Source organism: Mobula birostris, chromosome 13 (assembly GCF_030028105.1).
Source record: "Mobula birostris isolate sMobBir1 chromosome 13, sMobBir1.hap1, whole genome shotgun sequence".
Taxonomy (NCBI): domain Eukaryota; kingdom Metazoa; phylum Chordata; class Chondrichthyes; order Myliobatiformes; family Myliobatidae; genus Mobula; species Mobula birostris.
Genome location: NC_092382.1, coordinates 16991083 through 17095860, shown reverse-complemented (window position 1 = coordinate 17095860; position 104778 = coordinate 16991083). Strand labels below are relative to the sequence as shown.

At 45.3% G+C, this 104778-nt stretch overlaps 1 protein-coding gene and 1 long non-coding RNA gene across 2 annotated transcripts; one reads left to right on the top strand and one right to left on the bottom strand.

The window, feature by feature from the left end:
* Nucleotides 1–26354: 26354 nt before the first annotated feature.
* On the bottom strand, nucleotides 26355–102030 carry LOC140207826 (uncharacterized). The gene is made up of 3 exons (XM_072276387.1): nucleotides 100839–102030; nucleotides 71540–72987; nucleotides 26355–26700 (listed from the first exon to the last, which is right to left on the bottom strand). Exons 1-3 carry the CDS (start codon nucleotides 101523–101525, stop codon nucleotides 26355–26357), a joined length of 2481 nt encoding a protein of 826 aa, XP_072132488.1. The 5' UTR covers nucleotides 101526–102030.
* On the top strand, nucleotides 37123–53923 carry LOC140208458 (uncharacterized). Its single transcript, XR_011888786.1, has 3 exons — nucleotides 37123–37168; nucleotides 48668–48738; nucleotides 53519–53923. It is a non-coding gene; the product is annotated as an uncharacterized lncRNA (long non-coding RNA).
* Nucleotides 102031–104778: the final 2748 nt, after the last annotated feature.

Here is a 104778-nt window from a genome sequence, read left to right as displayed (position 1 = left end):
CTCTCCCTCCTTTTTTAAAAAGTGGGGTTACATTAGCCACCCTCCAATCCTCAGGAACTAGTCCAGAATCTAACGAGTTTTGAAAAATTATCACTAATGCATCCACTATTTCTTGGGCTACTTCCTTAAACACTCTAGGATGCAGACCATCTGGCCCTGGGGATTTATCTGCCTTCAATCCCTTCCATTTACCTAACACCACTTCCCTACTAACATGTATTTCGCTCAGTTCCTCCATCTCACTGGACCCTCTGTCCCCTACTATTTCTGGAAGATTATTTATGTCCTCCTTAGTGAAGACAGAACCAAAGTAATTATTCAATTGGTCTGCCATGTCCTTGCTCCCCATAATCAATTCACCTGTTTCTGTCTGCAGGGGACCTGCATTTGTCTTTATCAGTCTTTTCCTTTTTACGTATCTATAAAAGCTTTTACAGTCTGTTTTTATGTTCCCTGCCAGTTTTCTCTCATAATCTTTTTCCCCCTTCCTAATTAAGCCCTTTGTCCTCCTCTGCTGAACTCTGAATTTCTCCCAGTCCTCAGGTGAGCCACTTTCTCTGGCTAATTTGTATGCTTCTTCTTTGGAATTGATACTATCCCTAATTTCTCTTGTCAGCCACGGGTGCACTACCTTCCTTGATTTATTCTTTTGCCAAACTGGGATGAACAATTGTTGTAGTTCATCCATGCAACCTTTAAATGCTTGCCATTGCATATCCACCGTCAATCCTTTAAGTGTCATTTGCCAGTCTATCTTAGCTAATTCACGTCTCATACCTTCAAAGTTACCCCTCTTTAAGTTCAGAACCTTTGTTTCTGAATTAACTATGTCACTCTCCATCTTAATGAAGAATTCCACCATATTATGGTCACTCTTACCCAAGGGGCCTGTCACGAAAAGATTGCTAATTAACCCTTCCTCTTTGCTCAGAACCCAGTACAGAATAGCCTGCTCTCTAGTTGGTTCCTCGACATATTGGTTCAAAAAACCATCCCGCATACATTCCAAGAAATCCTCTTCCTCAGCACCTTTACCAATTTGGTTCACCCAATCTACATGTAGATTGAAGTCACCCTTTATAACTGCTGTTCTTTTATTGCACACATTTCTAATTTCCTGTTTAATACCATGTCCGACCTCACTACTACTGTTAGGTGGCCTGTACACAACTCCCACCAGCGTCTTCTGCCCCTTAGTGTTACGCCGCTCTACTCATATCGATTCCACATCTTCCCGGCTTATGTCCTTCCTTTCTGTTGCGTTAATCTCTTCTTTAACCAGCAACGCCACCCCACCTCCCCTTCCTTCATGTCTATCCCTCCTGAATATTGAATATCCCTGAACGTTGAGCTCCCATCCCTGGTCACCCTGGAGCCATGTCTCCGTGACCCCAACTATATCATAATCATTAATAACAATCTGCACTTTCAATTCATCCACCTTATTACGAATGCTCCTTGCATTGACACACAAAGCCTTCAGGCGCTCTTTTACAACTCTCTTAGCCCTTATACAATTATGCGGAAAAGTGGCCCTTTTTAATGCTTGCCCTGAGACGTGTGTGAGAATATTGTTTGTGAATTTTATTTCGGGATTCAAATCGGTTGCGTCATCGACCAGGTTGAAGAAGCTCCCACTTCCCCTTCTGAGTAGACCACCGTGCAAATGGGTGTTGGACTTCCTAAACAACAGATCTCAGATAGTCAGTGTGCACAGCAACTCTCGCTTTCCTTATTTTTCAGAAATGGTGCTCCAGGTCCCGGACTGTGTGCTGAGTCCAGCGATGTACAAACTGCGCTCATCCCTGCATGAAAAGCACCCGAGTAATGGCGTTGTTGATATCGCAGATGACACGACAGTGGTGGGGTTCATCGTCAATAACAATGAGGAAGTAGAGGTGACCGCAGCTCACCGCCAGGCAGATAACTTCAGCCTCACTGTCAACAAGGCAATGGAGATGGTTATCGCCTTCGGGAGTCCCCGCACCACTCCTACCCCTCCAGAAATCTGCGGCGCAGCAGTGGAAATTGTGTGTGGTCTCAAACGCTTTGGGATGCATATATTGCACAACCGCTCATGGTCCCAGGTAAAATCCTACGCAATTCAGAACGCTCATATACGCCTTTCCTATCTGAGGAGGGCGGATGGTGTACATCAACCATCAGGACCACTGGCAGGTGTGTCGTGGAGGCCGATCCTGGCAGTAGTCTATTTGCCACGTATACAAACAGCCTGCTGAATAACTGTGTATCTCACCTCCGTCGTGGATCAGGCTACGGAGCTTCCACGCCACCATGACTGGACTCAGTAAATTACTTTCCCCATGCTGTAAAACATCAAAATTTCCACTCCACAGCGTACCTTCAAAACCACAACATAGCTAGTATTTTACTGTTTCCTGTCAGACACGTTATCCAAATAAAATAATGATACTGATAATATCATGATAACAAGAGAAATAAATGAATAATAAATATTGAGAACGTCAGCTGACGATCCTTTAAAAATGGGATCTCTAGTTTGTGGGAACAGGTCAGTGATGGGGCGAGTGAATCTGTGTGAAGTTATCCCCTCTAGTACAAGACTCTGAGTGTTAAGGGGTAATAACTGTTCGTGAACCTGGTGCTGTTGGTCCCGAGACTCCTGCAGCTTTTTCTGATGGTTATGGCGAGAACTGAACATCGCCTGAACGGCGAGCTCCGTGATGATTTATACTGCTTTCCAGCGCTCTGTTTAGATGTGCTCAACCTCGGGAGTTAGGCTTTTTCAGTGATGGACTGGGCCGTGTCGAGTACTTTTTGCAGGGTTTTCCGTTCACAGGCTCTGGTGATTCCATTCATCCGTGAAGCAACTGACTGTCCACCACACATTAATGTCAAAGTTTGAGATGTCATGGCCAGGAAATTATAGTTACCTGAAAGGCCGTGAATGTTGTCCACATGGACTTTCGCAAGGCCTTTTGCCAATGACCCGCTTGGGAGTTTGCTCAATCAGTCCCAATTGTCATTCAGAATGAGGTAGTAAATTTGTTTAGTCAGTGGCCTCGCCGGAATAGCCAGAGAGGGGTTGTAGATGGGTGTTTCTCTGACTGGAGGCCTGTGACTAGCGTTGTGCTGAACGACACTGCTTTGCGTCCATTGATGCAGGGCATCTGTATCAGCGATCTGGGTGATGAACCGGTAAACTGAATCAGCCAATTTGTGTATGACACCAAGACGTGAAAGGCAGTGGACAGCAAAGCGGGCTGTCAAAGCCTGCAATTTGGGAAAAGAAAATTCCCAAATATGGGAGATGGAATTTAATGCAGACAAGTGTGAGGTGCATCATATGGGTGGAAAAACCAGGTTAGGAGTTGTATGGTTAACAATAGGGAACTGAACTGAAGGGTGTGGTAGAACAGACCGATCGGTGAGTACAGATATATAATTCATTGAAAGTGCCATCAAGATTAGGTAGGATCGTAAAGACAGCTCTTAGCGCATTTGCTTTAATAAATTAAGGACAACACAGCAGATCTGCAAGACAGCTGTAAATACCTAGGGATCCTGCAGACGCATGGAAGCCACGATAAGGACACAATAAATAATGAAAAATCCAAGACCTCCAAAGAGTGAGACAGGTTGTAAAAGGTCAGCTGAATGGGAAGAGGAAGATCGGAGCCATCAACACATTCGCCCCAGCGGTTATAAGATACCCCGTCACAATATTGTGCTGGCCAAGGAGCGAACTGGAAGCTGCTGATATCAATACCCGGAGACTACTAACAAGACATGGAGGATTCTATCCAAAGTCCATCGTCGAGCGACTATACACCCACTGGAATAAAGGACGACGGGGACTTGGAAGTGTCAAGGCCACAGTCATGGAACAAATGAGAAACACCCATAAATATGTCAGGAAGATGGTCCCTGAGGCACCTGGGGGAATACCTCACACAGCAGGCAGGGGATATGGAAGTAGAAGAGGGTGAACCAGAGCCAGAGGACCAGAGGCCATGGAAGGACAAGCCGCTGCACGTGTGATGTCCCATCGCCAGATATCAGAGGCGGCTGACGTAAGCAAGTCCAGTCAATGACGAAATGGCCGGGCTGAGGGGCAGCACAGAGGCGCTACTCATGGCGGCACAAGAAGAGGAGTCGAGCACACGAAGTGTGTCGAAACCTGAAGAGCGAATGGATGGACAAACCTCTGGGCGTCCACAGCCTTTCACAGGGTCTTCTGAGAATCAACGCCTCTGGCAAAGATAGTTCCACATTCGACAGAGATCGATGACGTACCAGAGGACGAGAGGATTCCTGTTATTTCTGAAGGAGGAGCTAGGGAACTGAGGGCCAGTGAGCCTCATATTATAAGTGAGAAATGCATAGTAAGGATTCTGAAGAGCCGGAATGGGCGATAATGTCTCGCGAATTGAACTAAGTTTATGAGCAGGTGAACAAACAGTTAGAAGCATATATGGTGCTAGGCATTTAATACCCGAGCATTGGCAAGTTCCCGCAAGATGGTCTGCTCCAGGATGTTACAATACATAGTGTCCAGCAATTAACATCGTGCTAGGTGGCACAATGTGCTGGTGGGATGGGGGGTGTCATTATTTAGGATTGCAGGCCTGTGACCAGTGATGTGCGGCAGCGATCGATGTTGGGTCTTTGATAAATCTCTTTCCAGGTCCTAAATTATCGGTCCCGCCTTCAATACCAGGGAAGCATGACTTGCAAAAGGATTCACTGTTACAAAACAACCTCTGAAATAGAGTCTGTAAGGTTTCTGGCGGCCCAAAAGTATGACATTGTTTCATGTCAAAACAGCGGAGGTTTAGATGCGAACTGCTCGCGTTTTGGAATTTATGAATTGTATTGTCACGCTGAACACTGAAAGATTTAACAAAACTGGAAATTTTATTACCAAAGTGAAAAAAAAAAACAAAACAGTAGAAATTACACATTCTTGTATAATTCAAAATAATTGAACCATAATGTCATTAGAGGCAAGGACGGTACGACGGAGCCCCGAAGGGTTAGCACCGCCACTTTAAATGCACTCCAGGGTACAAAGGAATCTGTGTCCAGCTAAGTAAAACCCCGACTCGTGACAAGCGTACAGGTAAACATTGTGATAAGCGACAAAAGTCCAAGCATACTGAATTGCGCACCCGCAAAGTCCCGAGGAAAGTTAATTGGTGCTACCCGAGGACAATGGCTACTGAAATGGAAACGAGCGAAGACCCAACTATAACACGTTAAAACACGGAACAATATATTATAACTGCCATTATTAAAACTCAGGAAACACACGCCCAAAAAATTTTTTTAAGAAACACACGAAACAGGAAGCAAGGTTAGAGCTGTCAGAATCCTCCGTCGACGACCCGAGATTGTGACAGAGCCCGTCCCCCTATGGTCGGCACCTGACAGCCCAGCACTACATAGAATGTACCACGGAATCCTGAAGTAAAGCCAAGATCCAAAATACCTCTGGTTCCTCCGGACCCTGTCAGTCCCAAACTATTGTATTGTCGGAGTCCCTTTTACTTCGTGAATTAAACAGTCTATGGATTGTGTAAACACTTTCACTGTCTAAGCTCCTAGGTGGAGTGTGTGACTTGGGATTCCGGGTCAATATCAATGTTTCAATGTGGATACAAGAAAGGTGGGATGAAATCTCATAGAACGAGAAGTTGTAACGGGTTAATTTTCCAAATGAATTTAATGCACTGATAAAGCGAGTCGCTAGTTTACGTGATTCTAGTTTGAGTGGAAGATAGTTATTTCAAAGCCAGATTGCTGACCGGAGCTTGGAAGTGAATTGAGCACCTCAGTCCCAAGCAGTATCAATGGGAAACTGTGTATACGGAAAGCCTGGTGTGTGAGATGCTCTGCGGTTTGTCCGGCTGATGGTACCTTGTTCAGAGGAATGAATCAGCAAGACCTGAAAAACCTATGGGGCAGAGCTGAAATAGTGGTGAATGAAAGTGACTGAGGCAGACTGGCAATAGACCAGGGGCGTGAAGGACAAGGTAGAGGAATGGGTGCTGCTCCGCACGACGGTTCCTCCAGTTTCCGGCAGTCGGCAGTATAAGTCAACGTCGATTGGATGAGCAAAAGCCAGGGTTTCCAAGGCGATAAGAGTGAAGACCATCGAAATCAGAATGAGGACAAAGATGAGCAAGTAAAACGGTCAGTTTTCGGGGGTGAGAATCCCTGTTCGCCACGGAATTAACCCAGTGAACTGTAAACACGGATGTCATCAGCCCCATAGTCTTTTCGCGGACAAATATAGGATCCACCTCGAAAACTCGGCTCCCTGTCTTTGCGTTGCCCTTAAAGTCTCCTGGTGAACCTATCTCCATTACAGTACCGGGCAGCGCTTTCCAATTCACAACCAGTTATTCTTTGTAAAACACATCGTGATGTTCAAGACACCATCAACCCCACTCCCGCATTCATCAGGCCCGGAAAGCAACAGATTTGGAAAGGCCATCGAAGAGGAAGAAAAATCGCTGCGGAACACAGAAAATGGGATAGAACTTCGGCGCTGATACAGGGTTTCGATTCGAAACGTCGACAATTACTTCACCCTACAGATCAAGCTCGATCTGACTCCTAATTGAGGTTGTATGCTGCCATGGAAATCTCGACCCTGGCCTGCGTATTGCGTCCGATAGCACGCATAGTACCTCAGGAAATACAAGGAAGTTCCCGGACTGTACCTTCTTGAGCAGCGGAGTTCACACTTTGTGCAGAGTCAGTTCAGGATGGATCGTACAAACAAAACAAGAAGCATTTGAACGGGTGCGAATCGGATGACGGACCGGAGAACTGCTGAGAACGTGGAAATCTGCGGAGTCAGTGGGAGCTGGTGGAAGAAATATGGTGTTCATTGAAAGGTGGAAGGTTCATGGTGTCATGGAAAACCTATGGGGAAGCGGGCAACCCGTTGAGTTTGGTGGCGAGGTGTAGGGTCATTGGGAAATGTCGGTATGAGTAGGGTTAGTGGGCACTAGTCGGGATGTGTTGGGGTTGTTGTCCAGTGGGGAGGTATGGTTTCAATGGAACTATCACGAATGTGCTGTGGTAGAGGAAGCTGTTGGAGAGGAGGTTTCAGAACGGAACAGTTTGTCGAGGATTGGGTTAGTAAGCAATATATTTGGAGGTGTGTGGTTGGTAGAGGGTCTGGTGGAATGTAGGTCAATGAAGCGGCCGATGTGTGATTGCCCGATCAGGGGTTAATGTGACGGCGTAGCTGTTGGAACGATTAGGTCAGCGGAAAATCTGATGGGAAGGAATGGAGTCACTGTCATACGTCGATCATGAAGACGTAGATTCTGAAGGAAAGCTCAGTGAATTGCTGTGATAATTGGGCTTGTGTAAAACTTCTGGTGTCCGTGATTTCAGTGGCAAGGACCCGTGGTTATGGAATGGACTCATTGTGTTTTGCTCGACAAGGTTCCGTCTCACTGGGAAGAGATCTTACAGAGAGTTGAGGTCAGTGGGAGCAGGTGGAGGATGGGTGTGTTCAGTGTGAGAGCGTGTGTCAGTGGTGGAGGCTTGTGGAAATTTCTGGATCAATGGGTACCGGTAGCGTGCAAGGCGTTGGGGGATTGGAAGAGGCTTGTGGAGGAGTTGTGCTGTCTGTTTTGTTAACTGAAGCCGAGCCGAGGTCAATGTGTCTCGTTGCAAACATGAGTCGTCAGTGCTTGAATGTGGTACAAGAGGCGTGATTTCATTGGGATTCATAATACAACACTGCTCAGTCCTCAGTGTTGAATTTTAAATGCCATATTTCCCGTTACTCTATTACTCGTCCTGCATCACCTGGTTTTGCAACTCCAGACTTACTCAGCTCTTTATTAATGTTACGAGCAACAAAGTTCTGCTGCAACTGATCTCTGAGGAAATCCAGTGTAACTGTTCCACCTTCCAGAAAAAGGAAACATACCAGTGTTCTGTTTTGTTTCTGTACAGAAGCAGTTTCTATTATCCCAAGATATTTAATCTTTCTGACAGTCAATTGTCTTGCATCATCTTATATACCTTTTGGAAATCGGGACCTATCCCATTTGTTTATTCATCCACTGCATCATTGGAGGATTCTATCCCGTTTACTTCTTTTTTTTAGTTTTGGAAGCGATTTCACTTTAGAAATTCAAATTGTCGAAGTGACGACCGATAGAGACCCTTTGCGGCATTTTATTTCTCTGTTTGGAAAGCTGCTTTGATTCGAGGCGCATTATTTGTGTTTACCCCGTACTGACCATTCACAATGCGGCCCGTTGTTTCTGCGCTCCTTTTTTTTTAATATTCCCTGACAGATTCTCTCTCATCTTCCATCATTCAAGGATAATCTAACCCCTATCCTTCCGAACTTTTCATATAAATGAAAGTCAACTGATTTTAGCAATTGTATTGGAAAATTTTGTTTAATTGGCAAGAAAAGAAAGTTTAACATGAGTAGTAACACTTAATATTGTAATTTACCTTACTAAGGCAAAATTGGCAGGTATACGTTAGTTCCGCCGAAGATAATGTGAAATACCAAAAAGCATCCATCTTCATAACAATGAATGACTCATGACTGCCGCCTCCAGGAATAGTTGGAGTAGCGCTTGTTCCATTCATCCAGTGTGGTCACAGGCGACAGGTTCATTCTCCTGCTTCCATTTCATTTCATTTCCTTCAGCAGACCGGCAACAGCTACGGTTGTAGGATAAGTGGATCAGCTGCAGAACTTCCTGCTGAAACTTTGACAGTGTGGAATATAAACATCTATAAATCCACTTTGATTGTCCTACTCACGAATCATGGTGGAAATGTGTTTTTATTCCGTCATGCTGTTGGCATGGTTGAGTATCGAGGAATTTGTTCACAATTTAACAGCGTTTCTGGCAATTTGAATTAAGCTCAGTAAACCAATAGAATACCGCCCCCCCCCCCGCCCACTTAGTTAGGAAAGCTAGTTCCAGAGGGACATGTGGTTGTATATTCCAGTTGGGTCACTGGGGAGGTTCAGCTGTCTAAACCTACGGTCCGGCCTGGTCCAGCCCATCAAAAAGGTGAAGACATTCACTGCCTACTGATATCTACAAACACTGTACTCAGTTCATTTGTAATTAGGCTCTGTGATCGTTGCCGACCCTGTCAGCGATACCGCACCCCGTGACGGGAGGTATGGATCAATGACATTGGAGAGCAAGGAACGGGGAGAGTAAATACAGGAGAGCAAATAACTCCGGAAAATCTGAATTTCATTCATTTTATCTTCCTTCAATGCCGGATTAGAGATCAGATCGCCATTGCCAATATGATTATTATACATTCTGCAGATTTGCTGAAAATCTATCAGTTTTAATTGCAACAAACACTCTAATGTAATGGGTTTACCTCTGTTGGCATCACAGTGATACTCGTTATCTCCAAACACTACTCCCGCGGATAAACTCTGAGAGAGGGTCTGCATTACCACCGACAGATCTTTTGATAAATTAGTTTAATGTTAAATAAGCATTCATGGCTAAATGAGATTTAGCCCCACTGGGCCATGACGCAGCACCATTAGAGATTGTTCTCGGCTCATTTTACTGGGTGATCATAGAAATATAATTATAAAAGAAGCAGCGGGAGAGCCAGCAGCTTCCAGTAGCCTCAGTAATACACAAGTGAGATACGGCTTTGTCTGTCAGAGACGGATTCTCACGTTTGGATCCAAGTACGCAAATTCAAATGTCTGAATTTGAAAGCATTCATCAAATTGTGATTTCACCCAGAAGCAGATGGGAGTTCCGGATTGCTAAACTGAATTTACACCAAACACACCCTGTCTACACCATTTCGTTTAGAAAAGGCTAATGTGAAAGGAAGTCGGGTAACCTGTGCAACAATTTCGAGACGGTTGTGATATTTAAGCAGATGGAAACTACTTGTTGATTACTTAATGTTTTTAAAGTGATATAGCAATTCTGGATTGTACAGTACGTTTCCAGACATCTCGAATTAGACGAAGGGGCAGCTGCATCGTTATGTACTCCATCAAACGGCCAGGTCAATAGGACATGGGGACTGATTTGTTGTCAAATTAGAGCAAAATTGGGCCGAGCACGATCACATCTCATTCACAGTGTGGGTTTCGATTTGTGCTGAAACTAGAGAAGTTCAGCCAGACAGGAAAAAAAGGCAAAAAAAAAAAACGTCTCCCAGTAAAATGGTGATTATAGTAAGGAAACTGAAACATTAACTAAATGGAAAACTCCGAACAATACAGAAAGGGATTGGATGTCGCGATTGGCAGCCACGGCCAGATCACTCCAAAGGCTCAGGTAATGCAACTTCGAGAATGGATCGATGCGCTTTCAATTTTGGATACTTGGGTGAGTTAATGTGCAAGGTAAAACACATTTTACTGAAGGGAGATAAACAAACAACTGACAACTATATAGGACCCTGGTCAGACAACACTCGGAGTACTGTGCTCAGTTCTGTTTACCTCACTACGGGAAGGATGTGGAAACCATAGAAAGGGTGCAGAGGAGATTTACAAGGATGTTATCTGGATTGGGGAGCATGTCATATGGAAACAGGTTGAGTGAACTTGGCCTTTTCTCCTTGGAGCGACGGAGGATGAGAGCTGACCTGATAGAGGTGTATAAGATGATGAGAGGCATTGATCGTGTGGGTAGTCAGAGACTTTTACCCTGGGCTGAAATTGTTGCCAAAGAAGGACACAGGTTTAAGATGTTGGGCAGTAGGTACAGAGGAGATGTCAAGGGTAAGCTTTTAACTCAGAGAGTGGTGAATGCGTGGAATAGGCTTCCGGCGATAGTGGTGGAAGTGGATAGGATTGGGTCTTTCAAGAGACTCCTGGATGGCTACATGGAGCTTAGAAACATAGAGGGCTGTGGGTAACCTGAGGTAATTTCTCACTAAGTACATATTCGGCACAGCTTTGTGAGCCAAAGGGCTTGTATTGTGCTTTAGGTTTTCTATGTTTCTGTGTAACTTATAACAGGAAATGAGAGTCTTTTACTGAAAGAAAGGGAAAGCTGAACTGTTGGGAACAAAAGTATTGTTTGAGGACAGGAACGTTTTCACAGAGTATAATTTATTCATATGTTTGCAGAGCAGATGTGGATTTATTTTTTCATGACACACGCCGGTGATAATAAACCGGATTCTGATTCCGAAATGGGGAAGTTATTTGACTCTTTCTCCTGCGGGTACAGACTTCCAAACAATTTCAAAACTAAATTAGCGGGAAAGAGCAGAAGAACTTTCAACTGCCCTCTGAATCTGGTCTGGGTCACTCCGTAAATAAATGTATTTGTGCAAGTGCTGAAATTCTGAATCACAGAACCTCAAAACTTTCTCCATCTCTCGCATTGTATCCTGCTGATTTATTTTGCATTTTGTTAGTCTCATTATACCTTTCTTTATGCTTAATATTCTGCACGTATCTAATCCGAAGATCATGTTTATAACGTCAGAAAATAGTTCAACTATTTGAATTAATTATGTCAGTTTTATTGACGAAGGAGCGTATAATTTCAAATCGCTCATGCATAAAAGGTATGCCAAGGTCTAATTCAGATTGTTGCTTTTGATTTGATTACCAATTTTAGTCCGTTTTAGTAAATGAGAGATCTACTGAAGTTTGATTATCGCCACAGTAGTTTACGGCAGACACAATCTCAATGGTTCCTCACATGGCCTTAGATCACCTGGGGGGGGGGGAGCCTCTGTGTCAGGATGCTGTTAGTTGAATATAGCTCAGCGTTTAACTCCATCATACCCACAGTTCTGAATGATAAACTATATAATCTGGGCCTCTGTACCACCCTCTGCAATTGGATCCTGGACTTACTAACCGGAAGACCACAATATTGGAAATAATACCACTTCCTCCACCACCCCCAACCCCGCTAATGATCAGCATGGCGCGCCTCTGGAGTGTGTGCTCAGCCCACTGTTCTAGTCCCTCTATACACACGACGGTGTGCTAGGTATAGTTCAAATACCGTCTATAAAATCGCTGATGACACAACATTGTTGGTAGAATCTCAGAGGGCGTACAGGAGCGAGATATACCAGCTGATTGAGCAGTGTCGCAGCAACAACAATGTCAGTGAGACGAAAAACCTGATTATGAAGTTCAAGAAGGGAAAGAGAAAGAAACGCCAACGGATCCCCATAGGAGGATCAGAAGTGGGGAGATTGAACAATTCAAAATTGCTGGGTGTTAAAGTCTCCCAGGGTCTAACCTGGTCCCAACATGTCGACAGAACAATTAAGAGGGGAAGACAGTGGCTATATTTCATCAGGAGTTTGAAGACATTTGGCTTGTCACCGGAAACACTCGAGAACATCTACACTCGTACTGTGGAGACCGTTCTGACAGGCTGCAGCAGAATAATTGAAGTTACAAAGAATTGTAAAATTAGTCAGGTCCATTTCGTTTTCTAGCCCCCACAGGATTCAAGACACCTACAAGGACCGGTGCATCGTAACCCAATGTCCATTACTACTGACCTACATCACCCAGGGCATGCCGACCTCCCATTACTGCCGTCCGGAAGAAGGTACAGAGCATGAAGGCACACGTTCAGCGATTCAGGAACAGTTTCTTCCCTTCTGCCAGACATTGAAACCACGAGGAAGCACTTGCTGTCTTGAGACAAATTAGCGTGGATCAATCCACAGGTCCTGACAAAGTGTCCAGCGGACCCAGTGGGAAGCGAGAGATGAAATTGGACTGGCCTTGGTAAAGGAATTTTATATATCTTTAGCCATGGTTGAGATGCCGGCGGAATGGAGTTTTGGAGGATAGCTAAAGTTGTTCATGGATGACTGTAAGAAGTAGCTTGGTAATTATAAGCCGCTGAGCCGGACCTGACTAATATAGAACATAATAGGTAAATATAGGTAATATAGAACATAAAAGGTGACTAATATAGAACATAATAGGTAAATATAGGTAATATAGAACATAAAAGGTGACTAATATAGAACATAATAGGTAAATATAGGTAATATAGAACATGAAAGGTATACTTAGGGATATGAAAGACAGTGTCTGATTAAGGATTGCCAACAGGGCTCCGAGCGCGGTAGCTTGTGTCTAATTAATCTTATGGAGTTTTCCACGAAGTTTACCAGGCGGATTGATAAAGGAAGAATAGTGACGGGTCCGTTGATGTTTATTAACGATCGAGATGATAATGAGGTAAATTTGGTCAGTAAATTTGTGGATGATACTAAGGCTGGAAGCGTAATGGACAACGGGGAAGGTTGTTAAGGATAGCAGCGGGATCTTGAACATCTGGAAAAATAGGAAGAAGTTTACAGACGGAATATGCAGAATGAAGATGCTTTTTGAACACGGATTCTGGGTCTGCCCACAACGAAATGACACTTCTGGAGTGGGCGTCATGTAATGAACCAGATTTGATTACAGTAAAGGAACTCCTAATGAGACAATGAGCATAATATAATGGAAGAGGATTCATCCTGTGTTCTGAGAGAGACGAGCTAAAATTAGATGTGTCGGTATCATAGTGGAATCAAAATCAATTCAGAGGCATCCGGAAGTATCTGAGGAAAGGAAGGAGACAACAGCAGGGATGGTGGCAGAGCATCAGTGGCTGGAGTTTCAGCCAGCAGTTCAGATGGCGCAGGGTAGATTCCTCTATAAGAAGATGTGTTCTAAAGGGAGGATGAGGTACCCATGTCTGACAAAATAACTCGTGTCTCTGTTATTCCCCACGACAGCATTGAAGTGTTTATAAAAGCACAGACTGTTCTGTTTATTGAACTAAAGTGTCATTTTGAACGTCCAAATTATGGATTTGACGGCTCTAACAATTCAGCATTGCATTCAGTTAATGTCGGGTCTGCAGACCTCTCCAATCGCGGTGGTAGCGCTCCAGGAAGTCACAGACACGCGGTCAGTATGCCGAGTTGAGAGTTTGTACCGATCCGATAGGAACTGATCCACGTCCTTCCCCGTCTGCAGATCAGCCTTGATTTGATTCCCTGCTGAGTACAGACTCACATTCACGAGTCTTTAAAACGCACCTTCTCAGTATTAGGATTCTTTGCAGAGTTTGTGGGGATTTTGTGTACATCAGTTGCTGCAGCGTTTCTCTGTTTATGTATGGCAGTTCGGAAAAGAAACGTTTATTTTCCTTCCTCACCCTTCTGTAAAAGTCAGCAAAGAAAAAGATCTGAAGATAGGATATGAAAATACATACGGACTTTGATGATAGTCTTACTTTGAACCGATAATTTCTGAAGTATCCTGTGATTCGAGCAACACAGGGATTCGTATTTTCATTGAAGATCGTTTAATAACTTGTCTTAATTTGATTTTGCGCAAACGGATAACTGAGTAGTTCATCCCTGTAGTTGCACACTTTGCCTCTTGATGGAAAATTAACAATTTAGTATCCAGACTAGGGGGCGGGCATTTAGACTTAAATGTAATATCAACGCGCCGAGTGTGCTCGGATATTCAGTCACTGTCCGTGGTCAGTGATGATGGTGTATTGCTATTGACAGTAAAATTGTGTTAAATGACGAGTTTAAATATGAACATCGCTATTACGTCCAAGTTAGGACAGGAAATGTAACGACAGTGTTAGTTTAGTGAGGGAAGTTCTGATTGAGCAATGAGGTGATCTGCCCGGATATTCATGGAACTGATACAAACATTTCTAACATGATTGCCGAAGTTGAGGGAGTGAGCTCGTCTGTGTGGTCAGTGATCGGTCTGGATAGGCAGTGATAATACCAGAGTGGTCAGTGACGCGCCGCCAGCCTCGTGATTGTTCTGTTTACTGTGTGTTGAAATGATGGGTCACTCTGAATGAGGAAACCCTGCCAGCGATCTCACTCACGTTCGAGAAGCGCAATAAAATTAATCGTTAATCTTCACGCTCGATGGTGAAAGTTTTCTGTCATTCATGAAATACCTGAATTTGCAACATATTGTTTGCGTGAGGTCGCGGTAGCCTGTCGAGTGCAGGAAATTGTTCGATATGAACAACTGGGGATGAAGGAAATCCCGGCTGACGTCATAAAGATTAATGCGAAGGTGTTTATTTTCAGCATAGCATGGGCGAGCAAACGCTGGTGGAAAGTGCTGGTACCGCAGGGGGACTCTACGTGCAATCTAAACATAGAGTAGAAGTTATGGTAAAGGACACAAAATTAATACTCCCCGTCGATACTCGTCAGGAAAGCGTCTTTACAGTTGCAGTATTCACTATAGGGAAGGGGAAATTCTGCTGCTGTTCTCCACACATAATGTTGATATTCTCATGTCTGTAAATAAGAACAAATATCCCGAACTGAGAGAGATCGTATCCCATGGTGTGTGTGGTAGGCTGGGTGGAAATTTCTAAAGACATGGAGAAACACAGCACAGGAACAGGCCACTCGGCCCGTGTAGTCATGCTGAACTATTCTGCCGGGCCCCATCGACTTGTACCACGACCATAGCCCTGCACGCCACTCCCGTCCATGTACTTACCCTAACTTTTGTTAAATGTTGTAATCGATCCGGCGCTCGTCACTTCCTTTTTTTTTTGATTTTTTTAATTTTATTTTTATTTGGATAATGAATTCACAAATATCATGTACTTTTTTCACACATATAACCTTTTCCAGCCTGTTCCACTCTCGCCACCCTCATGTTCCTCTTAATCATTTCACCTTGCACCCTTAACCGATGACCATAAGACCCACACAACCTCAGTGGGAGATTGCCTGCTCGCACTTACCCTGTCTATACCCCTCAAAATGTTATACACCTACATATCAAATCTCCCATTATTCTCCTACGATCCAGGAAATAAAGTGATAACCTATTCAAGCTATCATAAATCTATCCTCAAGACCTGGAAACATTCTCGTAAAATCTCTATGAACTCATTCAATCTTATTGATATCTTTCCTTCAGACAGCTGACCGAAACTGCGCACAAATTCGGGCTCACAAACTCCAAAATAACATCTCATCTCCAATACTCAATACCTTGACTTATGAAGGTCTATGTATGTACCAAAAGTTCTCTTTACGACCCTGTCGACCTGTGATGCCGCTTTCGAGAGATTATGGATCTCTATTTCCGGATCCCGCTGTTCCACCGCACTCATCGGTGACCGAACATTCAACGTGTAATTCATCCCAAAGTGCAACAGCTCGCAGATACCTGAATGAAATTCCATCCACCACTTTCCTGCCCATTTTGCCGGCTGGTCCATTGACCCTAAATGACCTTAATAGATCTGGGGAAGTCTGGCAAGTTTAGAACACACGCCAATGACATTAGGTCTGTGCTAAGTCTGAAGGAGCAAGCCGTTCCAGAGTTTTAAGTCTGTAGATCCCTATAGGTAAAACACCAAAGTATGTGCGCTGTATTTCCCCCGTATTTCCTGCACTTTGAAATACCGCAACTTGTCTGTCCTTGCCATCCCCCGCGGCCAAGTTGGGGCTTTAATAAAAAAAAAACTACAGCAATTGCACCCCGAATGGCGGACTGACATTTGCATTTCCACAAAATTAACATCAATTTTTTTCAAACTTCAGTTAACATTGAGATTGCAAGGTGTTTCTTGATCAGCGATATCTGGGAAACGAGACAAGAGCTTACCTCCAGTCTCGAACAGCGAACTGGGGGGACTGGGCTGTTAAACAGGAGAGGTTTCGGGAACACAGAATCGCACGCTGGAGCGGTGCAGTGCATCCGAACCAGGCGGACAGTGGGACTTGCAAGACAGAACTGCGGGCCACAAGGGCGTCACTGATCTACACTAACAAACGTAGGTCGTTCACTCGGTAAGAGAGGGGTATGTAAACGAGTGAATGCAGAAACTAAAAACGATTGAAAGGATCGTCAGTTGAGCTGGAGTGAAGAAACATGCGCGTTAGTAAGGCGAGTGAGGAATGAGAAGACCACGTAATTACGCCGGTTCCCATTGGTGCGGAGTTTGCCTGCAATGAGTGGCGAATTAGTTGGGCCAGTCTGCGAAACATCACTAATTCATCACATCCTCGCAGCAATGAGAGCCAGGGGATGTTTTATCGCGTCCTTCAGTTGCTCCCTGAACTTGGTCTGGGTGACGGCGTAAAAAGCCGTGTTTGTGCAGCAGCTCAGAAGCTGCAGCATCGAGCCCAGTCCTCGCAGAGAATCAGGAGGATGCAGCAACGCAGAGCAGCAGACGAAATTGCCAGAGATGACCAGCAGTAAAACGAGGGATTTCCTGCGGCTCTCCATCTGCGGGTCCCTGTCACCCTGTCCCTTGTCAGCACGCCGGAGTCTGCTGCGCCCTCTGCTGGTGACTAGAACATGCCGGACGGTTAATCCATTCGTCAGGAGAACCAGCAGGAATGGGATTACAGGATGAGGAGGTAATTAAATAATTCCATTGGTATTGAGACGGATAAAGACATATAATGCGCGGTATCCATACAAATAAATGGATGAATTATCATTGCATAACGCCCTGGGAGCCGAAAATACCAGTAGGTGTTTCTTAAACAGCTGATTGCAGTCACTGCCCCCAGAATCACAGCCGTAGTTTTCCCTGTGCAATATTTTGTTTTCAGTTTCTGGCGACAGATGGCCACAAATCCATCAAATGTGAAAGTGTCGGTGAACCACACCGGACAATCGGTGGCGGCGTAAAGCAGGACGGCGTGGATATTACACACCGGTGTATCCGCAGCCCAGAGGAAAAGTTCCATTGATGCGGGATCCTGCTTAGTATTAGGTCCAGTGCAACGACCATAAGATCCGCCGCTGCCATGGCAACCAGGTAGCGAGTGACAACTCTGGAGAGACCGCACTTTCCTCCCGACAAGATTAAAATCGTCACCAGGTTCACTGCGAGGAGCATAGAAAATAATCAGCAGACACACATCAGGGAGCCTTCTCTGTGAAGTGGACATACAATTTATCAGATTTGTTTTCTGTCATGTTAGTAAATCATTGCTCCTCAGGAAGTCTATAGAGAAAATTAACTACTAGATTCAAATCCTGGGTGAAATTAGCGAAAAAATCAAAGGCAAAATTTGCCGACAGATATCACCCAAGAGCAGCACCGAATAACACAGATGAGGATCACTGATAATTTCGCAACTTCGGGCGTGTTTGGGGAGAAGATGTAAATGGGACATCAAACACGAACTCTACAGAAACTTAAATAACTTTCCGGAACAACGACTGCTTACATCAACGGCAGGCTTGCGCCACTGATCACTATACCCGCCGTCCTGCCGTGCAACAGTCTTTGGCACATATATATAGCTAGGGAGCCTGAGAATATGACACAGTCCCGTGTTGTCAACGTGGAGTGGAGAACCGGCTTGCAAATCTGGCGGGAGAAAACTATGTTGCGAATTACTGACAATTACAAAATGTCTCCCTGGTGTTTCCCGCGCCCTCCACTCTCCCTCCCGCTTTTCTCAACTATGAGCCCCTCTCCCTGATCCCTTCCCACTCTCAGTCCATAGCAGAGACCCGTATCAGAAACAGATTTGTCATCATCATCTTATGTCAAGAAATTAGTTATTCTTGCGGCAGTAGTACAGTGTAGTACATGCAATTACTACGGTACTGGGGAAAGGTCTCCGGCATCCTCGCTATATATAAAATACTGTCACCGATCATCCGATCTGCAGTAGCTCCAGTGAATTCGCTCAATGAGCGAGTGATTCGGAGAAGCGGAATCTATCTAAGTTTCACACGACCCATTGACTGATTCGCAGCCGCCGACCTAAAACTCGGAGAAACTGGTCGACTCCCTAGGACACGTTGAGCAGGAGATCTGACTTTGCGGCGGCGGAGGCTATGTTCACAGGCCGGAAGTTAACTGGGATGGTGATATTCCTATGATTTTTTTCCTCCAAGGTTCTTTATCCCCTTCAGTTACTCCTGCCCTTATTAAAGAGATTTTCCTCCGTTTCTCTGCATTTATTCCATTCCAGCTGAAATTTTACTTACCCACAATAATGTCCTCTTTTATCCCCAAAGCAATGCATCGCAGCCCGTTAGTAATTTTTCAGTTTGCGGATATTTGTGTTTTTCTTTTCGCTTCAGAACACCGACAGAGTTCACAGTCAACTGCAAACATCCACATAGTTAACAGCATTCTGAAAGACCCCGCGCATTCCTCATACAAACTCTTCTCCCTCCTGCCATCTGGCAAAAGTCACCGAAGCATTCGGGCTCTCACGACCAGACTATGTAACCGTTTCTTTACCCAAGCCATCAGACTCCTCAATACCCAGAGTCTAGACTGACACCAACCTACTGCCTTCTACTGTGCTTATTGTCTTGTTTATTATTTATTGCAATGCCTGCACTGTTTTGTGCACTTTATGCAGTCCTGGGTAGGTCTGTAGTCTAGTGTAGTTTTGTGTTGCTTTACGTGTTCCAGCCTGGTTTTTGTATTGTTTCCTTTTGCACCATGGTTCCGAAAACTTTGTCTCGTTTTTACTGTGTACTATACCAGCAATTATGGTCGAAATAACAATAAAAACTGACTTTACTTGACTTGACTTGAAATGCTGACCATAATAAAATAATTAGTGATGAATGTTTTTGAATGGAATCAGTTTGTACAAAGACTACTCGAAATCACTGAGATCACTGTCAAATGCGCTGACCGAGAATTAAAAGAGAACAACAGTAAGGACATTGGCATTTTATAATTGTGGAGTTCTAATTGTAGAATGACATCTGATACAGACATCGTTTGGCGGACAGTCACAGGAGAGCGAATGATCACGAGAATATTTTAACGATAGTATAGTACAAATCGAGATGCCTTTCCTTTTTTTTGAATAAAATGCCAATGGAATTCAAGTAAGAATTCTAAACCTCAAACGGAATCGCGCTATTCAGTCCATACAGACAGCTACATTTTCTGCTGCACAATGTTATTCAGATGAATATTGTTTGAAATGACCACAGAATAAGAGAGTCGGGATTATAGTCACCATAATGTAACTCCTCTCAGGAGAAGACAGATAATGAGCCGTCTCTCTTTATCATTATTATAACCCAATTCTGAGAAAGCCTCAGAGTGACATTTGAAAAGCGAATGAAGGATTGTTTTAAATTACGTGAATTACCAGAGGAAAGGACAGAGGTGGAACAATTCAGACATTTGCTCACAAATTCCGGTAATGCGGAGATGGAGCTGCAGCGGGACGAATGCCAGTGGTGAACCGTGAGGAAAGGATCACGGATTCCCTGGACACCCGGGGGTTTTAGAATAGACAGTCGGTTCTGGGAGAAGTGGGAAGGCGGGATGTTCTGTTCGATGACGTGGCAGGCACGTACGGAGCTGGGCGGTGCTGGGTGAGCGGTGACGTTGGCGGCTGGTTGATAGTCAGACCGGTTGTCTGTGAGAATAATCCGCACTTGGAAGTCAGATTGAATTCCGTTGCAAACACAAGGAGAGGAAGCAACTTGATTCAAAGCCGATATTTTCGAACGGAGGATGGAGCCACTGAAAGAAAGCAACGCTTCCAGAGGCAAAATATTAAACCTCGTTCATGAACTGATGTGAGCAACGGTTGAACGGAGTTTACCGAATGGATCATTGGCCATTGCACCAGCACAATTACAAGAGCCACAGTGAAGAGCATCGTTGCAGAATTTGAACTTTCGGAGATTTCTTACCTGGAGCAATAATTTCAATTGGGTGATAAACATTAGAAAGCAGTTAGGTATTGTTTTATAGTTGAACTTTGGAGAGAGACTCACCGGGAAGAGCAATGATAGCGAGACCGGGGTAGTAAATAACTTGAATGACTTTTAATTTGTGCGTAATTCGAAGATCCAAGGTCAAAGTCGCAAAGATAAATTGAGCAGCCCAGACGATATTCTTCGGAATTTCTGCCACATTCCACTCTGCTGTTCCCGGTCTCTGCTCGATTACGGAACCAGAAAACCTTCCTTCCGCAGAGTGTGCTCTCTCTGTCCGCTTTGAAGATCAGCGAATGGCTGTGAGTGTCTGAGCGGCTGCTCAGTGAGAACTCTGTGATTCAGATGCTATTTAATAGGAGAGGGAAACTCTCTTGTGACGCCAGAATCCTTCGTGGATATCGGCATTTAATGAAATGACACATGCATTTAATTATTTCTGCATAGTTCCTGAGCAGCAGGTGTGGTGAGGTGCTGTTAAATAATTTCCAGCATTTCGAAACAATTTTGTAGATTCAGCGAAAATGAAGCTGAGTAAAATTCAAAGACAAAGATAACTAAAATGTGCAGTTTTTCGTTGAGAGGAAGATGAAATTTGTTTCAAAAGCTTACTTTTGAATATTGTTAATGTGTCATGGTCTGGTCTGTGAAGTCCGCATTCCGGTTCACGGTTCGGTCCGTGGACTCAGGACTCTGGGTCTTCCAGTTGTCCCTTGTTTAGGTTGAGTTAATCATAGGCAACTGATTCCTATCTTGGGGCTTGGAATATCAGCAGCCTTGGGGTTGAGTGTGGGCTGCTGGTTTGTCTTGTCAAGATCCCCTGGGAGCAACATCCCGGTGGAAGGCCAGAACGGCCACTTGCCATCTTTAGGCCGCGGTGGGGAACCATCCCCTCATGGAGCCTTGCTGTCAGTAGTCGCAGCTGTCTTTGTGGTATGGATTCGGCCGTTTCCTGGGCCAGCTGAAGGGCCGTCAGCCACTCCGAGCTAGGTAAGGATCCGGCTGTTCCCGTAGCCAGCCGAGGCCGTTGGACGTAACTGCAACTCGGAGCAACCCCGAAGCAGGGATAGAACTGTCTATTGTTCTTCGATGTTTGTCTCTTCTTGCCTTCGCCTCCGTGGAGTAAGTCAGGCCGTTCTGCAGTTGCCCTGCAGGGGGATCTGTCTTGTCTTGTCCTCGCCTCCGTTGGGTAAATCAGGCCGTTCAGCCTTTGCCCTGCGGGGGGACATGTCTTGTCTTTGCCTCTATTAGGTAAGTCCGGCCATTCTGCCGTTACCCGACGGAGGGACCTGTCCCATCTTGGTGTGGAGATAAAGTTGAGTCCCGGCTTGTCTAAGGATAAGTCCCGGCTCTTTGTCTATGTACTGTCCAGTCTCGTGTTCGTGCCGTGTTAAAGATGAGTCCCGGCTTTTCGAAGGATAAGTCCCGGCTCTATGTTGATGTTCAGTTCCCAGTCTGTCTCTGAGCTCCAGCCTCCGAATTATCAGACTCCGCATTTCAAGACCCGAGACCCAGACCCCAGCCTCAAGTCCCAGACCCCAGCCTCAAGCCTCAAGACCCAGACCACAGCCTCAAGCTTCAAGACCCAGACCCCAGTCTCAAGCCTCAAGACTCAGACCCCAGCCTCAAGCCTCAAAACCCAGACCACAGCCTCAAGCTTCAAGACCCAGACCACAGCCTCAAGCCTCAAGACCCAGACCCCAGTCTCAAGCCTCAAAACCCAGACCCCAGTCTCAAGCCTCAAAACCCAGACCGCATCCTCAAGCCTCAAGACCCAGACCACAGCCTCAAGCTTCAAGACCCAGACCCCAGCCTCAAGCCTCAAGACCCAGACCCCAGCCTCAAGCTTCAAGACCCAGACCCCAGCCTCAAACCTCAAGACCCAGACCCTAGTCTCAAGCCTCAAGACCCTGACCAGAGCCTCAAGCCTCAAGACCCAGACCCCAGTCTCAAGCCTCAAGACCCAGACCCCAGCCTCAAGCCTCGACCCAGACCCCAGTCTCAAGCCTCAAAACCCAGACCGCATCCTCAAGCCTCAAAACCCAGACCCCAGCCTGAAGCCTCAAAACCCAGACCCCAGCCTGACGCCTCAAGACCCAGACCCCATCCTCAAGCTTCAAGACCCAGACCGCATCCTCAAGCCTCAAGACCCAGACCCCAGTCTCAAGCCTCAAAACCCAGACCCCAGTCTCAAGCCTCAAGACCCAGACCCCAGCCTCAAGCCTCAAGACCCTGACCGCATCCTCAAGCCTCAAGACCAAGACCACAGCCTCAAGCCTCAAGACCCCAGGACTCCAAGCCTGTCTCTAAGCCTCAAGACCCTAAGACGCCAAGCCTGTCTTCAAGCCTCAAGACCCCAGCCTCCAGTCCTGCAGTCATGTCATGTCCATGCCTGGTTCTAGGGCCCGAGCCCGAGGCAAGATCCCGGTTCTGGGTCCTTGTCCAATCTCTGGCTCTGCGTTCAAGCCCAAGTCTGCGTTCTTGTCCCTGCTTCTTATCTGTATCCTGTCACGTCCCTATTCTAGTCAAGTTCTGCTCCTGGTACTTCAGTGTCTGTGTCTTGCATTTGGGTCTGCCATCTACCAGCGCCTCCATTGTGACAGAATGTAAAAAAGAGTGACATAAGTATTTGGCTTAGAGAGACGGGGAGAGAGGGGGAGACAGGGGGAGTGAGAGGGAGATAGTGGGAGATTTACCTCCACCATACTTCTCACACTCAACGTCACCGTTCGGGTGATGGGGGAAAGAGAGGGAGACGGCAGAGAGAGAGAGAGAGAGAGAGAGAGAGAGAGACGGGAGAGAGAGAGACAGGAGAGAAAGTGCTCTGGGATAGAGAGTCTGGAGGGGGACTAAGAGTCTCGGGCAGACAGACAGGGATGAGGAGAGAGTGGAGGACCCTGGAGGAAGAAAACCCTGTCTAATTTCCATCAGCAGATATATTTTAGTGATTCTATTCTGGTTATTATTTTATGTTGTTTTTTCTGTGTATGCCTGCAAGAAACTGACTTGTTCGGTACAGCTTTGTAGGCTGAACTGCCTGTATTGTGCTGCAAGTTTTCTATGTTTCTATGTTCTATGCTTTTAGAATGAATCTCAGAGCTCTATGTGGTGACATGGATGTACTTTCATAATAAATTTGTTTTTAACATTGAAAGAGACTGTTGGAGAGAGAGAATCTGGGAGGGCGGAGAGAGAACGACTGGGGAGGGAGGAGAGTGAGACGGGGAGAAAGGCCAGTGAGGGAAAGGGAGAGACCAAGACGGGAGATAGACCAGGAGGAGAGGGAGAGAAATCGTAGATGAGAGAGCAGCCGGGGTGAGGGAGAGATTTGGGATGAGACCCGGGATATAGAGACGGGGCGAGGTGGTGTGGGGGAGGGTAGAGAGACTGGGGGCCTAGAGAATGATAGAGGGTAGGAAGTGACGGGTGGGAGCAAGAGGGGTAGAGAGAGAAAGAGATAGGGACAGAGGGAGAAACGAAATAAAGGGTGGTGAGAGGGGCTGGAGGACAGGGTGGGGAGAGAGAGGTGGGGGAAGAGATAGAGAAGGAAAAGGGGACAGGGGGAAGAGAGGGGAGTGAGGGAGAGAGACGCTGAGGGAGTGGGTAATGGACGACGAAGAGGCGATGATGGTTTTACTCATCTCGTCTCCTCTCCTCACCTTTTCTTTCTCCCCTCCCCTCCTCAATCTGATCCCTCCCTCTCACCCCGACCCCTGCTAACCAGCCCGCACCGACAGACCTCGCCTCCATCTTCTCCAGCGAGCCCGCGCCCACTCCTGCCTTTGACAGGCCTCGGTGACGTCACGTTCACTGACGGGTGAATACTGCACGGGACAGCCTGAAGGATTCGGGCCGAGCGGCCTGTGGGGGGGAGGGGAGGGAAAACAGTGAAGGCGGTATTTTGGAGATGGGAAGGGGTGGTAACGGTGCCAACCTCTTCCCGTACCTACATTCCTCCCCAGTGTTCCAGCTTCCTTGTTACGAGTCGCCCTGTCCCACCCTCGGCATCCTGTCACCCCTGACACACTCCGCTCTCTGTCCCCTCTTTCACCGCCCATCTCACCCTGGCTGGCGGCCGTTCTGTGATGGTTACCATTGACAACTGCTCCCCCAGCATCGTAGAATGAAGCACAACCTTTTCCTCACCTTCCACTCACTTCCCTCCCTGTTTATTCAATCTCAACTCCTCATTCCTCCTCTCTTTTCCCTCGGTGCCCGCTGTTGCAATTTTCTATTTAACCTTCTGCCGACAGCCATTTTGTGACAGTGTATGACCCCCCCTCCCACTTCCTCCACCACGAAATGTGTCACTCCCTCACACTCATCATCTCGTCACCCTATTTCCCATCCCATCACCCGCAAACCCATTCCCGCATACAACTCGCTTTCCTCTCCCCACCACTTCTATGTTGTGCATGTGCACTTTCTGCTGGGTGGCCACCATTTTACGATGTTAATTTCCGCCTCTCCTCGTCGCCCTCTATCTCTCTCTCTCTCTCTGTTACCCAGTGAGTCACTCCCCAACTCTCCCCGTCACCCCTGACACCCTCCCCTCTCTGTCCCCTTGTCCTTTCTTCCGCCACCCACCACATCCTGGGTGGTGAACATTTCCATATGGGAAATTTCGCTCCCCCACCCGATCCCTTCCTTCCGTCGTTGAGTGAGTTTCTCCCCTCTCCCTCCGTTACGACACTCAACTCTCCGTCCCATCAGCCCTGACCGCGTCCTGACCCCTCGCTCTCCCTTTGCCCCTCGAGCACACCCCTCCCCTTTCCTGCCGTCCGTCTTATTAGCGAAGGAAATATCACCACCCACCCTTCATCCACTATTGAGTAAGTCACCCCTCGCACTCCCCATCCTATTACTCCCCACCCTGTCCTATCAGCCCCCTGCCTCCCTTCAAATTCTATAACTTCCCCTCCCTCCCCGTCCCATCACTTCCTCTCCCTCCCCGTCCCATCACTTCCCCTCCCTCCTCGTCCCATCAGTCCCGCTCCTTTCCTGACGTTTCACTCTTCCTCACCCCGACTTTATCTTCTTCATGTCGGCCACCAGTTTGTGACAGGAACTGTCTCCTCCCCTTTTCGTCCCCTATTGAGTCAGTGACTTTGCCACGGTCACCGTCTCATCAGTCCACTCCTCGTCCCGTCACTCCTCTTCCTCCCAATCCCCTCACCCTTCCTCCCCAAAATCCACAGTTATATGTGTATGTGTGAATATCTGAGATATATACATAAGTTTATTCAATGACAACATTATTAGAATTAAAACATATATACAATGCCTAAGACGATATAAAACACAAATTAAAATACTGTTATTACAATCAATCCCCATATTGTATCCACGGGCACCGCATGTTCCTTCGCCATAGATTCTGTGAGCGACAGAGGCCATTGTAAGGCAGTGTCTCACTCCATCCCTGGCGGCCACATGAACCAAGGATTCGCCCATTTTAAATCCTCGCCTCCCTCCCTCTCTTGTGCTCACTTCTACCAAAGCCGTCACTCCCTCCCCAGCAGACATTTCCAGTGAAGCGTCGGCCATTCGAGGTGTGGTGAGCAGCAGCAATAATTGCAGAGTTCAGCACCGACAGTCACTCTCGAAATTGCATTCAGCAACAGTGATGGACAAATACCCAGCATGCAGCTTATTGAAACTTCCTCCCAGTGTGAACACGGTAGTGTGTCACAAGGTTAGATGACTGAGCGAATCCCTTCCCACATTGAGAGCAGGTGAATGGTTTCTCCCCAGTGTGAACTCGCTGGTGTCTCTGTAGGCTTGATGACTGAGTGAATCCCTTCCCACAGTCTGAGCAGGTGTAAGGCCTCTCCCCAGTGTGAACTCGCTGATGTACCTTCAGTTGAGATGAGCAAATGAATCCCTTCCCACAGTCTGAGCAGGTGTATGGTCTCTCCCCGGTGTGAACTCGCTGGTGTGTCAGCAGATCGGTTGACCAAGTGAATCTCTTCCCACAGTCTGAGCAGGTGAACGGTCTCTCCCCAGTGTGAACTCGCTGGTGTGTCAGCAGATGGTATGACTGAGTGAATCCTTTCCCACAGTCCGAGCAGATGAATGGCCTCTCTCCAGTGTGAACTCGCTGATGTACCTTCAGTTTAGATGAGCAAGTGAATCCCTTCCCGCAGTCCGAGCAGGTGAACGGCTGCTCCCCTGTGTGAACTCGCTGGTGAGACATTAGGTCAGGTGATCGAGTGAATTCTTCCCAACAAGTTCAGCAGATGACCAGCCCCAGCCCAGGGTGAACTGACTGGTGTGTCCACAGGTGGGAAGACTGCCTGAATCCGTTCTCACACACAGAACAGGTGAATGGCCTTGTCCCAGTGTGAACTTGCTGATGTACCTTCAGTTGAGATGACCGATTGAATCCATTCCCACTGTCTGAGCAGATGAATGGATTCCCCTCTGTGTAAAATGACGGGAATGCCAGTCGGTCTGATGATCGAGAGAATCCCTCCCCACAGTCTGAGCAGGAGGGATGATTGAGTGAATGCATTGCTCCACTTCTTCCACTGTATGGTGCAACTGTAACGAAAACCAATCTCCCCCGGGATCAATAAAGTATGACTATGACTATTAAATATCTGGACAGAGACAGCAAAACTGGCGTGTTCTGTTCGAGATTCCAGTAGACAAATTCCTTGTCATTTTTAACCTGTAAAAAGATTTACAAAATCCATCAATTGGTATTGGAAAACCTTTCAGATGAGGTCACTTGAGTTGTCAAAGTGTATTCCTGCATCACACTATTACAGTGAAGTTCAACACAAGTTGGAGAGAAATCATCTTCTAACTGGGCACAGTGCTGGTATCTGGAATGACCATCAAACTCTCTGATGCTCTTCCTGTCTCTATAAGAATGGGGTATTTCTGCCGTCTCCAATCTGTGACCTGGCTCAGTTTGACTCTCTCCATTGGTATTATTCCCTGTTCCCACTGAGCTACTTGGAATCCTGGCCCCATGGTAACTGAAACACTCACACAAATAGCCAGCGGTCCATTCCACACGCCAACCACTCTCTGTGTAAAAAACTTACATCTGACATCCCCTTGGTATCTATTTCCAAGCACCTCAAAACTATGCCCTCTCATGTTAGCCATTTCAGCCCTGGGAAAAAACCTCTGGCTATTCAAACGATCAATGCCCCTCATCATCTTATACACTTAAAAAAGGCTCCAAACATAAACAAGAAAATTATACATTGCTTTGAGGATCTGTTAGAAGTATATAAAAGTATGAGGGTATAGATAGGGTAAATGCAAGCAGCTTTTTCCACTGAGGTTGGGTGGGATGACAACCAGAGTTCATGGGTAAGTGGGGAAGGTGAAAATTTAACAGGAACATTGAGGAAAGCTCTTTACTGAAATGGTCATGAGTGTGTGAAATGAGTTGCCAGCACAAGTGGTGAATATGAGCTCAGTTTCACCATTTAAAAGAAATTTGGATGGGAGCCTGGATGGTAGGGGTCTGAAGGTGAAAGTCCCACTGCAGGTAGTTGCAGTAGAGACCTTAAATGTTTTTTTCCAGCATTGACTAGATGGACCAAATAGCCTGTTTCTGTACTGAACCTCTCCATGTTTCTATGACAGAGAAGCTGGACAAATTTGTTTGGAAGGGAAAAGGTTGGAGTGACAACGGAGCAGCAATGGCTGGAGTTTCTGGGAGCAATTCGGGAGATGAGTGATCGATACATCCCAAAGAAGTGGAAGTATTGGAAAGACAGGAGGACACAACTGTGGATGAAATGAGAAGCCAAAGCCAATATAAAATCCAAAGAGAGGGCAAACAAAAGGGGAAAAACTATTGGGAAACTTTTAGAAACCTGTAGAAGATGACAAAAACAAAAAGTCGGATGAGCTCAGGGTGTGGAATTATGATATTGTAGTCATTAATGAGTGTTAGTAGCACCCAACAGTCTGAGACATTTAGAGCTACAAAATATCCGCGGCCTCAATATCTCTTGAAACCCAAGGTTCCCTGCACCAGTTACCTTTCAACTTTTATTTTGGCAGGCACATACAAACTCTACACCCTCAAAATTTCACTTCAGAAGGCCTCCTACTTACCAAGTACTTCCTTGCCAGAAAACAGCCTGTCCCAAACCACACTTGCCAGATCTTTTCTGATACCATCAAAATTGACCTTTCTCCAATTTAGAATCTCAACCCGTGGTCCAGATCTCTCTTTTTCCATGTTTACTTTGAATCTCATGGAATTATGGTCACTAATTTTTGTCACCAGCCCTGGATCATTTCCTAACAGCTTATTGCACACTTCTACGTTGGGAATTCTATGTACTGATTAAGGGCATCTTTGTTTGTTGGCATGGTCTGCGATCACTCTACAAATTTGTTCCTCTAAATCCCTCAGACTGTTGGGTGCAACCAAGTCCCAATAATGGCTACAATATCATAATTCCTTGTCCTGAGCTCATCTGGCTTTCCTATGATGATTCTTGCATTGTGATATACACAGCTCAGCACATTCATCGCACCATGCTCAACCATTTGATTGCTGACTCTATCTGAGGTCTGAACACATCTGACTGATGTTAAGAAAACAAACTCTCCCTCATGGTCCCAAAAACAAAGGAGCTGATTGTGGACGACAGGAGGAATGGAGACAGGCTAACCTCTATTGACATCAATGGATCTGGGGTTGAGAGGGTGAATAGCTTTAAGTGCCTCGGTATAAACATCACTGAGGATCTCACATGGTCTGTACATACTGGCTGTGTTGTGAAAAAAGCACAACAGCACCTCTTTCACCTCACACGGTTGAAGAAGTTTGGGATGGGGCCCCAAATCCTAAGAACTTTCCACAGGGACACAATTGAGAGCATCCTGACCGGCTGCATCACTGCCTGGTATGGGAACTGTACTTCCCTTAATCGCAGGAACCTGCAGAGAGTGGTGTGGACAGCCCAGCACATCTGTAGATGTGAACCTCCCACTATTCAGGACATTTACAGTGACAGGTGTGTAAAAAGGGCCCAAAGGATATTGGGGGCCCAATTCACCACAACCACAAACTGTTCCTGCTGCTCCCATCCAGGAAACGGTACCACAGCAAAAGGACCAACAGGCTCCGGGACATCATCTTCCACCAGGCCGTCAGACTGATTAATTCATGCTGATACAATTGCATTTCTATGTTATATTGACTGTCCTGTGTACAAACTATTTATTATAAATTACTATAAATTACACATTGCACATTTAGATGGAGACGTAACTTAAAGATTTCTACTCCTCATGTATATGAAGGATGTATGTAATAAAGTCAATTCACCCTCTCCACTATCTGTTCTGTCATTCTGGCTCCCATTCCCCCTACAACTTATTTTAACCACATCACCCTCTCCCCACACTAGCACTAGCGAGCCTTACCACTGGGATATTAGTCCCCTCTCACCCCTTTGACTTTCCTCTGTCAGTAATCCCCCCAACAGTTTCTAAAGTGGTTCCACCTGTTGTGTGGGATGGCAACAAGAGTACTCTGCGATGGCTATTTAAACCCATTCCCCTTCCCGACTCTCACCCAGTTTCCTGTGTCCTGCACCTTGGGTGTAACTCACCTCTCTTCATGTCATATCTATCACCGCCTCCATCTCCTGGCTGATCCGGAATTCATCCATTTCAAGTTCCAACTCCTTAAAGTGCAGGGTTACAAGCTGCAGCTGGATGTACATCTTGTGGGTGAGGGTATCAGGGACACTGGAGGTGCACAGTGAATTTTACCTGGAGAGATATTTATTTGAACAACCAGCAAAGCACTGTTGCTAACAACTTTGATCTCCTCTAGGTTCGATCGAGTTCATCTGTACTCTCACACAACCTACATAGCAGGCCTGTAACAGGTTATGAAGTATTTTCTCACCACAGCTTTTGCATATTGTCCATATGTGGTTTGCTTGCTAAATTACGCTTTAAAAAGTCAGATTTCCAAATATCACTCCACTTCTTCCCACTTGTAAATTCTCCAGCAACTTTTGCATGCCCACAATACACACGGGTAACACCAGTTTCCATATTGGACATAAATATTTCCCCTGAACCCTCCTGAGGAATTGAGGATGTATTTTATAAAATCATTTTGAACCTGTGTAGCCTCTGGATAAAAGAATAATTGAGACTGAATAGGAATTTTTTAACTGAAGTAAACTCTGTCTTCAGCGGTGAGCTAAGACAGGCTCATTACTGGTTCTCTGCGGCTTGCAGAGAGAGACACTGAGAGCGGATAACATTATACATTGTACCCTCGTTTGAGTGAAGGGAGGAGGACTCGCCGATAAGGACAGGAATGACAGGACTGTAATTAAATCAGGGCCTTGCAGAGGGAATACCTGATGAGGACTGGAGAGCACATCCATCTGTAATTTAAAACTTCATTTTTTGAACTCTCTTATCTAAGTAATTAAGTTTTGCACCAACAGACTTGTTGGGTGTACCAATTCAAATAACATCTTGCAATAGTAATGTATGGGGCTTACTATGTATAAATATACGGCTGTAACCTGACTAAGTCAGTCCACTTGTCAGATGGTGGCAGTGTTTACGTGCCTTCCCTTTGACAACTGGGTCTCAAACTCCCACAGGAGAATGCACAATAAACTGTGGTGATGATAAGAAGCTGGTTTCCCGAGTTTTATTCAGATTCAATGTTAACATTTGGCGTTATGAACAGGATCCCAGTACAGGGAGAGACAAGCGGACAGACTGAGTTTTATTCAGATTCAATGTTAACATTTGGCGTTATGAACAGGATCCCAGTACAGGGAGAGACAAGCGGACAGACTGAGTTTTATTCAGATTCAATGTTAACATTTGGCGTTATGAACAGGATCCCAGTACAGGGAGAGACAAGCGGACAGACTGAGTTTTATTCAGATTCAATGTTAACATTTGGCGTTATGAACAGGATCCCAGTACAGGGAGAGACAAGCAGACAGACTGAGTTTTATTCAGATTCAATGTTAACATTTGGCGTTATGAACAGGATCCCAGTACAGGGAGAGACAAGCGGACAGACTGAGTTTTATTCAGATTCAATGTTAACATTTGGCGTTACGAACAGGATCCCAGTACAGGGAGAGACAAGCGGACAGACTGAGTTTTATTCAGATTCAATGTTAACATTTGGCGTTATGAACAGGATCCCAGTACAGGGAGAGACAAGCAGACAGACTGAGTTTTATTCAGATTCAATGTTAACATTTGGCGTTATGAACAGGATCCCAGTACAGGGAGAGACAAGCAGACAGACTGAGTTTTATTCAGATTCAATGTTAACATTTGGCGTTATGAACAGGATCCCAGTACAGGGAGAGACAAGCAGACAGACTGAGTTTTATTCAGATTCAATGTTAACATTTGGCGTTATGAACAGGATCCCAGTACAGGGAGAGACAAGCGGACAGACTGAGTTTTATTCAGATTCAATGTTAACATTTGGCGTTATGAACAGGATCCCAGTACAGGGAGAGACAAGCGGACAGACTGAGTTTTATTCAGATTCAATGTTAACATTTGGCGTTATGAACAGGATCCCAGTACAGGGAGAGACAAGCAGACAGACTGAGTTTTATTCAGATTCGATGTTAACATTTGGCGTTATGAACAGGATCCCAGTACAGGGAGAGACAAGCGGACAGACTGAGTTTTATTCAGATTCAATGTTAACATTTGGCGTTATGAACAGGATCCCAGTACAGGGAGAGACAAGCAGACAGACTGAGTTTTATTCAGATTTAATGTTAACATTTGGCGTTATGAACAGGATCCCAGTACAGGGAGAGACAAGCAGACAGACTGAGTTTTATTCAGATTTAATGTTAACATTTGGTGTTATGAACAGGATCCCAGTACAGGGAGAGACAAGCGGACAGACTGAGTTTTATTCAGATTCAATGTTAACATTTGGCGTTATGAACAGGATCCCAGTACAGGGAGAGACAAGCGGACAGACTGAGTTTTATTCAGATTCAATGTTAACATTTGGCGTTATGAACAGGATCCCAGTACAGGGAGAGACAAGCGGACAGACTGAGTTTTATTCAGATTTAATGTTAACATTTGGCGTTATGAACAGGATCCCAGTACAGGGAGAGACAAGCAGACAGACTGAGTTTTATTCAGATTGAATGTTAACATTTGGCGTTATGAACAGGATCCCAGTACAGGGAGAGACAAGCAGACAGACTGAGTTTTATTCAGATTGAATGTTAACATTTGGCGTTATGAACAGGATCCCAGTACAGGGAGAGACAAGCGGACAGACTGAGTTTTATTCAGATTTAATGTTAACATTTGGCGTTACGAACAGGATCCCAGTACAGGGAGAGACAAGCGGACAGACTGAGTTTTATTCAGATTTAATGTTAACATTTGGCGTTACGAACAGGATCCCAGTACAGGGAGAGACAAGCAGACAGACTGAGTTTTATTCAGATTCAATGTTAACATTTGGCGTTATGAACAGGATCCCAGTACAGGGAGAGACAAGCAGACAGACTGAGTTTTATTCAGATTCAATGTTAACATTTGGCGTTATGAACAGGATCCCAGTACAGGGAGAGACAAGCGGACAGACTGAGTTTTATTCAGATTCAATGTTAACATTTGGCGTTATGAACAGGATCCCAGTACAGGGAGAGACAAGCAGACAGACTGAGTTTTATTCAGATTCAATGTTAACATTTGGTGTTATGAACAGGATCCCAGTACAGGGAGAGACAAGCAGACAGACTGAGTTTTATTCAGATTTAATGTTAACATTTGGCGTTATGAACAGGATCCCAGTACAGGGAGAGACAAGCGGACAGACTGAGTTTTATTCAGATTCAATGTTAACATTTGGCGTTATGAACAGGATCCCAGTACAGGGAGAGACAAGCAGACAGACTGAGTTTTATTCAGATTTAATGTTAACATTTGGCGTTATGAACAGGATCCCAGTACAGGGAGAGACAAGCGGACAGACTGAGTTTTATTCAGATTCAATGTTAACATTTGGCGTTATGAACAGGATCCCAGTACAGGGAGAGACAAGCAGACAGACTGAGTTTTATTCAGATTCAATGTTAACATCTGGCGTTATGAACAGGATCCCAGTACAGGGAGAGACAAGCAGACAGACTGAGTTTTATTCAGATTCAATGTTAACGTTTGGCGTTATGAACAGGATCCCAGTACAGGGAGAGACAAGCAGACAGACTGAGTTTTATTCAGATTCAATGTTAACATTTGGTGTTATGAACAGGATCCCAGTACAGGGAGAGACAAGCGGACAGACTGAGTTTTATTCAGATTCAATGTTAACATTTGGCGTTATGAACAGGATCCCAGTACAGGGAGAGACAAGCAGACAGACTGAGTTTTATTCAGATTTAATGTTAACATTTGGCGTTATGAACAGGATCCCAGTACAGGGAGAGACAAGCAGACAGACTGAGTTTTAGTCAGATTGAATGTTAACATTTGGCGTTATGAACAGGATCCCAGTACAGGGAGAGACAAGCAGACAGACTGAGTTTTATTCAGATTCAATGTTAACATTTGGCGTTATGAACAGGATCCCAGTACAGGGAGAGACAAGCGGACAGACTGAGTTTTATTCAGATTTAATGTTAACATTTGGCGTTATGAACAGGATCCCAGTACAGGGAGAGACAAGCAGACAGACTGAGTTTTATTCAGATTTAACGTTAACATTTGGCGTTATGAACAGGATCCCAGTACAGGGAGAGACAAGCAGACAGACTGAGGTTTATTCAGATTGAATGTTAACATTTGGCGTTATGAACAGGATCCCAGTACAGGGAGAGACAAGCAGACAGACTGAGTTTTATTCAGATTCAATGTTAACATTTGGCGTTATGAACAGGATCCCAGTACAGGGAGAGACAAGCGGACAGACTGAGTTTTATTCAGATTTAATGTTAACATTTGGCGTTATGAACAGGATCCCAGTACAGGGAGAGACAAGCAGACAGACTGAGTTTTATTCAGATTCAATGTTAACATTTGGCGTTATGAACAGGATCCCAGTACAGGGAGAGACAAGCAGACAGACTGAGTTTTATTCAGATTCAATGTTAACATTTGGCGTTACGAACAGGATCCCAGTACAGGGAGAGACAAGCAGACAGACTGAGTTTTATTCAGATTGAATGTTAACATTTGGCGTTATGAACAGGATCCCAGTACAGGGAGAGACAAGCGGACAGACTGAGTTTTATTCAGATTCAATGTTAACATTTGGCGTTATGAACAGGATCCCAGTACAGGGAGAGACAAGCAGACAGACTGAGTTAGTGTCCGGGCCACTCTGGGGGCTGCGGAGACCGACCGGGCGCCCAATAGGTATTTTACCTTTTGTCTCTCTCCGTTAGTAACTCACCTCTCCTCATCTCACATGGGGGTAGAACAAAGGTGATTTTCACAGCAGCTGATGTCAAAGATTTTGTTCCCTCGGAGGAAAATGGAAATAAATCAGAAAGCGGACATTTACTTTGGGATTTGTTCCGCCTTGACGGAGAGCGGTAACGCCCTCTCGGCTGGTCCGCATCGGCTATTGGTTGTAACCAGTGATTGACATCGCTTCGCACCAATGGGAATAGCGCGGCTCCTGAATCCTCTGTTGACAGCGGTGGGGGAGGGGTTGGTCACGCGATTCGTAGCTCAGCCGTTGAACGGACAAAGCTCGAGCTCTCCAGCGCGTGAGTGACGTAAGACACGGCGCACGTGAGCGCAGATGTCGGCGTGGGGGAGCCCATGTGTGACGTCAGGCGCGTGTGTGCCCCTGTGTGACGTCACCTGTGGGGGAGCGCTCGTATTTAGAAACACCTGAATGGACGTTTCTGATGATTTCGGTGGGACAACAACATTAATCACGGGTTTCATCACTGAATCCAGTGTTGTGAGATGTAAAGTCCCCTGTTATGTGTCCGGCTGTGCCGTGTTGTTGGTGGAGTGGGCAGCCTGGTGTTTGTCTAGATTCGGGTCACAACACCAGAATTGCCAGCGGGGTCCACACACAGTGTATTAGTCAACAGAAAACCTCTCGTCCCTGCGGTCTCTGTCTCCTGGTAAACTCAACACCCTGACAATGTGAACCATAGACACCCCTTCCTCTCAGAGTCAGGGAATCAATCAGACAGCTGATCACTGAGAGGAATTATATTTATTGGTCATTAAAGTTCACCCAGATTCGTGTGGACGGATTTGATGTGGAGTTCGGGGTGTCACAGTGAAAGGGCCGGACGGCTGAACTCTCTCCGTTGTCCAAACTTCCTTCCAGGTGAGGCGACACTTCACCTGTGAATCTTCCGGGGTCGCCCGTTGTGTCCGCTGCTCCCGATGCGGCCGCCTCGACACTGGTGACACCAGATCCTCCGCAGTTGTGCGGGGTCGGGTTGTGTTTTGGTGGGGGGGGGGGGTCGATGTTATTGTTCCCTTTTGTGCGGGAGGGGTGGGTTTTGGGGGTTGATGATCGGGATGCCGTTCTTTTTGATGTAGGGGTGGGGTGGGAGTTTGATTTTTCTCTCTGAACGACTTTCATGTTCTTTCTTTGTTTCGTGACTCTGTGGAGGAGAACAAAAACTCAGTTGTTCATAAATACCTGCTTTGACAGTAAATTAACCTTTGAACTATCCGCTCCTAGCGTGAATTCCCGGTGTCCAAACATTTTCATTCCCATTCCCATTCCCGTCCCGACGCGTCAACCCATCGCCTCCTCTTGTGCCAAGGTGAAGCCACCGTCAGGGTCCAGGATCAGCACCTTGTATTCCGTCTGAATACCTCCTCCCCAACCCGATGGCATGAATATCGATTTCTCCTTCCTTTGAACAAATCTCCCCCTCACCCCTCCCTCCCACTCCCTCTCTTCCTCTCTGACTTTTCACGTCCTCTCACCTGCTGATCACTTCTCTCTGGGTGCACTGCTCCATCCCTTTCTCCTGTTCTCCACTCTCCTCTCCTATTAGATTCTATTTTCTTCAGCTCTTGACCTTTCCCACCTACCTGGCTTCACCTATCATCTTCCTGCGAGACATTTCTTCGCCCGCCCCGATTTTATTCAGATATTTCCCCCATTGCATTTCAGTCCTGAAGGAGGGTTCAACTGGAAACATCGACTGTTGACTCTTTTCGATAGATGGTGCCCGGCCTGCTGAGTTCTGCCAACATTTTGTTTGTGTTGCTTTGGATTTTCAGCATCTGCAGACTTTGTCGTGTTTGTGATTTACCTCTCCGTTGTCGCTCCAGCCTCCGACCACTGGTGGCGCTGCATGGACCTTCGGCCACTGGTGGCGTTGCACGGACCTCCGGCCACTGGTGGCGTTGCACGGACCTCCGGCCACTGGTGGCGCTGCCGCGAACATCCTGCTAACGCATGCGCGGTGCCGAATGCAGCTGCCGTTGGTGGGTCTCCGATTCGGGGCGGCGGTGAGTGGAAACATCCCCGGGTTTGTGTGAATCTGGGCCGCTTAAATTCGGAAAGTCCCGGGCCCGGGCTCTGCCTGACGGCTGGAGCAGGGGTGCAGTGCCAGTTTTTTAGGTGCTGGAGCTGTACGAGGGGTGGTTGATAAGTTCGTGGCCTAAGTTAGAAGGCCTGAAGTTTACAGCTGTCGTTACATGTACGTGTAGTTCCGCTCTGTGAGTGATCATGCAGAAAGTTTGAAGCTAATAACTGTTGTGGTATTTCTGTGTCAGATAATTGAAAATTGACAGGTTTTCTAAAATTGACTCCTTCCACCTTAGACCACGAACCTATCAATCACCTCTGGTATGTCACACCCAGTGTGTGTACCAGCTCATTTCATGCACTGGGTAACTTCCTTGTCCCATTCATGTAATGAGCAGGTACACAAATTGGGTGTGGTATATGTATGTAGATATATATGAATAGGGCTTTTTATAATGTCAAGCACTAAACCAAGATGCAAGAAATATATGAATTCCAGAGCTCCACAGAACTTTACAACTCCTCCCTTGGAGGATCAGACACCCTGAGCCGATAGGCTGGTCCTGGACTTATTTCATAATTTACTGGCATAATTTACATATTACTATTTAACTATTTATTACTATGTTTCTATTACTATTTATTATTTCCATGACTATTATTTCCGAGGACTGAGAGCACCAACTGGAGAGAACCCTTCTGACTCAGGGTTTCCATTAATTCAGTCAGGAGCAAGTTTGGTGAGTCTCATTTACTCAAATACTGGTCCTTTAGACATTACATATCTGTACAAAGTAAGGTAGGGAATAGTTGTGGTGAGACTGAATGTGCCCAGAAATACCAGTTATGCCTCTGTCAGACCCAGTTGCAATCACTCCAGGTCTGGTAATGTACTGTCAGTATCCCAGCTCTTTAAAGTCACTCACGTTCCCTCAGTGTTTGTTCATTTGAAGAACTTGCATCTTCTGAAGTAGCTTTTGGTCTGTTCTGAGTGTGGAGAGAGAAAGAGAAATAATTGTTTGAAATGACTTGTTGCAAACTCACTCCCCATACCCTGTGCATTCTCAACCAGATTATTGATTTAGATGACAAGTAGCAATGGGTGTAACCCTGGGGAACTCCACGAGGCACGGGCCTGGACTCCAATAAACAGCCTCCCATCATCACCATCTGCTTCCTCCCATCTAGCTGTTCCCAGACTCTGGGCTCTGTGACAAAGCCCAGGTCCCTCCTTTCTCTGCCAGTGTAAAGTCTCAGGCCATCCAGTTCTGTAGCACCGTTTGGTGAATTGTAATCATCCTGGTGGATATCTTGGTTACCTGTGACAAAGCCCAGGTCCCTCCTTTCTCTGCCAGTGTAAAGTCTCAGGCCATCCGGTTCTGTAGCACCGTTTGGTGAATTGTAATCACCCTAGTGGATATCCCTGTTACCTGTGCTGAGTGTCAGTCAGCGCTCCAGCTGTATTATTGGCCAATTCTTCCAGAGCGGCTGCTGAATTAATTATTTCCCTGGAATTTCTGGCTCCCCCACAGGAGGGGAAGGCAACCATCCCCAATCCGTTATATGCCTTCGTTGCCTATTCCATTGGGGGTGATCCAGGACCCTCCAGTGTGACACACGGTCGGCCAAACAGCAGCGACCACTCCAACCCTCGTCCCGCCCTGGAGGACCCGTCCGGTCGGGTGTGGCTCCGTGCCGCTGCCCTGTTCTTTCTCCCGACAGCCAGGGATAGGCCCCGTTTTCCTGATTGATTCCTGGGATGGCAGGACTTTCATATGAGGAAAGACTGGATCGGCTAGGCTTATACTCGTTGGAATTTAGAAGATTGAGGGGGGATCTGATTGAAATGTATAAAATCTTAAAGGGATTGGACAGGCTAGATGCAGGAAGATTGTTCCCGATGTTGGGGAAGTCCAGAATGAGGGGTCACAGTTTAACGATAAAGGGGAAGCCTTTTAGGACCGAGATGAGGAAAAACTTCTTCACACAGAGAGTGGTGAATCTGTGGAATTCTCTGCCACAGGAAACAGTTGAGGCCAGTACTTTGGCTATATTTAAGAGGGAGTTAGATATGGCCCTTGTGGCTAAAGGGATCGGGGGTATGGAGGGAAGGCAGGTACAGGGCTCTGAGTTGGACGATCAGCCATGATCATACTGAATGGCAGTGCAGGCTCGAAGGGCTGAATGGCCTACTCCTGCACCTATTTTCTATGTTTCTATGTTTTTCCACAAACCCAGTAAGTTCCATTTACTGGTCCAGGGGTATGATAAGTTTGGTTCTTGGTACAGTCACTACCTCCCACTTGGTAGGGTGCACTCTCACTGTGGTCACACCAACAAGTGGTACTGACCACTGCTGGAGAGGTAACTCGTATCCCCAGCCATAGCCTGGAGGGGACCGACGACTCCGTCCCTCAAAGCAACACCTTCATCAACATAACACGGTGTCTGGCCTTCCAGACCTGGATATGGTGCAATTGATAATGCCACCATTACGGCTACCAGAAAACACCATGACTGAATTTACTTCACTGGTATTCAGGGGCACCACTGACATGGGGTTCGTAGTCTTACCGTGCTGGGGAATTTCGGCACATACCCAACGTGCTCCCCGCTCCACTTGCTTAGCGTAGGTGTGGCAGAGGGACAGGAAAGTGTGAACCTGGGGGCTCCCGAGACAGGGGCAGGTCCCCTTCGGGTCATTAAAGTCAGCATTAGCCAGTACGGTTTTCAGTCCTTATCAGTCCGGCCAGTAACGTGTTTACAGTCCATTCGACGTACCCTCCGGAGCGGCCCTTCCCCCTTCACTGCAGTAGGTGTTGTCAGTGGCACTCGGTACAGTCCTTTCCACCTCGGTCCCAACATCTTCCCATCCCAGTTCTTCAGCAGGACAAAATCTCCAGGCTCGATGGTGGGGTCGTCACCCTTAGGCTGGGTTTCGTCCTCTCGGTAGGCCTGTCGTACCTGGGAACGCAAGCTTTGCAGAGTTTTAGTTAATTTGCACAAGTATTTTCCCATCTCCTCCCCCAAGGTCTGTATATCCAATGTTGCAGGTACGTTCTCAGGGAGGAGCGGCAAACGAGGTCGGGGTCCCCATGGGGTTCTCATCGGCTTCCCGTAGATAATTTCTGCAGGTGACAACCCCGTCTTACTTGATGGCGTGATTCTCATATGGAATAGGGCAAGGGGGAAAACCTCCAACCAGGTCAGTCCAGTTTCTTGTGTCAGTTTGGCCAACTTATCTTTCAAGGTACCATTGGCTCGTTCCACTATGCCGGCTGCTTTCGGATGATGGATGCAGTGGAACTGTGGTTTTATAGCAATTTCTTTACAGATTTCCTCATTTATTTTGGCAACAAAATGTGGCCAATTGTCCGAGCTTATCATTTCTAAACGTCCATAGCGAGGAATTATTTCTTTCAGGAATATTTTCACAACGATCATAGCGGTATTATTAGTTGTAGGAACAGCTTCAGTCCATCTGCTAAATACATCTACTATCACTAAGCAACACTGACAACAGTGTACTCTAGGTAATTCTGTAAAATCAAGTTGTAAACAAGAAAAAGGTCCACTAGGCAAGGAGGTAGTTCTGGAACCACATGGCATCCCCTTTCCAGCATTCATTTCTTTTTACAAATTGAGCATGCTGTGGCTCACTCTTCAGCTAGTTTCTGGAGATCAGGGTGCCGCCAAGATGGTAATAATGTATTAAGCATTCCCTCCTTGCCCAGGTGTGTACAATTATGTACATAATCTATCAGAATAGGTGAGAACACAGAGGGAACACAGACCTGTCCTGCAGGGGTCACCCATAAATTGGTCTGAGGTTCAAGGTGGCAACCCATTTGGGACCACAGTTTGCGTTTTCCTTCAGGGGCGTCCCCATGGAACTTATGTATTTCCCCCATGTTTGGCATGCCCATCCTTAGATTGTGTCTAATTGGAGCTTGCTGGGTTCCCGAGGCTACTAAAAGTGTGGGGTTCAGGGCTGTCTGTTCGGCCGCTGCATCAGCCCTAGTATTACCCTTAAATATGTCATCAGATTCCCCAGTGTGGGTTGCATATTTAATAATAACCAAAGCTCGAGGTAACTGTGGAGCGGTGAGTAACTTGTCTGCAAAGGAAGCATTACTAATGGGGTGGCCAAAGGAAGTCAGGAATCCCCAAAGCCCCATAGTCAGTGCATAACGGGAATCTGTGTCAATGTCTGCCCTTTAGTCTGTTGCTAGGATACAGGCACGAGTTATAGCAAACAGCTCAACCTTCTGGGCGGAGACAGCTGCTTCCATTACTTCACTGTCCGTCACTATCACATCGTTTCCCTGCTGGATCCACAAAAGAGCTTCCATCCTCATAGAACGTTGCCTCGGGCTTGAGGGGGTATTGCGGAATGGGTGGGAGAGTCTGTCCTTCTTTCACGGTGATCCGGACAGGGGGGCAGTTGGTGCGGCCGACTTCATGGCCTGAAATTGCCCAGAGATGGGGTACAACGTCTTGGGTTCAGTCAATATTAAAAGAATGTCTTACCTTCACCTTCAACTCCTTCCAGTATCGGAGTTGGCCGGTGGCCAAGCCTTGTTATTCACCCTCGGTGCTGGAGGCTTGTTTCGTCAGGGTGTAGGCAAGGAACCCGAGGCTCTTTGGCTTGAACCCAGGGAAAACCCTAACGGTGGTATGGGGAACCACCAGTCCTGTCTTTCGCCAAAGGAAATCCGGAACTTCGGCCAGTAATGCACAGTCCTCTCTTCCTTTAACATCTCCAATCACCATGCCTGGGAACTTCTGTCCCTCGAGGGGTGCATAATATTAGCTTTCCTCAGTTGAGCACCCCTTAGGGTCATAGCCCAGGGTCACATGAGGGTTGGCTGCTGGCAGAAGGGGTTCAAATGCAGTGGAGTCCAGATAAAGTGCCCACCACTGAGAGGTCGGAAACTGGGGAAGCTGTTGGTTGTTCGCTAGTCCCAGGGAGACACCCTTGTCCGTGCATAGAATCTCGACTTCCAGCGGACTGAGCAAGTCTCTCCCTGCTGGATTACACCCCAGACTGGTGGTGACTGTAAATGAAACCTCACACTGGAATTCCACCTGCAGTGGCTGGGTACGTGAATACGTATGTTCTGTGCCTTCGAACCCAGACACAGTGATTGTAGCGTCTGATGGCTGGAATCCCTTTTCCAGTACTATTTCCTGATCGAGAGTGGTTGTGGTGGCCCCCGTAAATGGAATTGGAATTGCAGCAACTTGCAATATTTCATTGGGTTTTCCTGAGGGGTGGTACTCACAGCAGGAAGCGTCCTTGCTTGTCAATTTCCAAACAGTTTTTGTCCCTATCTGTCCCTTGGTAGGTTTGTGTTCCCATTTCTGATCCCCAGATAAAGCCCGCTCGCATCCTTCTACCCGCTGAACATATTCAGGTCTTATATTAGTTCCTTTCGGGGTTGATGGGAATTAGAAAGCCGGGTCCCAATAATATGTCAAAGCTCGTCGCATTTGATTTTGATCATTGTCAGGCCGATCCATATTATTTGTTTTAATCACGTTGGCTAACTTAGTTGGTAAGCATTGGAGCAGAAAGGCATTAAACTGGGGGGACGGATTTCCATCATTGAAGGCTTGGTCTCCTGCGAAAGTGCTGCAGCAGGCCAGAAATCGCTCCCAATAGTCTGGTCCCCATTCCCCAGGCTTAGGTTTGCATTCAGGTACTTTAGTGATGTTTACAGGTTGCTGGAGAGCCCTTTCCAAGGCTTGAATAATCTGGTCTGTCTGTTCATTCTGATTGTGGTTTTCCACCTGTAACTCCTGATAGGTTTGGTATCTCAATTCTGCTTTCCATTTCCACCCCTCATTAGCTGGGAGAATCACGTAGCAGAGACCGAATGAATCTTCCCGGCTCACATTATACATTTGTATAGTACTGCGGACATACTGAGCAAACTGTGCTGGTTTTTCTTTTCTATCTGGGGCGGAATCATGATCATTATCATTTCCTGAGGCTTCCAGGGTGCATACACAGGAATCACTGAGGACTGTCCCTCCTCCTGCTCGTGGATTGGGCAGCATTTGGGTCGGCAATTGTCTTCATGGAGCCATTAACTCTGGGGATTTATTGGATTCTTCCCTCCCTCTCTCGGAATAATCCTTGGTATTCCCATTCTGGATCTCAGGGCATAGAGAGCCTCCCCTTCCCTGCCGCCGCTGTTTGACCCGAGCGGCCACCGTATCTGAGTACTGGGAGGATTGGGGTTCAGGAGCACTGGGTGCACTTGGCCCTTGGTAAGGTGGGGGGTGCCCACTCCTCATCACGGTCACTGTCCTGACACAGGGTCAGTATGCCAGACATGGGTTCCGGATCCCTTGTTTCCCAAACAGTTCGAACTTCAGACTGACGTTCCTGCCCTTCTCTCCTACCTAGGCCACCCTTGGTTTGCTTATGTTGTTTTTCCTGCTCTCGTTTTCGGTGCCCATCCACCCATTCACGCTCCGCTTTTAGCGTCTCCCAACCTTTGGCGTTCCTTCTGCAGTACATACCTCTATCCCTTTGTCACATGCATTATCCCTCCAGCTTGCTGATCATATACTGTTCCACTTCACATCTACCTTTTCCTTCCACCCCCTTTTCAACAATTTCCACTTCTTTCCACAGTTCTTCCTCCAAATCAGATTGGCTGCTTGTTTACATGAGCTTATATACCAGGTTCTGCACTCCACAGCGGCCACATTTTATTCCCCAATTTCTTATTCAGCCCTGCACTCAACATTCGCAAATCTTTTTTCCTTGTCCGGAAAACTCTCACACAGATTGTGTAGGGCTGCTCCTGGCCTGCTCGTGTCAATCGACTGCAGTTGACCCGTGTTCTCTAAGTAATTTACCTGGCACAAAGCCTCCAGCTCAATTAACAATCAGATAAATTCACCCGGCTGGCATCCCCTGATCAATTGATAAACTTACACGGCACGTCTGCCTCCTGCCCACTTTGTAAAATTTAGCCAGTACTGCCTCCTGCCCATTTGGTAAAATTTCTCCCGACAGATTCTTTCCCGATCCCATCAAGGTTATATGATCAGCCTCAGGCGAGGGACCATACCTCCAAAGGAACTAACGGAGAGCGACAAAAGGTAAAATACCTATTAGGCGCCCAGTCAGTCTCCACAGTCCCCAGAGTGGTCCAGACACTAACTCAGCCCGTCTGCTTGGGTATACTGGGATCCTGTTTGTGACGCCAAATGTTAAAGTTGAATCTGAATAAAACTCGGGAGACCAGCTTCTTATCGTCACCACAGTTTATTGTGCATTCTCCTGCAGGAGTTTGAGACCCAGTTGTCAAAGGGAAGGCACGTAAACACTGCCACCGTCTGACAAGTGGACTGACTTAGGTTACAGCCGTATATTTATACATAGTAAGCCCCATACATTACTTATGGAGGATGGTATTTGAACTGGTACACCCACCAAGTCTGTTGGTGCAAAACTTAATTACTTAGATAAGAGAGTTCACTAAATCAAGGTTTTAATTACATATTGATATATTGTCCAGTCCTTATCAGGTATTCCCTTTGCAAGGCCCTGATTTAATTACAGAGAGATGTTCATTCCTGTCCTTATCGGCGAGTCCTCCTCCCTTTACTCAAATGAGCATACAATGTATAATATTATCAGCTAAAGAGGGTGCAAGGTATAATGTTGTCAGCTCTCAGTGCATCTCTCTGCAAGCTGCAGAGAACCAGTAATGAGCCTGTCTTAGCTAACCGCAGAAGACAGAGTTTACTTCAGTTCAAAAATTCCTATACAGTCCCAGTTATTCTTGCAGCCAGAGGTTACATAGGATCAAAATGATTTTTTAAATATATCCTCAATTCCTCAAGAGGGTTCAGGGGAAATATTTATGTACAATACAGAAACTGGTGTCACCTGTGTGTATTGTGGTGATGCAAAAGTTGCTGGAGAATTTACAAGTGGGAAGAAGTGGAGTGATATTTAGAAATCTGACTTTTTGAAGCGTAATTTAGCAAGCAAACCAAATATGGACAATGTGCAAAAGCTCTGGTGAGAAAATCTTTCATTACCTGTTACAGGCCTGCGACATAGGTTGTGTGAGAGTGCAGATGGGACTCGATCAAACCCAGAGGAAATCAAAGTTCTTATCGACAATGATTTGATAGCTGTTAAAATGAATACCACTCTATATAAAATTCACTGTGCACACTGGGTAAAAAAAAGCACAATACTAGATTTATGTGCACACTGGTCATTGCAAATTAGGGGGGACATTGGTGGGAAGGTGGGGAGACCTCTAGTGTCCCTGATGCCCTCACCTACAAGATGTACATCCAGCTGCAGCTTGTAACCCTGCAGTTTAAGGAGTTGGAACTTGAAACGGATGAATTCTGGATCATCCAGGAGCTGGAGGGGGTGATAGATATGACATGAAGAGAGGTGAGTTACACCTGAAGTGCAGGACACAGGAAACTTGGTGAGAGTCGGGAAGGGGAATGAGGTTAAATAGCCATTGCAGAGTACTCTTGTGTCCATCCCACACAACAACAGGTGGACCAGTTTAGAAACTGTTGGGGGGATTTACCTGGCAGAGGAAAGTCAAGGGATGATAGGGGATTCGTTCATTAGGGGAACAGAACAACAGGGGACTAATATCCTAGTGGTCAGGCTTGCTAGTGCTATTGTGGGGAGAGGATGATGTGGTTAAAATAAGTTGTTGGGGGAATGGGAGCCAGAATGACAGAACAGATAGTGGAGAGGGTGAATTGAATTGAATTGACTTTTATTACATATATCCTTCATATACATGAGGAGTAGAAATCTTTACATTATGTCTCCAGCTAAATCAGCAATGTGTAATTTATAGTCATTTATAATAAATAGTTTGTACACAGGACAGTCAATATAACATAGAAATGCAATTGTATCAGCATGAATTAATCAGTCTGATGGCCTGGTGGAAGATGATGTCCTGGAGCCTGTTGGTCCTTTTGCTGTGGTACCGTTTCCTGGATGGGAGCAGCAGGAACAGTTTGTGGTTGTGGTGAATTGGGTCCCCAATATCCTTTGGGCCCTTTTTACACACCTGTCTCGGTAAATGTCCTGAATAGTGGGAAGTTCACATCTACAGATGCGCTGGGCTGTCCGCACCACTCTCTGCAGGTTCCTGTGATTAAGGGAAGTACAGTTCCCATACCAGGCAGTGATGCAGCCAGTCAGGATGCTCTCAGTTGTGTCCCTGTAGAAAGTTCTTAGGATTTGTGGCCCCATCCCAGACTTCTAAAACCGTCTGAGGTGAAAGAGATGCTGTTGTGCTCTTTTCACAACACAGCCGGTATGTACAGACCATGTGAGATCCTCGGTGATGTTTATGCCGAGGAACTTAAAGCTGTTCACCCTCTCAACCCCAGATCCACTGATGTCAATAGAGGTTAGCCTGTCTCCATTCCTCCTGTCGTCCACAATCAGCTCCTTTGCTTTTGTGACAATGAGGGAGAGTTTGTTTTCTTGACACCAGTCGGATGTTGTTCAGACCTCAGACAGAGTCAGCAATCAAATGGTTGAGCATGGTGCGATGAATGTGCTGAGCTGTGTATATCACAATGCAAGAAGCATCGTAGGAAAGCCAGATGAGCTCAGGACAGGGAATTATGATACTGTAGCCATTATTGGGACATGGTTGCACCTAACAGTCTGAGGGATTTAGAGGAACAAATTTGTAGAGAGATGGTAGACCATGCCAAGAAACAAAGGTTGATTCAGTAAGTGATGTTAACTTTCCCTATTTTGACTGGGACTCCCATACTGTAAAAGGACTAGATGGGGTAGAGTTTGTCAAATGTGCCCTTAATCAGTTCATAGAATTCCCAACGTAGAAGTGTGCAATAAGCTGTTAGGAAATATTCCAGGGCTGGTGACAGAAAGTAGTGATCATAATTCCATGAGATTCAAAGTAAATATGGAAAAAGAGAGGTCTGGACCATGGGTTGAGATTCTAAATTGGAGAAAGGTCAATTTTGATGGTATCAGAAAGGATCTGACAAGTGTGGTTTGGGGAAAGCTGTTTTCTGGCAAAGGAGTATTTGTAAGTGGGAGGCCTTCAGAAGTGAAATTTTGAAGGTGTTTAGTTTGTATGTGCCTGCCAAAATAAAAGTTGAAAGGTAACCGGTGCAGGGAACCTCGGTTTTCAAGAGATATTGAGGCCCCGGATATTTTGTTCCTCTAAATGCCTCAGACTGTTGGGTGCTACCAAGACTCATTAATGACTACAATATCATAATTCCACCCCCGTGCTCGTCTGACTTTTTTTTTTAGTCGTCTTCTGTTGGTTTCTAAAAGCTTCCCAATAGCTTTTGCTCTTTTGTTTGCCTTCAGTTTGGCTTCCCATTTCAGCCATGGTTGTGGCCTCCTGTCTTTCCAATGCTTCCACTTCTTTGGGATGTATCTATCACTCAGCTCCCGAATTGCTCCCAGAAACTCCAGCCATTGCTGCTCCATTGTCACTCCTACCTTTTCCCTTCCAGACAAGTTTGTCCATCTTCTCTGTCATAGAAACATGGAGAAGTTCAGTACGGAAACAGGCTATTTGGCCCATCTAGTCAATGCTGAAAAAACATTTAAGGTCTCTACTGCAACTACCTGCACTGGGACTTTCGCCTTCAGACCCCTACCATCCAGGCTCCCATCCAAATTTCTTCTAAATAGTGAAACCGAGCTCATATTCTTCACTTGTGCTGGCATCTCATTCCACACTCTCATGACCATTTCAGGAAAGAGCTTTTCCAAATGTTCCCGTAAAATTTTCACCTTCCCCATTTACCCATGACCTCTGGTTGTCATTCCACCCAACCTCAGTGGAAAAAGCTGCTTGCATTTACCCTATCTATACTGTCATAATTTTGTATACAGTATTTCTGGCAAATCCCCACAGCAATGTATAATTTCCTTGTTTATGTTTAGAGCCTTTTTTAGATATATATGATGATGAGGGGCATTGATCGTGTGGATCGCCAGAAGCTCTTCCCAGGGCTGAAATGGCTAACACGAGGGGGCATAGTTTTAAGGTGCTTGGAAACAGATACCGAGGGGATGTCAGGGGTAAGTTTTTTACACAGAGAGTGGTGGATGCATGGAATGCACTGCCGGTTATTGTGTGAGAGTGTTTCAGTTTCTGTGGGGACAGGAACCCATGCAGCTCAGTGGGAACAGGGAATAATACCAATGGAGAGAGGCAAACTGAGCCAGGTCACAGATTGGAGATGGCAGAAATGCCCCATTCTTACAGAGACAGGAAGAGCATCAGAGAGTTTGATGATCATTCCAGATACCAGCACTGTACCCAGTTAGAAAATGATTTCTCTCTCTAACTTGGGTTGAACCTCACTGTAACAGAGTGATGCCAGATCACACCTTGACAGCTCAAGTGATCTCATCTGAAAGGTTGTCCTACACCCATTGATGGATTTTGTAAATCTTTTTACAGGTTAAACACGACAAGGAATTTGTCTACGGGGATCTAGAACACAACACATCAGTTTTGCTGTCTCTGTCGAGGTATTTAATATTTGATATCATTCAATCATCCTTCCCGCTCAGACTGTGGGGAGGTATTCACTCGATCATCGGACCGACTGGCATGCCCGTAATTTTAAACGGGATCCAATTAATCTGCTCAGACAGTGGGAGTGGATTCATGCGGTCATCTCAACTGAAGGTACATCAGCAAGTTCACACTGGGACAAGGCCATTCACCGTTTCTTGGTGTGACAAGGGATTCAGTCAGTCATCCCACCTGTGGACACACCAGTCAGTTCACATTGGGCAGAGGATAGTCATTTGCTCAGTTTGTGAGGAAATTTCACTTGGTTATCTGACCAAGTTCACACTGGAGAGAGGCCGTTCACCTGCTCGGTGTGTGCAAAGGGATTCACTCAGTCACCCACCTACAAGCACATTGGTCAGTTCACACTGGGGAGTGGCCATTCACCTGCTCGTACTGTGGGAAGGGATTCACTTAGTCATCCACCCTAATGTCTCACCAGCAAGTTCACACCGGGGAGTGGTCATTCACCTGCTTGGACTGCGAGCAGGGATTCACTTGCTCATCTAAACTGAAGATACATCAGCGAGTTCACACTGGAGAGAGGCCATTCACCTGCTCAGACTGTGGGAAGGGATTCACTCAGTCATCTGAACTGAAGGTAGATCACAGAGTTCACACTGGGGAGCGGCCGTTCACCTGCACAGACTGTGGGAAGGGATTCACTCAGTCATTTAAACTAAAGGTACATCAGCGAGTTCACAGTGGAGAGAGGCCGTTCACCTGCTCAGATTGTGGGAAGGGATTCACTCAGTCACCCACCTACAAGCACACTGGTCAGTTCACACTGGGGAGTGGCCATTCACCTGCTCAGACTGTGGGAAGGGATTCACTTAGTCATCCACCCTAATGTCTCACCAGCGAGTTCACACCGGGGAATGGTCATTCACCTGCTCAGACTGTGGGAAGGGATTCACTCAGGCATCTGAACTGAAGGTACATCACAGAGTTCACACTGGGGAGAGGCCATTCACCTGCTCAGACTGTGGGAAGGGATTCACTCTGTCATTTAAACTAAAGGTACATCAGCGAGTTCACAGTGGAGAGAGGCCGTTCACCTGCTCAGACTGTGGGAAGGGATTCACTCAGTCAGCCCACCTACAAGCCCACAGGTCAGTTCACACTGGGGAGAGGCCGTTTACCTGCTCGTACTGTGCGGAGGGATTCACATTGTCATCTCAGCTATTGAGACACCAGTCAGTTCACACCAGGGAGTGGCCATTCAACTGCTCAGTCTGTGGGAAGGGATTCACTCGGTCATCCCACCTACTGAGACACCAGTCAATTCACACTGGGGAGAGGCCATTCACCTGCTCAGTCTGTGGGAAGGGATTCACTTGCTCATCTCAACTGAAGGTACATCAGAGAGTTCACACAGGGGAGAGGCCGTTCACCTGCTCGGACTGTGGGAAGGGATTCACTCAGTCATCTGAACTGAATATACATCAAGGAGTTCACACTGTGGAGAGGCCGTTTACCTGCTCAGACTGTGGGAAGGGATTCACACGGTCATCTGAACTGAAGGTACATCAGAGAGTTCACACTGGGGAGAGGCCATTCACCTGTTCAGACTGTGGGAAGGGATTCACTCGATCATCCCACTTACAAACACACCAGCGAGTTCACACTGGAGAAAGGCCGTTCACCTGCTCAGTCTGTGGGAAGAGATTCAGTCAGTCATACAACCTACAGAGTCACCAACGAGTTCACACTGGGGAGCGGCCGTTCATCTGCTCAGAATGTGGGAAGGGATTCACTCGGTCATCCCACCTACAAGCACACCAGCGAGTTCATTCTAGGGAGAGGCCGTTCACCTGCTGAAGCCTGAGTTATACCTCTGCATAGGTTCTACAGTGTAGCCTACGCAGTAGCCCATGCAAGTGGCCTATGCCGTTGTGAGCATTTCTACTTATGCATTCGTGTGTCTTCGTCGCTCTGCCAAAATGCTAGTTGGCTTTGGGCTTTCTATCCCACTGTTTTGAATTGACTCGTGTTGAGCTGGAAATGGTGGCGACTGCTGAGTATATCTTGTTGGAGTCGGAGCTAATAGACGTTGAACAGGAGTTACTTTTATTGAAATTACTGCAACGCAGAGTTTTTCCATTGTGCATTCCACGACGTCCAAACCGGTTTGTCAAAATTTCTTTCCACGAATTTGATGCCATTTGCAAGTCTTCATAGTCTGCCGACAAAGCGTGGTACAAATGTACATATTTTCTGACTTCCTCACTTAACCTCTCCTCGATTAGGTCCATTTTCCAACGTCGAAGCAACAGGAAATGCACTGCTACCAAGCGGACCGATCACAGATCCTGCGGTCTGCATCGCCGTGACACGTAGTTACATTTTTGGGAAGGTGCATGTTAGGCTACGGCGTATGTTACGGCCCAGCGTGCCACGTCAAGTATGCGTCTACGGGGAGCCTGCGACGTAGCTTCGAAGGAGAAGTACAATTCAGGCTTCAGTATGTTGGAAGGGATTGACTTGGACATCTCAACTACAGAGACACCAGCGAGTTCACACTGGGTAGAGTCCGATCGCTTGCTCAGACTTTGGGAAAAGATTCTCTCAGCAAAATCAACTTAATATACATCTTTGAGTTCACACTGGAGAGAGGCCGTTCACCTGATGTGAATGTGGGAAGCGATTCACGCAGTCATCTAACCTTATGTAACTCTCGCTTCGGCTAGCAGCTTAATATAGGGGTTCATAGCCCCCCAGCCTGGCCAAACTTAAGAAATCTTGTTTGGGTGGAGGCTGTGTGATGTGTCCCCTGTTACAAATCAGTACTGTACCCTGAAATAAGAAACAGTCCACAATATGTGATAAAACGATTGAACTTTATAATTGTGACTTTGACTATGTGGTTAGTGAAGTAAACAAAAAAAAAGGAAAAACAGTCCACTCTCTCCATTCGCATCTTCTCATCTGTTCCCAGCAAAAGACCATGAAAATCTCTCTTCCAGACTTACAAGGAAGAATGTTTCTGTCATTGGATAGCCCCTCCCCTGAAAACTCTGTTATCTCTAGTCGTAACCTAAACGTTTCCCTTTTTGTGTTTGCTCTGTTCATGACATCCTCGTTAGATATTCATTTTGTCCATAATATTCTTTGCATCATATTGGACATGCGATTAGGAAAGAGGAGTCGGAATGCACGGTAATTATGGGAAAGATTGAAGGGAAGAAAGCAAAAGGAAGACAAATGATGATGGAGACAGCAGCCAGAGAACTGGAAATGAATACCAATGAATTGATCCACTTGACCCGAAACAGGAGTGTGTGGGCCATGGCAGTCAAAGCTCAAGCTGGGCTTGGCACCTGATGATGATGATAATGAACCTAAACATTGCTGCTACAGACAAACCTCAGCAGTGAAACATTACAGAGAGGCCATTACGTTAGCAGTGAAACCTTACAGCATGTTACACTTATGACACACTACGGGGTTCACACTGGGGAGAAAGTTTCAGTAAGCTGCATGCCAGATGTTGCTGAATGCAGTTTCGAGAGTGACTGTAGGTGCTGAACTCTGCAATTATTGTTGCTGCTCACCACACCCAGTTCTGCACCCTGGTCACTGGGCATGGGAGGAGTTTCTTCTACATATTCACCTTTAATGGTACTAGTTCTGTGACAAATAAATCAGTTCTATTTTAAACACCGTCTCCGGTACTTAGTGAATTTATAACACACCTAGTGTACAGTAGAGAGTCAACTCAGGCCGGCTGGACCCTGCCAGTGATCCTGTTCCACGACAGTCCTTTCAAATCCTCCCCTGTTGTTCACCCCTGGTTTTCCCTGTGGATGAGTTCCAAATAGTCACCACTCTGTGGGTGAAGAGGTTTCCGTTGAATTTTCTGCGGTCTGAAAAAGTCGAGCTGACTGCAGTTCTTTCTGAGATGTTCTTCACCCCTCAAATCTCTGGGCTGAGGAAGAATGATATTGGGAGTTAACCTCCTTATTTTGGGCTCATTTCCACATTGTGGGTCATTTCCCCTGCTTCTAAACGGTTGTTAGAAAACACCACTGTCCTCTAAAGACTGAAAACAGAATGGGAAACCATTAGTTGGATGTTCAACGGAGCAGGTTCAGAAACCAGAGTCGAGTCCGCACAGGACAGAGTTTGGGGCTCTGGACGATGGTTGGGGTAAGAATGTATGATGAAGAGGGAATCAGCAGTGGGGCGTGGCAACAAATGATATTAGAGTAGCAACATTTGGAAGCTGATTGACAGGGAAAATAATTCAGTTGTCAGACTGACGACACAAACAAAACCTGTGGTGAGCTGCACCATTGGTCAGGGAACGTGTGTGTGTTTGGAATGGTTATATCTATTGAGGAAGTTGTTCCTGCTTGTTTATCCTGTAATATTATATCTGGTTGGTTATTATGGATTGTCCTATCTGAAAAAATGTATTGCTTTTCATATAATTTGTAATATTTTAACTGTAAAACTGGATCAGGCTTGAATTTATGGTGCCTTTATGAAGTGATCGAGGGCATTCATGAGTTTGTATTTTAAAGCAAGATTTTTGTGAATGATATTTGCCACTCGATTGTAACTTTGTCAGTAATCAGATTGAGTTAAACTGCTGCAGGATCCTGGAATGTGTTGGATTGTGTCTTGTTCCTTTTGGCATTTTCTGCATTTATTGCCTTGTTTGTTTGTATTTTATGTATTTTTGATTTTTGAATTCTTTTTATTAACCACCTTGTCCTGTATTTCTGCAAGGAACCCCTCTGTTTCTAGGAAGAGGTCTCCAAAACTCAGTCAGGTGCTCGATGCTTCCTTGTCACCTCCTCTGCTCAGATCATTGGGATGTCTCCGATGGAGGGTCATACTCATTCCACTGGTTAATGTTTTCATCCATAGTGATGATTCGTTTTTCTGTTTTGGCCTCTCATTTTGTTTTCTGGTCTGTATTTCTTATCATGATTGCATACACACACATGGAGTGTTGAATCCAGTTCATTTTTGATGAAAATATATACTTAGAAGTTTTATCTGACTGTTGTGTGATTTTTTTTTCATGTATGTTATTTCTCTTCCTCCTTCTGTCCAAGATAGTGTTAATCTAAGTGGGTCTGAGTGTACGTATTCTTTTTTAAAGTTTTCTAAATTTCTTAGTTACCTTTGTAGATTTTACTGATTGAAATGTCACCAAGACATTTTTTTATTTTAAAAACGTCAATGTCGGTATTGATGAAAGTGTTTATTGCCTTTGTTGTATTTGTTAACTATTGTGCTCTGTTTGGCAGGTTTTTTTTAACCCTTGAACTAAATTTTGTCAAAGGTTTTCCTTATTTCACACTACTTTCTATCGTTTTTGATTGTTGATATTCCAGATGCGTGGATATCAAGATTCCCGATGAAGGGTCTTCACCTGAAATGTTGATTCCCATCCATAGATGCTGCCTGACATGCTGAGCTCCTCCAGCGCTTTGTGTGTATTTCTCCAGATTTCTAGCATCCGCAGGTCCTCTTGTTCCCAGATACTTATATATTTGTTGAAAGAACAAGCTGGTAGTGGGGTTGTGTGGCTCTGTTGGTAAAATATTAAATAAAATCATTAGAAAGACGTGGCATAGGGTTGGAAGGTGTAGAATCTCTGTGGGTAGAATTAAGGAACAGCAAATGTAAAAAAAAATCCCTGATGGGAATTGTGTAGAGACCTCCAAACAGCAGTAAGTCTGTGGTCCACAAATGACAATGGGAGATAGAAAGTGCCTGCCAAAAGGGCAATCTTACAATCGTCATGGGGGATTGTCATGCAGGTGATTCAGAAAATTAGGATGGTGTTGGTCTCAAGAGGAGGAATTCCTAGAATGCCTACAAGATGTTTTTTTAGAGCAGCTCGTGGTTTAGCCCACTTGGGGATCAGCTCTTCTGGATTGGGTGTTGTAATGAACTGGAATTAATTAGGTCACTAAATTCAAAGAACACTTGGGGGCAAGTGATCTGAATATGATCAAATTCACCCTGACATTAGAGAAGCAGAAGCTAAAGTCAGATGTGGAATAATTCGAGAGGCATGAGAGAAAAAAAATGGTCAAAATTGGTTTGAAAAGAACACAGGCAGGGATGAAAACAGAGCAGCAATGGCTGGAATTTCTGGAAGCAATTCGGAAGGCAGAGAGTGAACACATCACAAAGAGGAAGTAGTATTCTGAAGGTAAGGGGACAAAACCGTGGCTGATAAGAGAAACCAAAGAGAGGGCAGAGAGCGAAGTTAGAGGATTAGGAAGTGTTTAAAAACCAACAGAATGCAGTTAATTTACTTAAGAAGGAAAAGATGGAACACATAGGTGAGCTAGCCAGTAATATTAAAGAGGATACCAATTTTTTCTTCAGGCACATATGGTGTAAAAGAGAGGCGGATGTGGATATCAGACCACTGGGAGATGATGCTGGAGAGGTAGTAATGGGCTGGGGGTGCAAGGTGATGGCAGATGAGCTGAATAAGTATTGTATATCACTCTTATCTGTCGAAGACACTGGCAGGAATATGGAATTCCCAGATGTCAGTGGTCAGAATGTATAAAGTTACGTTACTCGGGAGAAGGTTCTTGGGAAACAGAGATGGTCTGAAGATAAATAGGTCACCTGCACCAGATGGTGTTCACCCCAGAGATCTGAAAGAGGTGGCTGAGGAGATGTGGAGGCATTAGCATTGATCTTTCAAGAATCGTTAAGGAAATTATATCCTAAGAAGTTTTTTTCCTTCACTTCACCCCCCTCCCAGTTTCACCTATCACCTACCACTTCTTCCACCCCTTTCACCCCCACACTTCTTCCTATGACGTCTCATCTTTTTCCCCCCAGTCCTGATGAAGGGTCTCGGCCCGAAACGTCGACTGTTTACTATTTCCCATATGTGCTGCCCGGCCTCCCGGGTTCCTCCAGTATTTTTTGTATGTGTTGCTTGGATTTCCAGCATCCACAGATTTTCTCCTGTTTTTGATAAAAGCAAAAGTGGGGTCATATGATATAGCAAGAAAACAGTGGGAAGTTAGAGAATTGGAAAGCTTTTGTATAACAAACAGGAGACCACTGGGAAAAAAAAAAGTCACTCTGGGGAGACAAGATGAAAAATTAAGGTAAGTGAGCCAATAATATCAAGTATCAAAAGTTGTTCAGATATATAAAGAGTAAAAGAGAGGCAAGAGTTGATATTGTACCGCTGGAAGATGATGCTGCGAGTTAGTAACAGAGCAAAGAAACAGCAGCCGAATGTGATAAGTATTTTGTGTCAATCTTCACTGTGTAAGACACTAGCAGTATAAGACCATAAGACATAGGAGCAGAATTAGGCCATTCAGCCCCATCAAGTCTGCTCCGCCATTCTATCATGGCTGATCCCGGTTCTCACTCAACCCCATACACCTGCCTCCTCGGCATATCCTGTAATGCCCTGACTGATCAGCAAACTATTAGCTTCTGCCTTAAATGTACCCACAGACTTGGCCCCCACCGCCGTCTGTGTCAGAGAATTCCACAGATTCACTGCTCTCTGACTAAATAAAATCCCCCTTAACTACTTGTGTAGGTAAGCATATGATGTATGAAAATTGGCACGGCAGAGAAATGATTAACAATTACGAATCTGTGGGTCTGTTATGTTGTTGGGCGGATTGACCCTTGATACTAGATAACGGGAGAACATTATATGTGACTCTGGTCTACCGATCATATGCTTCAGAGCAAGCTGAAAGTTCTGATTTGTGTAAAAGTAATTAATCACTTTGTCTCCAAAGAATGTTTTTTTAACATTGTTTGTTTGTAAGATTAACAGGATGTATTGTCCCTGAAGGAGGCAACGGCCGGTTGTTGCCTGTCACCCGACCATCGACTGGAGGGGGGGGGGGGATGGCGATACAGGTATAAAGGTGGGAGAGTGCTTTCTTGGGCCGGCCACTCGCCTGGGCCCCAGCTTCGGGCCGAGCAGCCGAACCGGCGCCAAGGACCTCCACCCCAGCCAGTCCACGGTCGATCGCCTGCCTCAGGGACCACGCAGACGTTGCTAAGTATACTCGGAGGTGTAGACTACCAGGGGTTGCTTAAGTTAGCCCTACCTGTTTGTGGTGTAGGTATGTATAATAAAAAGCATTTCTCACAACTCTCTATTTCCTTCTCTGTATTAACAATGAAGCGAGTACTCGGAGGAACTACCTGCAGCACCCTTAACATCTGCCGGAAAACAAGTCCGGTCAAGAATACCATCTGCTTTGTCAAAGAGGGGGAAAGACCAACAGAACACCAGAAAGCAACCGGGTTGCTCTTCACTGCGCAGGACTGGGGCGAAAAGCAGACCTGGGAAAACAGCTGCAGTTTCCTCCCCACATCACAGAGATTACACTGCGGCCCGACACTGTGTTGTGGTCCGACTCATTGAAGCACGTCCCTATGCTTGGGCTTACCGTGCCGCGGGAAGAACGCATGGAGGGGGTCTACGAGCAGAAAAGAGCCAAGTATGAAGATCTGAAGAACAACTTGCAGAGAAGAGGCTGGAGAGCAGAGTGCTGGCCCGTGGAGGTCGGGTGTCGTGGCTTTGCAGGCCAGTCGCTCTGCAAAGTACACACTGCACTTGGAATCATGGGAGGGAGAAGAAGGAGAGCCATTTCTACCACCATAGATGCGGCAGAGAAAGCGTCAAGATGGCTCTGGATAAAGAGGGCAGATCCGTGTGTTGCTGCTAGGACACAGGCCGGGGTCTGATCAACCCCGGTTGGGTCGCCTGGGCGAGGGTGTATGATGTTGAAAGACCCGAAACACCTGACGACCCCAGGTAACATCACTGATGATGTGTCCCAGCTTAGCATCAGTCAGATGTTTCTGTAAGAAGAAGGTGGGCGGATAATACTGATGGGTTTGCTGCGCTTGCTAGCACCCTTGCTGAGCTGGGACCTCCCATAAGCTGGGATGATCACCTAGATAATACTGGCGAGAAATGGGGAGGTAAGATGGCTAGTCTGTTGCGAGAAATAAATTTTCCATCAAAACAAGGTTCTCATACTGATGACTATTGGCTGCTGGCCACAGCCTTGCGCCAACAGTTGGAAAGGACCCGTGAGGTGGAACAAGAAAGAGATACGTTGAGGGATGACGGATTGCTGTGAAGGAGAGGTGCTCAGTCATGATTGAGGTGGTGAGGACCAGTCAGAATAGGGCGCAGGAAGCTGAGGAGAAGGGAATTCAGATGGCATGTAGGCTAGTGCAAATTAAACATCAGGAGGCGCTCGCCGCCAGAATTATACCCCCGATGCCGTGAAGATAAGATCAATGTTGTTACCCAAGGGAGATCCAGATACCTGGGATGGGGATATATGGTATGATGATAATGATAATGGGTCCTTTGGTGAGGGGGAAACTGCTTTTCCCCCAGAACCATTGTAGGCTCGGCCTGCTGTGATGAATTCTCAAAAGACTGTACCTGGGCAGCCGGGAGTACAGATTCTCGAGTATAATGATAAGGAGCTATCTGAGATGGCTGTCCGTTTTAAGCAAAGGTCTGGGGAGTCGCTAGCGGAATGGTTACTCCGCTTGTGGGATGATAGAGGTGCTGGTATAACCTTTCACAGGTACAGTGGGACTGGGAGACTGCCGCTGAGGCATTCACCGCTGAAGACAACAGGCCCTGGTCAATAGGATGTCTGGGGACTGGGACGCACAGTGGCGGCAGGGTCGAGATCCCGACCAAGAGGAATTCACCGGAGGGATGTACACGAGATTGGTGCGGTCAGCCGCCCCATCCATTCGGGCTGTGGCTCTTGCATTGTTGGGGCCCTCAGTTCAGGAGGATGTGGAGGACGTGACTAGTGCTTCGGCGAACCTTTCGGACTTGCAGGTGGTTAAACCCCGAGTCCGTTCGACACGGCTAACGAATATTGGAGGGGAAGGTACTAACGGTACCAATGGGACTAGGAAACCCGCCCTGACGCGCAGGGGAGATGTTCGCTACCCTTTTGAAAGCAGGCGTCGGTAAGGAGAAGATTGACGGGGTGCCGACTAGTGTATTGTATGCTATGTATCGTGAGCACATGGAAGCTGGGAAGACGCCGGTGGACCCTCCTGCTCCTCCTGCCTTCTCACTGTACCCATCGTCAGCTGGATTGCAGGACGTAATGAAAAAGGCCATACAGGAGGAGACCGGGAAATGGCGGCCTCCCAAACCCTCCCGGACCTAGTGGGATGACCGGGTTTCCCCGACATATGAGATCCATTCGATGTGGACCCGGGGGCACCGTAGGCGTTATATACCATTATGTCCATTGGGCTAAGGGAAATTATCAACGGACTGTTGCTCTGGTCGATAGTGGGGCAGAACATACTGTGATCCCGGGAGACCCCGATAAGTGGAGGGGACCCGAGTATAATATTGAAGGGATGGGGGGTGGGGGTAGTGCCCTTACTAGGGCCCAGGAAGTAACGGTATGAGTAACGATTGACAAAAACGTCCCGCGTTCTGTGTCTGTCCTAATTGCTGTAACCACCAAGCGTATCTTCGGAATGAATGCGTTACGGGGAATGCAATTGAAGACATCGTTAGGGACCTTTAGTTTTGGGATCCGGAGCATGCGGGTGTAGTCGGGAGGGCAAAGTGGGAGCCCCTGTTTATGCCTCCACCGACGCAGATAGTGTCGGTTCCACAATACCGGATCCCGGGAGGTCACAAGGAAATGACTGAAACTATTGCCTCCTTGGAGCAAGCTGGGGTTATTCGACCCGCCACGTCCCCGTACAATAGCCCAGTCTGGCTGATAAAGAAGCCAGACAGGTCCTGGCAAATGACTGTTGACTATCGACAATTGAATCGATACTCTTCCCCGTTGAGTTCTGCTGTGCCCGACATAGTGACGCTGGTAGATGATATTCCGGATGATGCAGATGGTCGATGTATGCTGTTATTGATCTGGCCAGCGCCTTCTGTTCGATTCCCTTGGAGGAGGAATCACAGGAGCAGTTGGCTTTCACCTGGAACGGTCGGCAATATCCCTTCACTCGTTTGCCACAGGGACCTGTCCATAGTCCGACCTCATGCCGCGGGATAGTGGCAGGTGATCTGGAGACCTGCGCACTGCCCCCTAACGTCGGAGTTCACCACTACATCGATGATGTCATGTTACAGGGACCGGACGGGGAGGGTGTCGCAGAGGCGCTGCGGTCCCTGTTACTGTGTGTGTGAGAGAGGGGATGGGCTGTGAATGAAGATAAGGTTCAAGGTCCCAGTCAATCCCTGACGTTTCTGGGCATCCACTGGCATGCTGGGGAGAGGATTATACCGGAAAAGGTACGAAATAAAATACAAACCACAGCTACTCCCGCTAATAAACAAGAAGTTCAGCGCTTTATGTGGTTATTGGTATATTGGAGAAGACATATTCCCGAATTGACTCTCCCACTGAAACCACTGTACGCGGTCACTCGTAAGAAGAGCAAACTCACATGGGGAGATGAGCAAAAGGAGGCATTCGAGCAGGCCAAAACAGCAGCTGAACAGACTCTTCCCCTTTCACCTCGGGTCCCGGGGGCCCCGTATGAATTACGGGTGTTTGTTCACGATAACGTGGCCGTGTAGAGTCTGTGGCAGCTGCAGAATGGGAGGAGGGTGCCCCTCGGGTTCTGATCACGCACTATACCGGAGGCTGCCGGACGATATACCCCGTTAGAACGACAGCTCCTGGCTTGTTACTGGGCCCTGGTGGAAATGGAGTCCATCACGGGATCAGACTCCACGGTGTTGCGACCTGATTTGCCTATTATGTCCTGGGTGCTCGCCCCAGATGCGAAGATGAGGCAGGGGCGTGCACAGCAGTCATCCATATGGAATTGGAAATGGTATATACAGGACCGGGCCGCTAAAGTATCCGAAGGAGTCAGCCGTCTTCAGGAACAAGTAGCCAGATGACCTATGACAGCGGGAACCGAGGAAGAGAAGGCGGCTCCCCCTCTCGAACCCTCCCCCATTCGATGGGGCCGGCCGTACGAGGAATTGACATCGGGTGAAAAGGCTGGTGCCTGGTTTACGGACGGCTGGAACCGTTGGGTGTGAGAGGGCCAACCGTGGAAGGCCGCTGCCCTGCGACCCTCGGACGATTCTCAGTTAATACAAGAAGGAGAGGACGGATCCAGTCAGCTGCCGGAACTTGTGGCGGTTACCCTGCCCTCTTCCCTCCCCACCAAGGAAATTAGAATATATACCGACTCGTTGGCGGTGGCTAATGGAATGGCTGTCTGTATGGTGAGCTGGCAGATGCACCAGTGGGCAGGTCATAATAAACCTATCTGGGGCAAGGAATATTGGCAGCAGGTATGACAAGAGGTGCGGAGGCGCGATATTTATGTGTATCATGTGAATGCCCACCAGGAGGACATTACGACGCTCCACAATAATCAAGTAGACGGCTTGGCTGCGGTATCTGCTATTACAGTGCCTCTAGTTAGATGGGCCCACGAACAGTCCGGCCGTCCCGCGGAGAAGGGGACGCGAGAGTGGGGACGAGACCTTTGACGGTGGATGACTGTCGGACTACTGTGTCGGAATGTCCTATCTGCCAGCAAGTCAAGTCTCGCTCTGTCTCGCGTGGACCTTTTGGCCATATTAAGAGAGGCTCCGTACCCGGCGAAAGTATGTCAGATTGATTACATTGGACCCCTGCCCCCACATAAGAATGATAAATATGTCTTGACAAAGGTGGACACTTATTCTGGATTCCTGTCGGCCAGACCCTTTCCTAGTACCAGTCAGGAGTCCACTATTCCGGGGGTGGAATACCTGTTGTTACGAGCGCTCCCCCACAGGTGACGTCACACAGGCGCACCCACACGCCTGACGTCACACATGGGCTCCCCACACGGGGATCTGCCGTCACGTGCGCGGTGTCTACGTCACCCACGCGCTGGTGAGCTCGAGCTTGGTCGGTTTAACGGCTGGGCTACTAATCACGTGACCAGCCCCGCCCCCACCCCTGTCAACAGAGGATTCAGGAGCTGCGCTATTCCCATTGGTGCGAGGCGATGTCAATCACTGCTTCCAACCAATAGCGGAGGCGGACAAGGCGAGTGGGTGTTACCCCGCTGACACCGTCTCCCGAACTTTCCGTCACGGCGGGACAACCGTCAAAGTAAATGTCCGCTTTCTGATTTATTTCCATTTCCCTCCGAGGGAAGTTGGGGCGTTTGTGAAGCGTCTCCTGCGGCCGGAGTCTGATGTGTCGCTGAGAGGTAGGAGGAGACCGCTCGGCCCGTCGGTTTGATGCCGGTTCCCCGGGGAGGGAGAGGATGAAGACGGTGAGAGAGGGGGTGGACAGGATGTTTGTCCCGGTGGGGACAGGAGGGGCTCATCTGTGGAAATGTCTGAGCCCACGGTGGTGGCGATTCACCACATTGGGGGGCAAACACCGGCAGACTGTTGCCCTGCAAGCGGGGCCAATGGTCCGGGCAAAGTGACAATTATTTGTGTTTTGTTGAGACTGTACCGGGAATATGGTGTAAAATCCCGCTCCCCACACTAACACGGGTCACACAGACCAAAGAACAAACTGCCGGAGGAACTCAGTGGGTCGGGCAGCATCTGTGGAGGGAAATGGACCGTCAACATTTCGGGCCGAGACCCTCCCTCTGGACTGAGAGTGGACGGGAAATAGTCCGAGAAAAGAGGTGAGGGGTGGGGATGGGGCAAGAGCTGGGGAGTGAGAGGTGGATCCAGGTGAGGGGGAGGTGGGAAGGTGGAAATAGTGACGGGGGTGGGAGGTGAGTGGTTGGGGCAACACGGGGCTGCAGAAGATGGAAATTAATTCCATAGAGGATTAACAAAGAGGTTAGAGAGTATTTGTTATAGAGAGTGCAATGAAGATTCACCAGACTGATCCCTGGAGTGGTGGGGTCATCATATGAAGAAAGATCAAATGTGATAACCCTTTCATTTAGAGAATCGAGGACTGAGAGGTGAACACATTGAAATTCACAACATCATTACCGGCTGAACCAGGGATCCCAGTCTCTGAAAAAGGGGGTGGACTGTCTGGGACTGAGATGAGGGGAAATGTCTCCATTCCGAGGGTGGTGAATGTCTGTAAATCCCCACCACAGAGGCCGGTGAAGACTCGGTGATCGTCTTCACATAAAACAGAGGCCGGCAGATGTGTGCAGACCGGAGGGATTGAGGAAATGAGGATCGGGCAGAAACGTGGCTGAGATGGGAGAGCAGTCGTCATCTTGTTGATGGTTAGAGGGGCTGAATGGCCACCTCCTGCTGTTTCTCACTTGATGTTTCAGTGTTCCTGTCCAGTGAGGCTGGAGGAATGTGAATAGAAATTAGTGTTTATAAACAGAACTGATTTAAATGAAACCTGCACATTTCCAGTTTGGTTCTGAATTGTGTGTTGGACCGGAATGGGAATCGAGCCTGTGACTCTGTGACCTGGGGGTGGAGGGAAAGGGACAGGGAAGATCCGGAGGAAAAAGTAAAAATGTATCTGGTGTAAATATGGAATGATGTGGGTCAGACAGCGTGTGAGGGGCGAGGAGCAGAGTCACCGGTTCAGATGGGAGACCCTCCACCCGTCATGTGATCCCATTTCCTGTTCACGCTTTTCCACAGACCTGCATCATCTGTAGTTCACTGCTCTCCGTGTCCGTGTAGCTTCATCTTTCACCCGTTCAGACAAGGCAGTGAGATCCGGATCTGTCACGTCCTCTCGTTGTGGGTGGACAATGTTTTATTCTGCAATATTTTCAGCATGTTTACATATAGCCACATAACAATTACAGCATGGAAACAGGCCATCTCGGCCCTTCTAGTCCGTGCCAAATGCTTTCTCTCACCTCGTTCTAGGCCTCAAACCATAACCACTGGACTGAGGCCTGGGATTAGGCCTCATTCCACTGTTTTTACCTGCTGAAGAGCAGCCAATGTTTCTGGCTATATGACCCATTTATGTGAGAACTTAGCCTTTTGTATTTATCTGAGCTTTTCATAAGTTTAGTTATACTTTAGTACAGTTTAGTTCAGCTTCACTCCAGAATTTCCAAAGCAACAACCCATTCAGTCAAATAGTTCCACACAATTAAAATAGTTTACAGTATTACATTTTTAAATTTTTTGTTTTGTACTACTTATATAATTTAACTATTTAATATGTATATTCTTATTTTAAATCACAATTTTTAAAATCTATTGTTATGAATTAGGTTCTATTGCTGCCGCAGAGACAACAAATTACATGACATCTGCCGGTGCTATTAAACCTGATTCTGATAATTGGTCTGGGAGACCCACCACCGGTCACCTGATCCCAGTTACTGCAGATCGTAATGCGAGATTGAAGCCTTTTCTATTTATTTGTGTTCCTCAGTTGTGTTAAGTTTCCCTCTGTGGTTCCAAAGCAGAAGCTCAGTCTATCTAATATTTCCACAAAATTAAAAGGGGGAATTTGTTTATTCTTATCACGTACTGAGCTACAGTGAAAATCTTGCCTGACGTACCATCCACACAGATCAATACATTACAACAGTACATTGAGCTGATATACGACAAAACAATAACTGTAACAAAGCATTATGGCTGCAGAGAAAGTGCAGTGCAGATAGACATATGGGGCAGGGTCACGTCGAGTAACATTGTGAGGTCGAGTCCATCTTATTGGACTGGAGACCATTAATTTGGCTTACAACTGCAGACAGGAAGCTGTCCATGAGCCCGGTGGTACGCACTTTAAGGCTTTTGTATCTCTTCCCCGATGGGGGATTGGGTTGCAGCAATAATATCCAAAGTTGTGGGCATTTTTGAGTACACGGCCTGCTTTTCCGAGGCAGGGTAAGTGTAGGAAGAGTCCACAGAGGGGAGGCTTGTTTCTATGATGTTTCCAGATGAGACCAAAGTTCCCTGCAGTTTCTTGCAGTCATGGGCAGAGCTTTAGCCATATGAAAGCGTGAAGTATCGACAAGAAGCTCAGAGACCTCGGCCTTCCCCCGCCTTGTGTAGCTGGATCCTGGACTTCCTGTCAGATCACCGGCAGGTGGTAAGAGTGGGCTCCCTCACCTCTGTCTCTCTTACCCTCAGCACACATGCCCTGCTGGGTTGTCTCCTTGGCCCCCTCCTTTACTCTCTGTGCACCCATGACTTGTGTCGCCACCCACAGCTCCAATCTGTTCATTAAATTTCCTGATGACACTACATTGATTGGCCTCATCCCAAATAATAACTTTCAATCGATCAAATGCTTCCTGACAAGGCTCAGTCCAAACAAACTTTTCACCCTTCTTCAGGAGATTAGTCAGAAGAAGAGCGATATCAGCAAAGTTCTTACAGAACTAACGATAATATCCAACCATTCCCAGAAACCTTCTAAGAGCCTTCTTACCAGTCTGTTACAAAAACTGTGGGTCAACTGTCTAAGAAAAATAACAAGATGGCTTGAGTGGCAAAAATAGATTGAGGTGCTTTTATTTACAAAAATAGTGGAAAAAGAAAAACTTGGATGTCCACATCAAAACAAGAAATTTAAAAAAACTATATATATATATATATATATATATATATATATATATATATACACACACACACACACACACACAGCTTGCAATTGTCACCTGTCTGGTTAACAGCCACCCTCAGACTAGACAAAAAAGAACCCAAAGCCTTGGTAACTCGAGGCTTATAACTGCTAAGCCAATCCCCCCAGACTAACCAAAAGCTAATTAACTCAATTATCTTCCATTTCACACAATCTGAAACTCTACCACCAGTTCTCACAATAAACACATAGACTTCATCACAGGATTCACCATTTCCAGGTTAAATAACTTGTATAAACCCCAAAACTTTACCACAAGATGAGTAATTAGGTAACATAACCCTTGTCCCAGGTAAAGATGGTATCCTCCACCATCGGCACACCTGTGCAGGTTGCTGCTGCCTCTATATAAGACAGCTCTATGCAGCAGCTCTGTTTCAGACCCAGTGACTGTGGAGGAGAGAGACGTCAGATTATCATGACACTTCGGCAAAACACTTATTGGAAAGATGACTATGAATAAATTGACCTGAGATAATAAAACTGTGACATAGTGTGTTTCTTTTTTTCATACCTATTACTGCTGGGGATGAGTGTAAAATTGTGACTGTTGATTTATTGTGACATGTGCACTCACCACAATAACAGAGGGAATAATGTGTGTGGATGACCCTTTGAGTGTTTTACTGAGTGTGCCATGAGACGTCTGTAATCAGTGACGGGCCTTCATCACACAGTCGGAATAGGAACTTCAGAAATGGCCTGGATTTTGCCTGCACAGGAGCCAACTTGCCTTGACCTACAACACAGCCAAGACAGATCACAGTGGCATGGCCAAATTCACTCTTAGCTAAGTCAGCTGTAAGGTTGGCCCTGGAAAGCCTGTCAAACAGCTCTTCTACTACAGAGATATGCTCTTCCCAAGTGTCACTCCCTGTGACTCAGTCATCAATATAGGCATCTGTGTGTCCTAACCCTTGAATTACAGAATCAATCATTCTCCGGAATGTTCCTGGAGCATATTTCATTCCAAATGGCAAAACATTGTATTCATACAACCCAGAAGGTGTCACAAATGCAGAAATTTCTCTACCTCAGTCCATCAATGGAACACACCAATACCCTTTCAACAGATCAATCTTTGTAAGAAACTACCTTTTCCAACCTTATCGATGCAATCATCCACCCTAGGAATAGGATAGGCATCTGTTTTTGTTACTGCATTTACCTTCCTATAATCAGTGCAAAATCTAACACTACCATCAGCTTTGGGCACAATAATGCAGGGTGAGCCCCAATTTGACGTTGAAGGCCTAATAATACCATTTTCAGCATATATTCAATTTCCTGCTCAGCCAATTTACACCTTTCTACATTCATGTGATATGGGTGTTGTTTAATCGGTTTGGCTTGACCAATATCTACGTCATGTACTGCGACTGTGGTTTGCTTGGGAGCATCAGGAAATAAATCTTTAAACTTCTGAATTAATTCCTTCAGCTGTTGTTGTTGCCTTGGCTGCAGATGAGCCAACTTGTTGTCAATGTTTTCGAGAACAACCGAGTTCATTAGTCTAACCAGGACCATGTTTGGCTTGTGAAAAGTCTCCGACGAGTCAATTGTTTCATTCTCAGGGTTGTCAGATTTATATGTTTGACAACACTCACCGATGGTGCCTGCTTGTCTGAATAAGGCATTATCATATTGATGTGTACCACCTGTGTTAGTTTACGTCAGTCGTGTGTTTTAATAACATAATTCACATTATTAATTTGAGAGACTATTTCATACAGTCCGTTGAATTTCGCCTGAAGTGGATTCGTCAACATTGGAGATAAGGCAAGCACATTATCCCTTACCTTGTATTTTCTTTTGTTTTGGTCCGCTTATCAAACCAACACTTCATTTTGCTTTGAGAAATCTTCAAGTTTTGTCTCGCTAGACGACAGGCTTGGTATAGTTTATTTTTGAACTTCAAAACATAGTCTAACAAGTTAACATGTACATCCCCATCAATCCACTGTTCCTTTAACAAGGTCAAAGGTCCCCTCACTCCATGACCAAATACAAGTTCAAATGGAGTAAAGCCCAGTGACTCCTGTACCAACTCTCTTAAGCCTGATTTATACTTGTGCGTCAAGTGTACGCCATAGGCACTATGTACCCTACGCCATACCCACGGTGTACCTTACGCCGTAGAGTGACGTGCACCTCCTCTAAAAAGTAACTCACGCGTCGCGGCGACGCAGACCGCAACAACTGTGATTGGTACGCTTGGTAGCATCGCATTTCCGGTTGCTTTTCTCTGCCATGTCTGTACACTGATGCAAAATAAATGGTTGGAGACAATGAACCAACTCGTCAAACCTACCTGCCGACATCTGAAGATATTGGAAATGCATTTCCTCATCCATGTCTCTCACGAAGAAGCTCAACAGTGTCAGAGAAACCCCACCGCCAACTTGCGTTTTGGTGGTGAAGTGCAGAGTGATGCAGACACAACTACGCATACTCGCTACGGTGTAGGGCTACGCAAAAATTAAATCGGGCCTACGGTGTAGGATATGGCGTATCCCCAATGCACAAGTATAAATCAGCCTTTACAGTTAACAAAAGCAAATGTATTCCTTCATCCCAGTCTTTTCCATTTTCAACACAGTATGTCTTAATCATTGTTTTGAGGGTAGAATTAAATCTTTCTAAAGCCCTTTGTGATTCCAGATGGTACGCAGAGGATGTAATTTATTTAGTTCCCAGTTCATAAACTACCTGCTAGAATAATCCAGATGTAAAATTACTTCCTTGATCAGACTGGATTTCTTTAGGCAAACCAAATAAAGTAAAAAACTTGTTAAGAGCCTTCGCCACAGTTTTAGGTTTAATATTTCTGAGAGGTATTGCCTCTGGGAATCTGGATGCAGTACACATAATAGTTAGCAAATACTGATGGACAGCTTTAGTCTTTGGTAATGGGCCAGCACAATCCACTATAACTTTGGAAAAGGGTTCACCGAATGCAGGTATAGGCCGGAGTGCGGCCACTGGGGTGACCTGATTAGGTTTACCCACAACTTGACAAGTGTGACAGGTTCTGCAAAAGGTCACAACATCTTTTCTCAAATTAGGCCAGTAAAATTCCTTTATAATCCTGCTTACAGTTTTATTCACTCCAAAATGGCCACCTAAGGGCATACTGTGAGCCAAAGTTAAAATTTCAGTCCATTAAACTTTAGGAACTACAACTTGGTGAACAATTGCCCATTCCTCACTCGCAGGTATAGCAGGTGGCCTCCACTTCCTCATTAACACTCCATCCTTGAGATAATACCCTACTGACATTTTCTTAATTTCATCATCTGAGAAAGATGTTTCTTATAAAGCTTCAATCTCAGGGTCTCGGTTCTGTTCTGCTATAAACTCCTTCCTAGACAGGGATAAATCTTTCTCATCAGACTTACTACCTGAATCCTGTTGAAACAATGAAGGCAGAAAATTCCCTGACAAGTCATCATAACCTGAATCCCAATTTTGGCTACCTTGGGTATCAGAATCGTGCTGCACAGAACCGTCTGCATTAGCAGACTTTTTCACCGTACTTCGAGTTACTGTGCAGGAAGGATAAATGTTAAAATCCATCTGTGGGTCGTCAGTGGTTGGCTTAGTTGTCGACTGCACTGCAGGAACAACATTACCATCTGCCAGGTCATTCCCTGACAGCAAAGTAACATCGTCCACCGGTAAACTGGAGCATAATCCGATCTTAACAGGTCCCGAAACCAACCCTGACTGTAAAGTTACCTTGTGCAATGGCACAGAAACAATGCTGCCCCCAATGCCTTTAATAAGATTTACCTCACCAATGTCAGTCTCATCACCAAACTTTAGAATGCTGTCTAATATAAGTGACTGAGAAGCCCTAGTACCTCAAAGAATTTTCACTGGTACCGGGGTTGACCCTTCCATTACTAATACAAACCCACCTGACATAAAGTGATCGAATCCCTTCTTAACTCAGTCAGACCTCTCAGTCCTTAACTGAGCCTCAACAGAATGTTCAGAACCCTGTGGGTTTATAGGTGCTTCAACATACTGATCACAGGCATGTGGGACTGCCTCCTTTTCCTTTTTCTTCTTCAGGACAGAACAATTAGCCACCATATGACCAGCTTTCTTACAATAGTAACAAGAGAGACCAGAATATTTCTCCTTCAACTGCTTCTCTTCATCCTTACTCTTGTCACTCGTCCCAGCTTTAATTTCTGGTTTACCCTGGTTATCCCTGCTACTCTTTTGGAAACTCTTACTCGGGGTAAACATAACCTTGTGGGTTAAAGCAAACTCATCTGCTAATCTAGCAGACTCCTGCAAAGTGGCAGTGTCCTTTTCATCTAAATCAAGGATGCACCTTTTGAATTCTTCAATTAAAACCAACTCTTTCAAGCTGTTAAAATCATCATTTACATTTTTATATGTGCACCAGCGGTCAAAACACACAAACTTCTCATAAGCAAATACCATATAAGTCTGGTTCACAGGTTTCCTCAAATTTCTAAACTTTTGCCTGTATGCTTCTGGGACCAACTCGTAAGCCTTGAGCACAGCCTGTTTCACTATGTCATAATCAGCTGCTTCATCAACTGTCAAAGCAGAATAGGCTTGCTGAGCCTTCCCCTTAGTTACACTTTGTGAGAGAATAGGCCAACCCTCTTTTGGGCACTTTAAACTCTGAGCAACCTTATCAAAATGCTGAAAGTATTTATCAACCTCTGCATCGTCAAATGGAGGTACCAATTTAACATCCTGACTGCCCTCAAATTTATCACCAGAGTCTAATGCTAGACCCCTTTGCTGCAATCTCTCTATCTTTTCCAGTTCAAACAGCCACTGTCTTTCTGCTTCCTCCCTGTTTTTCTGCCTCTTCTCTCTGTTTTCCTGCCTCTCTAGCCTCAACCTGCCTCTGCCTTTCCACAGCCTCCATCTTGAATTTTTCTAACTTGTACGGGAGGCCAAGCTCACTAGGTTTACTTTCAGGAAACACCTCCAACTCCTCCACTTTAAACACACCCTCAGATACATAATGTTCAGCTATTATCCTCTGCATCTGTGACCTCCTCATTGTCGATTTCACCTTAGCAAGTTTTAACCATTTAACAATACTCAACAACTCAATACTTCTGGTGTCCTTCAGTGCCTTAGAGGTTGGCGCTTCCAGAAATCTATCAACATCCATTGCTGCTGATTTTCCACACACAAATAAATCAAAAGGGATTTCTCCAGTGAAATCGATAATTAATCAATACACCTCCAAATCTTTTCCTATCCCGGATGCAAGTCCCAATTTTGTCCCCGTAACACTTTAGAAATGAGTCAGCAGCAATAGACTACACCTAGAGTCTGTTTTTGATGTTAAATCCACTATCTTTATTAGTACCTACAAACAATATAGTAACTTAAGCAAGATAAACAAAAGTTAACAGTGTTATGTGTATAAATGTGGGTAAATATAACTCCCAAACTACTGAGCTCAGGGGAAACAAGGCTTGGAGTCTTGAGATGGTAAGCTATGAAAGTTCAGTTCAACCACAGAATAGTTGAGGAGAGAGAGATATTTGTAATCCAGGGTAAATGTCGAGAGAAGGCAATAACGTTGAATTCCACAGCATACATGGTGGTAAAACGAGAGAACAGTCGCTGTAGATTTTATCCATCGTTGTTCCAAATCCACATACAAATTATCACCGAAAGTGACTTTTCACAAGGGGTATCGTCTTCAAGTGAATTTCCACACCACACCCAGGCAAGGGTTAACACATAAGTGGCCTTCACAGGATACCCCAAATCCGATCCACTCCTATGGATCAAATGAGGTGACAACCACACATTCAATGTATGCTGAATCGATAATTAACCCACCTTTGTGGGCATAGGAAAGTTTGAAACAGTGACCTTTGGCCACTAGTTCCCTTGTTTCGAACCTTCCATTTGTCCTCCTTCATTTCTGTCTGACTCTGAGTGCCTGTGTCCTTGGTTAAAACTAAACAAGCTGTGAGTGATGTAAACAAGCTGCAAGTCAGACTGATTTCCATTCTTAATCTCTCTCTCTCTCAAGATGACAGTCCACAGCAAACGAAATCTAGGGATTCATAACAATGGCCGTTCCCCATTGTGAACTGACTGGTGTGCCAGCAGTTTGGATGACTGAGTGAATCCTTTCCCACATTCTGAGCTAGTGAATGGCTTCTCCCCAGTGTGAACTCGCTGATGACTCTGTAGGTTGGATGACTGAGTGAATCTCTTCCCGCAGACTGAGCAGGTGAACGGCTTCTCCCCAGTGTGAACTCGCTGATGTTTCTGTAGGGTGGATAACTGAGTGAATCTTTTCCCACAGACTAAGCAGGTGAATGGTTTCTCCCCAGTGTGAACTCGCTGATGATTCTGTAGGGTGGATGAGTGAGTGAATCTCTTCCCACAAACTGAGCAGGTGAATGGCCTCTCCCCAGTGTGAACTCGCTCATGACTCTGCAGGGGGGACGACTGAGTGAATCTCTTCCCACAGACTGAGCAGGTGAACGGCTTCTCCCCGGTGTGAACTCGCTGATGTGCCACTAGATTGGATGACTCAGTGAATCTCTTCTCAGAGACTGAGCAGGTGAACAGCATCTCTCCAGTGTGAACTCGCTGGTGAGCCATTAGCTTAGACGAGCAAGTGAATCCCTTCCCACAGTCTGAGCAGGTGAACGGCCACTCCCCACTGTGAACTGACTGGTGTGCCAGCAGTCTGGATGACTGAGTGAATCCTTTCCCACATTCTAAGCAGGTGAATGGCTTCTCCCCAGTGTGAACTCGCTGATGACTCTGTAGGTGGGATGACTGAGTGAATCTCTTCCCACAGTCTGAGCAGGTGAACGGCTTCTCCCCAGTGTGAACTCGCTGATGATTCTGTAGGCTGGATGAATCAGTGAATCTCTTCCCACATTCTGAGCAGGTGAACGGCTTCTCCCCAGTGTGAACTCGCTGATGACTCTGTAGGCTGGATAACCGAGTGAATCCCTTCCCACATTCTGAACAGGTGAACGGCTTCTCCCCAGTGTGAACTCGCTGATGACTCTGTAGGTTGGATGACTGAGTGAATCCCTTCCCACATTCTGAGCAGGTGAATGGCTTCTCCCCAGTGTGAACTCGCTGATGACTCTGTAGGTTGGATGACCCAGTGAATCTCTTCCCACAGACTGAGCAGGTGAATGGCTTCTCCCCAGTGTGGACTCGCTGATGTCTCTGTAGGCTGGATGACTCAGTGAATCTCTTTCCACAGACTGAGCAGGTGAACGGCTTCTCCCCAGTGTGAACTCGCTGATGTTTCTGTAGGCTGGATTGATCAGCTAATCTCTTCCCACAGACTGAGCAGGTGAACGGCTTCTCCCCAGTGTGAACTCGCTGATGTCTCTGTAGGGTGGATGAATTAGTGAATCTCTTCCCACAGACTGAGCAGGTGAACGGCTTCTCCCCAGTGTGAACTCGCTGATGACTCTGTAGGTTGGATGACTCATTGAATCTCTTCCCACAGACTGAGCAGGTGAATGGCTTCTCCCCAGTGTGAATTCGCTGATGTCTCTGTAGGGAGGATGAATCAGTGAATCTCTTCCCACAGACTGAGCAGGTGAACGGCTTCTCCCCAGTGTGAACCCGCTGGTGAGCCATTAGGTCAGATGACCGAGTGAATCCTTCCCCACAAATTCAGCAGATGACCAGCCTCTGCCCAGTGTGAGTTGCCTGGTGTGTCCACAGGTGGGATGACCGACTGAATCCCTTCTCACACACAGATCAGATGAATGGCCTTGTCTGGTGTGAACTTGTTGATGTACCTTCAATTGAGATGACCGAGTGAATCCCTCCCCACAGTCTGAGCAGGAAGGGTGGTTGATTGAAATCCTTGCTCCACTTCTCAAACATCTGGACAGAGACAGCAAAACTGGCGTGCCGTGTTTGAGATCCTAGGAGCTAAATTCCTTCTCGTTTTTAACCTGTAAAAAGATTTACAAAATCCATCACTGGGTTAGGACTAAATTTCAGATGAGATTACTTGAGTTGTCAAGGTTTGATCTGGTATCACACTGTTACAGTGAGGTTCAACCCAAGTTGGAGAGAGAAATCATCTTCTAACGAGGCACAGTACTGGTATCTGGAATGACCATCAATTCCTTGATGCTGTTCCTGTCTCTATAAGAATGGGGCATTTCTGCCATCTCCAATCTGTGACTTGGCTCAGTTTGACTCTCTCCATTGGTATTATTCCCTGTTCCTGCTGAGCAGCATGGGTGCCTGGCCCCACAGTAACTGAAACAGTATCAGGCAAATTGTCTTTCTTGTCATGCATCTGGGATTTTCTTTTATGTATTATTAACTTAAAAGTGCCAGAGTTTTAACACCATATACAAAATTCCTGCTGAGATGAATGGTTGGTCTGCACAGCTGTTAAAAGAACTTAGAGGGAATTTTTGTATTATTTCAGGTTCTTGTCACAGTCATCGAAAATTACAACACAGAAACAGGCCCTTTGGGCCACCTGGTTTGTGCTGAACTATTTAAACTACCCACTCCCATACCCCTACCATCCAGGTACCTATACAAACCTCTTAAATGTTGAAATTGAGCTCGCATGCACCACTTGTGCTGGCTGCTCATTCCACACCCAGATGACCGTCTGTGTGAAGAAGTTTCCCCTCATGTTCTCCTTAACGTTTCACCTTTTACCCTTAACCCATGGTCTCTGGTTGTCGTCCCACCCCATCTCAGTGGTAAAAGCCAGCTTGCATTTACCCTATCTATACCCCTCATAATAGTGGTATACCTCCATCAAATCTCCCCTCAATCTTTTATGTTCCAAGGAATAAAGTCCTGACCTGTTCAATCTTTCCTAATAACCCAAGTCCTCCAGACCTGGCAACATTGTTGTGAATTTTCTCTGAACTCTTTCAACCTCTTTTACAATGTTCATGTAGGTAGGTGACCAAAACTGTACACAATACTCCAAATTGGGCCTCACCAATGTCTTCCACAAGTCAAGATAACATCTATCTATTGTTGTCAGTACTTTGGTTCATGAAGGCCAATGGGCCAAAGTCTTTCTTTCCGTCACATCCATGACACCATTTTCAATAGACAATAGGTGCAGGAGTAGGCCATTTGGCCCTTCAAGCCGGTACTGCCATTCACTGTGATCATGGCTGATCATCCACAATCAGTACCCCGTTCCTGCCTTCTCCCCATATATCTTGACTCTGCTATCATGAAGAAATCTCCTGTTTTCTTGAAAGCATTCAGAGAATTGGCCTCCACTGCATTCCACAGATCCACAAATTTCTGGGTGGAAAAGTTTTTCCCCAACTCCATTCTAAATGACCTACCCCTTATTCTCAAATTGTGGCCTCTGGTTCTCGACTCCCCCAACATCAGTGAATTAAGGACTTGTATTCCCAGATCCCTTTCTTCTACAACACTCCTCAGTGCCCTACCAGTCACGGTGAAAGACCTCCCTTGGTACGTCATACCAAAGTGCAACAACTCACACTTGTCTGCATTAAATTCCATTTTCCATTTCTCAAACCATTTTTCCATTTGATCCAGATTGCACTGCAAGCCATGATAGTCTTCCTCACTGTTCACTACACCACCAATCTTAGTGTCATCCACAAATTTGCTGATCCAGTTAACCACACTATCATCCAGATTACTGATATAGATGACAAACAATAACAGATCCAGCACTGATCCCTGTGGCACACCACTAGTCACAGGCTTCCAGTCAGAGAGGCAACCATCTGCTACCACACACTGGCTTCTCCCAAAGACAGTGTCTCATCCAATTTACTATCTCATCTTGAATGCTGAATGACTAAATCTTCTTGACCAATCTCCCATATGAGACTTTGTCAAGTGCCTTGCTAAAGTCCATGTAGACAACATCCACTGCCTTGCCTGATAACTTCCTCGAGAGTACAAGATTGGTTAGACATGACCTACCATGGACAAAGCCCTGATGTCTATCCTTTATCAGTCCCCACCTATCCAAATACTTACAGCATATCTCCAGTTCCTGCACACACGTTCCAATAACTTTCCCACTACTGATGTCAAGCTCACCAATGTATAATTTTCTAGTTTATTTTTAGAGCCTTTCTTGAACAGTGGAACAACATTGGCTGCCCTCCAATCCTCCAGTACCTCACCTGTCTCTAAAGATCATTTAAATATCTGTGCTTGGGCCCCGACAATTTCTGCAGTTGTCAGCCGCAGAGTCCCAGGGAACAACTTGTCAGGCCCTGGGTATTTATCCACGCTAATTTGCCTTAAGACAGCAAACACCTCCACCTCTGTAATCTGTACAGGGTCCATGAAGTTGATGCTGCTTTGCCTCACTTCTATAGACTCTGTGTCCATCTCCTGAGTAAATACAGATGCAGAAAAAAATCTCCCACATCTATTTTGTCTCCTCATATGGATTACCATTCTGATCTTGCAGAGGATTAGTTTTTTTTTCCCTTGCAATCTTTTTGCTCTGAACATATCTGCAGAATCCACGAGCATTTTCCTTCACTTTGTCTGCTGGGGCAACCTCATGCCTTCTTTTATTTCTTTCATAAGTGTTCACTTGAATTTCCTGTATTTCATAAGTACCCCATTTGTTCTTATCTGCCTGTACCTGGTATGCACCTCCTTTTTATTGATCTGGGAGATGAAGCACAAAGGGCTGATAGAGCTGCATGGTGTGGGGTGGGGGTAAGGGGGGTTAAACTAAAGATGCAGGGGGAATGGGAGCCTGAATAACAGAACAGATAGTGGAGGGGTTGTGGAGACAGTTGTTGTTCAGACCTCAGACAAAGACAGGAATGAAAAAGTTAAGCATGGTGCAGTGAATATGCTCAATCCTGTATATTTCAATACAGGGAGTAGCATAGTAAAGGCAGATGTGTTCAGGGCATAGAATAACACCTGGAATTAAGATACTAGGATCTGGCCACTGTGGACTAGGACAGGCTGCTTTCTGGCAAAGTTGTGCTTGGTAAATGGGAGGCCTTCAAAGCAAAATTCTGATAGAACAAAACAGGTATGTGCTTGTCAGAATAAAAGGTAAAGACAGAAACTGTAGGGAACCTTGGTTTTCAAGGGATATTGAGACCCTGGTAAAGAAGAGGAGATGTTTGCTATCCTGAGGCAGATTAGGGTGGAGAAATCTCCAGGGCATGATAAGGTGCTCCCTCAGACACTACGGGAGGCAAGTGCAGGAATTGTCAGGGCCCTAGCAGAGAGAATTAAATCATCCTTAGTGACGGTGGATTATCAGAGGATTGTAGGATAGCCAAAGTTATTTCACTGTTCAACATAGAACATGGAAATCTACAGCATATTCCAGGCCATTCAGCCCACAATGTTGTGCCAACCATGAAACTTACACTGGAAACTGCCTGGTATTTCCCTAGCACATAGACCTCTATTTTTCTAAGCTCCATGTACCTATCTAAGAGGCTGTTAAAATACCCTATTGTATCTGGCTCGACCACCGCTGCTGGCAGTGCATTCCACACACCCATCACTCTCTGTGTAAGAAAACTTACCCCTGACATCCCCTCGGTATCTATTTCCGAGCACCTTAAAACTATGCCCCTCGTGTTAGCCATTTCAGCCATGAGGAAAAACCTCTGGCTATCCACACGATCAATGCCCCTCATCATCTTATCCATCCAAAAAAGGCTCTAAGCATAAACAAGGATATTATACATTGCTTTGATGATTTGTTGGAAGTTTAAAAAGGTATGAGGGTATAGATGGGGTAAATGCAAGCAGCTTTTTCCACTGATGTTGGGTGGGACGACAACCAGAGGTCATGGGTAAGTGACTTCCCCATTTATACAACAAATACAATACAGCACAATACAGGCCCCTTGGCCCACAATGCTGTGCCGAACACTACTTTAGAAATTACCTGGAGTTCCCCATAGCCCTGTATTTTTCTACGCACCATGTACCTATCCAGGAGCCTTTTAAAAGACCCTGTTATGTCCGGCTTCATCACAGTGGCCGGCAGCCCATTCCACGAACTCACCACTCTGTGTAAAAAACTCACCCCTTGTGGTGATGTCACGTGTCAGGACGTGACTGGACAGAGTTCCCAACATGAGCAGAAATGAAGAATGATCGAGAAGCATGACAGTGTAAAACATGGTTTTGCTGCTGTTAAATACAAGTTCAATTCTGCAGAATATGGTTTGTTATTAGTAACCCACGGTACGTATAAAGAACACAACACCCCGACATCTCCTTCGTACCTGCTTCCAAGCGCCTTAAAACTGTGCCCTCTCTGCAGATTTTCTCTTGTTTGTGACTGGAGGCAGAACAAAGGTGATTTTCACAACAGCTGATGTAAAAGATTTTGTTCCCTTTCTCCGAGTTCCCGATCCTTGCATTTAGACAGCTGGAGCTCAGCTCTGTCTGAGAGACCCATCGGTTCCCATTCCCTCATCAGCCGGAAGCTCCCTGGGGCCCGTGTACGGATGGTGGGGCTGAGAGAGAGGGAAGAGAGCAGGACTATCCCGGGATTGCGGGTCATGGTGTCCGGAGTCACAGCAATTGTCCCTCCCCCTCCGCTCTCCCCTTTCCATGTCTCCCCCCGCACCCCAACCCTCACCTTTCCCCAGCACCCTGGAGACTCGTTCTTACCTGCTATCGGGCTGCTGAGGCCTACCGTGTACTGCGCGCATGCGTGATATTCGGCAACGTCACAACACTGACGCCTGCGCATTTGATCGGTGCTTCGACGACGGCGAAGTTTTGGGCGCAGGGAGTTATGGGTAATTACGGCGCCATGAAAGGTTTCAGCAAGCACCAGTTCTATTTCCTTTCTTTCCTTTTCAATCTTTTTATTAGTTTCATAAAAATAAACATAACATAGTAGTAGTACAAAGTTATTGGGAATATATTGTTATAATTAGCATGTGATTATAAAGCCAGATAATACTTAAATAATAAAACTCCCAATCGTATAGGATACAAATGAATCATACAAAACAAAGAAAAAATCTAAAAAAAACATGAAAAAAGGAAAAATAAAATAACCCCCCCCCAAAAAACTAATCTAAACAGAATTAATCAATTAAACTAAAAAAAATGCACACACGAGGAAATCTGCAGATGCTGGAAATTCAAGCAACACGCATCAAAGTTGCTGGTAAACGCAGCAGGCCAGGCAGAATCTCTAGGAAGAGGTACAGTCGACGTTTCGGGCCGAGACCCTTCGTCAGGACTAACTGAAGGAAGAGTGAGTAATGGATTTGAAAGTGAGAGGGGGAGGGGGAGATCCAAAATGATAGGAGAAGACAGCGGGGCGGGGAGGGATGGAGCCAAGAGCTGGATAGGTGATTGGCACAGGGGATATGAGAGGATCATGGGACAGGAGATCTGGGGAGAAAGACAAGCGGGGGGGGAAGGGATGGGCAAGGGGTATAGTCAGAGGGACAGAGGAAGAAAAAGGAGAGAGAGAGAAAGAATGTGTGTATATAAATAAATAAGGGATGGGGTACGAGGGGGAGGTGGGGCATTAGCGGAAGTTAGAGTAGTCGGTGTTCATGCCCTCAGGTTGGAGGCTGCCCAGACGGAATATAAGGTGTTGTTCCTCCAACCTGAGTGTGGCTTCATCTTTACAGTAGAGGAGGCTGTGGATGGACATGTCAGAATGGGAATGGGATGTGGAATTAAAATGCGTGGCCACTGGGAGATCCTGCTTTCGCTGGCGGACAGAGAGTAGGTGTTCAGCAAAGCGGTCTCCCAGTCTGCATCGGGTCTCGCCAATATATAAAAGGCCACATCAGGAGCACCGGACGCAGTATATCACCCCAGCCGACTCACAGGTGAAGTGTCGCCTCATCTGGAAGGACTGTCTGGGGCCCTGAATGGTGGTAAGGGAGGAAGTGTAAGGGCATGTGTAGCACTTGTTCTGCTTACACGGATTAGTGCCAGGAGGGAGATCAGTGGGGAGGGATGGGGGGGGGGATGAATGGACAAGGGAGTCGTGTAGGGAGCGATCCCTGTGGAAAGCAGAGAGAGGGGGAGAGGGAAAGATGTGCTTAGTGGTGGGATCCCGTTGGAGGTGCCGGAAGTTACGGATTATAATATGCTGGACCCAGAGGCTGCTGGGGTGGTAGGTGAGGACCAGGGGAACCCTATTCCTAGTGGGGCGGTGGGAGGATGGAGTGAGAGGGGCTTCCCTTCCTTCACTATCAACTCTGCTCTCAAACGCATCTCCTCCATTTCACGCACATCTGCTCTCACGTGTCTTACGTCACCCACGCGCTGGAGAGCTCGAGCTTTATCAGTTTAACGGCTGGGCTACTAATCACGTGACCAGACCCTCCCCCACCGCTGTCAACAGAGGATTCAGGACCTGCGCTATTCCCATTGGTGGGTTTTTGTTCTACCATATATATGAGGAAATTTTTGAATCAATATTATCAAAGAAAGATTTTGGAATAAAAATTGGTACCAATTGAAATACATATAAAAATTTAGTCAAAATAATCATCTTGATAGCATTGATCCGACTGATCAGTGACAAAGACATTGTTGATCAGTTAGTAAACAAAAGTTTAATCTGATTAATTAAAGGTAAAAAAAACTTTAAATAAATCTTCATCCCTTTTCGTGATTTTAACCCCTAAATATATAAAAGAGTCAATAACCAATTTAAATGGCAAATATCCATAAATAGGAACCTGCTTACTTAGGGGCAATAGTTCACTCTTATTAAGGTTCAATTTATAACCAGAAAAGTTACTAAATTGAGCCAACAAAGATAAAATAACAGGAATTGATTTTTCCGGATTAGAGATATCTAATAACAACTCATCTGCACATAATGATAATTTATGTATTTCATTTTCGCGGGTAATACCAAAAATGTTGGGCGAGTCTCGGATACCAATTGCTAAAGGTTCAAGGGCAATATTAAATAATAATGGACTAAGAGGGCATCCTTGCCTAGTACCCCGAGATAGACGATAAAAGGGAGATCTTTGATTATTAGTACAAACCGAAGCTACAGGAGTGTAATATAACAATTTAATCCAGGATGTAAATATCGGACTAAAATTAAAATTAAAATTTTAAATAATAAAATTAAAATTTTCCTCTATTCTCTCTCCTTGGTTGTCTAGAATATTCAAAGAATCAATCAGATTAGGTAAATTACCACAATCGTTTTATGAAGCTTCTATTTCTATAATTCTTAAAAAGAATAAAGATCCTACTGACACTCACAACATGCTGGAGGAACTCAGCAGGTTGGGCAGCATCCGTTGAAACGATGAATCGACGTCTCGGGCCGGAACCCTTCATCAGGACTGACGAGGGAAGGGACAGAGGCCCTATAAAGAAGATTGGGGAGGGTTGGAAGTAGAAGGCTGGTAGGTTCAGTTGAAAAACCAGGAATTTGAAAGACAAAGGGGTGGGGGAGGGGAAGCAGGGAGGTGATGGGCAGGAAAACAATGGGTAGTAGAAGGAGGCGGAACCATGAGGGAGGTGATAGGCAGCTGGGGTAGAGGCAGAGTTACATAGGGATAGAGGAAGGGAGGGGGAGGGAATTACCGGAAGTTGGAGAATTCTATGTTCATACCAAGGAACTGGAGACTACCTAGACGGTATATGAGGTGCTGCTCCTCCAACCTGAGTTTAGCCTCATCCTGGCAGTAGTGGAGGCCATGTATGGACATATCTGAATGGGAACGGGAAGCAGAATTGAAGTGGGTGACTACTGGGAGATCCTGTCTGTTGTGGCGGACGGAGCGGAGGTACTCGATGAAGCGGTCCCCCAATCTGCGTTGGGTTTCACCGATGTAGAGGAGGCCTCACCGGGAGCACCGGATTCAATAGATGACCCCAACAGACTCAAAAGTGAGGTGTTGCCTCACCAGGAAGGACTGTTTGGGGCCCTGAAAGGTGGTCACAAGTGATGTGTTCCATCCGCTGAAGGGCCTGTACTGTGCTGTACTATTCTATGTATATATAGGAAACAGGGAGTAAATACGGTGCTTGCGGAGTATAAAAAGTGCAAGAAAATACTTAAAAAGGAAATCAAGAGGGCTAAAAGAAGACATGAGGTTGCCTTGGCAATCAAAGTGAAGGATAATCCGAAGAGTTTTTACAGGTATATTCAGAGTAAAAGGATTGTAAGGGATAAAATTGGTCCTCTTGAATATCAGAGTGGTCGGCTATGTGCGGAACCAAAAGAAATGGGGGAGATCTTAAATGTATTTTTTTGCATCTGTATTTACTAAGGAAACTGGCATGAAGTCTATGGAATTCAGGGAAATCAGTAGTGAGATCATGGAAACTGTACAGATTGAAAAGGAGGAGGTGCTTGCTATCTTGAGGCAAATTAAAGTGGATAAATCCCCAGGACCTGACAGGGTATTCCCTCAGACCTTGAAGGAGACTAGTGTTGAAATTGCAGGGGCCCTGGCAGATATATTTAAAATGTCGGTGTCTACAGGTGAGGTGCCGGAGGATTGGAGAATGGCTTGTTTTGTTCCGTTGTTTAAAAAAAGATTGAAAAGTAATCTGGGAAATTATAGGCCGGTAAGTTTAACGTCAGTAGTAGGTAAGTTATTGGAGGGAGTCCTAAGAGACAGAATCTACAAGCATTTAGTTAAACAGGGACTTATTATGTAGAGTCAACGTGGCTTTGAGTGTGGTAGGTCATGTTTGACCAATCTATTGGAGTTTTTCGAGGAGGCTACCAGGAAAGTGGATGAAGGGAAGGCAGTGGATGCTGTCTACAAGGACTCCAGTAAGGCCGTTGACAAGGTCCCACATGGGAGGTTAGTTAGGAAAATTCAGTCGCTCGGTATACATGGAGAGGTGGTAAATTGGATTAGACATTGGCTCAACAGAAGAAGCCAAAGAGTCGTAGTAGAGGATTGTTTCTCTGAGTGGAGGCCTGTGACTAGTGGTGTGCCACAGGGATCAGTGCTGGGTCCATTGTTATTTGTCATCTATATCAATGATCTGGATGATAATGTGGTAAATTGGATCAGCAAATTTGTTGATGATACAAGGATTGGAAGTGTAGTGGACAGTGAGGAAGGTTTTCAAGCTTGCAGAGGGATTTGGACCAGCTGGAAAAATGGGCTGAAAAATGGCAGATGGAGTTTAATGCAGATAAGTGTGAGGTATTGCACTTTGGAATGACTAACCAAGGTAGAACATGCAAGGTAAGTGGTAGGGCACTGAGGAGTGCAGTAGAACAGAGGGATCTGGGAATACAGATAGAAATTCCCTAAAAGTGGCGACACAGGTAGATAAGGTCGTAAAGAGAGTTTTTGCTACATTCGCCCTTGTATATCAAAGTATTGAGTATAAGAGTTGGAATGTTATGATGAGGTTGTATAAGGCATTGGTGAGGCCGAATTTGGAGTATTGTGTACAGTTTTGGTTACCAAATCACAGGAAGGATATTAATAAAGTTGAGAGAGTGCAGAGAAGGTTTACAAGGATGTTGCCTGGACTTGAGAAACTGAGTTACAGAGGAAGATTGAAAAGGTGAGGACTTTATTCCCTGGAGCGTAGAAGAATGAGGGGAGATTTGATAGAGGTATATAAAATTATGGTGGGTATAGATAGAGTGAATTCAAGCAGGCTTTTTCCACTGAGGCTGGAGGAGGGAAAAATAAAACCCAGAAAACATGGGTTAAGGGTGAAGGGGGAAAAGTTTAAAAAGTTTAAATGTGGTTCCATTGTTTAAAAAGGGTTACCACAGAAAACCATAGAACCATAGAAACTACAGCACAGAAACAGGCTTTTTGGCCCTTCTTGGCTGTGCCGAACCATTTTCTGCCTAGTCCCACTGACCTGCACACGGACCATATCCCTCCATACACCTCCCATCCATGTATCTGTCCAATTTATTCTTAAATGTTAAAATAGAACCCGCATTTACCACCTCGTTTGGCAGCTCATTCCATACTCCCACCACTCTCTGTGTGAAGAAGCCCCCCCTAATGTTCCCTTTAAACTTTTCCCCCCTCACCCTTAACCCATGTCCTTTGGTTGTTTTCTCCCCTTGCCTCAGTGGAAAAGGCCTGCTTGCAGTCACTCTATCTATACCCATCATAATTTTATATACCTCTATCAAATCTCCCCTCATTCTTCTACGCTCCAGGGAATAAAGTCCTAACCTATTCAACCTTTCTCTGTAACTGAGTTTCTCAAGTTCTAAGAGTAAACCTGGCAATTATCGGCCTGTGAGTTTGACGTCAGTGGTGGGTAAATTGATGGAAAGTATTCTTAGAGATGGTATATATAATTATCTGGATAGACAGTCTGATTAGGAACAGTTAATATGGATTTGTGTGTGGAAGGTCATGTTTGACAAATCTTATTGAATTTTTTGATGAGGTTACTAAGAAAATTGACAAGGGTAAAATGGTGGATGTTGTCTATATGGACTTCAGTAAAGCCTTTGACAAAGTTCCACATGGAAGGTTAGCTAGGAAGGTTCAATTGTTAGGAATTAATATGGAAGTAGTAAAATGGATTCAGCAGTGGCTGGATGGGAGACGCCAGAGAGTAGTGGTGGATAACTGTTTGTCAGGTTGGAGGCCCGTGACTGGTGGTGTGCCTCAGGGATCTGTGCTGGGTCCAATGTTGTTTGTAATATACATTAATGATCTGGATGATGGGGAGGTAAATTGGATTAGTAAGTATGCAGATGATACTAAGATCGGTGGTGTTGTGGATGATGAGGTATGTTTTCAAAACTTGCAGAGAGATTTTGGACAGTTAGAAGAGTGGGCTGAAAGATGGCAGATGGAGTTTAATGCAGAAAAATGTGAGGCGCTACATTTTGGTAGAACTAATCAAAATAGGACATACATGGTAAATGGTAGGGCATTGAAGAATGCTGTAGAACAGAGGGATCTAGGAATATTGGTGTGTAGTTCCCTGAAGATGGAATGTCATGTGGATAGAGTGGTGAAGAAAGCTTTTGGTTTGCTGGCCTTTATTAATCAGAGCATTGAGTATAGGAGTTGGGATGTGATGTTGAATTTGTACAAGGCATTGGTAAGGCCAAATCTGGAGTATTGTGTACAGTTCTGGTCACCGAATTATAGGAAAGATGTCAATAAAATTGAGAGAGTACAGAGGAGGTTTACTAAAATTTTGCCTGGTTTTCATGTCCTAAGTTACAGAGAAAGGTTGAACAAGTTAGGTCTTTATTCTTCGGAGCATAGAAGGTTGAGGGGGTCTTGATAGAGGTGTTTAAGATTATGAGGGGGATTGATAGAGCTGACGTGGTTAGATTTTTTTCCATTGAGAGTGGGGAAGCTTCAAACAAGAGGACAAGAGAGTTAGAGGACAAAAGTTTAGGGGTAACACGAGGGGGAACTTCTTTACTCAGAGAGTGGTGGCTGTGTGGAACGAGCTTCCAGCAGAAGTGGTTGAGGCAGGTTGTATGTTGTTGTTTAAAGTTAAATTGGATAGATATATGGACAGGAAAGGAATGGAGGGTTATGGGCTGAGTGCAGGTCGGTGGGACTAGGATAAGTTAAGAGTTTGGCACGGACTAGAAGGGCCGAGATAGCCTGTCTCCGTGCTGTAATTGTTATATGGTTATATATGGAACATTTGGGGGGAGGGGAGAGGCTTCTTCACACAGAGAGTGTTGGGAGTGTGGAATGAGCTGGCAGATGACGTGGTAAATGCGGGCTCACTTTTAACATTTAAGAAAAACTTGGACAGGTATATGGATGGGAGGTGTACGGAGGGATATGGTCGGGGTGCAGGTCAGTGGGACTAGGCAGAAAATGGTTCGGCGGAGCCAAGAAGGGCCAAATGGCCTGTTTCTGTGTTGTAGTTTTCTATGATTCTTCCGACCACGAGACCCCTCACCGCCGCTGCGCTATAGTCATTGGCCCAAGGCAATGTCAATCACTGTTTACGCCCAATAGTGGAGGCGGACCAGCCGAGAGGGCGTTACCCCGCAGACTTGACTTGCTGCCGTTAAAACTTGGACAGGTATATGGATGGGAGGTGTACGGAGGGATATGGTCGGGGTGCAGGTCAGTGGGACTAGGCAGAAAATGGTTCGGCGGAGCCAAGAAGGGCCAAATGGCCTGTTTCTGTGTTGTAGTCCCAGTAAAAGCGGAACAAATCCCAAAGTAAATGTCCGCTTTCTGATTCATTTCCTCTTTCCTCCGAGCGAAGGTGGGGGCGTTTGTGAAGCGTCTCCTGCGGCCGGAGTCTGATGTATCGCTGAGAGGTAGGAGGAGAACGCTCGGCCCGTCGGTTTGATGCCGGTTCCCCGGGGAGGGAGGGGGGTGGGTTATTGAAAGGATGAAGATGGTGAGAGAGCGGGCGGACAGGATGTTTGTCCCGGTGGGGACAGGAGGGGCTCATCTGTGGAAATGTCTGAGCCCACGGTGGTGGCGAGCAGAGGGATTCACCACATTGGGGGGCAAACACCGGCAGACTGTTGCCCTGCAAGCGGGGCCGATGGTCCGGGCAAAGTGGGGAAGGGAGTGGTGTTTGGGGCCCTGGTCTTATTGAATGACAGGACGTGCTAGAGTGGCCGAGTGGCCTGATGCTGTTCCTGGTGTCTGTGTGTGTTAGATACAAGGAATAACCAGACTCTTCTTGGGCCTGCAGGATGTCCCAGTCGGTGTTATAGGAACCAGTGCTCGGAGCCCCGTTGTTCCCAAACTGTGTCAACAATTTGGCTGAGGGACCAAATCAACATTCCGGAGTCTTTTATTGACAAAAAATGTATATTAATATCCTGAAAATGACACCAACTGTATATTAGAACCCGAGAGTTTCGGGGGTTTGGAAAAATTAAATGAGAGTGTGCGTTTTTGTTTCCCGGGGTTTGTTTCCATATCGATGTGGTGAAGAGGGAGTTCAGAGCCGACACAGCAGGGTCCGATACGGGTCAGACGGGGTAAGATACCGGCGGCACTCCGCTCCGGGACAACCAGCACCGGAGCATTTAGAGTAACGCCGCAGTAATTCGGAGCTGGTCAGGGAGAATATTAAATAAAACCAACATGGGAACTTTCTGATCCGATCACCTGACAGAGTGTGAAGGAACCGCGACGAAGAGTAGCTGCGGATTTTAAAATAAGCGAGCCGAGCCGAGCCGAGCCGAGCCGGGCCCGTGTGGGCGGAGGCCAAGGAGGAGATCGATGCCTGCGAACGGGGGAAGTAAATCTGCAACGAGCTTTGGAAACTGTCCATGGACAAAGTCGGAGACAGCGGGGCTGAGCGGCACCGGACAGTGTGAACAGATGTGACGGGATCGCGGGAATCACTGTGGCTGAGAAAGTTGCCGAGGCTTTCTCGGCTTTGCACATCAGTCAGAAACCCGATGGACAGAGATTTACACTGATTTTCCAAAGCGATCCCGGCCTCCTTCCCGAACCCTGGCCGCCGTGCAGTCAGCGCCCCGGACCGTAACGTTTCTCCCGGCATCAGCACCTTTGAGGCGCCGGCGATCGCCGCCTTCCCCGTTTTAACCCTCCGGGAATGAGCTGCTCTCCATTTCCAGCATCTCCCTGTCCCGAGACCCACGGAGCGGAAAGACAGTAACTCACTCGCTCTCGCTGTTGTTTCTCCCGTGAATTTAGTGGCGATGGTGATCCTATCCCAGGGAAAGTGCGGCCTCTCCACCCGCACCACTCGCTACCTGGTGGCCACGGCAGGGGCGGATGTACTGACCATCGTCTTTGCGGTGATATTGTGGCGTGTCTGTTATTATTACTTCCCAGGGACTTTCCTGGACATCACCCCCGTGTGCAGTGTGATCGCGGTCCTGGGAGAGGCAGCCACAGACTGTTCTGTCTGGTTCACCGTCAGCTTCACGTTTGATCGGTTTGTCGCCATTTGTTGTCAGAAACGGAGAACAAAGTATTGCACCGGAAAAACTGCGGCTGTGGTTCTGACAACAACCGGCGTTCTGATCTGTTTTAATAACGTACCCTTCTTCTTTATATATCGTCCTCTAAAAGTAGTCGACATTATACCCCGGGACTGTACTGAAATACCGGGCTACTGTACGGATCCCGAGTGGGTGGGATATGACCGGCTTTCTACCGTCCTAACACCGTTACTCCCATTCGTGTTAATACTCCTGTTTAACGCTCTGACAGTCAGACACATGTTAGTGACCAGTCGCGTCCGTAAGGGGCTGAGGGGTCAGAGCAAGGCGGAGAACCGCAGTGACCCGGAGATGGAGAGCAGGAGGAGGTCTGTGATCTTACTTCTCACCATCTCCGGAAGCTTCATCATCCTGTGGTCGGTGAGTGTTGCCGAATTCCTTTATAACACCATCGCCGGGTTGGATCAGAATGACCACAACGATTCTGAATACACTTTTCATCCGGAGAGATGCCGATGATATTAAGCTGTTGTACAAACACATTTATTTGTGGGGTAACTCAGTCCAAGTTCAGAGAGCAGTCCATTAGCACAGCGAAATATCCGCTCACGTCAATTATTCAATTAATTAACAAACAACATATCTAATCTCTTCTCGGAGGCATTCGCAATGTTTCTGATCTTGACTCTGCAGAACCAATGATCATCGGAGAAGGTGGCAGCGGGGAGAGTAAATCTGGTTTCGAGTCCGAGAGAGAGACGCAGCACAGGAACAGACTCTCCGACACCCGCAACCCGCGACCTCCACTGCTACCAATTATTAAACTCATCCTACCTTTAATGTTTAGTTTTCCACCATATTTCCGCGCTCGCCACCGCCAGACCCTTTTCGGTCATGACAAAGCGAGACAGGCTCTGGGAACATTCAAGACCAAACAGGCAAAAATGCAACTCATTAGTTACTTCGGTCTTTTGCATAAGAATGAAGCGAAAAAAAATGTCAACAGACTGCACGAACTTACAGTAAAGCTCGCACTTGTCCGTCGCATTAGACAAAGATGTTGCGGGGGTATGTTTAACACCACAGAACTCATGCATAATTGCGCAAATTTTCACGGAAACCTCCGATGCCTAGTCTGCTTCAAAGAAAATAATGTCATCTCACTTCCTGATTTTTAATAAATTTCCATCCGATCAAATTGTGTGTTGACTCTCCTCTGCATTCACTCCAGTAGAATCGCATATTTATTATTATTTTTATTTTTTATCTCAGCTCAATCTGATAAAAATTGCGGTATGGACATGGACACGGAGAAGCCCACTGATTTCTCAATCGCTTGGAACTTTCGGCCGATTCTGATGGTGTTGCGTATTGTGGCTGTCTGGAGATTTACATAGATATTGTCGTGCGGGTCGAATTGTTTAATGCTGTTGTGTGGTGACTTTGGAATGATGCCAGTCGTGTAAATCACAAATGGGACAATGTTCATGTACCACAGCCTTTCATTTTCCTCATTCAAGTCAGCATATTTCTGGTGTTTCTCACTTATTGATTTTCATGCGTTGTGTGTTCGGAATAACCATCCCTATTATCCTGTAATATTAGAGCTGGACGGATACCAGGTATTGCCCCATCTCTAGTAATAGATTGGTCATAAGAGACTCCAAAACTCGATTAGGATTCTATTTACTGTATAATAATGTATAGAATGATTTTGGTCGAAGATGTTTGTCACTTGATTGTACCTGTGTAAGATTAAATTAAACTGTTGCAGGATACTGCAGGATATTTTCTGGTTTCACATGGCATATTCTACTTCTATCTTCTTGAATTTGTTAGGTTTTTTTGATTGTACATTTTTGATGTCGTGTCTGAACCACCTGGTCCTGTATTACTACAGGGAAACACTTTGTTTCTGGAAAGACGTCTCCAAATTTGAGCCAGTCTTTGGACGCTTTCTCGTTGACATTTAGTCTGCTTGGATCGCGGGGATTTCACCCATGGACAGTTACGCTCATCCATTGGCTAACTCTTTCTTCTATAGCAGTGTTTGCCAACCTTTTTAGCCCAATGCCCTCCTAAAGCACCTTCCTACTTTCCAACGTCCCTCTTAGGCCCAATATACTTTCCATCGCCCCCATAGTGTAAAAACATGGCTACCATATGCTAACATGAGAAAAATATTCTGATTTAACTTCATATTTATCATTAAACATAGATTTCACAGCACCTGCCCGCTGCACAGTAGCTGCGGGATGTTAATGATAAATGACACAATAGACTTGCAATTTCATTTTCATAAATTCCACTAAACCAGCATGGCAACCTGTTAAATATGGTGCTCCATCCGTTGGACAAAAAATCATGTTCCTAATCAGAATAATTTTGTTATCAATTTCACTTTGAGCTCGTCATGGACTGATTCTCCGTTGATATCTATTTTCAACCTTTTACAATCAATAATCTCTGAATCATTTTTTCCAATTTTGATGAACGGTGCATGTGCCATTATCAATGCCTCGTTGTCTCGCACAGTTGGCTCCCACATTCTGTTTTCCTTTAGCTCTGTGCATAGTGATACTCAATGTCTTCACTCGTTTCATCAATATGACGTGCTACATAGTTAATACTCAGAGGAATCGATTTTAAAATACAGGTATCTGTTTTGAGAACAGTGGTGAGTACCCGATACGGCAGGCCTTATTAATCTCTTACTAACTGTATGAGACCTTGCAGACTATTTCTATCATTGTGGAAATGTTATGAGAAGCAATGAGACGACGATCAAAGTCATTTGCAGCTTTCTTTCCGAATGCCTCCAGTGTGCAACGCTTTTCAAATGCTTCTTTCATCTTCTGGAACAGAGTGAAACCACAAGCATCTTTTTCAGTGTGTCATTTATGGAAGTATTGCTGCAATCTTGATGCTTTCGTTGTTTACAAGTAAGACACATGGGGCGTCACTGATCTGACGGAAAGGGAATAAAACAATACTCCAGGCTTGTAACACTCTAAAGACGCACTTCTTGTAGTGTCTATTTCTTAGCAGGATTAGAATTGAAGGCTTCACCGCCTTCAAACCATAAGATCATAAGATACAGGAGCAGAAGTAGGCCATTCGGCCCATCAAGTCTGCTCCGCCATTCAATCATGGGCTGATCCAATTATTCCAGTCATCTCCACTCCCCTATTTTCACCCCATACCCATTGGTGCCCTGGCTAATCAAGAAACTATCTATCTCTGACTTGAACACAACCAATGACTTGGCCTCCACAGCCACTCATGGCAATAAATTCCACAGATTTACCACCCTCTGACTAAAGTAATTCCTTTAATCTGTCTGTCCTTTTGTAGCCTCCCTATTTCCTCAAAACTTCCTGTCCCTCCAACTGACTTGGTATCATCTGCACCTTTGGAACGAAGCCATCAATTCTGTCATCCAAGTCACTGTCATATAACAGACAAGAATCGGTCCCAACACAGATCCCTGTGGAACACCACTGGTCACCAGCAACCAATCAGAAAAGGTTCCCTTTATTACTATTCTTCACCTCCTGCCAATCAGCCACTGCTTCATCCATGCAAGAATCTTTCCTGTGATATCATGGGCTCATAACTTGATAAGCAGCCTCATGTGTGGCACCTTGTCAAGGACCTTCTGAAACCTCACGTGCACAGCATCAACCGATTCTCCTTTGTCCATCTTGCTTGTTACTTCTTCAATGAATTCAAAGACTTTCAACATACTTGTCAGGCAAGATTTTCCCTTGAGGAAACCATGCTGAAAATGACCGAAAATACCCTGAAAACACATGCTCAATATCTGACTCCAATATCTTCCCAAAGAGTGAAGTGAGACTAACTGGTCTATAAGTTCTGTTCATCTAGCTCCCTCCCTTCTTGAAGAGTGGAGTGATAATTCCAAATTTTCAGTTGTATGGAACCACGCCAGATTCAATTGATTATTGAAACATCATTACTAATCCCTCCACAATGTCTTCAGTCACCTCTTTGAGAACTCTGGGATGTACACTATGTGGTCCAGGTGGCATATTTACCTTCAGACTTTTCTGTTTCCCAAGAACCTGCTCCCGAGTAATGTACTATAAATATTTCTGACCACTGACATCTGGACTTCCACCATCCTGCTGGTGTCTTCCATAGTGAAGACTGATATAAAACACCTACTCAGTTCATCCGCCAGCTCCTTGCCTCTATTACCACCCCTCCAGCAATGTTTTCCATTGGTCCGATATGTACCCTCACCACTCAGTTACACTTCATGCATCTAAAGAAACATTTAGTATCCTCTTTATTGGCAAGCTTACCTTTGTATTCCATATTGTTCCTTCTTTTTTTTTAAGTTGCCTTCTGTTGCTTTTTAAAAGCTTCCCATTCCTCTGACTTCTCACCATTTTTTGCTCTGTTATATGCCTCCACTTTGGTGTCCATGTTGGCTTTGCCTTCCTATTAGCCACAGTTGTATCATCTTGCCTTTGGAATACTTCTTCCTCTTTAGTACTTATATATCCTGTGCCTTCTGGATTACTCACCGAAATTCCAGCCATTCTGTCGTCATCCATTCCAGTGTTCTTTCCTTATCAATTTAGGCCAATTCTTCTCTCATGCCTCTGTAATTCTCTTTATTCTACAACTATACTGACACGTTTCACATTAGCTTCTCCTTCTCGCATTTCAGGGCGAATTCCATTATATTAAGATCACTTCCCCTCTGGGTTCTTTTGCCTTAAGTGCTCTAAATAATTCCTATTCATTGCACAACACCCAGTCAAGAATAGCTGATCCCCAGCTGGGCTCAACCAGGAGCTGCTGTAATAAGCCATCTTGTGGGTATAATAGGAAATCCTCCTCTTGGGATCCAGCACCTACCTGATTTTCCCAATATATCTGCATGACTATCTCCCATGAATACTGTAATATTGCTGTTTTGGCATGCATTTTCCTTCTCCCATTGTAATTTGTAGAAGATATACATACTACTGTTTGGGGGTCTCATAAAACTCCAATCTCTGTCTTTTCACTCTTACTACTCCTTTGTTCTACCCACAATGACTCAACACCTTCTGACTCTTTCTAATGAGTTGGAGACCTCATCCTAGAAACAAAGGGGTTCCTTGCAGAAATACAGGACAAGGTGGTTAACAAAATGATTTTAAAAAAAAATCAAAAATAAATGAAATACAAACAAACAAGGCAGAAAATGCCAAGAGAAACCAGAGACAATCCAATATATTCCAGGCTCCTGCAGCAGTTTAACTCCATCTGATTAATTACAATCAAGTGGCAAATATCATTCACCAAAATCTTGCTTCAAAATAAAAACTCATGAATTCCCTCCATCACTTCATAAAGGCACCATAAATTCAAGCCTGATCCAGTTTTAGAGTTAAAATCTTACAAACTATATGATAATCAATACATTATTTCAGATAGGACAATCTAAAATAACCATCTGGGTATAATATTATGGGATAAACAAGCAGGAACAACTCCCTCAATAGATAAAACCATTCCCACCACACACATGTGCCTCGACCAGTGCAGCACCTCACCACAGGTATTGTTTGTGTCATCAGTCAGACAACCAGATTACTTTCTCTGTCAATCAGCTTCCAAATGTTGCTACTCTGTCATTCATTGCCACGCCCCACTGCTGATTCCCTTCTCCTCATCCTACATTCTTACCCTGACAACTCCCAATGTCATTCTTCCTCAGCCCAGAGATTTGAGGGGCGAAGAACATCTCAGGCAGAACTACAGTCAGCTCAACTTCTTCAGTCTGCAGAAAAGTCAAGGGAAACATCTTCACCCACAGAGTGGTGTTACAGCATTAGCAACAATGCTGATGCTGAGGATGTTCTACGAGTCTGTGGTGGCCAGTGCTATCATGTTTGCTGTTGTGTGCTGGGGCAGCAGGCTGAGGGTAGCAGACACCAGCAGAATCAACAAACTCATTCGTAAGGCCAGTGATGTTGTGGAGATGGAACTGGACTCTCTCACCGTGGTGTCTGAAAAGAGGATGCTGTCCAAGTTGCATGCCATCTTGGACAGTGTCTCCCATCCACTGCATAATGTACTGGTTGGGCACAGGAGTACATTCAGCCAGAGACTCATTCCACTGAGATGCAACACTGAGCATCATAGGAAGTCATTCCTGCCTGTGGCTATCAAACTTTAGAACTCCTCCCTTGGAGGGTCAGACACCCTGAGCCAATAGGCTGGTCCTGGACTTATTTCCATCTGGCATAACTTGCATATTATTATTTATTTATGGTTTTATATTGCTATATTTATACTCTATTCTTGGTGCAACTGTAATGAAACCCAATTTCCCTCCAGAACAATGAAGTATGTCTATCTATCTATCTGTCAATGAATTTAGAAATGAGTCAATGTTTTTTTAAACGAACATAAACATTTATTAAACTTTGCTTACGATAGTGAAAAGTAAAGAAACAACTAACTTAACTGGAAGTAAACTGCTATAAGCAACTCTGGAACAGTTCTTAAAGTGGTAAATTCTAACACAGTTCTTAAAGTGGTAAATTCTAAAGTTCAAGTGATTTACAGAGTCAATAAGGAGAGACTTCTCTGGAGATGGATTTCTTCACAGACATGACATTTCTGCTGATTCTGTCCAAAGGATTCATGACGAAGGAAATAAAATAGCTTAAAGGAACTGACCTTTTCCAGGCAAGTAACACTGCTCAAACTTCCCTGCTCTTTTGCAAGAGTTATCTCAGATGCAGGTCACTATTTCTTGACCGAAGAGTCCAATAAGGGCGATCCTTCATAACCCCGCTGAACGACTCCAACTTTATTGTGATCCTTCAGGTTCCCGTCCTTTTGATGAAGGTCTTCACTCTCCGATACTGAACTGCAAAAGTAAAACTAACAAAAACCTGGCAGATATTGGCAAAACTGCCAGCACAAAGGTTTTACCTTAAGATAGAAAGTAAAACTCCGGTTTAAAACGAAACTGCATCACAAGACAAATACGCAGCAAAACGGACTATCTGACGAACTAAAAATAACTCAACTGAAGACTAACTGCATCACACCAGGGTTCCCTGTTATATACCTGTTGCGAACATGTAATCACGTGTCCTCACATTGGAGGGAAAGTTACATCACCCCACCACCACAAGACCATTACCTCATGCTCACAAGATACTGCATTACATCATGGTCATAAGACAGTCACAAGATACCCACAAGGTATATAAGACCTCCCACCAAAAAGGAGAAAATTTTGGTCTGTTATGAACAAAATTTTTAAAAACTAACAATTTATAAAAGAAATACAAATGTATAAAATTTACAACATACACAGTATCATACAGTACCTTACAAACTAATATACAGTAGAAGTGTTACAAATGCTAAAATATAACTCCATAAAAAATTACATTGCACATTTAATATCTAGGTAGACTGTCAGCAATCACATTATCTTTGCCTTTAATATAGGTTATCAAAATATTATACTCCTGTAACATTAAACTTTGTTACTGAATTGGAGTTTGCTTCATTTCCTTAACCATTATCCTTAACCAAACCCGGACCTACAAGGTGATCAAGATAGGTCACTATGGCATGGCCAAATTCACTTTTAACTAAGTTAATAGTTAAGTTAGCTTTTGAAAGTCTTTCAAATAGTTTCTCCACCGCAGTAACATGTGCTTTCCAAGTATCATTTCCTGTAACAAAATCATCAATATAGGCATCTGCCCATGAATCACAGAATTAATCGTCCGCTGCAAATTACCTGGTGCATCCTTCATCCCAAATGGAAGAACATTATATTCATATAACCCAGATGGGGTTACAAATGCAGAAATCTCTCGACCTCTAACCATCAATGGAACATGCCAATACCCTTTTAACAAATCAATTTTTGTAAGGAACTTTGCTTTTCCCACTTCATCCACACAATCATCTACTCCAGGGATTGGATATGCATCAGTTTTTGTCACAGTATTCACCTTCCTGTAATCAGTACAAAACCAAATACTACTGTCTGGCTTAGGAACCATCACATAAGGTTAACTCGAATTCGAATTAGAAGGTCTAATAATATTATTCTCTAACATATACTTAATTTCTTGTTCACAAGTTCACATTTTGCCCTGTTCATCCTATATGGATGTTGCTTTATGGGATTTGCATCTCCAACATCTACATCAACTGTAGCTACAGTGGTTCTTTTAGGAACGTCTGGAAATAAATCCCTATACTGTATTTAACAATTCACTGTTTCATTTGTTGTCTCTGCTCTGGCTATAAATGAGCTAATTTCTCATCAATATTTTCCAGAATTGTTGAGTTTGATGATCTGGCAGAAATAATGCTGGGTTTAAAATGAGTTTCAGATGAATCATCCATTAAGTCCCTAGTGGGATCAGCCTCTTTATTATTAACCATAACAGTCATAGTAGCAGACTGTTTCTCATAATATGGTTTTATCATATTTATATGACATAGCTGTGTGGGACTTCTTTGATCTGGCGTTTTTTATCATATAATCCACATAATTAACTTTGGATATAACCTCATAAGGACCATGGAATTTAGCTTGTAAAGGGTTCGTTTGCACCGGGAAAAGAACCAACACCTTATCTCCAGGCTTAAATGACCTCATTCTAGCATCCTTATCATACCACGTTTTCATTTTCTCCTGAGCCAACTTTAAGTTTCCGTTGGCTAAGCTACACGCTTTAAGTAATCTTTCCTTGAACTTTAAAACATAATCCAGCAAATTCGTATGTACCTCTTTATTAATCCACTGCTCTTTCAACAAGTCCAAAGGTCCTCTAAATCTATGCCCAAACACAAGTTCAAAAGACTAAAACCTAGGGATTCCTGCACTGAATCCCAGACTGCAAAAAGTAATAAATGTACGCCCTCATCCCAGTCCTTTTCATTTTCCACACAATACATCCTAACCATGGTTTTGAGGGTAGAATGAAACCTCTCCAAGGCTCCTTGTGATTCACGATGGTATGCAGATGAGGTAATCTGTTTTGCTCCCAGTTTATAATCTCTCTGCTGAAACAATCCAGACATAAAATTACCACCTTGATCAGATTGTATTTCCTTAGGAAATCCAAAATAAGTAAAGAACTTTATAAGAGCCTTTATTACCGTTTTAGCTGTTATATTCCTGAGTGGAATGGCCTCTGCAAACCTAGATGCTGTGCACATGATAGCCAGCAAATATTGATGTCCAATCTTAGTTTTTGGCAATGGGCCTACACGATCTATAATAATTTTGGAAAATGGTTCACCAAATGCTGGAATCGGTTGCAGTGGGGCCACTGGAGTAACTTGATTAGCTTTACCCACAATTTGGCAAGTTTGACACGTTCTGCAAAATGTCGCCACATCTTTTCTTAAAGTAGGCCAGTAAAAATATTTAAAAACCTTATTTGCAGTTTTCTTTACACGTTGATGGCCACCCAAAGGCATACTATGAACCATAGTTAAAATCTCATTCCAGTAAACTTTAGGAACTACTACCTGGTGATTAACTTCCCATTCTTCACTTGCAGGACTTGTAGGTGATCTGCACTTCCTCATTAATACTCCTTTCTCAAAATAATACCCTACTGACACCTTCTCAATTTCACAATCTGGAAGAGCTTGTTCTTTTAATTTGATAATCTCAGGGTTTCTACTCTGCTCTGTTATCATCTTTTTCTGAGATAGAGATAAATCTTCATGGTCAGACTTACTACCAGAATCTTGATCAAACAATGAAGGTAAGAAAGTTTCTGACACATCCTCAAAATTTGAATCCCGAGTTGAACAGTCATGGGTAACAGACCCATCCTGCACATCAATCTTTTTAGCCTTAGCTTGGGTTACAACACAGGAAGAATCCGTTTTAGAAGAATCCATCTGTGGTTCCTCAGGTATGGGCTTTGTTGTCAAATGCACTTCTGGAAAGACTTGTCTGTTTGCTAAGTCATTCCCTAATAATAGAGAAACGCAATTCATCCTTAAACTGGGTTGTAGTCGTAACTTCACAAGTCCCGTAACTAACCCTGACCTTAAGTTTGCTCTATGCAAATGTACTGGCATAAGGGCACTCCCAACACCTCTTATAGGGTTTACCTCACCAATGTCAGACTCATCACTAAATTTGAGAACACTGTCTAATATAAGTGATTGAGAAGCTACAGTATCCCTAAGGATTTTTATTGGCACTGGATTGGGTCCCTCTTTCAAGGATACAAATCCTTCGGTTATAAAATAATCATATCCCCTCTTAACTTGGTCGAAGTCTGACAAAGCTTCATGTGTATTTATCGAACTCTGTGGATTTACAAGTGTTTCAATACGTTGCACACAAGCATCCGGGACTGCCGCCTTCTCCTTTAATCAGAAACAGTTAGCTATGATGTGTCCAGGTTTCTTACAATAATTACAAATAGGACCAAAATGTCTTTCCTTCATATGTTTCCCTTCATCCTTACCTTTCTCACTAACTTCTGACTTAATTTCTGGTTTACCTTGACTCCCTGTGCTATCTTTCCTTTTAAAAGTCCTACCCTGAGGAAATCTACTCTTATGGATTAAAGCATACTCATCAGCTAATTTAGCAGACTCCTGCAACGTAGCAGTGTCCCTCTCATTTAAGTATGTCCTTACCTCAATAGGGATGCACCTTTTAAATTCCTCCAATAAAATCAACTCTTTTAATTTACTCTACTCCCCATTCACATTTTTAGAGGAAACCCATCTCTCAAAACACACAGAATTATCGTAGGTAAAATCCACGTAATTTTTGTCCACAGCTTTCTTCAAATTTCTGAATTTTTCTCTATAAGCTTCTGGAACCAGTTCATGCGCTTTCAATATATGCTGCTTCACAGTATCATAATCAAGTGTTTGCTCAGCAGTTATTGCTGTATAAACTTTCTGTGCCTTACCTCTAATTATACTTTGTTACATCACTGGCCATTGATCTTTTGGTCACCTTGAAGTGAGAGCAACAATTTCAAAATGTTACAAATATTTGTCCACTTCTGTTTCATTAAGTGGAGGAGCCAAAATAACTTCTCGACTAGCAAGAAACTATTTCATAGAACCGGAATTCTGATTCTCAGACTTTAATTTCTCCATCGCTAGCTCAAACTGTCTCTGTTTATCTGCTTCTCTAGTTTTAAATTCCCTTAGTTTATATTCTTCTTCTAATTAACTTCATTCCAAGTCCACTTTAACTTGTTCGAACTTTATCTGCTCGTTATGGAACTGCACCTCAAGATTACTGAATGGAAACATTTCTAACGCATCCCCAGCAAAATTACCGGATGCTATATAGTGTGTCACGCTTTTTCTTTGAATTATGGGTTTGTTGTAACTTTTGCAATTCCTTTAAGGTCCAACCCTCTAGCAATCTCGGATACATCACCCTTTTTCGCCATCGCTAATAAGTCCAGGTCTGGTGATTCCATAAACTCATCAATATTCATTGCTGCTGAATACCACCCACAAACCAATCAAACAAAACAATTGGAAATTGCCTTATTCAAATCAGATTACTAATTAAACAAGCACTCAACCTCAAAATCGGAACAATCCCAAGAGCCCCCGATTGGTTACAGCATTAGCAACAATGAATATAGAAATGAGTCAGTGTTTTTTTTAAACAAACATAAACATTTATGAAACTTTGCTCCACAATAGTGAAAAGTAAACAAACAACTAACTTAACCGGAGTTAACTGCTATACACAACTCTGCAACAATTCTTAAAGTGGTAAATTCTAACACAGTTCTTAAAGTAGTAAATTCAAAAGTTCAAGTGATTTACACAGTCAATAAGGAGAGACTTCTCTGGAGACGGATTTCTTCACAGACATGACGTTTCTGCTGATTCTGTCCAAAGGATTCACGATGAAGGAAATAAAACGGCGTAAAGGAACTGACCTTTTCCAGGCAAGTAACACTGCTGAAACTTCCCTGCTCTTTTACAGGAGTTATCTCAGATGCAGGTCACTATTTCTTGACCGAAGACTCAATAAGGTCGATCCTTCATTACCCCGCTGAACGACTCCAACCTTATTGTGATCCTTCAGGTTCCCGTCCTTTTGATGAAGGTCTTCACTCTTTGATACTGAACTGCAAAGGTAAAACTAACAAAAACCTGGCAGATATTGGCAAAACTGCCAGCACAGAGGTTTTATCTTAAAATAGAAAGTAAAACTCCGGTTTAAAATGAAACTGCATCATGAGACAAATACGCAGCATAACGGAGTATCTGACAAACTAAAAATAACTCAGCTGAAGACAAACTGCGTCACACCAGGGTTCCCCGTAATATACCTGTTGTGAACATGTCATCACGTGACCTCACATTGGCGGGAAAATTACATCACCCCACCATCACAAGACCATTACCTCATGCTCATAAGATTCTGCATTACATCATGGTCATAAGACAGTCACAAGATACCCACAAGATATGTAACAGTGGTGACTGGAACCCATCCCACAGGGAGAGCGAGAGGTGAACAATAGGGGAGGGTTTAAAAGGACTGTCTTGGAACAGATGCTCCGGCAGGGTCCAGCCGGCCTGAGTTAACTCTCTACTGTACACTAGGTGTGTTATAAATTCACCAAGTACCAGAGACTGAGTTTAAAATAGAACTGATTTATTTCTCTCAGATCCAGAATATTAAACTCCAGTCCCATTAAAGGTGAATATGCAGCAGAGGAAACTCCTCCCATGCCCAGTGACCAGGGTGCAGACTGGGTGTGGTGAGCAGCAGCAATAATTGCAGAGTTCAGCACCGACAGTCACTCTCAAAATTGCATTCAGCAACGGTGATGGACAAATATCCAGCATGCAGCTTATTGAAACTTTCTCCGCAGTGTGAATCCAGTCGAGTGTCACAGCTGTCAGACACTGTAAGGTTTCACTGCTCATGTAATGGCCTCTCTGCAATGTTTCACTGCTGAGGTAATGGCTTCTCTGCAGCAGTAATGTTTAGGTTACGACTGGAGATAACAGGGTTTCAGAGTGCGGGGCTATCCAATGACAGAAATGTTCTTTCTTGTGAGTCTGGAAGAGAGATTTTTGTGGTTTTTTGCTGGGGAGAGATGAGAAGATGAGAATGGAGAGAGTGGGCCCTTTTTCTCTTTTTTTGTTTACTTCACTAACCATATAGTCAAAGTAGGAATTATAAAGCTCAATTATTTAATCGCATATTGTGTACTGTTCGTTATTTCGGGGTACTGATTTGTAACAGGAGACACATCACACAGCATCCACGCAAACGAGATTTCTTAACGTTGGCCGGGCTGGGGGGCTGTCACAACCTATATTAAGCTGCTAGCTAAGCGAGAGTTACATAAGGTTAGATGACTGAGTGAATCACTTCCCACATTCACAGTAGGTGAACAGCCTCTCCCCTAGTGTGAACCCGGTAGTGGGTCATAAGGATAGATAACTGAGTGAATCACTTCCCACATTCGCAGCAGGGGAATGGCCTCTCCCCAATGTGAACTCAATGGTGCACATCTGGTTGATTTGGCAGACAGAATCTCTTCCCAAAGTCCGACCAGGTGATCGGCCTCTACCCAGTGTGAACTTGCTGGTGCCTCTGTCGTTGAGATGACCGAGTGAATCCCTTCCCACAGTCTGAGCAAGTGAACGGCCTCTCCCCAGTGTGAACTCGCTGGTGTGCTATTAGGGTGGATGACCGAGTGAATCCCTTCCCACAGTCTAAGCAGGTGAATGGCCTCTCTCCGGTGTGAACTCGCAGGTGTCTCTGTAGGGTAGATGATCGAGTGAATCTCTTCCCACAGACTGAGCAGGTGAACGGCCTCTCCCCAGTGTGAACTGACTGGTGTTTCAGTAGGTCGGATGACCGAGTGAATCCCTTCCCGCAGTCTGAGCAGGTGAATGGCCTCTCCCCAGTGTGAACTGACTGGTGTTTCAGTAGGTGATATGACTGAGTGAATCTCTTCCCACAGTCTGAGCAGGTGAACGGCCTCTCTCCAGTGTGAAATCGCTGATGTATCTTCAGTTGGGATGAGCAAGTGAATCCCTTCCCACAGTCTGAGCAGGTGAACGGCCTCTCTCCAGTGTGAACTCGCTGGTGTGCCATTAGGGTGGATGACCGAGTGAATCCCTTCCCACAGTCTGAGCAGGTGAATGGCCTCTCACTGGTGTGAACTGACTGGTGTCTCAGTAGGTCCGATGACCGAGTGAATCCCATCCCACAGTCTGAGCAGGTGAATGCCTTCTCCCCAGTGTGAACTCGCTGGTGAGACATTAGGGCAGATGACTGAGTGAATCCTTCCCCACAAATTCAGCAAATGACCAGCCTCTGCCCAGTGTGAACTGACTGATGTGTTCACAGTTGGGAAGACCGACTGAATCCCTTCTCACACACAGAACAGATGAATGGCCTTGTCCCAGTGTGAACTTGCTGATGTACCTTCAGTTGAGATGACAGAGTGAATCCATTCCCACTGTCTGAGCAGATGAATGCCTTTCCTCTATGTAAAATAATGGGCGTGCTAGTTGGTCAGATAGTGAATCCCTCCCCACCATCTGAGCAGGAAGGATGATCGAGTGAATCCCTTGCTCCACTTCTTAAACATCTGGACAGAGACAGCAAAACTGGCGTGTTGTGTTTGAGATTCCTGTAGATAAATTCCTTATTGTTTTTACCCTGAAAAAAGATTTACAAATTCCAACAATGGGTGCAGGACAACATTTCAGATGAGATCACTTGAGTTGTCAAGGTGTGATCTGGCATCACACTGTCACAGTGAAGTTCAACCCAACTTGGAGAGAGAAATCATCTTCTAACTGGGCACAGTGATGGTATCTGGAATGACCATCAAATTCTCTGATGTTCTTTCTGTGTCTATGAGAATGGATACAGAGGAGATATCAGGGGTAAGCTTTTTTTTATGCAGAGAGTGGTGACTGCGTGGAAGGGGCTGCTGGTAACAGTGATGGAGGCGGATACAATAGGGTCTTTTAAGAGACCCCTGGACAGGTATATGGAGCTCAGAAAATTAAAGAGCTATGGCTAACCCTAGGTAATTTCTCAGGTAAGGACATGTTCGGCACAGCTTTGTGGGCCAAAGAGCCTGTATTGTGGATTAGGTTTTTTTTCTATGTTTCTGCTGTCACCAATCTGCGACTTGGCTCAGTTTGACTCTCTCCATTGGTATTATTCCCGGTTCCCACTGAGTTGCGTGGGTGCCTGGCCCCACCGTAACTGAAATACTCTCACACAAATAGCCTTTGTTGACATGCAGCTGGGATTTCCTTTTATGTACTGTTAATTTAAAGCATCACAGTTTTGAAGCCATGTAAAAATTTCCTGCCCAGATGAATCATTGGTATGCACAGCTGTTAAAAGGACTTAGAGTGAATATCAGTATTATTTCATGTTCTTGTCACAGAGTCATGCAAAAGTACAACACAGAAACAGGCCCTATGGGCCATCTGGTTTGTACTGAACTATTTAAACTGTCTAATCCCATATCCCTACCATCCAGATACCTATACAAACCTCTTCAATGTTGAAATTGAGCTCGCATGCACCACTTGTGCTGGCTGCTCATTCGACACACAGATGACCATCTGTGTGAAGAAGTTTCCCCTCATGTTCGCCTTAACATCTCACCTTTCAACCTTAACCCATGGCCTCCGGTTGTAGTCCCACTCAATCTCAGTGGAAGAAGCCAGCTTGCATTTACCCTATCTATAACCCTAAAAACTGTGGTATACCTCCATCAAATCTCCCCTCGATCTTCTACATTCCAAGGAATAAAGCCCTGACGTGTTCAATCTCTCCTTATAACCCAAGTCCTCCAGACCTGGCAACATCCTTCTGAATTTTCTCTGAACTCTTTCAACCTCTCTTACATCTTTCCTGTAAGTAGGTGACCAAAACTGCACACAACACTCAAAATTAGGCCTCACCAATGTATTGTAAAATGTCAACATAACATCCATCTCTTGTACTCAGTACTTTGGTTCATGAAGGCCAATATGCCAAGATCTTTCCTTCCGTCCCTATCGAACTGTGACACCACTTTCAGTGATTTATAGACCCGTATTCCCAGATCCCTTTCTTCTACAGCACCGCTCAGTGTCCGAGCATTCACTGTGCAAGACCTTGATCCTACCAAAGTGCAACACCTCGCACTTGTCTCCATTAAATTCCATTTTACATTTCTTCGGCTGGTCCAGATCACACTGCAAGATATTATATTCTTCCTCACTGTCAACTACACCCCCAGTCTTAATGTCATACAGAAATTTGCTGCTCCAGTTAACCATGTTATCATCCAGATTACTGATATAAATGACAAACAACAGATGCAGCACTGATCCCTGTGCAACACCACCACTAGTCACAGGACTCCAGTCAGAGAGGCAACCATCTGCTACCACAGTCTGGCTTCTCCCAAAGACAGTGTCTCATCCGATTTACTATCTCATCTTGAATGCTGAGTGACTGAACATTCTTGACCAACCTCCCATATGAGACTTTGTCAAGTGCCTTGCTCAAGTCCATGTAGACAACATCCACTGCCTTGCCTTCATCCACTTTCCTGATAACTTCCTCAAGAAGCTCTATAAGATTGGTTAGACATGACCTACCATGCACAAAGCCATGCTGTCTATCCTTAATCAGTCCACAACTATCTAAATACTGATATATCCGGTTCCTGCACATACGTTCCAGTAACTTTCCCATTACTGATGTCAAGCTCACCAACATATAAAATTCTAGTTTCTTTTTAAGAGTCTTTCTTACATGCGGAGCAACATTGTCTGTCCTCCAATCCTCCAGTCCCTCACGTGTCACTGAGGATGATTTAAATATCTGTGCTTGGGCCCCAACAGTTTCTGCACTTGTCTTCTGCAGGGTCCCAGGGAACAACTTGTCAGGCCCTGGGGATTTATCCATGCTAATTTGCCTTAAGACAGAAAACACCTCCACCTCTGTAATCCGTACAGGGTCCATGAAGTTGATGCTGCTTTGCCTCACTGCTATAGACTCTGTGACCATCTCCTGAGTAAATACAGATGCAAAAAAATATTTAAAATCTCCCCCATATATTTTGTCTCCTCGTATGGATTACCATTCTGATCTTCCAGAGGAACAATTTTGTCCCTTGCAATCTTTTTGGTCTTAACATACCTGCAGAATCTCTGAGGATTCTCCTTCACCTTGTCTGCTGGGGCTACTTCACCTGAATTTCCTGTACCTCATCAGTACCCCATTTACTCCTATCTGCCTGTACCTGGTATGCACCTCCTTGTTTTTTGATCTGGGAGAGGAAAGCCAAAGGGGTAATAGAGGATTCATGAGTTTGGGGAACAAAACAAGAATGTATCTGATACCAATGGTAAGGCTTGCTAGTGCTTCACAGTGTGTGGGGTCTGTGAAACAAAAGTTGCAGGATGAATGGGAGCCTGAATAACAGAACAGATAGTGGAGGGGTTGTGGAGACAGTTGTTGTTCAGACTTCAGACAAAGTCAGGAATGAAAAAGT

Coding starts and splice junctions, on each gene's coding strand:
- LOC140207826 (XM_072276387.1), bottom strand. CDS start 101,525: ATGTCTCACCAGCGAGTTCACACTGGGGAGAAGGCATTCACCTGCTCA. Junction 72,988..100,838: donor AACGACAGAGGCACCAGCAA/GTTCACACTGGG, acceptor ATGGCTCACCAG/CGGGTTCACACTGGGGAGAA. Junction 26,701..71,539: donor CGAGTTCACACTGGGGAGAA/GCCATTCACTAG, acceptor CACTGGGGAGAG/ACCGTTCACCTGCTCAGACT.